Source organism: Ovis canadensis, chromosome 5 (assembly GCF_042477335.2).
Source record: "Ovis canadensis isolate MfBH-ARS-UI-01 breed Bighorn chromosome 5, ARS-UI_OviCan_v2, whole genome shotgun sequence".
Taxonomy (NCBI): domain Eukaryota; kingdom Metazoa; phylum Chordata; class Mammalia; order Artiodactyla; family Bovidae; genus Ovis; species Ovis canadensis.
The window spans coordinates 27,466,601-27,595,181 of NC_091249.1; the positions used below are offsets into that span (position 1 = coordinate 27,466,601).

A 128,581-nucleotide genomic window follows, 5' to 3' on the forward strand; every position below is an offset into this window, starting at 1 on the left:
CTGGGGACTTCCCTGGTGGTCCAATGGCTAAGACTCCATGTTCCCAATGCAGGGGGCCCAGGATTCTATCCCTGGTCGGGGAACTAGATCCCACATGCTACAACCAAGAGTTCACATGCTGCAACTAAAAATCTTACAGGCCACAACAAAGATAGATCTCGCGTGCCACAACTAATACCTGGCATAGCCAAATAAATAATTCAGAGGGAAAAAAAGAAAGTGCATGATGAGGCTGGCCATTCACTTAGGGAACACTGGGCTTTAGAGGGGTAACTGAGTCTGTGTCTCCCAAGACCATCTCTCCAGCTCCCTGGGAGGAATGTGCACTTGGGATGAAGAAGGGGGGCACCCACCATCTGCCAGACTTTCTCTTTGAAGGATGGCACAGAGGTCCTGGGACTAATTTATCATTGGGAGGGGCCAGACAACTGCCCAGGGGTGGGGAGGATGTCAGTATTTACCAGGTTTTCTCAGAAGCCACTGAGATCCTGGCTCTGACAGGGCGAGGGGTAGGGGAACAAATGAACCGGAAGGCTGGAAAAGGATGAGTTGTCTGGATAGCAGCCACCCTCCCTGCCCCCACCCACCCCCAGGGTGCTAATGGGGCAACCGCTGCCTTAAGCCTCAAAAGACAACCACCACCAGAAAGAGACACTGAACCGTTTATTGGCCTGGGCCTGAGTCTCTGGCAGGAGGGGCATCCGGGGAGCTGTGTAAGGGGAGACAAGCCCCCAACTGGCTCCTTGCCCCCCCAAAGATCCCCTCCCCCAGCCTTTGCAGTCACAAGAAATCACTTTCAGGCATGAGGGTTCCTTCCCCCCACCCCCAGGTGAGCTGCACCCCAGCTCTCCAGTGGGGAGATAAGCCAGCAACGACACAGGGGTTGGTGCAGGGACCAGACCCCTCTTTGGCAGCTTCAATACAGACGAGAGGAGACAAAATAGCATGCATCCTGGGAGACATGGCGAGGGGAGGGGACCACAGATATCACACACACACACACACACACACACACAGACACTGACAGACGCGCATAAATACATGTTTGTACCGCAATATCCCTTCCCTCCATCCACAGAATTTAGCAAAGTCCTTCTGGAGTGGGTTAAAAGAGGGTATCCCACCATTGTCCTTGGTACCCCCACCCCCTGTGCTCCATCTGATGTAGCTGGAAAGCAGGCACAGGAGGCTCAAGGCTGTCCTGCCTTAGACTGGGTCCCTTGGCTGGGTCTGGGAGTGGAGCTTGAGGGAGGGTGGTTATTTTACGGGGGGCCGGAGGTCTGGTGTCAACAGCTCCCCTAGAACTTTCTCCTATTCCACCCTGCCCTACTGGGAGAGCCCTCCTCAGGCCCCCAGACCAGTTTTCCCAGCCCTGGGTGACTCCTCTGAGCCCCCAGTAGTGCAATCTGGCCGATGAGGTCTGAGAATGGGGGTTAGTCCCCCCCACCCCCCACGTGGTTTCCTGGCATCTCACTTGTAGAATGAGAAGAAAAGACAGGGAAGAAGTTGCCAGAGTGGCAGCTGGTGACATTTGGGGAAGCTGTGGATTTGAGGCCAGGAACTGTTAGCCCCAGGGCCGCCCAGAAAGGTCAAAGAGGAGGTCTCCAGCCCCTCGGGACACAGTGGTTCCAGGGAGTAGGCTCCGAGGTGGCCAGAAGAAGGTGGCAAGGGGGGATGGTAAATTCAGAGTGGGGAGTCAGAAACAGGGCAGAGGGTCAGGCGCTGTGAAATGCTGACATCCTTCAGACGGGATTGGAAATGGCCTCTATGCTGTGTTCCATTTGAGCACCTGCCTGCTGTCACTCGGGCCCTTTCCAGGTTCCCCCACCCAACCCCACCCCCATCCCCAGTCCTCCCCACGATCCAGTTCCAAAGAAGTCACCATGCTGAGCCCCAGGACCCTGCTGCTGCTGTGCCATCTGACTGATCAAAGCCTCAGTCGACCATCCCAAGCATGAAGAATCTTCAGCATCACCCGGGTCTGTGGATTGGGGGCATCTTACTTGGCAACCCCCGCCCCCCTCGGCCCCATTTCTGTCCCGGGTCCCCGGAGCTTCTCCACGGAACTCTCTGCCAGGGTGGCCTGGCTGTCAGCCCACTTGCCCCTCACACCATTGTGTTGCCCTCCAGAAATGTGGGTGAGGTGGGCATGTGCATGCCCTTCTCCAGGGAACTGGAGCTGCGAAGGGGTAGGAGGTGGTGGCCCGGGGTTCTGTCCCGCCGCCCTTGCACCCCTGCCGCCTGCCGCCAGCACTGCAGCGGCCGTAACACCTCCCGCCGCAGGTCCCGGCTGCGCCACGTGTAGATGACCGGGTTCAGCAGCGAGTTGAGGGTGGCGAAGGCAAAAAAGTAGTGGGCCTGGTAGAGCACAGGGCAGGCCCGGACTGGACAGGCATAGTCCAAGAGGAGGATGCTAAAGGCAGGCAACCAGCAGAAGATAAAGACACCCAGCACGATGGTGACCGTCTTGAGCAGGGCAAGCGTCTGTGGGGCAGCCACATCGGCCTGGCTGGAACGGACCACGCAGTAGATGCGGATGTACAGAGCTACAATGGCCGACAGGATGACTGAGAAGATGGTCACCACGCAGAGCACGTAGGGCTTGGCATAGAGCGGCAGAACGGTGGAGCAGGCCTCCAGGTCGCCCAGGCAGTTCCAGCCGAGGATGGGCAGGCCACCAAGGACCAGCGAGATGAGCCACGAGGCCGCAATGAGCAGCAGCATGCGGCAGCTCTTGTCGCTGCCGTAGAGCTTGACCTTGGCAATGGCCACGTGCCGCTCAATGGCGATGGCCAGGAGGCTGAAGACGGAGGCGGAGAGCGTGATAAAGGCAGAGCCCTCGCGGGCGAACCACTGCACAGGTGTCAGCCCCAGTGTGACCGAACCCGAGAGCAAGGTATTGGCTATGAAGGCCACGCCCGCCAACAGGTCTGATGCCGCTAGGTTGCCCAGGAACAGATACATGGCCGAGTGGAATTTGCTGTTGCGGGCAACTGCGATGAGTACCAGCAGGTTCTCTACTACGATGGCACAACACAGGAGGATGATGAGGGCCGAGGCCACCTGACGGGAGGGCGTATCCTTCGTGTCAGGACTCTCCTTGGTGTAATTATAGTGTTCCCTGACCTTGCTGGAGCTTAGGTACTCTGAGTACACGCTGCCCATGGTGGGGCTCAGTAGCCAGCTGGGGCCATGGGGCTGTTGATGCTGCAGAGAGAAAACACAGACAGACAGGTCAGTGCTGTGGCTGCAGCCTGGGCTGACTCTGGACTAGGCTGTGGTTCACGTTCCAGCTCTGTCACATGAAGTCAGAATTATCACCATCTCTGCTTTACAAATGGGGGGCTTCCCAGGTGGCACTAGTGGTAAAGAATCTGCCTGACAATGCAGAAGAGGCAAGAGACGCAGGTTCAATCCCTGGGTGGGGAAGATTCCCTGGAGGAGGGCATAGCAACCCATTCCAGTATTCTTGTCTAGAGAATCCCATGGACAGACGAGCCTGGCGGGCTTCAGTCCACAGGGTCACAAAGAGTCAGACACGACTGAGCGACTGAGCAAATGAGCACTGCTTTACAAATGGAAAACCCAGAGAGATCAATTCACTTTTCCCAAAGCCTCAAAACTAGTCAGTGGCAGAGCCTCAGAGGCCCACTCCAAAGCATCTAAAACCTCTAGGCTACAGCATCTTGCAAAGGAACAGAAGCTCCCCTAAAGGGCATAAGAGACGTGAAGTGGACTTCTGGAAGCCTTACCCACCCACCCAGAGAGGGAGTCTTAGCCAGAACCTGGAGGCTTGTCTCCTTTCCTGAATACCCTGGAGCCTCGGGCCCCATGCCACCTGCCAACCTGGGTCAGCGAGATGCTGGTTGCTGATAGCACCATCCCCTGCTCATTACCACCCACTGCTCTGGATTTCAGGCTGGGTCTAAGCCTAGAGGCCCTGGGTGTTCCCGAGATAAGGTTCTGGGGAGACACCGGGGCGGCCCCGAGGTTTGAGCATCACAGAGGTCACATCGTCTTCAAGGACATAGACCTTGCAGGCAATCCAGGGTTCAGCCCCACTCCCACATCTGACATGGTGTGGTATGCTGGGCCAAGTCACTCGATGCTTGGTCTCTAGGTCTCAGTGCCCTCATCTGTGCAATGGGGAGAAGAAAGCCCATTTCAGAGGGGTGATAGGAAAATCCTGTTGAATGATACATGCAGCACATTTAGCACATAGCAGGCACACAATAAATATTACCTAATAACACTAGCTCCCCTCTTCCTGCCATACCACAGGGAGGGACTAGGTGCCTTCCTCCCAGTCTTTTGGGAGGGGATATTGAGTGAGCCAGCTTGGCAAGAGTCCACAACAGCCTGTTCTCATCAGCACCATCTAGCCCTGCCCTGGGACACAGGGTCTTTGCTGGGTGGGCAGGGCCCTGTGGCACCCACCCCCCTCCCCAGCCAGGATGAAATCCAGATGTGAGGGCCTTGGAACACACAGGGTGGAGTCCTTGCTCTCCAGTCACATCCGGTGTGGGGAAGGCTGGGAGGGGATGATGGGATGGGGGAGTCACAGGAGACCCGTCTGGGAGGTCCTGGCTGGGAGGATGGGGCAGCTGGGCTGAAGTCATGTGAGTGGTGAGGGGGCGTGCAGCCCCGCGGGGAAGAGGAGGGGACGGTATTCCCTTCCATGAAAGCCTGAGTCACCCCTCTCCCAAGGAAAACTGAGCTGTGGGGGGAGGGGGCTGGAAGCAGCGCGTAGGCAGAGAGGGTTAGAGGCCAATACCATGGCCTTCCCCCAGCTTGGGAATTGGGGCGGGGGCCAGGAGGTGGTCTCAGAGGAACTGGTGTAGAGTCTGCCTTTCACGGGGGCCAGGAGGAAGCTCCAGACCAGTAGTTAGTTAATGGGGGGGCGGGGTGCGGGAACAGCCCTCCCCAAGTCCCTGGAAACATGCCTTGCAAGGACCATGGGCATGCCAGGAGCACCAGTTCCAGAAAAGGCTGGTTAGGCCGGTTCTCAGTGAGCCTGGGAAGGATGAGGGGCTTCCGGGGTCGCCCAGCCATCTCAGTCTCGGACACCCCCTCGGAGGGGCGCCCTGGCCCCCGGCCTGATAGAGGCAGCTGCTCCCCCTGGGCAAAAGAACATCCGTCCTAGTTTGGGAACAGAGAAAGGCTTGTGCGCATCCCCAGGGACTGTCGCTCCGCCCAGATCGCCACACAGAGGCCTCTTGTTCCCCTGCCGGTCGGGGCCCAGGCGCCCCAATGCCCTCTGCCCATTGTAGCGGGCTTGGTCCAGGTCTTGGGCCTTACCAGACCGACGGACAGGCCAGAAACAGCCCCGCGCTCTGATTGGTTCATTTTCAATCCCAGAGTATTGAGCAACTCAGGCCTATTGGCCTGAGCTTTGCATCCTCGACATTTGATTGGGGGCCCAGGTGGGGGCGCTCTATTGCTTGCGCTACTGAGCGGGTCCTTTCCAGGCGGTTGCAGTTCATTTCGTCTCGAGGACATTAAGACTGTGTGGATGTCCCCGGGGAGAGTCTGAACCACAGCCTGACCGCTGGGTCACCCCTACCAGTCACCCTCGGGCTGCCCTGGCCTACTGGCCCCCCCCCTGGGGATCATAATTGAGAATTGAGGGCCCGTGGCAGGTCTGGGAAGCACCCTTGCTGGTGGGCTAGAAGCCCAGGGTGTGCCCCCTGCACCGCCCCTCAAACCCCTCTCCTGTCTGGCGGCCCAGAGAAAGATTTATGGCCGATTCCTAGATAAATAAGAAGTGGTTTCAGTCCTCATACCCCAGGGACTGACTAAAATGCCGTCTTCTTCCTTGGGAGACTACCCTCACTTCTTATAGCCTCAGAAGGAGGGGTGGTTAGTTAGAGAAGACGAATGCGTCTTTCTTCTCCACTAAGGCGATTCCCAGAAAGAGGAACCAGGGTCTGGAGGCTGGAGCGGGCACAGTCACCCTGAGGCAAATACAGGCCTGGCCTGCTTCCCCTCCCTGCATCAGGCTCCCGGCGTGGCTAGCGCAGGGCCTGAGTCCTCTTCACCTTCACCAAGGCAGTCACCTCCCAGATGCTCAGTAAGAGGTCACTAGGCTCAGCACTGGGGAATGGCCAGGCCTGAAGCAAGAGGGACAAGCGATGGGGTTTGGAGGGAAGGAAAGTGAAACACACCAAGACTGTTCAGGGGGAGATTAAAAGAGAGGAAGGCAGGAGGAAGTCTCAGTGGCTTCCAGGAGCCTCTCCCGCAAGTTCTATGGAGGCATGCCCTGTGGTTACTGTTCCTCTGGGCATTCACAGGTCCCATGCCCCTTGCCCTAGGATAAACCCCTGGGCTCAGTTTCCCTCTATTTTCCAGGTGGCTCGGTGGTAAAGAATCTGCCTGCATTTCAATCCCTGGGTCGGGAAGATCCCCTGGAGGGAGAAAAGGCAATCCACTCCAGTATACTTGCCTAGGAAATCCCAAGGACAGAGGAAATCCCTGGCGGGCTACAGTCCATGGGATCACAGAGTCAGACACGACCAAGCTCACGTGCATGCATCCATTCCCCCCTATACTGCCATTCTCCAAGCAGCAGCCAGGGGGAGCTTTTAAATTTATAGCTTTAATATGTCACTCCTCACCTCCAAACTCTTCCATGGTTCCCCAGTATCCAAAGTGGCCCCCGCCCACCTCCCCTCCTCCCACTCTCCCCCAGAGCCATTCCACTGAACCACACTGGCCTCTCCCCGTTTCAGCCCCATGCCCACCTCAGAGCTTTAACTCTGCTATTTCTTCACCTGCCACGGCCTTCCTATCTTTCAGGTTTCTGTTTTAGTGGCCTCTAATCACTAGGCTATCCTAGTCACCTTCCCTAGGCCCCTCCTATCACAGCATCTTTTATTATATTCACAGCACTTGCCAATTTCAGAAATTATCATTGTATTTCTTGTTTTTTGTCAGCTTCCATGGTTGAATGTGTGTCAGAGGCCAGCAACTAAATCCTTCAGTCCCTGGAAGAATGCCTGGCATACTTAGAAAGCACTCAGAAATTGTGTGGGATGGATGGATGAATGGATAGATGGACGAACTGATGAATGAATGAACAAGGGAACCAGGGCCCCCGAGGGTGGAGGCTCCTAAACTCAGCCCAGGCTCAGACAACGGTAAAGGGACGCGGGAGACACCCCTGGTCCGCTGGCAGGCCACCCCCACCAGGCGAAGCCCAGAGTCTCCTTGGAGACACGGCACAACCCGCCCCCGCCCTCGGGCCGCAGTCTCGGCCTCCTTATCTGGCGGTGGAATGCACGGTATCCACACTGGCTGCCTCTGGGGCCGCGCCTCCTTTCTTCCGCGACAGCCACACGCAGGGGACCCCCAAGTCTCCAAGTGGGGGTGGGGGACGCCTGTGCGTCCAGCCCGGTGCCCAGCCTCGATCTTCCTAGAGGACTGGGGAGAGGCGGGGAGAGGGTCAGCGACAGCTGCGCCGCGAGTGCCGCGCCCGTGTCGCGCCACGCGGGGCACCGTGGGCTCAGCGTGTGGCGCCTGGAGTGTCTGACTAGGGAAGAGTCTGGTGAAGGGATGGAAATCCCCGGTGAGTCAATTCGTGCCAGAAGAAGTGGGCGAGGTTCCCACGTTTGTCTGGGCCCAGAACCGCGCGGGGTCCGCGCCACGCGTGCCCGCGCCAGCGCCCCATCCCCAGGCCCCAGGGGAAAGAAGAGGCGCCGAAGCCACGCAGTCTCAGGTTCACTTTCCTTCCAGAACAAAGCCACGACCCCACGGGGGGCGGGAGGGAGGACTGGAAGAGATGAACTACTCAGGGAAACTGAGGCAGAGGATCAGAAGTGCAGGAGGTGGGCATCTGTCCTCCTCGGGGGCCCCGCCCCTTGGCTTGGCTGTACTGCGACGGCCAGCACCTTTCGCCCGCGTCCAGCCGTTGTCAGCAAAGAGGGGCGTCCTCCCCTCCCCCATACACAGTCCCCAAACCCCTGGTCTGGGGTGCACGCCATCCTGCCTCCCAGTCTCCGACCGAAAGCGCTTGGATTCCGCCTTCTCCTCCCGGCCAACTTCCTGCCGCTGGAGAAGGCGGCGAACTCAGTCTGGGGGTTCGCGGCCAAGGCAATGGGGCCTCCTAGGATCTTGGAGAGGGCGCACGATGACCACTCCCTGGGTGCAGCCGGAGGACGGGCAGTGCATGCGCGCCCAGGGAGCCCCCGACCCCTGGCGGGCTTTCCTAGCTCTGATCCGAGACCTCCGGGGCCCGGGGCCCGCCCTTTCTGCCTCCCCCTCGCCACGCACGCTCACCTGGCTAGGCCGACCCGGCTCCTTGCCCGGGCCGGAGGGGCTTTGGCGCCTGTGTTCCCCGGGACGGCCGCGGCAGGGGCTGGGACTGCCCGCCGGGCTCCACTGCGTCCCGGGGCTGGGGACTGGGGACTCAGGGGCACCGAGGGAAGAGCCGCCTTGGCCCCCACTCGCCCCGCCCTGTCTCCGCCTCCTTTCCGGCCGGCGGCAGCAGCAATGAATTCCAGATGTGATCAGCTCAGCGGGGCGCGCGCGAGGGCGGGCGTGGGGGAGGCGCGCAGGGTCCCTTTGTCCGCACCCCCACCTCCAGCCCTGCCCCCTCCCAGCCCCCACCCGTGAGAACCGGCCAGCGCATGACGTCACGCAGCCCCGTACTGTCCAGTCGCTCCTGCCCAGGTGGCCTCAACCTGAGATAACTGTCTTGGATTGCAGATATACTCTTGGCCCCTGCCTGGGATCCTGGAATTGCAGGAGGGCAAGGAATTTCCTTACTTATTCAGCAAGGAGCCACGAAGCACCTACTAAGGTCAACACAACAAACAGGCATTAAGCGCCCACTATGTGTTCATCCAACAAATAAGCAAGTTCCTATTATGTGCTAGACGGTGGCGGTGGTTTAGGCGCTAGGTGGTGTCCGACTCTTGCAACCCCAAGGACTGTAGCCCCCGGGCTCCTCCTTGGGATTTTGATTTCCCAAACAAGAATACTGGAGTGGGTAGCGATTTCCTTCTCCAGGGGCTCTTCCCGACCCAGGACCCACTGACGGGTGGATGCTTTACCACTGAGCCAGGGAAACCGACCATGTGCTAGGTCCTGCCACAAAGAATGGATTGGTTTCTGCCTTGATAAGGCCCCAGAATTGAGGCCCTGGTCCCTTTGCCCTAGAAGACTGGGAGCACTCAGCAGCCTCCACTGCCTCCGTCGGTGGAGTACCCTCCTTGTGGTCGACCAGCAGGCCCAAGCTAATTCTTGCTTTTCAAGTTGAGTCCCAGTCTTTTTTGGCTGAGCCATGCGGGATCTTAATTCCCCAACCAGGGATCAAACCCCATCCCCCCTGCAGTGGAAGCACAGAGTTTTAACCACTGGACCGCCAGGGAAGTCCTAGCCAGTTCTTTAGTTTCCCATTTTTTTCTCATTGAGCTTTTCCTGGGCATCTCTGTGTGCCTGGCTGCAGAGATGAAGCCCACCTGCATTTACCGATGTGTGTGTGTGAAATCAGGGACTAGACAATATGTCCCTCACTCCTTTGGAAATGGCAACCCATTTCCATAGTCTTGCCTGGAAAAATTCCATGGACAAGGGAGCCTGGCAGGTTATATTCCATGGGGTTGCAAAGAGTCAAACATGACTGAGTGACCAAGATCCCAAGCACAGGCATAGCAATGAACCGAAAAGGGAAAAAGTCCTTCCCTTCGTGGAACTTATGTTCAGAAGGGCGCTATTTGTGGAAATGAATACATCAACTGCTTATGTGTTTACTTACCACAATACAGTAAGCACCTGCATGTGCCAGACACCATTCTAAAAGGCTGGAGATATATCAGGAAACAAAACAGATAAAACTCCCTGTCCCAAGTTGATGTTCTACTATACTTGCTCAGGGCTTCCCTACTGGCTCAGTGGTAAAGAATTTTCGTGCAACGCAGCAGCTGCTGGAGACTTGGGTTCAATCCCTGGGTCAGGAAGTTTCCTCTGGAGGAGGAAATGGCAACCCACACCAGTATTCTTGCCTGGAGAATCCCATGGACAGAGGAGCCTGGCGGGCTACAGTCCATAGGGTCACAAAGAGTTGAATACGACTGAAGCGACTTAGCATGCACACATACTTGCTCAGAATATCTAAAGTATTACAGAGAGAAGAAACTGATAAATTTTCTGGGAGAGGAACTGAAAGATAGGGGACAGGGGATGGGAGGGACATAACTTTCACTCTGTGAGTGCTTTTGTATCTTTTGGCTTTTGTAACATGTACATACTTGGCCTATTTCAACAATAAGTTACGCTGAGGGAATTCAAAGGCAGTCCAGTGGTTAGGACTTGGGGCTTTCACTGCCATGGCCCAGGTTCAGTCTCTGCTCAGGAAACTAAGACTCCAACAAGCCATGCGGTCAAAAAAATTAATTGATCAATTAAACTGGAAGTTAGACTGCTTGTACCGAGATGTGTGCTTAGTCACTTCGTAGCGTCTCTTTGTGGATTACTGAATACTGGAGTGGGTTGCCATGCCCTCCTCCAGGGGTTCTTCCCAACCCAGGGAGGGAACCCAGGTCTCCCACATTGCAGGTGGATTCTTTACTGTCTGAACCACCAGGGAAGCCCTGATACCCAGACGGTGTAAGAAAAAAGAGGGAGAAGATAGGTACACTCTTCTGTGTGTATTTGGTTGTGTGGTACAGCACGTGGGATCTTAGTTCCTCAACCAGGGATAGAACCCAGGCTCTTGGTAGTGAAAGTGAGGAGTCTTAACCACTGGACCACCAGGAAATTCCTCGTATGTCTAATACACTTCAGTAAAGAGTGTTGTAAAGCAAAATGACAAAAAAGGGTATCTGCACTCCCATGTGTGTTGCCGCATGATTCTCAGTAGCCAAGGTATGGAAACAACTTGTGTCTGTCAAGAGATGAATGGATAAAGATGTAAGATTCACTTATACATTCGGTTTCCCCCGGGGTAAAGAATCCACCTGCCAACACAGGAAATGAGGGTTCAATTCCTGGGTTGGGAAGATTCCCTGGAGTGGAAAATGGCAACCCACTCCAGTATTCTTGCCTGGAGAATCCCCATGGACAGAGGAGCCTGGCAGGCTACAGTCCATGGGGTCCAAAATAGTCGAACACGACTGAGTGACTGAGAATACCCACACATATAAATATACATATATATACATGCACATATACATAATGGAATATTGTTCACCAATGAGCAAAGAAATTCTGTCATTTTCAACAACATGGATGAAATTTGAGGGCTTTATGGTGAGTGAAATGAGCCAGACAAAAACAAATAAATACCACATGCGTGCTAAGTCACTTCAGTTGTGTTCAACTCTTTGCAACTCCATGGACTGTAGCCTGCCAGGCTCCTCTGTCCATGGGGATTCTCCAGGAAAGAATACTGGAGTGGGTTGCCATGCCCTCCTCCAGGGGATCTTCCCAACCTAGGGTCTCCTGCAGCTGCTGTATTGCATGCGAATTCTTTACCACTGAGCCACAGAGGAAGCCCCTAAATACCATACGCTATCACTTATATATGGAATCTTAAAAAAAAAAAAAAAACTTATAGAAACAGAGAGTAGGAAAGGTGATTGCCAGATGGGGGGGGGGGGTGGGGGAAATGGGGAGAGATTAGCAAAAGGGTGCAAACTTTCAGTTATAAGATAAATAAGGCTGAGAATCTGATATAGAGCACAGTGACTACAGTTGATAATACTGTATCAAAGAATTGAAATTTGCTGAGAGTAGAACTGAACTGCTGTTATGCACACACAAAAGATAAAAACGTGAGGTGAAGGATGTGTTCATTAACTGGATGAGGGGGAATCCTTTCGCAATATATATGTATGTCAAATCACCTGGATGTACACTTTAACTTACCATTTTACACGTCAATCATGCCTCATAAAAGACAAAATTTTTTTTAAATTATGGATGCTTGAATCCCACAAAATGCAACCAATAAAAAGAGAGAAAGAGAAGTTTAGTGACGCTTCTGTATGCATACCATACTCCATAAATCAGGTTGAAAAGCAAAAGTTTGAAAAAGGAAATTAAAGTTGATCCATTTATGCCTACTAAAAAGGAAAATCGGAGTCGTCTTGATATGAAACTGTTTTCAACGTAAGATGAAAAAAAGCACAATGTAGATGAGTTTGCATTGCTCGCCTGCCTGCGTTTGTGGATATATTTATTTATAAGGATTGTATAAATACACACACATTTGCCTGTGGAGAAACAGGCCATCTTGGGGAGAAGGCACAAGACCTCGTCACAGTGGTTACCCCGGGGAGGGAGACAGGGGGACAGGTGAAAATACATACACATTTGCCTGTGGACAACCAGGCCATCTCAGGGGGATGAGGGGGGAGGCACAAGGCCCCGTCACAGTGGTTACCCTCAGGGAGGGACACAGAGGGGGCAGGGGGACAGGTGAGAGGGGACCAGACTTTACATGGGGGAGGGAATGTTTGAAATTTTTAGCTCATATTACAAATTCAAAAAATTTACGAAGACATGAAAAATCACATTGAAATAACAAATCACCAGGCTTTTTAGCTGTAAAATTGTTTCTATAACAATAATAATAATAACAAATAGTATCAATAACATAAATCAACAATAACATCATCAATAAACATACCTGTGTTATTTATTCAACATGTCCCTATGAAATGAATTTATATTAAGAATACACATATTTAAGTTATCAATAAGGAAATAAATATTAAGAGTCAATATATTAGTGTTGCATGTCTGTGGCATATATATTTATATAATGCAACAGAGAATGCTCTGAGCTAGCTATAGTGATACCTTGTTGGTTTCTGCCATCCAAAACTGAAAGTCCAATGGAAGAGACAGAGGAAACCAGTTCTAACACACGAGGTAGCAGGGCTTTGTTGAGAAGATTTTAAAAAGCCAGAGAGTGACTTTGCTCCTTTTCTTGACTCAGATTTCAGTGTCCACTCAGCTTCGGGGCTAGATGGTGGGGTCCACTCAGAACCTCAGCAAAACCTCGCCGAATCCTCTGCCCAGATGAAGTGCAGCCATGCAAAGTCTAGAAACCAGGTGTCCAACCCACAGAGGACAAAACACACACACACACACACACACACACACACCAAAAAAAAAAAAAGAAAAACCAGGTCCTCTCTACGCAAGGGAGCTATCAGAGCGGAAATCTTAGCCCTCTGTGAGGACCTGAGACTGGGGAGGAAGTGCCCCCCTCCCCAGCTCGCCTTGGCTGGCTCAGCAGTTTGCCGTCTTCTCAAGGGACCTGCAGGAGGCGGGAGCGTGTGGGTAATATCAAGGCTGCAGATACATCCGGCCGTCTGTTAGGGGTATCGTGGAGCCTAGACAAAGGTGATGTCCCCAGGGACACACAGATACACCCGCAAGCAACTTCCCCCTCCCCCTCCCCCTCCCATTACTGGGGCCATATGAGATCTACACCGGGTCAGCTGAGGGGACAGGCTAGAGAACTGGGAACCACTTGCATAGACACCCAGATCGTCTGGGCGGCAGGGCGGGTTGTCAAGAGGAAAGCTGGAACCTCCCTGTGGCGGGGACTCAGGGAGGGGGGAATCTCTGAGTGAGAGAACAGTGGAAGAGGAAGGAAATGGGGCTCTTTTCTTACCGAGCTCCCAAGCAAGGGAAAAAGAAGAAAAGGAAGAGGCTTGGAGCAGCCTTCACTAATTACAGGGCCACCGACACTAATGGCTAACGCTCGCAGACACAGACAGACTGTGCTGGGTGCGGCTGCAGGAGTCCTCCACGCCTAGGAGGTGGGTATTATTGTTATCATCATAATTCCATTGTTTATGTGGACTTTCTTTTTCTTTCATTTTTTGGCTGCAGCAAGTGGCATATGGGATCTTAGTTCCCAGACCAGGGGTCCAACTTGCACCCCTTGCATTGGAAGCACTTAACCGTTGGACCACCAGGGAAGTCCCTAGACTTTAGTTTTTTAGAACAGTCTTAGGTTCACAGGAAAATTGAGCAGAAAGTACAGAGAATGGCCCATCCACCCCCTCTTACATGCATAGCTTCCCCCAGTGTCAACAGCCGCCCCCCAGAGTAGGACATTTGTTTCCACTGATGAACCTACAAACACACATCGTTATCACCCCCCAAGTCCATGGTGTACATGAGGGTTCACTCTTAGTTTTGTACATTCTATGGGTTTGGTCAAATGTATAATGATACATGGGCTTCCCTGGTGGCTCAGTGGTAAAGAATCCACCTGGGATGCAGGTTCAACCCCTGGGTCGGAAAGATCCCCTGAAGAAGGAAATGGCAACCCACTCCAGTATTCTTGCCTGGAAAATTCCACCAACAGAGGAGCCCGGTGGACTACAGTCCGTGGAGTTGTAAAAGAGTCAGATATGACTTAGTGACTAAACAAAATGGAAAAAAAATGGAAGAAAAAATAATGGCACCTATCCACCCTTATAGTATCATACAGAATAGTTTCACTGCCCTAAAAAGCCTCAGTGCTCTGGCCATTCATTCCCCTCCCTCATCCTTAATCACGGACAACCATTAGTTTTTTCCTCTGTCCCCATAGTTTTGCATTTTCCACATCACCTCATTTGAAAGATGAAGAAATTGAGGCACACAGTCATGGTGGGATTTGAACCAGAGCCCTCTCTGCTCTTCTTTTTATCCCAAGCCCCTGTCCTACTCCTGACGCAGTGAACCCCGCCCCCATTCCCACCCTATCCCTGCCCTGGTGCCTTGGAATAGGAGGGCTGTGGTTATTGCTCAGAACCACATCACCAACTGGTGAGGTGTAGAATGTTCTTCTCCACAGTCCAGAGGTGAAGGAATCCCTCTGACCTCTGATCCCACTCTTCCCCAATTAAAAAAAATTTTTTTATCTATTTATTTGGGCTGTACCAGGTCTTAGTTGCAGCACATGGGGTCTTTAGCAGTCACCTGCAGGATTTTTCAGTGGCAGCATGTGGGGGTCTAGTTCCTTGACCAGGGATGGAACCCAGGTCCTCTGCATTAGAAGCTTGGATTCCTAGCCATTGGACCACCAGGGAAGTCTCCACCCCCGATTTTGTGAACTCCCCTATGAGGATGAGGCTTAGAATGTCCCTTGATCCACCCTGGGCCTCCACTGTCCCCCCAACCCCACCCCCCAGCTCTCAGGTTTTGGCAGGAGGAGAAGTGTCTGAGACAGGTCCCAACTTTCTCATCATCACCCCAGCACGAGGCGGGGGAGGGGCCCAGCTGCAGAGAGGCCTTCCAGATGCTGATCTTGGCAGGCAGTGGAGCTGCAGTGGCCTCGTTTCATCCACCCATGGGCTCAAGGCCCACTTTCAGCTTCAGGGATAGGGTAGGGAGGCTGCGGGGGGAGGCCACCCTTGCCACGTCGGCACCAGATGGAGCTGCAGCCCGTTGAGCCTGGGAAGGGTCGGCTCTCTCTTCTAGATGAGGGAGATGTGCAGTGAGGGGACGGGAGCCCCCGTGGCCCACTTCAGCCCCGCTCCAGCATAGTAATAACAGCTGAAACATACACCATGCGCCAGTTTGCTGTCCTAGGTCCTGTGTAAATATCAACCCAGCAGAAGCTCACAGCAGCTCCTTTTACGAATGAGTAGACATGCTACAGTTTGTCTTCACATGGAAGACCACTCAGGAATACAACATCTGAAACTTCAAGTTCTCAAAGGAACTAGTGGTGGGACTTCCCTGGAGGTCTGGTGGCTAAGACTCCAGGCTCCCATTGTGGGAGACCTGGATTCGATCCCTGATCAGGGAATTAGATCCCACATGCTTCAACTAACAGTTTGCCTGCCGCAGCTAAAAACCTCACATGTGGTGCCCACTTAGGCAGCACGTATACTAAAATTGGAATGATACTGAGATTAGCATGGCCCCTGCACAATGATGACAGGTAAATTCATGAAGCGTTCCATTATGAAAAAAAAAAAAAAAAAAAAGCCCTCAAATCCCGCAACTAAGACGTGGTGCTGCCAAGTAAGTAAAAGAAAGCAATGGTATAGAACAACATGGATGAATCTCAGATGCATTGTGGTGAGAGAAAGAAGGCAGACACAAAAAGCCACATACTGTATGATTCCTTTTCTGTTATTTCAAAAAAGGCCAAACTATACGGACAATGAATGAATAATCAGGGATATATAGAGGCTGAGGGTGGAGGGAGGGGTTGACAACAAAAAAGCATCGGGGAAATTTTTGGTGATGGAACCTATCTATAGTTTGATTGTGGTGGTGGTAATATGACTACATATGTTTGTGGAAATTTGCAGAACTGTGCACTATAAAAAAAGAATTTCTGTTTTGTTTTTTTTTAATGCAGGTCACATTTTAATGTACCTAAAAAAAACTTCCAAATATAACTATAAATGTAACCAGGAAGAAGATATGAATCTTAATTAACCATTAGTACATTACTTAGAAGAATTTTTTGAATCCTTGGCTTACTTCACTGGGTTTATAAAGGTATAAACCTACTTATTTTTCCATTTGAGTATTTTGTACTAAATGTAGTTTGTTTAGTCACTAACTTGTGTCCAACTCTCTTAACCCCATGGACTGTAGCTTGACGGGTTCTCTGTCCATGGGATTTCCCAGGCAAGAATACTGGAGTGGGTTGCCATTTCCTTCTCCATCTTTTTTTTTTTAAATTGTATCTTAAATAAAAATCCTTCACTACTGCATTGCATTAGTTCAGTTCAGTCGCTCAGTCGTGTCTGACTGTTTGCGACCCCATGAACTGCAGCACACCAGGCCTCCCTGTCTATCACCAACTCCTGGAGCCTACCCAAACTCATGTCCATTGAGTCAGTGATGCCATCCAACTATCTCATCCTCTGTCATCCCTTTTTCCTCCTGCTCTCAATCTTTCCCAGCATCAGGGTCTCTTCAAATGAGTCAGAGTCAATTTAGGAAAATAGAAGTATCTCAAACAGACGGTATTTAATACCAGGATTGGTTATGTTGATGAGAAATTGATAAAGAGGGAGGCTATGTCCAGTGGGAGATGATGTGGGAAGCAAATGGGGAGAACGACTCTGGCTTGTTCCATCCTCCCACCCTCCGATCTACCCTTAGTGCCTGCCATTGACTGAATCTGGGCAAAAAATAGTGGGCAAAAGAGGGGCTATCCTATGCAGGGGTCAGACCTTAACCATGGGGCAGGGACAGAACAGGGAGTGGGTGATCTGAGGATACATAGGCTCAAGGCTGACACAAACCAAATGAGGAAAGGGCAACTATACTCCCATTCTACAGAAGGGAAAACTGAGGCTGAGAGAACCCATGTGCCCTGCGGGGGCCTGACTCTCTGCCAAAACCTGGGAGGCTGGTTTTGAGCCTTTTTTTCTGCTCCAAACACCCACTTGAACTGAAGAGAATGGAAACATCTATGCAAATCATGCCCATCCCTAGGGGTTGAGGGGAGTGGAGAAAACCTCCATGGGGACTCCTCCTCCTCACCTGCTTGGCCGTTACCCACAAACTGAGCTGCAAAACAGCAGCTGTGTTGGCAGATGATGGGGGTATACTTTAAACAGCACCCCCCAAGAGGTCAGAGCCCCCAGGCAAGCCTGCACCCATGGTCTTCATCTTCTATCTGAAGGCTGCCCCCCAATATCCCAGTCTTGACCTCCTGCCCTTGTGAAAACCCTGGCACAACGATGGGAGGCTAGAAATGACTAGACCTTGGGGGACCTTCCAGTTTCCAGTATATGCTCCCTAAATTGCCCTGATGCTGGGAAAAATTGAAGCAAATGTAGAAGAGGGCAGCAGAGGATGAGATGGTGAGATGGCATCACTGACTCAATGGACATGAATTTGAGCAGACTCTGGGAGATAGTGGAGGACAGAGGAGACTGGTATGCTGAAGTCCATGAGGTCGCAAGGAGCTGGACAAAACTTTAGTGATTGAACAACAACAACGAAATTGCTATCGTGCCCGGTGCCAGCAGAGACCCTCTCTGGTCTGCAAGGATTGATGCTGGCCCACTGGGGTCAGAGGTCACTACAATTGAGTCTTTGAGCCACAGGGGAGGGCTGGACACCTTGACCTTCAACCTCTACTCAGGCTTGGACCAAAATGGTCAAACTTTGAGCCTGTCGGTGTGCAGGTCTGAAGGTCATTACCCCCTTTCATTAAGGCTTGCAATCAATATGCCAGTGGGAGAGCCATGTGCAAACTGCTTCCTCTACTTCCTATTTGTTCAATGACTATGTACTGAAACCTTCTGGGTGCCTGGCACCCTTCTCCTTCTTAGCAAAGGGATCCAACAGTGAAAGAAACAAAGATCTCTGTTGTCTAGGAGCTGATGTTCTCATGGAGGAGACAGACAAGAGGCAGGACAAATAAGAACATGATGTCGTCTGTTAGGATGTGGTGAAAGTTCAGGAAACAATGACACTGGGAAGGTAGATTAGATACATGGGGTAGGAACAGAACCATGATTTTTAGACCTAGTGTCACCTGAGAAGGTGACATTTGAGTAAAGACCTGAAGGAGGTGAGGGCTTCCCCGATGGTGCAGTGGGTAGAGAATCAGCCTGCAAGGCAGGAGACACGGGTTTGAGTCTGGATTGGGAAGATCCCCTGGAGAAGGAAATGACAACCCACTCTAGTATTCTTGCCTGGAAAATTCCATGGACAGAGGAGATGGGCGGGGTACAGTCCATGGAGTCGCAAAGAGTCAGACACAATTGAGCGACTAAACACACACAAGGAGGTGAGGGAGTGAACCATGCAGATATTTCGGGACGAGTGGTCCGTGTAGAAGGCATGACTAGTGCAAAAGCCCTGGGGTTGGTGTGAGACTGACAGGTTCTGGTGAGAAAACCAGTGCATCCAGGGGCTGCTGCTAATTGGTCAGGCGTTACCTGGGCACAGGGTCAGCACTTTCAGAGTAGAGTTTCCTAATCGGGAGGTGGGACACACACAAACGCTCCCGTGATGAGCTGATTGGTTGATGAGTTCTTTCTTTCCATCCTCAGCCCCCACAGTGTTCCCCCTGCCCCCGCCACGGAGGGAGCCTAGAACAACCAGCACACTGGAAACCAGAGAGGGAAAGAGAAGGACAGTGGGGGGTAGTGGGGACAGGTCTTGCAGGGCCTTGTGAGCTCCAGTGGGGACTTTGGCTTTTGCCCTAAGTGAAAAAGGAGGCATAGAGGGTTCTGAACCGAGGAGGGACGTGATCTGAGTCAGGTATTTACAGGCTCTCTCTGTTGTGGGGAGCGGAGAGACACTGTGGGGGCCGAGGATGGAAGGAAAGAGAACTCATCAACCACACAGCTAGTCAGGGGAGAGGTTGTGGGTGTCCCATCTCCCAATAAGGAGACTGAACTCTGAAAGTGATAACCACATACCCAGGGACACCTGACCACTTAGCAGCAGCCCCTGGATTCAAACCTGTGTCTATATGATTCCAGGGTCATTGGGTAAATAATCATTCTTTGGGTACCTTATTTGCCGATGACTTCAGGGGGGATACAGATCCTGAGACCCAAGAGACAGAGACGATTCTGTTTTGGGTAACATACCTGCATCAGGGCTTCCCTGACGATCAGACAGTAAAGTCTCTGCCTGCAATGTGAGAGACCTGGGTTTGACCCCTAGGTTGGGAAGATCCCTTGGAGGAGGGCATAGCAACCCACTCCAGTATTCTTGCCTGGAGAATCCCCATGGACAGAGGAGCCTGGTGGGCTACAGTCCATGGGGTCACCAAGAGTCGGCACGAGTGACTGAGCACTGCATCAGGATGATGAATGAAGGGATTCACTCAGGAGGGGGAAGGATATTTAGGGAGTCTGGATGGACATGTCCACACTGCTATATTTAAAAAGGAAAACTAGACTTCCTGGCGGCACAGTGGATAAGACTCCACCTGCCAATGCTGGGGACATGGGTTCGATCCCTGGTTCGGGTAGATTCCACACGCCATGGAGCATCTAAGCCTGTGCACCACAACTACTGAGCCTGCGCTCTAGAGCCCGCATGCTGCAATTACTGAAGCCCGAATGCTGAAGAGCCCGTGCTCCACCGCTATAAGAACCCCGCACACCACAGAGAACAGTCCCCGGTCTTACAACTAGAGAAAGCCTGTGTTCAGCAACGAAGACCCAGCCCAGGTAAAACTAAAATAAATACGTAAAAACTCAAATGGATAATCAACATTTATCCATACAGTACAGGATCTAGTGTGTAACACAGGGAGCTCCGTTCAATGTCATGCAGCAGCGTTGGTGGGAGGAGAGTTTGGGGGAGAATGGATACATGCATACGTGTAGCTGAGTCCCTTTGCTGTCCACCTGAAACTATCACAACATTGTTAATCAGCTCTACTTGAATATAAAATAAAAAATGTAAAAAAAGAAACATGTCTTGAGTCCCTACTGTGTTATAGGCACTATACTGGCTGCAGAACAAAATTTCTGCCAAGGAGGAGACAAAAATTTCTCCTCTAATTGGGGAGACAGACAAAAGACATTAAAAAAAAATCCAGGAAGTTATAGAAGATATTAGAAGATAAATACTGATGGAAAAAAATAGGGCAGAATAAGGGCTTCTCTCGTGGCTCAGACAGGTAAGAATCTGCCTGCAATGCAGGAGAAGAAGGAGACACGGGTTCCAGTCTCCCAACCCAGGAGATTGGGTCGAGAAAATCCCCTGGAGGAGGGCCTGGCAACCCACTCCAGTATTCTTGCCTGGAGAATCCCATGGACAGAGGAGCCTGGTGAGCTACAGTCCATGGGGTCACAAAGAGTCCGACATCACTGAGTGACTAATAAAAAAACAAAAAATAAAACCTGCTATTGTTCACAGTTGCTAATCCGTGCCTGACTGTAACCCCATGGACTGCAGCATGCCAGGCTCCCCTGCCCTTCACTATCTGCTGGAGTTTGCTCAAATTCATAACCATTCAGTTGGTCCACGTCAAAAAAAAAGCCTTTAAAGAGAAAGAAAAGTATGATCCAGGCTGAAGGAACAACAATGCAAAAACCCTGAGGGGGCGGTCAACAGAAATGAATGAGTCAATAAACAAAGCCTGTGGCCAGTAGGAAGGTCCAGCCACCCCTTCAACCCTCCTCCCTCCCCCTGCCCCCAGCCCCCGCCCCAACTTCTGCCCTTTGCAACTGCTGTTTCCTCAGCCTGGATCACATTTTCTCCTTTGGACAAACTCTTGATGGAACTTTAAGCCTTAGCTCTCAGGTTACAGCTTCAGAGAAGTCGCCTGTGAGACTCCTGTCCCTATGGGTTAGGTGTTCTTCCCCTGGGCTCTCAGAGACTCTATTGACTTCCCTCCCTCATTCCGATCTCTCAGCCTTCTGCACTGAGCTGTCAGTATTTCAAGGGTGTCTGTTGGATTTACCCCAGCGGTACACGGTAGGTGCCCACTAAATCATTAAGCAACTAAGTGCCGTTCCATTCTTCACCACATAAAGTCTAAATTCTCTTGCCCAGGACAGACTTGGAAAAGCTGCCTGTAAAATAATAAACTGGTTCTCAGAGAAGAGACACAGCTGGTTGTGGCGGTGGATTCTGGGAAGGGAAAGGGATGTGGGGCGGGCCCAGCAGGGAACAGAGGTTGGAGGAGACAGATTTTTCATTCACTCTAGTTTTCTTTATGCAGTTTTTGAAATTTTCTTTACTAGGTGTGTGAATTACGCAAACATAAAGTGAATAAACAAGACTGTACAAAATAAAGGATTTAAAAGACCTTTTGAAATTGCAAAGTATGTGAAGTTTAAAACACACATTCACAGTTCTTACAAGAGTAGAGTACACAATGAAATATAACATTGTAAATTTTCATTAATATAAAAATATCCATGTCATATATCAGATGAAAATTTTAAAAAGAAAAGAAACAATGTCTTACATCTTTAGCACAGCATTCAGGTCCTCCAGTGCCCACCCCTTTCCCTGCCTTGGTTCTTGTCTTGATTTGATGACAAAACTCACCTTCAGTTAATAATAATAATATAATAATGCTCTACATGTTTCATGCATGACATGCTTTGCCTCAATCATTTCATCAAATCTTACAACCTCCCCATCTTCCAGATGAGTACACTGAATTTGTCTCTGAAAACACGTTCTCAGCCACTGAACTCGGTCCAAATCGCGCTGGCAGCCAAATGCTCAGGTTCAGCCCGGCAAGGTCCGTCTAGTCAAGGCTATGGTTTTTCCAGTAGTCATGTATGGATGTGAGAGTTGGACTGTGAAGAAAGCTGAGCGCCGAAGAATTGATGCTTTTGAACTGTGGTGTTGGAGAACACTCTTGAGAGTCCCTTGGACTGCAAGGAGATCCAACCAGTCCATTCTGAAGGAGATCAGTCCTGGGATTTCTTTGGAAGGAATGATGCTAAAGCTGAAGCTCCAGTTCTTCGGCCACCACATGCGAAGAGTTGACTCATTGGAAAAGACTCTGATGCTGGGAGGGATTGGGGGCAGGAGGAGAAGGGGACGACAGAGGATGAGATGGCTAGATGGTATCACCGACTCGATGGAAGTGAGTTTGAGTGAACTCCGGGAGGTGGTGATGGACAGGGAGGCCTGGCGTGCTGCAATTCATAGGGTCGCAAAAAGTCGGACATGACTGAGCGACTAAACTGAGGCCGGCAAGAAAGGCTCGTGCTCGTGGCGCCGCCTGGAGGCCCGACGGGGAACGTGGCAAAGAACCTAGAAAAGGAACATTTGGGGCTTCTCTGGTGGCTCAGTAGTGGTAAAGAATCGGCCTGGCGATGCAGTAAACACGAGTTCGATGCCTGGTCACGAAGGATCCCAATGCCCCGGAACAACTAAGCCTGTGAGCCAAAACTATTGAGCCTGTGCTCTAGACCCCAGAGGCCGCAAATACTGAGTCCACGTACCCCAACTACTGAAGCCCACTCGCCTAGAGCTCCGTGCTCGGCAAAAAAGCCACTACATTTAGAAGCCGGTGCCCCACAACTAGAAAAAATCTCGCGCACCAAGGAAGAACTAGCCTAAATAAACAAATAAATGAATAAAATTATTTTTTTAAATGAGCTTTGGATTTCTATTGTGAGAGAGGATGACAGAGCAAGCTAGGATCTGTGGACTTTCCATTGTACTCTCTGAGAACTCGGGCTGTATGAGACGCGACATCTTGGCCAAGGATATGAGGGAGACACATCCCTAACCTGAGGCATTGAACGGGGACATACCCTGGGGATCTATCCTCCAGGTCCTATCCTGAGGGCTTTCTGCGGGAGTTAACGCCCTGCTTTTAAACAAACAAAAATTCACGTTCCTGTAGAAACTGCAGCTTAGAGTCTTCTGGGCCCCAATTGGGCGGGACCTAGAGGGCGTGGCCGATATAAAAGCGCAACAACTATTGGCCATATTCCCTTTAGTGCCCGCCCCAGAACTTTTTTTTTCATACTTAACAGCTCATTGGCTGAATGAGGAGCGTGTCCTTTGAGTAGGGAGGTTTCATTGGCTGGATTCCCTCAGGCTCCCTTTGGGGGCGGGACCGAAGAAGGGGCGGTGTTTCTCACTGTGGGCTCGCACTCCCGGGATTGCAGAGGGTTGTTAGGCCTGCAGAGAAAATTGGGGTTTGGGGGGGTTAGTCTTGGGGCGGAGGTAGGGGCACGCTGAGGCGAGCCCCGCCGTCCTCGATCTTCCATGCCCCGCTTTCCTAAGCCGAAAACGAGCCGAGGAGGCGGTGTCGCGGGAGTGACGTCATCTCGAGGCGTCGCGAGACTCCAGAGGAAGCCGTGACCTCTCTAAGCGTGGAGAGCTACGCAAAGATGCAGCAGCTAGTCCGGGCCGGGGCCCGGGCCTGGCTTCGGCCCAGGGGCTGCCGGGTGAGGCCGAGGACGGAGGGCGGGGTCGGAGGATAAAAGCTGGAGGGCCTGGGGGGTTCTCTCTCATTTCCGCCCACCGTTTACAGGGCCTGAACGCGCTGGCAGAAGAGGCAGTGCAGTCGGCGGAGAAACCAGAACCCTTGGCGAGCGCAGGTGAGGTTGCTTGGTCACCCCAGGAAGGGTGGCGACTGGGGACTATGACCCTTACTCCTGACTTTCCAATCATTCCAGGTCCCCAGGCACCCGTACTGCGCAGGTGCGAGCTCCCGGTACCCCTGCACCGGCGTCCGGTGCAGGCCTGGGTTGAATCTCTGCGGGGCTATGAGCAGGAGCGCGTGGGTCTGACCGAACTGCACCCAGACGTTTTCTCCACGGCGCCCAGGTCAGTGGCAGCTGAAATGGTAAACTGGGTGGCAGAGGGACGAGGATCGGGGGTTTAGGAATCAGGATGACCTGGGCTCAAGCCTCATTTTCTCCAGCTGTCAAAAGGGAATGATGGTTTTTCTTGCTTCAGAATTGTGTGAAGGTGAGGGTTGAGAGGTAACGTTCTCTGTGGGTTAAGGGCACAGGGCTCTGTATCCCGAGTGACTGGATTGGAATCCTACCCTCCCTCTGTGTTTCGATGTCTCCATTCTGTCAAACCTCAAGAGATTAAATGAGATAATTCTGGCCCATAATATGGTCTATAGAAATGTTGATTATTGTTGCTGTTATTGGTTTTTGCAAAAATGGGCACTAACAGTGGTTAAGTCCTTACTGTGTGCCTGGCTCAGCCTATTTGCATTCTATTTTAACTTCTTTTTTTTTTTTTTGCCATGTGGCTTGTGGGCTCTTAGTCCACTGACCAGGGAGTGAACCCAGGCCCTCCATAGTGAAAGTGCAAAGTCCTAACCACTGGGCTGCCAGGGAATTCCTTTTTATTGTTTTTTTATTTTCATTTTGTAGCGAAAGAAACAGCACAGGCAAGTTAAGAAATCTGCTTATGGTCACATAGCTTGTAAACTATATACTCAACAGTATATGGGCCAACTCCCTGGACTAAGTTTTCACTTGCAAAGAGTTTGATGTCTCTTATGTCTACTGTGTCTGGCAGATAATAACTGCTGTTAATTTATTACTATAATGTTTGTATGGTTTGTCCCCTGTTTTTACAGAATCCAATCTGCTAAGGGGTGACCAAAGGGAAAAAAATTAAAAACAATGTATTTTGGGACTTTCCTGGTGGTTAAGACTCTGAGCTACCACTGCAAGGGGCATGAGCTCCATCACTGGTTGGGGAAATAAGATCCCACATGCTGCGAGGTTAAAAAAAAAAGAGAGAGAAAGAGAAGGCATTTTATTTATTCTGTAAATATTTAGGAAGTGCTTACCAGGTGCCAGATTCCATTCTGGGTGTCAGGGATATAGCAGTGAATGAGCACTGAGGTTGCTGATGTTGCTCCCAGCCTAGAGCTGGGACGGCAAACTTCTATAAAGAGCCCGGGAGTAAATATTATAAGCTTTGAAGGCTGTAATATCTCCATGGCAACTACTCATCTTTGCTGATGCTGTACAAAAGCAGCTGTGCACAATGAGTAAGTGGATGACCGTGGCTGTGTTCTAGTCAAGCATATTTACAAAAATAGGCAGCAGGCCAGACGTGGCCTTTCTAACCATAAAATACGTCATTTGAAATGCCGGGCTGGATGAAGCACGAGCTGGAATCAAGATTGCTGGGGGAAATATCAATAACCACAGATATGCAGATGACATCACCCTTATAGCAGAAAGCAAAGAAGAACTAAAGAGCCTCCTGATGAAAATGAAAGAGGAGAGTGAAAAAGTTGGCTTAAAGCTCAACATTCAGAAAACTAAGATCATGGCATCCAGTCCCATCACTTCATGGCAAATAGATGAGGAAACAAGGAAAGCAGTGAGAGACTTTATTTTTGGGAGCTCCAAAATCACTGCAGATGGTGACTGCAGCCATGAAATTAAAAGACCGTTGCTCCTTGGGAAAAAAAGCTATGACCAACCTAGACAGCATATTAAAAAGTAGAGACATTACTTTACCAACAAAGGTCCATCTAGTCAAAGCTAGTAGTCATGTATGGATGTGAAAGTTGGACTTAGAAAGCTGAGCACTGAAGAATTGCTGCTTTGGAATTGTGGTGTTGGAGAAGACTCTTGAGAATCCCTTGGACTGCAAGGAGATCCAACCAGTCTATCCTAAAGGAAATCAGTCCTGAATATTCATTGGAAGGACTGATGCTGAAATTCCAATACTTTGGCCACCTGTTGGGAAGAACTGACTCATTTGAAAAGACCCTGATGCTGGGAAAGATTGAAGGCAGGAGGAGAAGGGGATGACAGAGGACGAGATGGTTGGATGGCATCACCGATGCAATGGACAAGAGTTTGAGTAGGCTCCGGGAGTTGGTGATGGACAGGGAGGCCTGGCATGCTACAGTCCACAGGGTTGCAAAGAGTCAGACATGACTGATCAACTGAACTGAACCAAACCATAGTTTGCCAACCCTTGGCACAGCAGCCTGGCACCCCTGTCCAATGCGAGCTCCATGTGTAATTTCAGTTCTTCCAGTAGCCGCATTTTCTTTCAAATGGCAAGAGACAAGTAAGATTGATTTCAGTAATATATTTCATTTGGCCTGATAAGTCTAAAATGTTGGGACCTCCCTGGTGGTCCAGTAGCTAAGCCTCTGCACTCCCAGTGCAGGGGTCCCGGGTTGGATCCCTGGGCAGGGAACTAGATCCTTTATGCCACAACTCAGAGTTCACATGCCAGAACTAAAGATCCCACATGCCACAACTAAGACCTGATGCAGTCAATTAAATAAAGATATTTTAAATTTTCATTTGTTTATTTTTGGCTGCTCTGGGTCTTCAGTGCCGCACAGACTTTTCTCTAGTTGTGGCGAGCAGGGGCTACTCTGTAGTTGCGGTGCACGGGCTTCTCATTGCAGTGGCTTCTCTTGTTGCAGAGCATGGGCTCTAGGGCACCCAGGCTTCCGTACTTGTGGCCCCTGGGCTCTAGAGCACAGGCTCAATAGTTGTGGCCCACGAGCTTAGTTGCTTCTAGGCACGTGGGATCTTCCCATCTTAAGGATCGAACATACATTGGCCGGCAGATTCTTTACCACTTAACCATCAGGGGAACCCAAAATAAACAAGTATTTTTTAAAAAATATGAAATACTGTCGTGTGGCCCTGGCCACTTTTTAGGGCTTCAGTAGCTGCGCATATGGCCATCCACTGTACGGGACAGCATAGGGTTAGAGAGGCAAGCTGGTCTGTAAAGAAGTGACAGAACGGCCATGGAGCAGGCTGGAGGTGGTACAAGATGGGCCCAGAGAGGGACTGGAGTGGACTCAGGGCCCTGGCAGTGGATGGGAGGAGCCCGGGTTTTCATCTCATGGAGCGGGGAGGGTTTTAAGTGCACCCGGCCCTCTTATATCTCCTTCCTTCACAGGCTGGATATCCTGCACCAGGTTGCCATCTGGCAGAAGAACTTCAAGAGAATTGTGAGTGCCCCGGGCAGGGCAGGCGGGGTGAGGCTGAGGCAGAGGAAGGCTGTGCTGTGTCTTCTCTGGATGGCTGGCTCAGGCCCCATTTTCTTTCTCCTGAACCATTCCCCAATGGGCCATTTTCTTTTTCTTAGATATGAGCACTGAGAATTTTTTAAGATTTATTTTTATGTATTACCGATTATACTCATACCTTTATTTATTTGTTGGGCTGCTCTGGGTCTTTCCTGTGGCATGTGGGATCCAGTTCCCTGCCCAGGGATTGAACCCAGGCCCCCTGCACTGGAAGCATGGAGGCTTGGCCACTGGACCTCGAGGGGAGTCCTCCAACCCTGGTAACATCTTGCTGTTGGACCTCTGGCTTCCGGAAGTGTGAGACAGTACAGTTCTGTTGATGAAGCCCTAGTGTGTGCCTGCGTGCTCAATTGTGTCTGACTCTTTGTGACCCCCATGGACTATAGCCGCCCGCCCCCCCCACCAGGCTTCTAAGGACTCTTAGCCACTGGACCACCTGGGAATTCCCACTAGGCATTTTCTGAGCTCCCACTGTGTACTGGCCATTGTGCTAGGGGACATGACAGGCCAGGTCCCTGCCCTCATGGAGCTCCCAGTCTAGTCAGAATGGGAGAATGGGAGTCAAACAGTCATGCCTGTAAATGCATCATTAGGGAAGTGTCTCAGAAGAAAGGGGCATTTAACCTCAGCTGTGTGATAGGTAGGAGCTAAGTAGGTAGAGGGGGCAGTGGGGCTGGCATGGAGGGAGTGGGAGCAGCACGGGCAAAGGCCTGTGGGATCAGAGGGAGCCCAGGGTGGCCCTGGAGGTCAGCAGGGGCAACGTGGGATGTTTGGATTTGGTGCCAAGAGCATGGAAGATGCCGTTCTCAGTCAGGGTCCCTGCCTTTCATGTGCCCACCTCGAGTCTTGTGAGCCCTGCCTGGCTCCCCATGGCCCTGGGAATGAAGTCATCAGCCTGGCATTGGAAACCTCACAGGATCCCCCATCCCACACCTCTCCCTGATTCTAACCCCCACATCTTTCCCCATATCCCACCTTCCTTTCATTTTTAAAATTTTATTTTATTCTTAATTTTTTGGCCACTTGGCTTGTGGGATCTTAGTTTCCAAACCAGGGATTGAACCCGGGCCCCCTGCACAGAGTCCTAATCACTGGACTGACAGGGAATTCCCCCACCTTCCTTTTTTAAAAAATTAGGTTGTTTTCTTCTTTTTTTGTTAAAAGGTATATATATATTTATTTATTTATTTATTTATTTATTTATTTACTTATTTTTGGCTGTGCTGGAGTGATTGATTGATTTTAATTTTGGCTGTGCTGGGTCTTCATTGTTGCACGCTGGCTTTCACTAGTTTCGGCGAACAGGGGCTATCTTTGCTGTGGTGTACCAGCTTCTCATTGAAGTGGCTTCACTTGTTTCGGAGCATGGACTCTAGCCGGGGGTGGGCTTCAATTGTTGTGGCACACAAGCTTAGTTGTCCCAAGGCATGTGGGATCTTCCGGGACCATGGATTGAACTGGTGTCACTTGCATTGCAAGATGGATTCTTATCCACTGGCCCACCAGGGAAGCCCTTACCTTCCTTTTAATTACAACACATGGAAATCATTCAAAAAATACGAAGCACCGACTGTGTGCCAGGCAGCAGCAGCCCTGCCCTTCTGAGGCTGACGTTCTGGAGTGGAGGAGGGAGCTCTTGACTTCTTTATCCCTCCCTCCCTCCCTCCCAAAGCACTCTGCCTGTCCTGATGGAGCCCCAGTCTCGGTGCCTCCTCTCCAGCTCCCCAGCAGTAGCCGGTCCTCCCAGCTCACTGCCCTGTCCGTGGGCCTGGTGCCTTTCGGCTGTGATGGCATCTGCCTGTGAACCTGACTCTCTCCTCACTCTGTGCCCACAGAGCTACGCCAAGACCAAGACCAGGGCCGAGGTGCGGGGAGGTGGCCGGAAGCCCTGGCAGCAAAAAGGCAGTGGGCGCGCCAGACACGGCAGCATCCGCTCCCCAATCTGGCGAGGAGGTGAGCAGGTCTGCCCACGTGTGTGCGGCCAGAGGCTGGCGAGACTGAGCACTTCCCCGCAGGTCCCCGCAGCTCTGGCCTCAACCTCTCATCAGGCCGTGGCCACAGCCCCTTTCTGCCCCACCTCCCAGCTCAGCTCTCCTGGCCCACACTTCACACAGCACCCAGAGGGATCTTCCCAAGCCTCTTAGCTCCTGTATGAAGTCTGAGCTCCTCCTCTTGGCCTTCCAGGCCCTGGTGGCTGCAGACCCCCTCTCCCTCCTGTCCCTTCCACGCCTTCCTGACCAGATAGAGCTGACTCAGTCATCTTCCATTTGCCTGGCCAATTCCTCTCAACCTTCCCTGGATTGGAAAGATCCCCTGGAGAAGGGAATGACTACCTACTCCAGTATCCTGGCCTGGAAAATTCCATGGACTGTGGAGTCGCAGAGCAGGACACAACTGAGCAACTTTCCCTTTCCCTTGTGTTTGGGCCATGCCTCCTCCAGGAAGCCCACCATGATCCTCTTTGGGTCCCCTCCACCCCTTGAATCCCCTTGTGCTGTCCCACACAGCCCTGATTCCCTCTGCGATCAAGCCTCTGTCTGAATATGAACGAGGGAGGGATCCTGTCAGGTCCCCTGCCGCCTCCCAGGGCCGAGCAGGGGGAGCAGCCGAGTAGAATTATCCTCACTCAGGGATTGATGGCTGAGGACACCAGGCTCCTCTGAGGCAAAGTTACCTGTCCCAGGTGGTGCCTGATCCATCCTCCGCTCGCACCCCTCCCTGACACCCCCACCCTCTTTGCTGCACTTCAGCCTGGCTGCCAGCAGCCTCCTCTCTGGGCCCGCCACTGGGGCAGATTTCTGACCTCCGAGCCCAGCTGGGGCCTTCACCCATTCACACATCCCTCTGCCCCTGCAGGAGGTATCGCCCATGGCCCCCGGGGCCCCACCAGCTACTACTACATGCTGCCCATGAAAGTGAGGGTGCAAGGCCTCAAGGTGGCGCTGACCGTCAAGCTGGCCCAGGTGACAGCACCGATCCTGCCGGGAGCCACTGTGTGCTGGGATGCGGCCTGTGGGGGTGGGGGAGCCTGAGTAGCTGCAGGCGGGCCCAAGTGGCTCGCAGGGGGGCAGTAGGAGACTCAGCCCGTCCCTTCCTCCCACCAGGATGACCTGCACATCGTGGATTCCCTGGAGTTGCCCACCACAGACCCCCAGTACCTGATGGAGCTGGCCCGCTACCGCCGCTGGGGCGACTCTGTCCTTTTTGTAGACTTGTGAGGGGGCCTCCCTGGGCAGGGGCGGTGGGGGGCAGGCTCCGTCCTTGGCAGGGCTCACCTCCTGGCCTGTATTTCAGAGAACACGAGGACATGCCCCAGAATGCCGTAGCAGCCACATCCGGGCTCAAGACCTTCAACCTGATCCCAGCTGTCGGTGAGCAAAGGGCCTCAGGCCAGTTCACATCCAGTATCTATAACTCAATCACCAAGTGGCCCTGGGCAGTGACCGCCCTCCCCTTCACAACCCCCAGCTGGCCCAGCCCTGGGAGAATGATGTCTTTCTTAAAGAAATGCTCTGAGGTCGCGTCAGTCCAAGCTTGGATTCAGTGCTGGGGCGGAGTGAGTCCAAGGGCACCCTGGCTGCTCCCACCCGGCTCCTCACTCAGACACGCAGGACCAGAGCTGCCCTGAGCAGGACCCCCGATCCATCGAGGGGTTGACTAGTCCCCAGCGCCCTCTCCTGGCCTCCTGATTGCAGGCCCAGCTGCCTCCTGGACAGCAGCACATGGGGGTCTCAGTCATTGCAGTGCATAAGACCTCCTTCCTCCACGCCAGTCTGTTAGCGCACCCTGTCAGCTCTGTCTATGAACGTGTCCAGGATCCAGCAACTTCTCACCACCCTGGGCCAGCCCTCAGCATCTCCCACTCTGTCGCCTCTGCCCTGGGACCAGGCACCTGCTAACTGTCATGATCTGTCCTGATCTCGCATCCCCCTCCCAGTCCCACTTATGGCCGCCAGAGGGCCCCTGAGCACCTGAATAAGATCCCGTCCCTTCTCTGCCCACCACCCTCCAGGGCTCCCAGTTCACTCAGGGTAAAAACCTGGCTTATCTGGCGGCCCACAGATCCTGCCCTCCTGCCCTCCTCTCCCCCCTCTCCCCTCCCCTCCCTCCCTCGTCACTCCCTGCAGCCACATGGACCCCCCCTCAGTACATCGTGTTTATTCATCTGCTCTGTTTATCATCTGTCTCCCCAACGGGAAGGTGAGGTGGGAATCCTTCCCTGGCACAGGACAGAGTCGGGGTACCCTGGATGTTTTGGTTGACGTTGACGAGCTGAGGACCACCCCTTGCCCAGGGTCTTGCCAGGGGTGAGCGGCTGAGCCAGTTTGAACCCAGGCTGCTGGGCTCAGGACCCTACACTAGACTGCGGTGTCTCTGTTGGGGGAGGGGGGACTGGCCCTAACTGTGCCCCCCTTTCCCTTTGCCCCCAGGCCTGAATGTGCACAGCATGCTCAAACACCAGACCCTGGTCCTGACCCTGCCCACTGTCGCCTTCCTGGAAGAGAAGCTGCTCTGGCATGACTCACGTTACACACCCCTCTACCCCTTCCACCTGCCCTACCGAGACTTCCCCTGAGCCCCAACCCCGCACCCCCTGGGCACGCAGACCACCCTCCTTCCTGCTCGGAACCAGGCCAAGCCCTGAGTGGGCTTGGGAGACGCCTCCCCATCCCAGGCCCCCTGGTCCCAGCAGGAGGCTGAGGCCACACCCAGAGAGCAGCCAAGCAGGCGTCAATACTGGGAAGAAGGCAGCTCGCCAGAGACCACATCTCTGTTTCGTGTCAGACACATTTTGTTTTGTAATCAAAGAGGGGAAGCACAGCAGCTGATTGCCATTTTGTGAATAACTCCATTTGGTGCCTTCCCTGGTGCTGGGTGTCCCTGGGTACCTAGCTGCCTCAAGACCCCGTTTGTAGAAATGACCCAGGAACAACTTTGCCAGGGCAAGTCAGCCTCGGGGAGCACACAGCAGAGAAGCAGCCATCTCTGAGAACCCACTGGTTGCTGCCTCCCAATCCCAGGCACTCTGACCAAGTGCTCACATCCCTGATGGGGCTTATGGTCCCGTTTACTACCATCCTTCCGTCCAGCTGTGGGCCTGATTCTCCAAATGCGTATAACATGGAAACTGGGGCTTCCATCGCAGGGATTTTCCCTAAACATGGAGTCAGGATCAGTGTGGTCAATAAATGTGCAAATAAACATTTTTTAAACACCAGTCCGACATACTGATTCTTGAGTCTGCTGATGTTATCTGTCTCCCCCCCCCCCAAGTTATTATCTCTTTAATAGTCACAACACAGACTACAGAATAATGTGGTCGGTTTCTTTAAAGTTGGCTGAAACTGCCATCTGGCCTGCAGGCCCACCCAGGCGGCCAAAGAGACCCATTGACTGGGCAGCTCGCCACTGAAAACATCTCTGGAATGCCTCTCGGGAGTCTCTTGAGAGCTCACAGCACATTCTTTGAACGTCCTCAGTGGACAGAAATTGTGATCCTTAAAGTTTCAGATTTGACTGAGGGAAAAAGAAAAATCTGAGACTACCCTGGCTGTCCAGTAGTTAAGATTCTGAGGTTCCAGTACAGGGGGTGCAAGTTCAACCCCTGGTCGGTGTGCATGTATAGCTGAGTCACTTTGCTGTACACCTGAAACTAACAGCATTGTAAGTCAACTGTTTCAATTTTTAAAAATAATTTTAAGAAGATAAAGCTATTTGGAGCCAGTAGTAGGAAGGGGTACAGAGGCTGGGTGGGAAATGCTGGACTAAACCCAAACCATGACCAGCTTCTGCCTGTGCCTCTCACTGGCTCTGCAGGGACATTGAGGCCCCAAGAAAGACACATCTGTTGTCCTGACAGCACCCGGCCCCATAGCTATGTTTAATGGGCTCCATTGTCCACAACATGGCCATCAGGAAACAGTAAAGAAAGCAGTCAGAACCTGTTACCCCACACTGGAATCCCTTAGCCAGATCAAGGATGGGAAAAGTAATCAGAAAAAATGACCTGGGGTCTAGAATGTGCTTTCTGATAATCAGGGCATAAAATGTGTGTGTTTCCTGGGCTACCGTAAAGCACGCCAGACTAGGAGGGTCTTCCCAGCTGGCTCTGTGGTGAAGAACCCGCCTGCCAATGCAGGAGATGCAAGAGATGCAGGTTCGATCTCTGGGTCAGGAAATCGCTCAGAGAAGGAAATGGCAACCCGCTCCAGTATTCTTGCCTGGACAGAGGAGCCTGGTGGGCTACAGTCCTTGGGGTCACAAAGAATTGGACATGACTTAACACACAAAAACTAGGTCTTCAACAATAGAACTGTGCTATCTCACACTTCTGAAAGCCAGAGGTCCAAGAGCAGGATGTTGGCAAGGCTGGAGGGCTCCTCTGGTGGTCCAGCGGCTAAGCCTTCATGGTCCCAATGCAGGAGGCCTCGGTTCGATCCCTGGTCAGGGCACTAGATCCCACATACCACAATTAAAGATTTGGTGCCACAAAATAAAAAAATATTGAAAAATATGCTGGCAGGATCGGGAATTCCCTTGTGATCCAGCGGTTATGACTCAGTCCACTGCAGGGGAGCATGAGTTCAATCCCTGGTCGAAGAACTAAGATCTCCAAACACCTTACAGAGCATCCCCCCTCCCCAAAAGAAAAGTGGGCAGGGGTGATTCCTTCTGAGTCTATGAGGCAAGATCTGTCCCGTCCCTCTCCCCTAGCTTCTGGAAATCTGTTGGCATCCTTGGCATTTCTTGGCTTGATCCATCAGCCTGATCTCTGTCCTCATCTTCGAATGGTGTTGTCTGTGTGTGTGTTCAGATTTCCCCTTTTTATAAGAGCACTGGTCAAGATGAGTTAGGGCCCATCCTAATGACCTCAACTGAACTTGATCATCTGCAAAAGCCCTGTTTCAAAATAAGATCACAATCTGGGGTCAGCACTTTCCCCCCTCTCCCTGGGGAGAGACGTAGTAGAACCCACGACAGGGAGTAAGTGGAGGGATGGAGCGAGACTGGCCATGAGGAGTGTAACTAGGCACTTGTGGCTTCACCACATGTCCTCTTCGCTGTTGCCTATTTTGAAATTCTCTGCAATTAAAATATTTTTTTAAAAAAATAGAGATGTGTGAAGACATTTCTTCAGGGGAGCTGTTCTTACCTGAAGATGCCTATCACAGGGGGCCTTCCCTGGTGGTCCGGTGTCTGGGACTCCATACTTACACTGCTGGAGACCAAATTCAATCCCTGGTCATGGAACTAAGATCCCACATGCTACGCAGCGGGGCCAAAAAACAAACAAACCTTATCACATCCTCCACGACATTGGGTAACCCAGAGTCCAGATAGCAAAGTGCCTTCACAATCTTTGAAAAATATCCCTGAAGGCAGAATGCCCATGCTGAGGCTGACCAGGCTTCGGAAAACTCAAATGAACTAAAAGGGCTGGGAACTGACCCCCAGGAGATCCAGAGGGTGAGAGGCAGGAGGCTCTGATATGCAGTGAAGGTGTCTGCTTATTGATGGTCAGCATGGAAGCCCACTGGGCTTCCCTGGTGGCTCAGATGGTCAAGAATCTGCCTGCAATGCAGGAGACCTGGGGTGCATCCCTGGGTCGGGAAGATCCCCTGGAGAAGGGAATGGATACCCACTCCAGTATTCTTGCCTGGAGAATCCCATGGCCAGAGGAGCCTGGTGGGCTTCAGTCCATGGGGTTGCAGAGAGTTGGACGTGACTGAGTGGCACACACACACCCAGAAGCCTAATAGGAGACGTGAGAGGATAGGAGGACCCCAAGGGGAAAGAGCCACAGCCCCACCAAAGATACCTCCATCTCAGATTTCCTTGGTGATCAGGTGGCTAAGACTCTGCTCTCTCAAGGTAGGGAGTGTGGGTTTGAAACCTGGTCAAGGAACCAGATCCCACATGCTGCAACTAAGACCCGGTGACGTGTGCATGCTGTTATGTCCGACTCTTTGTGACCCTATGGACTGTACCCCCACCAGGCTCCTCTGTCCATGGGATTCTTCAGGCAAACTACGCTGGACTGGGTTGCTGTACCCTCCTCCAGGGAATCTTCCCAACCCAGGGATCAAACCCCAGGCTCTTATGTCTCCTGCATTGACAGGAGAGTTCTTTACCACTAGCACCACCTGGGAAGATCCAGTGCAGTCAAATAATAGTAATAATACATTTAAGAAAAAAGATGCTTCCATCTCAGGACTTCCCTGGGGATCCAGTGGGTAAGACTCTGTGCTTCCACTGCAGGGGGTGCAGGTTCCATGGCTCAGGATGGGGCCACAGAAAAAAAGAAAAAGAAAAGATGCCTCCATCTAGCAACGACGTACCCAGGAAAGAAGATACCTCACAAAGCTGCTCAGAACACGAGCACACTGCTGGGGAACCTAAGGAAGGGGAAGCCGCCAGCCCAGGAGGAAATGCCCTGCAATGCCTCCTTACACCTCGGTAGGAGAGACCCAAAGGCTGGTGAGAGGAGGCGAGGGGGACAGACAGAGGGTCAAGAGCTGGGGTCCAGGCCCTTCTGCTCTAGCAGGGCCTCCAGCCGGGAGAAGCCTGACCTGGGCTCCCATCCAACACCAAGTTCAGAGATTTGAACATGAGGCTAATGTGGACCTGAGTTCCAGGCAGGACTCACAGCCAGTGGCATGGCAGAGTCTGCCACACAATAAACTTTCAGTTTTCCAGTAGTCATGTATGGATGTGAGAGTTGTACCATAGAGAAAGCTGAGGGCCGAAGAATTGCTGCTTTTGAACTGTGGTGTTGGAGAAGACTCTTGAGAGTCCCTTGGACTGCAAGGAGATCCAACCAGTCCATCCTAAAGGAAATCAGTCCTGGGTGTTCATTGGAAGGACTGATGCTGAAGCTGAAACTCCAATACTTTGGGCACATGATGCAAAGAGCTGACTCATTTGAAAAGACCCTGATGCTGGAAAAGATTGAAGGCAAGAGGAGAAGGGGACAACAGAGGCTAAGATGGTTGGATGGCATCACCGATTTGATGAACATGAGTTTGAGTAAGCTCCGGGAGCTGGTGATGGACAGGGAAGCCTGGCGTGCTGCAGTCCATGGGGGTCACAAAGAGTCAGACACGACTGAACAGCTGAACTGAATTGAACTGAACTGAGTGGCTGGAGGAGCTGAGTTCTGTTTCGATCAACATCCACATACCACGCAGCTTTACTTTCCACTCTAGGGCTGTTATGAGGAACCATGATTCGAGAGTGAACTCATCTGTGGGGAAAAAGGAGGAAGTCTGTGGTCCTGACTGGGAAGTTTGAGGTGGGATTCTCAGAGCTCAGTCGTAAGGAAACAGACAACTTGCAACTACTGCTATCTGTTTTCTCCCTGTGCAGGAATGGTCTTTTGAATTTTATTTGTCTATTTATTGACTTATTCATTCTCTTGGCTGTGCCGGGTCTTTGTTGGGGCTAGTGGGCTTCTTTTATTGCAGAGCATGGGCTCTAAAACTAACAAGCTCAGTAGTTTTGAGGGCTTAGTTGCCCTGAGGCATGTGGGATGTTAGTTCCCTGAGCGAAGATTGAACCCGTGTCCCCTGCAGTGGAAGGCAGATTCTTAACCACTCTACCACTAGGGAAGCCCCATGAATGGTCTTTTTTGTATTAGTTTTTCTTTCTTTGGTTGTTTTGTTTTGGCTGCGAGGGTCTTTGGTGCTTGCAGGCTTTCTCTGGTTGCAGCAAGGTGGGAGGGGACACTTCTGTAGCTGTGACACACGGGCTTCTCACTGCAGTGGCTTCTCTTGTTGCAGAGCAGGGGTTCTAGAGCGTGGGCTCAGCATTTGTGCTGCACCAGCTAGGTGCCCCGAGGCATGTGGAGTCTTCCTGGACCAGGGATTGAACCTGTGTCCCCTACATTGGAAGGTGGATTCTTAACCACTGGACCACCACAGCAGTCCCTAATGGTCTTAAGGAAATCTCACTTCCACCCTTTGCAGGATGCATTACCATCCCTTTCTGCAGCTGAGACCATCAAGGTATCACCAGGGGAAGTGGCCTGTCAAGGTCACAGCTGGTGACTGTGCCCTTTGGCCCCTTCCTCTCAGCAATTGCTGGTCCCTGAACATCCAAGCTGTACATCACAGCTCTGTTTTGGGCTCATCCACTGGACGTACCAGAAGTACTGGGGAACCACAGTGAGATACCACTTCCCCCTCTGGGGGCTCTGACAGTAGAGAATCTGCCTGCAATGCAGGAGACCTGGGTTCACTGCCTGCATTAGGAAGATCCCCTAGGGACGGGAATGGCTACCCATATTCTTGCCTGGAGAATTCCGTGGACTGAGGAGCCTGGTGGGCTACAGTACATTGGGTCACATAGTAGGACACGACTGGGCCACTAATACACAGCCATTACGATGACAATCACCATAATAATTAAACAAAATATATGCTGGCAAAGATGCGGAGAAATTGGAACCCTGGAATCTTTGTACGTTGCTGGTGGGAATGTAAAAGGTACAGCTGCCAGGGAAAACAGTCTCATAGTTGCTCAAATCGTTCACCACGAAATTACCATGTGACTCAACATTTCCACTCCCAGGTAGAAACTCAAAGGAAATGAAAAGATGCTCATACAAACACTTGTACAGGAATGCTGATAGCACCATGATTCAGAATAGCCAAAAGGTGGAAACTACCAAAGTCATTCCATGAATGAAAAACAAAACTTGATTTGGCCTATCAATGGAATGTTACTCAGACTAGGGCCTGAGCAGTATGGAGGTTCCTCAGAAAATTAAAAATAGAACTACCCTAAACATTATAAATCAACTATATTTCAATAAATATATAGAACTAATGTATGCTCCAGGCATTCCTCTCCTGGGTGTTTATCTGAAGGAAACAAAGCTGTTCTTTTGAAAAGATAGCTGAGAATTCCCTGGTGGCTCAGTGTTTGGGACTTGGCACCTTCATTGTGAGGGCTGGGTTCAATCCCAGGTCAGGAAACTGAGTTCTTGAAAACTTGCAGCTCTCAAAAAAAAAAAAAGGAAAGAAAGAAAGAGGACTTCCCTGGTGGTCCAGCAGTTAAGAATCCACTGTCCAGCGAAGGGGTTGCAGGTTTGGTCCCTGGTCAGGGAACTGGCTGCAGGGCAGTTAAGCCTGAGTGTGGCAGCTAGTAAGCCTGCTCGGTGAAACGAAGAGCCTGGGAGCCAAAAAAGTAAAAAGATGTCTGGACCTTGTGTTCCTAGCCTTGTTACAACCTGGGAGATGAAATCCTCTGGTATCTTCCATAAAAGCAGTGGGGAAGGAGTCCTGGGTTGGAAGAACAGCATGTACAGAATGCTGAGAATAAGTGAAGTTCATTCATTCAACCAGTACTATTGACCGTCTGCCTCTAACGACTGGACATTGATTCAGGTGCCGAGGCTGAGATTCCCTGGCCTTCTGGCACTCACGCAAATGGAGGTGATATAATCAAGTCAGTCAAAAGAATTTCAACCAGTGAATGAGTTTCAGTAATGAAATCACTAGAGCAAGTGACAGGGAATGATTAGGCTGTGGCCCAGGATGGAAGGAGCCAGCGAGTAGGCGAGTACGGGGAAAGTTTTTTTATTTTAATTGTTGATGTATGTATGTGTTTATCTATGGTTGCGCTGGGTCCTCGTTACTGCTTGGACATCTTTCTAGCTGGGGAGAGCCGGCTTCTCATTGCAGTGGCTCCTCTTGTTGTGCAGCACAGGCTCTAGGTGTGAAGGCTTCAGCAGCTGCAGCACTGGGCTCAGTAGTTGTGGTGCATGGGCTTAAATGCTCCGAGGCATGAGGGATCTTCCTGGACCAGGGAAGAAACCATTGTCCCCTACATTGACAGGCAGATTCTGATCCACTGTACCACCAGGCAAATCCTCGGGAAAGCTTAAGAGGAGGCTGAGGCCACAAGAAAAGTTTGGCCCCATCAGGGATGAGAGGAAGGGCATTCCAGGTCAATGGAACTGCAAGGTGGTCACACCAGAGCACAGGATGAGTTCCGAGCAGGCACAGTGCCCTGGAGTGGGGTTTGGGTACTTCTGTCCTGGTGCACAGCCTCTGGTCTGCAGTGGGACCATTCCTCCCTTCCTGAGACTGCCTAACACCCTGGAGGAAGCCCTGCCCTTCCTGATGGCTGTGGAAAGGGGATGGGGGAGCATCTGCTTCCCTTTCTTTCAAGAAAGCACAAAGAGAGGGTAGACTGGGGGCACAAATTTTTCTGCCAAACTAGCCCCTATTATCATCCCATGTTCCATCTCAGAAAATGGCCCTCCACCCTCTCAGGACATTAGAGCAGGACCACGCATCAACTGTAGTGTGCCCTGCTGCCAAAATGAATGCCAAATTGAACCACATCTCTAGTCCTCACTCCCACTCTAGGCACCATCACTGCTCCCAGTTTCCTGATTCCACCCAGTCCTCCACCCACCCCCCATCCCCGACTGTAGCTCCTGCTGTAATCTCCCAAGTCAGGGGTGTCTCCCCTCTGCTCAGAACCCTCCATGGATCCCACTTCACTCAGAGGAAAAGCCAAAGTTCTCCCCAGCCCTTGCTCTACACCATCCCCTCCATGCCCTCCTCTCCCCTAATTCCCTCCCTTCCTCATTGCACTCCAGCCACACCAGGCTTCTGGCTATTCTTTAAGGCAGTTCCTACCTCAGGGCCTTTGCACATCCAGTGAGCTCTGCCTGGTACATTCCTTCCCTGATATTGTTAAGACTCCCTCCTCACCTCCCTCCATTTCTTGATCAGTGTCACCTTCTCAGTCTTTCCCATGACCCTATTTATTGCTTTAGGAATCCTGACATTTCCTATTCCCTTCCCTGCTTTATTTTTCTCTTAGAACTAAGCACAAGCTACATCTCCATATATATATATATATATATATATTAATATTTATGTATTTATTTAGCTGTGTCGAGTCTTAGTTGCCACTTGGGTGATTCTCCGTCTTCTGCTTCCCCTTGGGGAATCTTTAGTTGCGGCATGCAAACTCAGTTATGCCACATGGGATCTAGTTCCCTGACCAGGGATGGAACCTGGGCCCCAGCATTTGGACAGCAGAGTTTTAGCCAAAGGACCAACTTTACATATTGTATTTTTGTTTCTGTTGCTCCTACTATTAATAAATGATCTCTGTGTGATAGCAAGAAATTTGGTCTATTCTGTTCATTACTGTGTCTCCAGCACCTGGAATGACACTTGGCCCACAGTAGGCTCTTTTTAAAAAAACACTTAAAAAAAATTTACTTGTTTATTTTTGGTTGTGCTGGATCTTCCCTGCTTCTTGCTGTGGTTCAGTCGCTCAGTCGTGTCCTACTTTTTGAGACCGCAGCACTCCAGGCTTTCCTGTCCTTCACCATTTCCCAGAACTTGCTCAAACTCATGTCCACTGAGATGGTGATGCCATCCAACCGTCTCATCCTCTGTCGAACCTTTCTCCTTCTGCCTTCAGTCTTTCCCAGCATCAGGATCTTTTCCAATGAGTTGGTTCTTTGCATCAGGTGCCAAACTTCAGCTTCAGCATCAGTCATTCCAATGAATATTCAGACTGATTTCCTTTAGGATTGACTGGTTTGACCTCCTTGCGGCCAAAGGGATTCTAAAGTCTTCTCCAATACTACAATTCAAAGGCATCATTTCTCTGGCGCTCAGCCTTTTCTATTGTCCAGCTCTCACATCCATACATATGGAAAAACCATAGCTTTGACTATACCAACCTTTTTAGGCAAAAATCCTGTCAAGATTCCTAAATGCTTTTTAGTAAGCTGTCTAGGTTTCTCGTGGCTTTTCTTTCAAGGAGCTTTAAGTTTCATTGGTACAGTCACCATCCACAGTGATTTTGGAGCCCAAGAAAATAAAGCCTGTCACTGTTTCCATCGTTTCCCATCTATTTGCCGTGAACTGATGTGACCGGATGCCATGATCTTCATTTTTTGAATGTTGAATTTTAAGCCAGCTTTTTCACGCTCCTCTTTCTCTTTAGTTCCTCTTTGCTTTCTGCCATAAGGGTGGTGTCATCTGCATATCTGAGGTCATTGATATTTCTCCCTGCAATCTTGATTCCAGCTTGTGCTTCATCCAGCCAGGCATTTTGCATGATGTACTCTGCATATCAAAGTTAAATAAATAGGGTGACAATATACATCCTTGACATACTCCTTTCCTAGTTTGGTACCAGTCAGTTGTTTCACCTCTGGTTCTCACTGTTGCTTCTTGACCTGCATACAGGTTTTGCAGGAGGGAGGTAAGGTGGTCTGGAATGCCCATCTCTGACAGAACGTGGTCCACTGGAGAAAGGAATGGCGAACCACTTCAGTATTCTTGCCTTGAGAACCCCATGAACAGTATGAAAAGGCAAAAAGATAGGTCACTGAAAGATGAACTCCCCAGGTCGGTAGGTACCCAATGTGCTACTGGAGATCAATGGAGAAATAACTCCAGAAAGAATGAAAGGATGGAGCCAAAGCAAAAACAACACCCAGTTGTGGATGGGAGTGGTGATAGAAGCAAGGTCGATGCTATAAAGAGCAATATTGCATAGGAACCTGGAATGTCGGGTCCATGATTCAAGGTAAATTGGAAGTGGTCAAACAGGAGATGGCAAGAGTGAACGTCGACATTCTAGGAATCAGCGAACTAAAATGGACTGGAATGGGTGAATTTAACTCAGATGACCATTATATCTACTACTGCGGGCAGGAATCCCTCAGAAGAAATGGAATAGCCATCATAGTCAACAAAAGAGTCCGAAATGCAGTACTTGGATGCAATCTTAAAAACAACAGAATGACCTCTGTTTGTTTCCAAGGCAAGCCATTCAATATTATGGTAATCCAAGTCTATGCCCTGACCAGTAATGCTGAAGAAGCTGAAGTTGAATGGTTCTATGAAGACCTACAAGACCTTCTAGAACTGACACCAAAAAAAGATGTCCTTTTCATTATAGGGGACTGGAGTGCAAAAGTAGGAAGTCAAGAAACACCTGGAGTAACAGGCAAATTTGGCCTTGGAGTACAGAATGAAGCAGGGCAAAGGCTAATAGAGTTCTGCCAAGAGAATGCACTGGTCATAGCAAACACCTTCTTCCACAACACAAGAGAAGACTCTACACGTGGACATCACCAGATGGTCGACATTGAAATCAGATTGATTATATTTTTTGCAGCCAAAGATGGAGAAGCTCTATACAGTCAGCAAAAATAAGACCGGAAGCTGACTGTGACTCAGATCATGAACTCCTTGTTGCCAAATTCAGACTGAAATTGAAGAAAGTGGAGAAAACCACTAAACCATTCAGGTACGACCTAAATCAAACACTTATGACTATATAGTAGAAGTGAGAAATAGATTTAAGGGACTAGATCTGATAGAGTGCCTGATGAACATGGACGGAGGTTTGTGACATTGTATAGGAGATAGGAATCAAGACCATCCCCAAGAAAAAGAAATGCAGGAAAGCAAAATGGCTGTCTGATGAGGCCTTACAAATAGCTGTGAAAAGAAGGGAAGCGAAAAGCAAAGGAGAAAAGGAAAGACATACCCATTTGAATGCAGAGTTCCAAAGAATAGCAAGGACAGATAAGAAAGCCTTCCTCAGCAATCGATGAAAAGAAATAGAGGAAAACAATAGAATGGGAAAGACTAGAGATCTCTTCAAGAATATTAGAGATACCAAGGGAACATCTCATGCAAAGATGGGCTCGATAAAGGACAGAAATGGTCTGGACCTAACAGAAGCAGAAGATATTAAGAAGAGGTGGCAAGAATACACAGAAGAACTGTACAAAAAAGATCTTCACGACCCGGATAATCATGATGATGTGATCACTCACCTAGAGCCAGATGTCCTGGAATGTGAAGTCAAGTGGGCCTTAAAAAGCATCACTATGAACAAAGCTAGTGGAGGTGATGAAATTCCAGTTGAGCTGTTTCAAATCCTGAAAGATGATGCTGTGAAAGTGCTGCACTCAATATGCCAGCAAATTTGGAAAACTCAGCAGTGGCCACAGGACTGGAAAAGGTCAATTTTCATTCTAATCCCAAAGAAAGGCAATGCCAAAGAATGCTCAAACTACCACACAGTTGCACTCATCTCACATGCTAGTAAAGTAATGCTCAAAATTCTCCAAGCCAGGCTTCAGCAATACGTGAACCGTGAACTTCCAGATGTTCAAGCTGGTTTTGGGAAGGGCAGAGGAACCAGAGATCAAATTGCCAACATCCACTGGATCATGGAAAAAGCAAGAGAGTTCCAGAAAAACATCTATTTCTGCTTTATTGACTATGCCAAAGCCTTTGACTGTGTGGATCACAATCAACTGTGGAAAATTATGAAAGAGATGGGAATATCAGACCACCTGACCTGCCTCTTGAGAAACCTGTATGCAGGTCAGGAAGCAACAGTTAGAACTGGACATGGAACAACAGACTGGTTCCAGATAAGAGTATGTCAAGGCTGTATATTGTCCCCCTGCTTATTTAACTTCTATGCAGAGTACATCATGAGAAACGCTGGGCTGGATGAAGCACAAGCTGGAATCAAGATTGCCGGGAGAAATATCAATAACCTCAGATATGCAGATGACACCATCCTTATGGCAGAAAGTGAAGAAGAACTAAAGAGCCTCTTGATGAAAGAGAAAGGGGAGAGTGAAAAAGTTGGCTTAAAGCTCAATACTCAGAAAACTAAGATCGTGGCATCTGGTCCCATCACTTCATGGCAAATAGATGGGAAACAGTGGTTGACTTTATTTTTCTGGGCCCCCAAATCAGTGCAGATGGTGATTGCAGCCATGAAAATAAAAAACGCTTACTCCTTGGAAGGGAAGTTTTGACCCACCTAGATAGCATATTAAAAAGCAGAGACATCACTTTGTCAACAAAGGTCCATCTAGTCAAGGTTATGGTTTTTCCAGTAGTCATGTATGGATGTGAGAGTTGGACTATAAAGAAAGTTGAGCACTGAAGAACTGATGCTTTTGAACTGTGGTGTTGGAAAAGACTCTTGAGTCCCTTGGACTGCAAGGAGATCCAACCAGTCCATCCTAAAGGAGATCAGTCCTGGGTGTTCATTGGTAGGACTGATGTTGAAGCTGAAACTCCAATACTTTGGCCACCTGATGCGAAGAGCTGACTCATTGGAAAAGACCCTGATGCTGGGAAAGATTGAGGGCAGGAGGAGAAGGGGACGATAGAGGATGAGATGGTTAGATGGTATCACCTACTCAATGGACAGGTTTGGGTGAACTCCAACAGTTGGTGATGGACGGGGAGGCCTAGCGTGCTGCGGTTCATGGGGTCGCAAAGAGTCGGACACGACTGAGCGAATGAACTAAACTGAACTGAAGAATTTTTCCACAGTTTAAAGCGCTTCAGCGCAAAGTAAACTCACAATCAAGGTCAGGTCCGCTCAGGGACGGACCCCCTAGCGCCGGGAGCAGTTCCGCCGTTTGTTTTACTGCTGCTGCCGCTAGGCAGCCCTCAGGATTTCAATTCGGAAATATCAGTGCTGAGCGCCCAGCGAGGGGGAACAAAGCAGGATACGGCTAGGCACTCTCTCAATCCGGAAAAGCCAGGGTCCGGTTCGGGAGGGGAAAGCGCGAGGTTTCTTCGGAGCACCGCCCTTTCCGCCCCCTCGGCCAGGCGTGAAGCCCTGGCGCCAGAGTCTTGGCCGCGCTCCTTGGCACCAGCTCCTCCGCTCCACCTCCGCCTGCGATGGCTCCTGGCGCCGCCGGTGCCGCGCGGCTTGCGCTCCTGGCCCTGCTCTGGACTCTGCTGTCGGGTGAGTTAGGGGCGGGGGCTGCCGTCGAGTCAGCTTTGGAGACACGGGGTGCGTCCTGAAGCCGTGGGAGGACCAGCCCGCGACCGCCTGGGAATAAAGCGATTCGTTCTTAGGTCGCTGTTTCTGGGAAGTTGGGGTTAGAGGCACCGATTGAAAGTCAACAGCCGTGGGTTCCCATCCAGACCCTTCATGGTCCGACTGTGTGCTCTCGGACTGCGGGTTGCCTCTCCCGAGGATCTACAGGTTTTCCGCTGTAAAGTGAAGTTAACAGCGGCCACCTCTCAGCGGTTGTGTCCTGGCCCAGGAGGTGGTCTGACTGTGAGGAGGGCCACCCCAAGCTTAGGTAAACTGGGGTCCCCACCCCACCACCCCACCATGCACATTCTGTTCCTCACCCGGTGCCCCCGGGGGAAGTCCTGGACTCTGCTCAGGAGGATTCCAGGGCTGACTTGCCCAGGGAGCAGAGGTTGAGAAGTGGGATGCCCCAGCAGCTCTTCCCCACCTTCAGTCAGGAGGAAGGGGAGAAGGGGGACAGCTGGTCTCAGATGGCCATCACTGTCAGAAAGCAAGAGACTGCAAAATCCACATCAGCTCAACAGAGTTCTAACTGGGATTCCAATCTGAATTCTACCCCTTTCTAGCTGAGTAACCTCCCCTTTTGCAGGGGCTCTTGTCCATGGAATTGTCAGGCAAGCACACTGGAGCGGGTTGCCATTGCCTATTCCAGGGGATCTTCCTGACCCAGGGATCCGACCCACATCTCCTGCTTTGGAAGGTGGATTCTTTACCATCTGAGCCACCAGGGAAGCCCCAGCCTCCCTTCAGGTCTCACCATTTCCCTCTGAAGTGGGAAGGCTCCCAGAACCACCCTTGGAGAACTCAGAGCTGCTGTTTCCACACACCTCCATCCTAGATGGAGTAGACCCAGAGCTGAAGGCAGAGATTGTTTTGAGGGGGGTCTGGGGGGATGCGTGGCAGTGTTAGGATGGATGGGCTCACAGATAGTTTTTCAGTTTGAAAGCACCATGGTCTGAGGGAGCTTATCAGAACAGACCCCCTTCTTTCCTGCAGCCACTGGCTACCTGCCCTGTGCTAGCGGATGGTGGAGTGACTGTATTTGCCCACTTTACAGATAGGGAAAACTGAGGGCCAGAGAGGGGAAACCACTTGTCCAAGGGAGTGGGGACCAGCCTGATTGGAGCTTCTTCACACTTGACCTCTTGGGAGGGAAATGGACACTGACCCCACGCGCCTCTTTCGCTAACATCCTCCATGGCCACTCAAGGTCCTCAGAATGAAGACCACATCCCTGGCATGGCTGAATACTGCTTACGTGACCCTCCTGACTTCATTTTCCCCCAACCTATCCCCTTACTCTGCTCCAGCCGCCCTGCCTCAGGACCTCTGCACTTGCCATTCCTTTTCCTGGAGGTCATTTCCCTTTTCCCTGGCATGGCCCACCCCTGCCCTGCATCCTGATCTCTGCTCACACATTCCCCAGTCACCAAGGCACTGTCTGTTCTCTCATCCTGTTTCGTCTTTCCCAAAGCCCTTGTCAGCATCAGTTATTAATTATGTTGTTTACTCATGAATTTTTCTGGCTCCCACACTGAAGGCAGAGTTTGGTCTTGTTCAGTGCTGTGTCCCCAGCACAGGCTGGTTGCAGTAATATTGATGAGCCCCAGTTGGCAAGCCTGACCCCTCCCCCCGCTTTTGATTCCGGGGCCTGGAGGTGCCGGAACATCAATACATCCTTCAAAAGCCATCATACCCCAGGAGGCTCTCTGAGGGTGCACTGCAGTATCTGCTGTGACCAAAAGGCAATTTTGAGCCTAGAGACTGAATCAGCCAAGAAGATAGTGGACCGCAGGAACAGCTGGAAGGTTTTTGAACTGAGTGAGGTGCAAGAAGATGACATGCGCATCTCCATGTGTCACGGTGAAGTGACGATGGCTTCGATGGACCTCACCGTACACTGTGAGTGGCTGGGTCCAGGGCCTGGACTAGGCAGACTGGGTGGGGGAGGTGAACAGGGGAGTCCCAGCAGGTTGGAAAGCCTTCGTAGCTTGGTGAGTGGAGGCAGGGTCTCACTGATGGGCAGGAGGCTCCTCTTTGGAAAGTCTGATGTCTTCTGGACGCCCTCCTTGAACTTCCTTGGGGTGCCCATCAAATATGGACAGGGATTCAGAATGTTCCAGAATGCTGCCTCTCGAGGCCTCTTTAATAAGGTGAGATGGTCCTAGATCTGACTCTTTAAAAAAAAAACACACTGCGGTGTGTTTCCTGGTAGTGGCACTGATGTGGCCTGGATTCAGTACCTGGTCAGGGAACTGAGTCCCTACAAGCCTTGAGACCAAGAAATAGATAAATAAGTAAAAGATGTGAATTTAGATTAGCCCTGAGATTTTTTTTTTTTTTGAACACTGTCGACAATCCAAAAAACTGGTAACAACTGGCCTGGCAAGAGTGTGGGGAAACAGACAGTCTGTGGACACTGCTGACAGAGTGGGGGTCCCAAGAGTCACAACTTCTGGTGGGGAAGCAGACATCAGGCCCCAAAATGTCACATGTGTGGGTCCTTTGACATAGAATACCCACTTTTAGAAATTGGGCCTATAGGTGTTTCCACTCACGAGGGAACTGAAGCAGGTAGGGGGTTATTCACTGTGGCTTGATCTGGAAAGGAAATAGCTTGCAAGTCACTCAAATGTAGGGAACTGGGGAGACTTCCCTGGTGGTCCAGTGCTTAAGACTTCACCTTCCAGTGCAGGGGGTGCGGGTGTGATATCTGGTCCAGAACTGGGATCCCACATGCCACACAGCCAAAAACCCAAAACATAAAACAGAGACAATATTGTAACATATTCAATAAAGAGGTTAAAAATGGTCCAAATTTTTTTTAAAAAAATCTTTTAAAAAACATAGGGGGCTGAGGAGAGAAACAATGGTTCCGTCATCCCATGGAATAGTATGCAACTGTGTAAAAGAATGAGACAGAAAATTTGAGGTATTGTCAAGTTCAAAAGAAGTAAGGTCTGCCCAGAAGGACTGTCAAGGTACCACAGTGTTAGGGAGACATGGGGGCAGGGACAGAGAGGTTGTGTTTCTGCATTAAAGAGCTCTGGACAAAAACACAGCAAAAGCAGCTGGCTATGACAAGAGAAACCGGGGTGGGAGAGGGGGCTCCAGGAGAGGGCAGGGGATGCATTTTCTCCATGTGCCTTTTATTTCCTTTGGATGTTTGAAGTGTGACAATGAGTTAGCATGACACAAGCAATAAATAGATACTCGAAATTCAAACTAAGAGAAAATAAAAAAGGAAGAAAGAGGGATTTCCCTAGTGATCTAGTGGTTATGAACCTGCCTTGCAGTGGAAGGAACACAAGTTCAATCCCTAGTGGGGGAACCAAGATATGCCTGTGAGCAAGTAAGTCCATGTGCTGGAGTGATCCTCATGTTGGGGAGGGAGGGGGAACTTATGGCTTCCTGATTGATTTTCGCTTGACCCCCTTGGAAAGGTCTAATGATGCAGTGAGGCCTGAGGGACATTCACCTTCACAGTGCCTGAGTAAAAGCAGCTTTGGGGCAATCAGTGGCTTTGTTTCTGGTTTCAGGAATGTTTGAACAGCTGCTGGCCAAGTGAGCAAAGTCCCCAAACGATCTCAGTGGCCTCTGAAAACCCCCCAGAAACCTCCTAGTAGGACCCTCTGCATCTCAGCCTGAGATTGAAAGCACCACCCTCCAGGTTTGAGTTCCGGTTCTGCTAAATTTCTCGCTCTTTGGGTGCCAGACTTTGCCTTAGTTTTCACCTCTGTGAAATGGATCACACGGTTGCACCCAGTAGCAAAGGATCACCTAGGAGAGATTGTAGCCTGGTCCTGCCCCACTGCCAGTATTTAGATGAAGAAGCATCTCTGGGTGGCTGAAATTTCTCTAGAAAGAGTTGTAATTTTTGCAAGAGAGGCCCCTAACTGGATTTGAAGCACGCACAGGAGTTGGTAAAGACAAGCATGCTAGATAGAGGGAACAGGGCTCCCCTGGTGGTTCAGTGGTAAAGAATCTGCCTGTCAGTGCAGGAGACACAAATTCAATCCCTGATCTGAGAAGATCCCACATGGCACAGAGCAACTAAGCCCGTAGGCCACAACACTGAAGCCTGCCAGCCTTAGAGCCCAGAATCCCCATCAGACAAGCCTGCGCACCGCAACTAGAGAGTACCCCCATCACCTCAATAATAGAAAAGCTCACACGGCAAGAAGACTCAGCAGAGCCAAAAATAAAAGAATCATTTTTTTTAAGGGTAGACAGAAGGAACAGCCTGGCCAAAAGCTTGAAGTGGGGAAACAAACTGACATGTGATTGGGGAGGTTAGAGGAACTGAATATCAATGGATTGGTGTCACTGGAGCTGAGTTTGGCAGGACTTCGGATGCCAGACCGAGAAACTGAGACCTTCTCCTTCCGGTGATAGGGAGCCATGGAGAGTGTGTGAGCAGGCAGACATCTAGAGCAGAGGGCTGACCTTACAGGAAGCCAGGGAGCAGCTAGCTGTGGACCCAATCCAAGTCACACATGTCGTGGGCAGTAGTGTGTACAAGAAGGGAATAGCAGGGACTTCCCTGGTGGCCCAGTGGCTAAGACTCTGTACTCCCAGGGGACTGGGTTCCATCCCTGATCAGGGAACTAGACCCCACATGCTACAATTAAAGATCCTGTGTGTGCAATGAAGACCCGGCACAGCCATATAAATAAAAAAAAAATTTTTTTTGAAAGAATGTAGTTCTCACCTTGGAGAAGGAAATGGCAACCCACTCCAGAATTCTTGCCCAGAAAATCCCATGGACAGAGGAGCCTGGTGGGCTACAGTCCATGGGGTTGCAAAGAATCAGATACGACTAAGCATACACACAGTCCTCACCTTAAAAAGTAACCTCATTGCAGTTTACAGTCATCCTCTTAACTTCTGAAGTGGATTAATTATAGTCCAAATAAAACCATTATGAGTCCTCCCTGGTGGTACAGCAGTTAAGAATCTGCCTTCCAACGCAGAAGTTTCCGTCCCTGGTTGGGAAACTATGATCCCACATGCCAAAGGGCAGCTAAGTCCAAGCACCACATCTACTGACGCTGAGCACTCTGGATCCCGCCCACCATAACTAGAGAGAAGCACGGTTTGCTGCAAGGAAGAGCCTTCTTGCTTCAAGGAAAGATCTGGCACGCTGCAATGAGATCCTGCACACATACGGTAATAAATATTTTAAAAGTAAATTAATAATAATAACAAGAGCCCTACTCTCTTTAGACCCAGTTTATAGCTTAGAAAACTCAGGCTTCCTTTCCCTAACCCTGAGGGCAGGGATTATTCGGGTGGCAAAGTCACGCCCCCACTGGCCAAAGCAAGAAAGCAGAGAAGCTAGGAATGTCAGCCTCCTGACATTTTAAGATCACTGATCCCTTTTTTTTTTTTTTGATGCTGGCAACCTGGGGAGAAGGTGAACTCAGGTCCGAAAACCAACTCGAAGCAATGCTGCTATTTAAGTGACACTTCAGGGCCTCTGGGCTTCCCTGGTGGCTCAGAGGTTAAAGCGTCTGCCCGCAATGCGGGAGACCTGGGTTTGATCGCTGGGTCAGGAAGATCCCCTGGAGAAGGAAATGGCAACCCACTCCTGTATTCTTGCCTGGAGAATCCCATGGACGGAGGAGCCTGGTGGGCTACAGTCCACGGGGTCGCAAAGAGTCGGACACGACTGAGCGACTTCACTTCAGGGCCTCTTGAGAAGGGACTAGAAGCAGGAGGCCTCAAGACCCCTCCCAGGGGAGTCTGGGGAGTGTCTCAGTGCTCAACCACTGCTGGCAATTTCCACTGGCAGGAAGATCCAGGCTGGGAATTCTATTATCTCATGCAGAATGGAGACCCCAGCCTGTGGGTACCCCACCCACAGATGGTGCCTTCAGGGGATACTCAGGGCTTTGTTTTGAGTGTCTGTTCTGATATGTTTGACATTTCGGGGGATCACACAGTTCATTCAGGAACCCTTAAAAGGAAGCTCCTGAAAAGCCTCGAATCAGTGTTGATGGCTCTATTTCATTCTTTCTACGAATACAGAACACCTCCTGGGTGCCGACCGTACGACTGAGGACAGAAGAGACAAACACCCCTGCCCTCCTGGGCTGACATTCCGTGGCAGGAAGAGTAGAGACACCACTGAACTCAGTCATGATCTTGTATGTCAGAGGTGAGAGTTGCTGTGGAGAAAAATAAGGCCACAAAGAGAAGGAAGAATTTCTCTTTGTATTTTACAGCAAAGTCTAGAGACTGGGCAGTTTAAGCGTAATGTATTGCTGAGACTCCTGGTAATAGACTTTGAAGGTCCTTTCCCACTTGTGACTCTCAGATGCTTCTGTGAATAAAGAATTGTTTTGCCTTCTTCACAACCACTTGGGGACGTCTCACCAGGTTATCCTGAAGCTCTTAACATTCCGATCTGGCTTAGGTGGTTTGGGGAGTGTTCTGGGGAGAAAATGGTGAGGTTCCTGGAACAGGTGTGTCCAAGGGCCCCAACACACCCTCTGTGGGCAGGCAGCCAGCCTGTCCTGTTCACACAACACCTCTTTCCCCTGCAGGGTTCCCGGAGCGCGTGGAGCTGGCTCCCCTGCCCCTCTGGCAGCCTGTGGGTGAAGAACTCAACCTGAGCTGCCAGGTGTCTGGCGGGGCTCCCCGGCACCACCTCTCCATGGTGCTGCTCCGAGGGGAGGAGGAGCTGGACCGGCAGCCCGTGGGAAAGGAGGAGCCCGCCGAGGTCACGTTCATGGTGCAGCCGAGAAGAGAGGACCATGGCACCAGTTTCTCTTGCCGCTGGGAGCTGGACCTGCGGTCACAAGGGCTGGAACTCTTCCAGAACACCTCAGCCCCCAGGAAGCTCCAGACCTATGGTGAGGCACTGGGGAGCCAGCAGAGAAGATGGACTGAGGGGGATTTCTTGCTTGGGATGCGGGGTCCCTGAGAAGGAGAGGCCCCTGGCCATGGGGCTGCTGAGAAAGTGGCGACCTTGATTGCAAAGGCTTCTGGGAAGAGCATCTTCTTGGCCACTGGGGTGGAATGTTCTGGACTGGGTGCCTGCACTTCAGGATGATCTGAGAAGGCTGCGACCCAGGGCAAGTGGTATGTGTGTCCTGAGACAAGAGTGACCCAGCCAGTTTCCCTGGAAGAGGGCGTTCCAGGCGGGGGGGATGGAAATGGCCCGGGAGAGGGCTTGAGGATGTCTGTCTGCCCCCTGTTTACACCGGCTCTGTCTCGCCAGTCCTGCCGTCGACCGACCCGCACCTTGAGGCCCCCCCTGGTTGTGGAAGTAGGCTCACGGTGGCCGGTGAAGTGCATGCTGGATGGGCTGTTCCCAGCCTCGGACGCTGAGGTCTATGTGCAGCTGGGGGACAAGAGGCTGGAAACCATCATCACGTACCCTGATTACTCCGTCTTGGCTGAGGCCTGGATCGAGGGAAACGAGGAGGAAGAGGGCACCCATTCCGTGAAGTGTCCAGTGAGTCTGGGGAACGAGATCCAAAAGACGCGAGAGAGCGTGATCATCAACAGTAAGTAGAAACCCAAGAGAGCCTTACGAGGAGGGTCGGGATAATGCTGGGCGGGGTTAAATGGCACCCCACTCCAGTACTCTTGCCTGGAGAATCCCATAGGTGGAGGAGCCTGGTAGGCTGCAGTCCATGGGGTCGCACAGGGTCGGACACAACTGAGCGACTTCCCTTTCACTTTTCACTTTCATGCATTGGAAAGGGAAATGGCAACCCACTCCGGTGTTCTTGCCTGGAGAATCCCAGGGACGGGGGAGCCTGGTGGGCTGCCATCTATGGGGTCGCACAGAGTCCCCCAACTAGACCAGTGGGTTTGCCTGGCAAACTGGATGTGGCAGGAAGGCTCGGAGCAGACCCTGAAGTGTTAGGCCCAGGGGAACCCAATCCCCAAGCTGAACTGTAGCCAGAAAGGGGACTGGGCTTCACTACCCATCAGGACCTGAGGCCCGTCAAGCGGGAGGTGGTGGGCACCTACCTGTGTCAGGCCTCCAGTGCTCGTGGTGAAGTCACTCGTGAAGTAGTCGTGAACATGCTCTGTGAGTCCTGGAGTTTGGGGCTGGGAAGGGACTCAGAGCTTCCACTGCAGGGGCAAGGGGTTCAATCCCTGGTTGGGGTGCTGAGATCTGACATGCTGTGTAGTCAGGCAAAAAAAATTTTTTTTTTAAGCCAGGCTGCTTGCCCTGCGGTTTCCCATAGTTTGATATTGGCTGATGGCATCCCCTTATGTCACTTAACGTGTTCCTTTGTCACCAGTCAAATTCAAGAAATGAAAGCCATTAATTCGTTCTAGGTGGTGCTGGAGACACTCACCAGGAGGACAGGATTCTGCATTTCTCTTTCCGTTTCTGAGGATTACAGCTGATCAAGAGGTTCACATGCCATCCACCTGATCCTACCTTTGTAAACTCTCTGACTCTTCCCTAATGATTTGATCCTCCAGGGACAGTTGCTTGGACCTGTCATTTCATTAGCCATCTTCGAAGGGTTTCTAATCCATCTCTCCATCCTCACACTGTCTACATCTTTCTCATGTATCTACGAAGCAAACGTACTTCCTCAAATTCAGACATCCGACATTTACTGCCTTTCCCTAAGCAGTCCTGTCCGAGAATAGTTAAATCTGTCATGAAAGGCAAATGGAGATGGGTAGGTGTGACTCATTGTCAGCAGCATTTGCGATGTTAGTTTCAAGAGTGCATATTCTAAAGTGAAAAGCAAAAACAGACAGATTTGAATCTCAACTCCAACACTTGACACTCCAAGTAGACTCACAAATCGCCTGACAAGTCTCCGCTGGTTTCATCGTCTGTAGAATGGTGTGTTCATAATCCCAACCTCAAATGCAAAATGGCCGTGCCACTTTGGAAAACAGTTTAGCAGTTTCTCAGAAAGACAAACCTAAACTTACAATGCGGCCTAGACATTTGACTCCAGGTATCTACCCGAGAGAAATGAACAGGTATGTCCACACAGAGACTTGTCCATGCATATGTACAGCAGCATTTTTCGTAATAGACCTAAAGTGAAAACAACTCAGCTGTCCATCAGCTGATGAATGGATCAACACGATCTGGTTCATCCATACGATGGAGTATGACTCAGCAAGAAAAAGGAACAAAATGCTGACACATACTCACACGATGGAACTCAATTATGCTTCGTGAAAGAAGTCAGACACAAAATAATGTATGTTGCATGACCCATTCTATAAAAGGTCCATAAGAGACAGATCTATAAAGACAGAAAGTAGATTGGTGACTGCCTAGGGTTGAAGGGCAGGAATGAGGATTAATTGGAACCAGGCATGAGGGTTCTTGGAATGATGTAAATGTTTCAAAAGTGGGTAGTGATGACAGTCACCTACTTGGCAAGTTTACTAAGAAAATATTGATTTCTGTTCTTAAAATGGGTAAAAATTTTGTGGCCTCTAAATTTTGCTTCTGTAAGCTTATTTAAAAGAGAATTCAGACCTCTAAGTCCATATTGAACACTCCATTTTGTTTCTACCCTCGGAGATCTTACATGGTAGTACGAGAGACAAGCCATAAAAGCACGTATATGGTACCATGTTAGGAAGTAATTTCCATTCTTGAAAACAGTGTGGAGGTTCTTCATGGGATTAAATGTAAAACTACCATATGATCCAGCAATCCCGCTTCTGGGTATATATCCAAAGGAAATGAAATCACTCTCTTGAAGAAATATCTGCACCCCCATGTTCTTTGCAGCATTGCTCATAGCAGCCAAGATACGGAAAAAAACCTCAGCATTTGTCAATGGATGGTTGAATAAAGCAGAAGTGCTACAGGGCCTTTCCTGGTAGTTCCGTGGTTGGGAGTCCGTGCTTCCACTGCAAGGGGCATGGGTTTGATCCCTGGTCGGGGAAGTAAAATGCCACATGCCGCTGAGTGTGGCCAAAAAGAAGAAAGGGATCATCAGACACATATACACGGGAAATATTATTCAACCATCAAGAAGGAAATCCTGCCATTTGCCGCAACATGGATGAGCCCGGAGGACATCATGCTAACATAAGCCAAACGCAGAAGCATAAATACCATATGATTTCATTTACATGTGAAATTTAAAAAAATCAAACACACAGAAGCAGAGAGTAGAAGGGTGGTTGCCTGGGGCTGGGGGCAAATTTGATTGAAGGATTTAAGCTTTCAGTTGTTAGATGAGTAAGTTTTGAGGATTCAATGTACAGCATGGTGGTTATAGCTAATAATACCGCACTGTGTAGCTGGACCGCGGTATTCTCACTATACGTACAAAAAATGCTATCTAAGGACATCCCTGGTGGTCCAGTGGCTGAAAGTCTGGGCTTCCATTGCAGGGGGTGCAGGTTCAGTTGCTGGTTGAAGAACTAAGATCCCTCAGGCTGTGTGGTATGGCCAAAAGAATGAAAGGGAGAACCAAGTGAGGTGATGAATGCATCAGCTTGATGGTGGTAGTCATTTTACAGTGGGTATGTATATATCAAATCATTGTGTTGTACACCTTAAATATATGCGGTTTTTATTTGTTAATTACATCTTAATAGAGCCGGGGAAAATGCTTTCTAAACTTTTAAGCGGAGAGGTTGTGAAATACAGCTCCCTGGGCCCTACCAGGACCTGCAGAATTTGCCTTCAGGGCCCAGGACTCTGCGTTTTCACCCTGGACCCCTCCTGATGCACCCCATCCATGACTTAACTGTTTTCAAAAGACTGATTGGGGGCTGCTTTTAGGCTCTGAGATGTTGCCCAGAGGAAATATGGCCAGGACAAGACTATTGCTTTGGCACTTTCTTGGGGCTAAATCGGTCCTTCTCTTCCCAGGTGATTCCACGGCCCCAGGGGACTTCTGGCAATGTCTGAGACATTTTTGTTGTTCCCCCTGGGGTGGGGGTCCTGCTGGCATCTAGTATCTAGGGTCAAGGATGTCCCTAATCCCCCAAGTTATTCTTTTTCTTTAATAGCCACAACACAGAGTACAAAATAATGTGGTAGTTTCTTTACAGTCAGCCAAAACTGCCACCTGGTGTGTGGGCCTGGCCATGTGAACACAGTGACCCATTGACTGAACAGCTCCTCCCTGAAAACATCTCTGGGATGCCTCTCAGGACTGGCTTACAGAGCTCACAACACACTCTTCAAAAGTCCTCCACGGACATAAATTGTGATCCTTAAAGCATCATATTTGACCGAGAGAAAAAGAAAAATCTGACAGTCCAGTGGTTTGAATTCCATGTTTCCAGTGCTAAGGGTGCAGGTTTGATCCCTGGTTGGAGAACTAAGATCTCACATGCCTGCTTGCATAGCTGAGTTACTTTGCTGTGTGTCTGAAACTGACACATCATTGTAAATCGACTATATTTCCATTAGAAATAACAATACAGTTTTTTATTAAAAAAAAAAAAACAAAGGAAAACAATTTGGAACAAATAGTAGGAAAGGATACAGAGGCTGAGCGGGAAATGCTGAGCTAAACCCAAATTATTACCAGCCTCTCTCTCTGCCTCTCATCAGTCCCACAGGGAACCAAGGCCCCAAGAAAGACAATTCTATTGCTCTGACAGCTCCCAGCCTAGTCATAGAGATGCTTAATAGGGTTCAGCAGGGCTGAAAACAGGGAACAGGGTGAAGAAAGAGGTCAGAAGTAGTTGCTCCACACTGCGATTCCTTGGCCAGATCAAGGATGAAAAGGCATCAGAAAAAGTGATCCCTGACTTTCCTGGTGGTCCAGTGGTTAAGAATCTGCCTGCCAGTGCAGGGGACACGGGTTCGATCCCTCATCTGGGACGGTTCCACATGTGGCTGAGAAACAGCCCTCGCACCACAACTACGGAGCCTGCACTGTAGAGCCGGAGCTCCACAGCAAGCGTAGCCACCACACGGAAGGAAGCCTGTGAGCCACAGCTAGAGAAAACCCACGAACAGGAATGAAGACCCAAGCAGTCAAAAATAAATAAATAAATAATTTTAAAAAGGATTCCGAGTCAGGATGTGCTGATGATCAGGGCATAATGCGTGAATTCATTTCCTAGGCTGCCTTAGCAAAGTAGCACAGACAAGGGCTTGAACAATAGAACTGGGATTTCCCTCCTAGTCCAGTGGTTAAGACCGATTGCTTCTACTGCAGGGGGCATGGGTTGGATCCCTGGTGGGGTAAGTTCCACCTGCCACACGGTAAAGCCAGAAAGAAGAAGAAGAAGAAACTAATAAAATAAATGTAGTAACCTGATTTAAAAAAAAAAACAAACAAATAATAGAACTGTACCATCTTACAGTTCTGGAAGTCAGAAGTCCACGATCAAGATGTCAGCAGGAGGCGTCCCTGACGGTCCAGTGTTCAGAATCTCCCTGCCAATGCAGCGGACACAGGTTCGATCCCTCAGGGGACACAGATTCAATCCCTCCTGTGGGAAGTTTCCACATGCCATGGAGAGGCTAGGCCTGTGTGCCCCAGTTAAACCTGCCCACCTAGATCCTGTGCTCTGCAACAAGAGAAGCCACCGCAGTGAGAAACCCACACACCACAACTAGAGAGTAGCTGTTGACCCCTGAAACTAGAGAAAGCCTCCACAAAGCAAGGAAGACCCAGCTTAGTAAATAAACAGACATTATTAAGAAAAAAAGATGTCATCAGGGTTGGAGCGTCCCTGGTATCCAGTGGTTAAGACTCTGTGCTTCCATTTGCTGGAGACATGGGTTCAAGGCCTGGAAAAGGAACTAAGATCCTTGCATGCCTGGTAGCCCAGCCAAGAAAAAAATTACGTATCAACAGGGCTGATGCCTGTTGAGGCTGTGAGGCAGGCTCTGTCGATTCCCTGTCCTCTATCTTCAGGTGGTTCGTTGGTGTCCTTTACACTTCTTTGCATATCCAATGGGCTTCACTAGTGGCTCAGACGGTAAGAATCCACCTGCAATGCAGGAGACCTGGGTTCCATCCTTGGGTTGTGAAGATCCCCTGGAGAAGAGAATGGCTACCCACTCCAGGATTCTTGGCTGGAGAATTCCATGGACATAGGAGACTGGCAGGCTACAGTCCAAGTCAAACATGACTGAGCAACGAACACTCTGCACTTCTTTATTTGATTGATCACCATGATCTCTGTCCTCATCTTCAAATGGCGAAGTCCCTGTGTGTCTGTTCAAATTTCCCCTTTTTATAAGAGTACCAGTCATGTTCAGTTAGGGCCCATCCAAATGATCTTTCCTGAACTTGAGGATCTGCAAAAATCCTGTTTCTAAATAAGATCACAGTCTGGGGCTCAGCACATTCCCCACTCTGCCTGGGCAGAGAAGTAGTTGAACCCGTGACAGGATGGAGCAAGACTGGCCATGAGGAGTGTAAGTAGGCACTTGTGGCTTCACCACATGTCCTCTTCACTGTTGCCTATTTTGAAATTCTCTGCAATTAAAATATTTTTTAAAAAAAGAGAGAGAGAGATGGGTGAAGAGATTTCTTCAGGGGAGCTGTTGCTGCATGCAAATCCTTATCACACTGGCATTTCCCTGGTGGTCCCGTGGTTGGGAGTCCATACTTTCACTGCTCCTTGGGATTCAGTCCCTCCTCAAGGCACTAAGATCCCACATGCCCTTCAGTGAAGCCAAAAAAAAAAAAAAAACCAAAACAACCCTATCATACACTTTTAGGACATAGGTTAACCCAGAGCCCAGAGAGAAAGAAGACTTCATAGCATTTGAAATATATCCTAAAGACAGAACACCCAAGACTGAGACTGACTTTGGCTTAAGAAAGCTCAAGTGAGGTAATGGGGCTGCGATCTGATATCCTGGAGATGCAGAGGGCAAGAGGAAGGGGGCTGTGATGTAGAGTGAAGGTGTCTGCTTATTGGTGGTTGGTGTGGAAATCCACTCGGCTTCCCTGGTGGCTCAGATGGTCAAGAATCCGCCTGCAATGCAGGAGACCTGGGGTGCATCCCTGGGTCGGGAAGATCCCCTGGAGAAGGGAATGGATGCCCACTCCAGTATTCTTGCCTAGAGAATCCCATGGCCAGAGGAGCCTGGCAGGCTTCAGTCCATGGGATCGCAAAGAGTCGGACATGACTGAGTGGCACACACACACCCAGAAGCCTAATAGGAGATGTGAGAGGATAGGAGGACCCCAAGGGCTGAGGAAAGAGCCACAGCCCCACCAAAGATACCTCCATCTCAGATTTCCTTGGTGATCAGGTGGCTAAGACTCTGCTCTCTCAAGGGAGTGTGGGTTTGAAACCTGGTCAGGGAACTAGATCCCACATGCTGCAACTAAGACCCGGTAACGTGTGCATGCTGTTATGTCTGACTCTTTGTGACCCCATGGACTGTACCCCCACCAGGCTCCTCTGTCCATGGGATTCTTCAGGCAAACTATGCTGGACTGGGTTGCTGTACCCTCCTCCAGGGAATCTTCCCAATCCAGGGATCAAACCCCAGGCTCTTATGTCTCCTGCATTGACAGGAGAGTTCTTTACCACTAGCGTCACCTGGGAAGATCCAGTGCAGTCAAATAACAGTAATAATACATTTAAGAAAAAAGATGCTTCCATCTCAGGACTTCCCTGGGGATCCAGTGGGTAAGACTCTGTGCTTCCACTGCAGGGGGTGCAGGTTCCATGGCTCAGGATGGGGCCACAGAAAAAAAAAAGAAAAGACGCCTCCACCTAGTAACGACATACCCAGGAAAGAAGATACCTCACAAAGCTGCTCAGAACACGAGCACACTGCTGGGGAACCTAAGGAAGGGGAAGCCGCCAGCCCAGGAGGAACTGCCCTGCAATGCCTCCTTACACCTCAGTAGGAGAGACCCAAAGGCTGGTGAGAGGAGGCGAGGGGGACAGACAGAGGGTCAAGAGCTGGGGTCCAGGCCCTTCTGCTCTAGCAGGGCCTCCAGCCAGGAGAAGCCTGACCTGGGCTCCCATCCAACACCAAGTTCAGAGATTTGAACATGAGGCTAATGTGGACCTGAGTTCCAGGCAGGATTCGCAGCCAGTGGCATGGCAGAGTCCGCCACACAATAAACTTTCAGTTTTCCAGTAGTCATGTATGGATGTGAGAGTTGTACCATAAAGAAAGCTGAGGGCCGAAGAATTGCCGCTTTTGAACTGAGGTGTTGGAGAAGACTCTTGAGAGTCCCTTGGACTGCAAGGAGATCCAACCAGTTCATCCTAAAGGAAATCAGTCCTGAATATTCATTGGAAGGACTGATGCTGAAGCTGAAACTCCAATACTTTGGGCACATGATGCAAAGAGCTGACTCATTTGAAAAGACCCTGACGCTGGGAAAGATTGAAGGCAGGAGGAGAAGGGGACAACAGAGGATAAGATAATTGGATGGCATCACCGATTTGATGAACATGAGTTTGAGTAAGCTCCGGGAGTTGGTGATGGACAGGGAAGCCTGGCGTGCTGCAGTCCATGGGGTCACAAAGAGTCAGACACGACTGAACAGCTGAACTGAATTGAACTGAACTGAGTGGCTGGAGGAGCTGAGTTCTGTTTCGATCAACATCCACATACCATGCAGCTTTACTTTCCACTCTAGGGTTGTTATGAGGAACCATGATTCGAGAGTGAACTCATCTGTGGGGAAAAAGGAGGAAGTCTGTGGTCCTGATTGGGAAGTTTGAGGTGGGATTCTCAGAGCTCAGTCGTAAGGAAACAGACAACTTGCAACTACTGCTATCTGTTTTCTCCCTGTGCAGGAATGGTCTTTTGAATTTTATTTGTCTATTTATTGACTTATTCATTCTCTTGGCTGTGCCAGGTCTTTGTTGGGGCGAGTGGGCTTCTTTTATTGCGGAGCATGGGCTCTAAAGCTCACAAGCTCAGTAGTTTTGAGGGCTTAGTTGCCCTGAGGCATGTGGGATGTTAGTTCCCCGAGCGAAGATTGAACCTGTGTCCCCTGCAGTGGAAGGCAGATTCTTAACCACTCTACCACTAGGGAAGCCCCATGAATGGTCTTTTTTGTCTTAGTTTTTCTTTCTTTGGTTGTTTTGTTTTGGCTGCGAGGGTCTTTGGTGCTTGCAGGCTTTCTCTGGTTGCAGCGAGGTGGGAGGGGACACTTCTGTAGCTGTGATGCACGGGCTTCTCACTGCAGTGGCTTCTCTTGTTGCAGAGCAGGGGTTCTAGAGCGTGGGCTCAGCATTTGTGCTGCACCAGCTAGGTGCCCCGAGGCATGTGGAGTCTTCCTGGACCAGAGATTGAACCTGTGTCCCTTGCATTGGAAGGTGGATTCTTAACCACTGGACCACCACAGCAGTCCCTAATGGTCTTATGGAAATCTCACTCCCACCCTTTGCAGGATGCATTACCATCCCTTTCTGCAGCTGAGGCCATCAAGGTATCACCAGGGGAAGTGGCCTGTCAAGGTCACAGCTGGTGACTGTGCCCTTTGGCCCCTTCCTCTCAACAATTGCTGGTCCCTGAACATCCCAGCTGCATATCACAACTCTGTTTTGGGCTCATCCACTGGACGTACCAGAAGTACTGAGGAACCACAGTGAGATACCACTTCCCCTTCTGGGGGCTCTGACAGTAAAGAATCTGCCTGCAATGCAGGAGACCTGGGTTCACTGCCTGCATTAGGAAGATCCCCTAGGGACGGGAATGGCTACCCATATTCTTGCCTGGAGAATTCCGTGGACTGAGGAGCCTGGTGGGCTACAGTACATTGGGTCACACAGTAGGACATGACTGGGCCACTAATACACATCCATTACGATGACAATCACCATAATAATTAAACAAAATATATGCTGGCAAAGATGCGGAGAAATTGGAGCCCTGGAATCTTTGTACGTTGCTGGTGGGAATGTAAAAGGTACAGCTGCCAGGGAAAACAGTCTCATAGTTGCTCAAATCGTTCACCACGAAATTACCATGTGACTCAACATTTCCACTCCCAGGTAGAAACTCAAAGGAAATGAAAAGATGCTCATACAAACACTTGTACAGGAATGCTGATAGCACCATGATTCAGAATAGCCAAAAGGTGGAAACTACCAAAGTCATTCCATGAATGAAAAACAAAACTTGATTTGGCCTATCAATGGAATGTTACTCAGACTAGGGCCTGAGCAGTATGGAGGTTCCTCAGAAAATTAAAAATAGAACTACCCAAAACATTATAAATCAACTCTATTTCAATAAATATATAGAACTAATGTATGCCCCAAGCATTCCTCTCCTGGATGTTTATCTGAAGGAAACAAAGCTGTTCTTTTGAAAAGATAGCTGAGAATTCCCTGGTGACCCAGTGTTTGGGACTTGGCACCTTCATTGTGGAGGCCGGGTTCAATCCCAGGTCGGGAAAGTAAGAGCTCACAAACATGCAGCTTAAAAAACAAAAAAAAGGAAGGAAAGAAAGAGGACTTCCCTGGTGGTCCAGTGGTTAAGAATCCACTGTCCAGTGAAGGGGTTGCAGGTTTGGTCCCTGGTCAGGGAACTTGCCGCAGGGCAGTTAAGCCTGAGTGTGGCAGCTAGTAAGCCTGCTCGGTGAAACGAAGAGCCTGGGAGCCAAAAAAGTAAAAAGATGTCTGGACCTTGTGTTCCTAGCCTTGTTACAACCTGGGAGATGAAATCCTCTAGTATCTTCCATAAAAGCAGTGGGGAAGGAGTCCTGGGTTGGAAGAACAGCATGTACAGAATGCTGAGAATAAGTGAAGTTCATTCATTCAACCAGTACTATTGACCGTCTGCCTCTAACGACTGGACATTGATTCAGGTGCCGAGGCTGAGATTCCCTGGCCTTCTGGCACTCACGCAAATGGAGGTGATATAATCAAGTCAGTCAAAAGAATTTCAACCAGTGAATGAATTTCAGTAATGAAATCACTAGAGCAAGTGACAGGGAATGATTAGGCTGTGGCCCAGGATGGAAGGGGCCAGAGGAGCATTTTTTAAAAGTTAAAAAAAAAAAAAAACAAATAAATTTCCCTGATTCTGGGAAAGATTGAAGGCAGAAAGAGAAGCGGAGGACAGAGGATGAGATGGTTGGATGGCATCACCAACTTGATGGACATGAGTTTGAGCAAACTCTGGGAGTTGGTGAGGGACAGGGAAGCCTGGTGTGCTGTAGTCCATGAGATCGCAGAGTTGGATACAACTCAGCGACTGAACTGAACTGAACTGAATGTATTTATTTATTTATCTATGGTTGTGCTGGGTCCTCATTACTGCTTGGACATCTTTCTAGCTGGGGAGAGCCGGCTTCTCATTGCAGTGGCTCCTCTTGTTGTGCAGCACAGGCTCTAGGTGTGAAGGCTTCAGCAGCTGCAGCACTGGGCTCAGTAGTTGTGGGGTATGGGCTTAAATGCTTCGAGGCATGAGGGGTCTTCCTGGACCAGGAAAAGAACCATTGTCCCCTACATTGACAGGCAGATTCTCATCCACTGTACCACCAGGGATGTCCTCAGGAAAGCTTGTAAGTGGAGGCTGAGACACCAAGAAAGGGCTGGCTCCATCAGGGATGAGAGGAAGTGAAATCCAGTTCAAGGGAACAGCAAGGTGGTCACACCTGAGCTCAGGATGAGTTCCGAGCAGGCACAGTGCCCTGGAGTGGGGTTTGGGTACTTCTGCCCTGGTGCACAGCCTCTGGTCTGCACTGGAGCCATTCCTTCCTTCCTCAGACTGCTTGGCACCCTGGAGGAAGCCCTGCCCTTCCTGGTGGCTATGGAAAGGGGATGGGGGAGCATCTGCTTCCCTTTCTTTCAAGAAAGCACAAAGGAGTGTGGATGGAGAGTGCAAGTTTCTTCTGCCAAACTGTCCCTCATTATCATCCCATCCTCATCTCAGGAAATGGCCCTCCACCCTCACAGGATATCACAGCAGGACCAAGGAGCTGACCTTGACTCTGCCCTGCTCCCAAGTCCCAAAAGTGCAATGTGCCCTGCTGCCAAAATGAATGCCAAATTGGACCACGTCTCTAGTCTCCATGGCCCACTCCAGGCTCCATCATTACTCCCGGTTTCCTGAATCCACCCTGTCCTCCACCAAACCTTCCTGCCACACACTGTAGCTCTTGCTGTCTTAGGAGGGTGCCTATAAATGCTCGAGTCAGGGGTGTCTCCCCTCTGCTCAGAACCCTCCACAGCTCCCACTTCACTCAGAGGAAAAGCCAAAGTTCTCCCTAGCCCGTGTTCTACCCATTCCCTCCCTCCCTGCCTCTCCCCTAATTCGCTCCCTCCCTGCACTCCAGCAACAGCGGCCTCCTGGCTTTTCCTTAAGTCAATTCCTACCTCAAGGCCTTTGCACATCCAGTGCACTTTGCCTGGTACGTTCCTTCCCTGATATAATCAGGACTCACTCCGCACCTCCCTCTATTCCTGGCTCAATATCACCTTCTCAGTCTTTCCCAGGATGCTCTATTTAGAGTTTTCTGAACCCTCACATTTCCTATTCCCTTCCCTGCTTTATTTTTTTTCTTAGCACCAAGCACAAGCTACGTCTCCATGTTTTATTTTTTAAACATTTATGCATTTGTTTATCTGTATTGAGTCTTAGTTATTGCTTCGGTGATCCTCCGTCTTCTGCTTCCACTTGGGGAATCTTTAGTTGAGGCATGTGAACTCTTAGTGATGTCACGTGGGATCTAGTTTCCTGACAGGGGATGGAACCTGGGCTGGGGCCTTTGGACAGTGGAATCTTAGCCAGTGGGCCACCAGGGAAGTCCCTATATGTATTTTATTTTTGTTTCTGTTGCTCCTATTTTTAATAACAATCTCCGCATGATGGCAGGAATTTTGGTCTCTTCTGCTCATTACTGTGCCCCCAGCACGTGGAATGATGGCTGGCGCATAGTAGGTTCTTTAAATTTTCTTTTTCTTTTTGGCTGTGCTGGGTCTTCCCTGCTGTGTGGGCTTTTCTCTAGTAGTGGAGAATGAGGGCTACTCTCTAGTGGTACTTCCCTGGCTTCTCCTTGAAGGGGCTTTTCTCCTTGTGGAGCCACAGGCTCTAGGGCACTTGGGCTTCTGTAGTTGTAGGATGGGCACTCGGTTAGTTGCGTCTCCCAGGCTCTAGAGCACAGGCTCAGTAGTTGTGGCTCATGGCGTTAGTTGCTCCGAGGCATGTGGGATCTTCTCAAATCAGAGATCTAACCTGTGTCCCCTCCATTGGCAGGTGGATTTCTTATCACTGAGCAACCCGGGAGTCCACACTCTAGGCTGTCAACACTGTTTAAGCCACTGTGGAGCTAGAGAAGGAAGAACCACGGTTTACGGTTTTTAAACATTGGAAGGACTGATGCTAAAGCTGAAACTCCAATACTTTGGCCACCTGATGCAAAGAGTTGACTCACTGGAAAAGACCCTGATGCTGGGAGGGATTGAGGGCAGGAGGAGAAGGGGACGACAGAGGATGAGATGGCTGGATGGCATCACCGACTCGATGGACATGAGTCTGAGTGAACTCCGGGAGCTGGTGACGGACAGGGAGGCCTGGCCTGCTGCGATTCGCAGAGTCGGACACGACTGAGCGACTGAACTGAACTGAACTGAACTGAACTGAACCCTCTGTAAAACTTGGGCCGCGCGGGGGAGCTCTCCGCTCGCACACTTGGGGCTGGGGCCAAAATAAACAATGATCTGAACTTGCTAAAAACCCGCCGGAAAGTGACCCCAGCGTAGGATTTTCCCAGACCTTCCGAGGGACGTCCCCGGTCCCCACTCGGCACATTTTCCCAGGTCGTTTGGGGCGGGAATTCAGCACCCTCCACCCTTAAGAAGAAAGATCCCTTGGAAATTCCTTAGGAACAATCTGGGCGGAGCGAGGAAAGCTTTTCTGGCTGGGCAGCCCCTTCCCGGGGGGAAGGGCTCAAGCGTCCCTGAGTGATCCTCCCTTCCCCGTCTGCCGCGCGACCTTCTTGGCCCTTCTCTGGTCTCCATGGCGACGAGGCGCGCGCCCCACAACAGGAAGCCTTAGGCGGCGGGGCTCCGCGCTTGGAGACTCCAGGATCCCCAGCCTTGAAGGGGCGGTTGCCGAGTTTGTGGATCACCCGCGCAGGCGAGGCCTGAAGCGGGGGGCGATGGCTTGCGAGCAGCTTAAATGCGCAGCGCCGGACCTCCCAGCATCCCGCGCCCCTTCCCTACAAAAGCAAATAGAACAAGCCCGAGAAAACACCCGCACAGATTTAGTGCTGGCACCTGGGGTTGGAGTTTCAGAAGCTGCGCGCAGAGGGCGGGGGTTTGAGCGCCCCCTCTCCTCCCCCATTCCGGGCCTGAGAGCTGCCTCAGTTTCCCTGCCGAGGTCAAGGGTTCGAGGGCCCCCGCTCCCTGCCCCGCTCAAGGTCTTTGGCCTCAGTTTCCCCGCGGAGCTTGGGAACAGCAACTCGCTGTGTCAGGACCACGAGGCTTCCTTCTTTTTTTTTTTTTTCCTGGAAGCTGTAAAGACGCCCCCGTGGCCGAGGTCCAGGCCGAAAGGGGAAGCGATGAGTGGGGGAGTAGGAGCGCCCATTCGTGGGGGACGCAGCACCCCGGATGTGATGCGCCTTGAGTCTTCCCCTCCAGGGTTCACAGGCGCCTGGAAGTGCCTGGGCCTGCTGCGGTCGCTTCTCGAGAAATCTCGGTGTCATCTGGGCGGGTACTTGCCCCTTAGGGCAGGGGCACCCGTGATCGCGCCCAGGAGGATCCTGGGCCCCCACCGAAGCCAGGGACGGTCCACTCAATTAGAGGCCTGCTTGCGCTGGGGAGTTAGACTTGAGTTCGAATGCCCTCGAAGCTGGAAGCCTCAGTCTACTCCTCCGTGGAAGGGACACGATAACAGTCCCTACCGTCCAGGGTGGTTGGCAAGATCCGATAAAGCGCTTAGCGCAGTGTAAACGCAAAATCAAGGTTAGCCTGGCCCGGGGACAGGAACCCTAGCTCCAGGAGCCGTCCCCGGGTTATTTTTTGGCTGCTGCCGCCAGGCAGCCCTCACGATTTGAATTCGGAAATTCCGGTATTGAGCGGCCGGCGAGGAGGACAACCAGACTTTGGTCAGGCACCCTCTCAATCCGGAAATGCCAGGGCCCTTGTTCCGGAGGGGAAAGCAGGAGGTTTCCGGGAAGCACCGCCCCCTCGGCCCCCCTCGGCCAGCCAGCAATATAAAAGGACCCGCGAAGGCCTGGGCGCCAGTCTTAGCCACGCGCCTCCGCCCCAGCTAGTCCGCCCCGCCTCCGCCTGCGATGGCTCCCGGCGCCGCCCCTGCGGCGCTGCTTGCGCTCCTGGTCCTGCTCGGGACTCTGCTGCCAGGTGAGTCAGGGGTGAGGGCTGCCGTCGAGTCAGCTTTCGGGATCCGAGGTGCGCCCCGAAGCCGTGGGAGGACCGGCTCCCGACTGGCTGGGAATAAGGCCATTCGTACTTAGGTCAGTGTTCCTGGGAAGTTGGGGTTAGAGGCACCGATTGAAAGTCAGCAGCCGAGGGTTCCCATCCAGACCCTTCATGGCTCTGTCCTGTGCTCTCTGACTGCGGATTGCCCCTCCCGAGAATCTACAGGTTTTCCGCTGTAAAATGGAGACGTTTAACAGCGGCCACCTCTCAGTGGTTGTGTCCCGGCCCCAGGAGGTGGTCTGACGGTGTAGACACACGCCCCAACCTTTAGGTAGACTGGAACCCCCCTCCCCCCCCCCCATGCACATTCTGTTCCTCACCCCGTGCCCCTAGGGGGAAGTCCAGGACTCTGCTCGGGGGGAATTCCAGGGCTGACTTGCCCAGGGAGCAGAGGTTAAGAAGTGGGATGCCCCAGCAGCTCTTCCCCACCTCCAGCTAGGAGGAAGGAGAGAAAGGGAACTGGGCTGTGTGCTGTGCTAAGTTCTTTCAGGCGTGTCCAACTCTTTGCCACCCTATGGACTGTAGCCTGCCAGGCTCTTCTGTCCATGGAATTCTCCAGGCATGAATACTGAATTCCCAACCCAGTCTCCTGGGTTGGGAGACTGGAACCCGTGTCTCCTTCAGCTCCTGCATTGCAGGCAGATTCTTTACTGTTGAGCTACCGGGGAAGCCCAGGAGAAGCCGGACAGTTGGTCTCAAATGGTGGCCACTTCGAAAAGCAGGAGTGTGAAAAATCCACACCGTGGTTACCAGCTCAATGAAGAGTTCTAATTCAGACTCTAATCTGGAGTCTACCCCTTTCGAGCTGAATAACCTCCCTTCGTGTGTGGGGCTCACCAGGCTCCTCTGTCCATGGGATTTCCGGGCAAGAATACTGGAGTGGGTTGCCATTTTCTCCTCCAGAGGATCTTCCCAGCCCAGGGATCTCTTGCACTGGCAGGCGGATTCTTTACCACTGTGCCACCTGGGAAGGCCCAACATCCCTTCAGATCTCAAAATTTCCTTCTGAAATGAGAAGGATTCCAGAATCACCCTTGGAGAATTCAAAGAGCTGCTGTTTCCCTCCATCCCAGATGGAGTAGACCCAAAGTTGAAGGCAGAAATCTGATGGATGGGCTCAGAGAGACATTTTTTCAGCTTTGAAAGTGCCATGGTCTGAGGGAGCTCATCAGAACAGACCCCCTCTTTCTTATCTGCAGCCACTGCCTACCTGCCCTGTGCTAGGAGTTGCTTGTGTCAGCAGAAGGTGTGGTGACTGTATTTGCCCACTTTATAGATAGAGGAAAGTGAGGCCCAGAGAGGGGAAACCAGTTGTCCAAGGGAGTGGGGACCAGCCTGATTGGAGCCCCTTCACCCCTGAAGGGCTAGCTCCCTCTCCTTGACCTCTTGGGATTGAAACATACACTGACTTCATGCCCCTCTTTTGCTAAAATCCTCCACATCTGCTTAGAAGTTCCTCAGAATGAAGACTACATCCCTGGCATGGCTTAACACTGCCTGCATGATCCTCTTGACCCTGTTTCCCCCCAACTTATCCCCTTACTCTGCTCCAGCCACCCTGCCTCAGGACCTCTGTACTTGCTGTTCCTGGAGATCATTTCCCTTTTCTCTGGAATGGCTTGCTTCTGCTCTTCATCCTAATCTCTGCTCACATATTCCCCAGTCACCAAGGCACGGTCTGTTCTCTCATCCCATTTTGTTTTTGCCAAAACCCTTGTCAGCATCAGTTGTTAATTATGTTGTTTACTCATGAATTTTCCTGTCTCCCACACTGAAGGCAGAGTTTTGTCTTGTTCAATGCTGTGTCCCCAGCACGGGCTGGATGCATTAATATTGATGAGCCCCAGCTGTCATGCCTGACCACCCCCCTTTTGATTCCAGGGTCTGGAGGTGCCGAAATATCAATACATCCTCCAAAAGCCATCATACCCCGTGGAGGCTCCCTGAGAGTGAACTGCAGTATCTCCTGTGACCGAAAGACAACGTTTGGCCTAGAGACTGTATTAAACAAGGAGGAAGTGAGCCGTGGGCCCAACTGGAAGGTTTTTGAACTGAGTGATGTGCAAGAAGAAATCAACCCGTTGTGCTACTCCAACTGTCACGGGGAACAGATTGTAGCTTCGATGAACCTCACCATATACTGTGAGTGGCTGGGTCCAGGGCCTGGACTAGGCAGACTGGGTGGGGGAAGTGGACAGGGGAGTCCCCAGCAGGTTGGAACAACCTTTATCACTTGGTGGGTGAAGGCAGGGTCTCACTGAAGAGCAGGGGGTCTGTCTTCGGAAAGTCTCATTGTTGTCTGGAACCCTTCCTTGAACTTTCTTGGGTGTGCCTTTGGAGTATGGTCAGAGAATCAGAACATTCAAGAATGCTGGCTCTCTAGGCCTCTTTAAACAGATGACAAGGTCATAGATCTGACTCTTTAGAAAAAGATGCTGGGGGTTTCCCGGCAGTGGTTAGGATTCCAGGCTTTCACAACCTTGGACTGGGTTCAATCCCTGAGATCTACAGTCCTGCAAGCCTCACAGCTTGGCCAAAGGGGGGGGGGGGGGAAAGATGAGAATTAAAATTAGCCCTGAGATGACACTTTTCACATATTGGCAACAATCCAGAGAATTGATAACAGCTGTGCTGGCAAGAGTGTGGGGAAGGAGGTTATCCTAGAACATTGCTGACAGTGTGGGGGCGCAGAAAGCACAACTTCCAGTGGGGGAGGGGGCATCAGTCTTCAAAAATGTCATATAAGGGGGTCCTTTGATAGAGAAACCCACTCCTGGGAATTGGGCCTATAGATGTTCCTACCCATGAGGGAACTGAGAGGGGACGGGGTTATTCACTGTGGCTTGATCTGGAAGCGCAAAAGTTTGCAAGCCACTCAAATGTAGGGAACTGCTCTGGAATAGTATGCAACTGTATAAAAGAAGGAGGAGACCACGCTCCCCAACCCCTGGCAATGACTAGTCTGCTTTCTGTCTCTGTGTGTCCCGATTCTGGACATTTCCTTTACATGGATCGTGGAGTGTGTGGGCTGGTGTATCTGGCTTCTTTCACTTTTCGAACTGTTCAAGGTTTATCCATGTTGCAGCATGTATTAGTACTTAATTCCTTTTAGGGCTAAATAATATTTTATTGTATGGATGTAGAACATTTTATCTACCCATTAGCTGATGGCCATTTGGCTTGTTTCCATCTTTTTAGGTGAGGTAGTGGTCACTCTAGCAGAGAGAGAGTGCTAGTGGTTGATGGGGGCATTTAGGGGACTTCCGGGGTGACTAAAAAAATTCTATCTTGAGTAGTATTTACAAGAGTCCTAACCTTAAAGCAGTATGTTAACCTGCACATTTACTTTTTTATGGTTTTCTGCTTCTTAGTATAACAATTAAAAATATTTTTTAAAAAAGAATGAGATGGAAACTCTCACGTGCACTGTCAAGTTCAAAAGAAGTAAGGTCCTGTCCAGAATCAGTAGTACACCTACCACAGTGTTAGAGAGCCACAGGGGCTAGGTGAGGAAGACTGTGTTTCTGCATTAAAGAGCCCTGAAAGGAAACGCAGTAGATGAGAATAATAGCTGGCTGTGAGGAGAGAAGCTGGGGAGGTCTGGGAGAGGGCAGAGGGTCTAGTTTTCTCTGTGTACCTTTTGTTTCCTTTGGGCATTTTGAAGTGTGACAGTGAGTTAACATGAATATAAGCAATAAATCAGTTCAGTTCAGTCTATCAGTCATGTCCAACTCTTTGCAACCCCATGGACTACAGTACTCCAGGCTTCCCTGTCCGTCACCAACTCCCGGAGCTTGCTCAAACTCATGGCCATTGAGTCAGTGATGCCATCCAACTATCTCATCCTCTGTCTTCCCCTTCTCCTCTGCCTTCAATCTTTCCCAGCATCAGGGTCTTTTCCAGTGAGTCAGTTCTTCAAATCAGGTGGCCAAAGTATTGGAGTTTCAGCTTCAGCATCAGTCCTTCCAATGAATATTCAGGACTGATTTCCTTTAGGATTGACTGGTTTGATCTCCTTGCAGTTCAAGGGACTGTCAAGAGTCTTCTCCAACACCACAGTTCAAAAGCATCAATTCTTCAGCGCTCAGCTTTCTTTATGGTACAACTCTCATGTCCATACATGACTACTGGAAAAACGAATCCACCTGCAATGCGGGAGACCTGGGTTCTATCCCTGGGTTGGGAAGATCCCCTGGAGAAGGGAAAGGCTACCCACTCCAGTATTCTGGCTTGGAGAATTCCATGGATACTATATTATTCAGTTGGGCTTCCCTGATAGCTCAGTTGGTAAAGAAATAGAGACATGAATTTCAAATGAAAACAGAAGAAAATAAAAAAGGAGGAAAGAAAGAGGACTGGCCTACTGGCCTTGGGATTAGACAGCCTTGGGTTCTAGTCCCAGCGTGTGTGTGTGTGTGTGTGTGTGTGTGTGTGTGTGTGTTCGGTCGTGTCCAACTCTTTGCAGCCCCATAGACTGTAGCCTGCCAGGCTCCTCTGTTCTTAGGATTCTGTTGGCAAGAATACTGGTATGGTTGCTGCTTCCTACTCTAGGGGATCTTCCTGACCAGGGTTTGAACAAGCATCCACTGTCTCCTACATTGGCAGATGGATTCTTTACCACTGAGCCACCTGGGAAACCCCTAGTCCCAGTAGGGTCCTCACTAACTGGGTGACCCCAATGTGGGGGAGCGAGAGGGGAACCCATGGCTCCTGATTGATTTTCACTTGAAACCTCCTTGGAAGGATTTAATGATGCAGTGAGGCCTGAAGGACATTTTGGCTTCACAGTACCTGTGTCAAAGAAGCTTTAGGGTAAATATCAGGTTTGTTTCTGGTTTGAAGGATGTTTGAGCAGCAGCTAGCCAAGTGAGGGAAGTCCCCAAACATTCCCAGTGACCTCTGAAACCACACCCCCACCCAGAAACTTCCTCACAGGACTGTCTGCCTCTCAGCCTGAGAGTTGAGAGCCCCTCCCTCCAGGTTCGAGTCCTTGCACTACTATATTTCTCTTTCTTTGGGTTCCAGACTTTACCTTAGTTTTCACCTCTGTGAAATGGAACAGATGGGCGTACCCAGTAGCAAGGCGTCACCTAGGAGACACTATAGCTTGGTCTTGCCCCACCACCAGTGGAAAGATAAGGGAGCATCTGTGGGTGGCTGAGCTTTCTCTAGACGGAGTTGTAATTCCTGCAGGAGGGAATCCCTAGCTGGGCTTTGTAGGACATGTAGGAGTTGGTAAAGACAAGCATTCTAGTCAGAAGAAGCAGACTGGGCAAAGGTTTGGAGTGCAGAAACAAACAGCCTTGGATTGGGGAAACCAGAGGGATTGACAATCAAAAGGTCAGTGTCACTGGACCTGAGTCTGACAGGACCTCGAATGCCAGGCTGTGAAGCTAAGACTTCTCCTTTGGGAAATAGGGAGCCATGGAGGATGTGTGAGCAGGCCAGGGATCTAGAGCAGAGGGCTGAACTTAGAGGAGGCCAGAGAGCAGCTGGCTATGGACCCAGCCCAGGTCACACATCTCATGGGCAGTGACACATACAAGAAGGGAGTGGCTGACAAACATTTGAAGGGTGGAATAATCAGGACTCAGTTTGGGACTAAAGATGGGGAGTCAAGGAGAGATACCGGTGGAACAGACCTCCTGCCCCCATCTGGCTTTCAGGGCAAGGAGCTACGCTTGCAGATGTGAGTCCCATTTGGGGACTGTGGTTTGAGGAGGCCTTCAGCTCTGCAAGCAAGGGTTTGCAACAGATGGTCAGAAGTAAGAGTTGAGTATCTGGGGGTTTTCTCATCCCCTCTTTTTAATAGCTTTTAATGAACAATGCAATGAACTTTGGTGTATTTATAGAGGTGAAAAACCACAATCTACTGTAAGAATGTATCTGTCATATCTCTCACCTTAAAATTAACCTCATGCCCATTTACAGTCACTCTCTCGATTTCTGAAGTGGATTAATAATAGTCCTTAAAAAAATAATATTACTCCTACCTTCATTAGTCCCAGCTTACAGCTTAGAAAACTGAGGCTTGGTTTCTATAGCCACAAGGGCTGGGACTGTTCAGTGACAAAGTCATTCCCCCGTAACCCATAGCAAAGAAGCAGAAAAGCTAAGAATCAACTCTCGGTTCCTAACATGTTAAGATCTCTGCTTTTTCTGTTTTTTTTTTTTTGGTTGGAAAAGGAAAGTTTGCTTTGTTCAGGGGGTTGGCAATCTGGGGAGAAGGTGAACTCATGTCTCAAAACCAACTCCCAACATCACTGCTGTTTAAATGACATTTCAGGGCCACTTGAGAAGGGACTAGGAGTGGGAAGCCTCCTTGGGGAGTCTAGGGTAGAGCAGGGGGCTCTCAATGCTAAGCCACAGCTCATGCTGGCAGTTTCCACTGGCAGGAAGATCCAGGCTTGGAATTCTTACCTCATGCAGAATGGAGACCCTGGCCTGTGAATACCCTGCCCACAGATGGTGGTTTCAGGGGATACTTGGGGGTACTTTTTTTTGAGCATCTGTGGGTTGTTCTTACATTTTTGACATTTCAGGGGATCAGTTTATTTGGGAACCTTCAAAAGCAGGCTTCCGAAAGGCCTCGAATAGGTGTGGGTAGTCCAACCCCATTCTTTCTACAAACACAGAGCACCTCCCGTGTGCCAACAGTACAACAGGGAACAACAACAAAAAGATTCCTGCCCTCCTGGACCAACATTCCATGGCAGGGATAATAGAGAAACAAATGAACTCAGTCGATGATTTCGTACCTCAGAGGTGAGAGATGCTATGCAGAAAAATATGGCCAAAGAGAGAAGAACAGAAGTTTTGTTTTGTTTTTTACAGCAAAGTCTAGAGACTGGGCAGCTTAAATATACTGTATTTATTTGCTGGGACTCCTGGCAATAGCCTTTAAGTTCCTTTCCCACTTGTGACTCTCAGATGCTTCTGTGAATAAAGAATTGTTTTGCCTCCTTCACAGCCACTTGGGGACGTCTCACCAGGTTATCCTGAAGCTCTTAACATTCCGATCTGGCTTAGGTGGTTTGGGGAGTGTTCTGGGGAGAAAATGGTGAGGTTCCTGGAGCAGGTGTGTCCAGGGCCCCAACACACTCGCTGTGGGCAGGCAGCCAGCCTGTCCTGTTCACACAACACCTCTTTCCCCTGCAGGGTTCCCGGAGCGCGTGGAGCTGGCTCCCCTGCCCCTCTGGCAGCCTGTGGGTGAAGAACTCAACCTGAGCTGCCAGGTGTCTGGCGGGGGCCCCCGGCACCACCTCTCCATGGTGCTGCTCCGAGGGGAGGAGGAGCTGGACCGGCAGCCCGTGGGAAAGGAGGAGCCCGCCGAGGTCACGTTCATGGTGCAGCCGAGAAGAGAGGACCATGGCACCAGTTTCTCTTGCCGCTGGGAGCTGGACCTGCGGTCACAAGGGCTGGAACTCTTCCAGAACACCTCAGCCCCCAGGAAGCTCCAGACCTATGGTGAGGCACTGGGGAGCCAGCAGAGAAGATGGACTGAGGGGGATTTCTTGCTTGGGATGCGGGGTCCCTGAGAAGGAGAGGCCCCTGGCCATGGGGCTGCTGAGAAAGTGGCGACCTTGATTGCAAAGGCTTCTGGGAAGAGCATCTTCTTGGCCACTGGGGTGGAATGTTCTGGACTGGGTGCCTGCACTGAAGGATGATCTGAGAAGGCTGTGACCCAGGGCAAGTGGTACGTGTGTCCTGAGACAAGAGTGACCCAGCCAGTTTCCCTGGAAGAGGGCGTTCCAGGCGGGGGGGATGGAAATGGCCCGGGAGAGGGCTTCAGGATGTCTGTCTGCCCCCTGTTTACACCGGCTCTGTCTCGCCAGTCCTGCCATCGACCGACCCGCACCTTGAGGCCCCCCCGGTTGTGGAAGTAGGCTCACGGTGGCCGGTGAAGTGCACGCTGGATGGGCTGTTCCCAGCCTCGGACGCTGAGGTCTACCTGGTGCTGGGGGACCAGAAACTGGAATCCAATATCACGTACAACGGTGACTCTGTCTTGGCCGAGGCCTGGACAGAGGAAAATGAGGAGGGCACCCATTCCTTGAGGTGTTCAGTGAGTCTGGGAGAGAAGATCCGGAGGACGCTAGGCAGCGTGACCATGTATAGTAAGTAGAAACCCAAGTGAGCCTTCCGAGGGGGTGGGGCTAATGCCAGGGGCGGGGCTTACTGTGTGTCTCACCTCCAGGCTTCCCACTTCCCACCCTGACCCTGAGCCCTCCTGAGGTCTCAGAATGGACTACTGTGACCGTGGAATGCGTGACCCGTGATGGAGCTGTGGTGAGGCTGAACGGAGTCTCAGCTGAGCCTCCGGGTCCGAGGGCCCAACTGAAGCTGAACGTCAGTGCCGACGACCACGGGAGCAACTTCTCCTGCTCTGCTGCCCTGAAGATAGCTGGGCAGGAGGTCCACAAAATCCAGACCCGGGAGCTCCATGTCCTGTGTGAGTGAGGCCGCTGGACAATGACCCCTAAGTTCCAAGCCCCAAACACCAAGACCCTAAGAGCTCCTGCCCTCCAAGGCCCACCCTCACCCCTACCGACCCCCCTCCCACAATCTTGCTGTGTTTCTTCAGACGGCCCCCGACTAGACCAGCGGGATTGCCTGGGAAACTGGACATGGCAGGAAGGCTCGGAGCAGACCTTGAAGTGTGCGGCCAGGGGGAACCCAATCCCCAAGCTGAACTGTAGCCGGAAAGGGGATGGGGCTTCACTGCCCATTGGGGACCTGAGGCCCGTCACGCGGGAGGTGGCGGGCACCTACCTGTGTTGGGCCACCAGCGCTCGTGGCGGAGTCACCCGTGAAGTGGTCCTGAATGTGCTCTGTGAGTTCGAGTTCTGGGATGGGCAGGGCAGGGGCAATTTGGCCAGCTCAACACTCACCACTGCCTTGTGTCCTCCCCACAGACGGCCAGAATATCCTGGACATTGTCATTCCGGTGGTAGCTGTGACCCTCATCTTGGGCGCTCTGGGCACCGCTGGTTATATTTACAACTACCAGCGGAAGATCCAGAAATACGAGCTGCAGAAGGCCCAAAAAGAGGCTGCCTTGAAACTGAATGCACAATCCACGCCGCCTTGAGCCCACCCCAGGATAGGACCTGTTCAGCTCCCCGAGCCATGACAAATGGGGCTGCGTCAAACCATGGTGGACACATGCTGTTAAGCTACACCCACCTTCCCTGGATGCCAGAGGACCAAATAGAGGACTCAGGACAAATAGCATCTGGGGTCATGACCTTTGCACAGTTATGACCCCAGGCCTCACACCTGACCTGGAGCCATAGGACTAAGACAAAAGAAGGGGCCAAGACTCAGGGCATGACTCTGAGGGATGTCAAAGTCTGACCTGGCCAGAGGCTGTGTGATGGAGACCCTTACCTCCAGCATGGGGACACTCAGCTGGGAAACATTGAAACTCACCCTCTGCTGCGTGTGCTGAGGCCCTACAGTCCTAAGAGAGATGTGGCCCTCCTCAGACACATGCAGCATTGAAACACAGATCCCCACACTTCCTGAACAGAAACCAGCTCCGGCATTACTGTTCACAGACTGTTCCCAAATCTTGATGATGACATATTTATTCACTGGTTTTTCTACTCGCTATTTATTGAGTGACTTCTATGGGGGCTAGAACTTATAAACAAGAACATTGATTCTAGCCCCCAGGGAGCTCTTAGTCGAATCTCATTCAGGGTCGTTAGGTACAACTGTTCTGGCTATGCACTGCACAAGAGTGCCTGGCAAAAAGATTAAGTGGGGCTAGGATCTTCCACTCTATTGGCCAAGCTGCTTTCTCCTAGAAAGGGATTAGTAATGATGATAGGGTATTGCTGGTAACATGCCCAGAGATGACCCACTAAGCCCTTATACCCCAGAATTAGCACTGACCTCTGTCAACACACCTCTCCACCCATATGCATCTCTGCTAATGCTCACAATGACACTTGGTGGTTGTTTAGTCATTAAGTCATGTCCAACTCTTGCGACCCATGGACTGTAGCCTCCCAGGCTGCTCTGTCCATGGGATTCTGATACTTGGTGGCAGGCCTAAATGTCGGTGCTCACTCCTTCATAGTTACCCCACAGGGTCGCATGAAACTCTGCCCATCCCCTGTGTGCCCTTGCCTTGCCCTTCCTGTTTCCATCTCAGTGGGACCACACAGTTCCAAATTCCTGCAGCCATGAGGGTCCTGCAGGCAGTGGGGAGGAGAGGCCTGGGAGTAGCCCCTCCCAGCGTGGGAAGCCTCTCCCTTGTGCTAATAAAGCTGTTTCATCTTCCCAGCCTTGTGTGAGTTGAGGCGAGGTTTCATGTCCAGCTGGAGCCCTTTCTACCAGTTTTCCCACTTCCTGCTCCAAGAAAAGGCTGGGGGTTCAAGGCCCAGCCCTCAGGCTCTAATCCAAATGTGAGGTTTATTAGGGCCTTTGAAGACTTAGTGAAAATGAAAAATCCCTCTCCAGAAAAAAAACATGACGTTTGGTTTGGAATGGCTTATAGAGTCCATTTGTTAAGCTGTGGGAGTGGGGTGTATCCTGCAAGGCTCCTGGGCCCCTCACTCTCTGTCTCTCACCCCTCTTTCCCCACTCTCCCCACCGGGTGGGGCCAAGGAGGCGGTGCTACGAGCCTCCTTATCTCCAGAGCCAGACGTGACTCCCTGGCGCCCAGCCCTTCAGTCCGGGCTTTTTGCCATGGGGTCTCTGCTCCTCGTCTTGCTTCTGCTTTTGCTGTCGCCCTCCTACCCGCGAGGCGGGAGCGCGCGGAGGAGTCGGGGTGCGCGGACGCAAAGCCCGGGGGGCAGCTCTCACCCACCGTTCTGGGTGCGACTAAGCCCCGACTTCAAGGCAGTGCCGCTGGGGGGCTCAGTGTGGCTCAACTGCAGCAGCAGCTGCCCCCTCCCGGAGGGTTCCAGCCTCCGCACCGAGCTGCGGCGGGGTGAGACGCTCAGTGGGCCCCGCTGGGTATCCTACCAGCTGCTGGATGTGAGGGCCTGGAATTCCGATGTGCACTGCTTCGTCACCTGCGCGGGAGAAACGCGGGGGGCCACCGCCAGGATTACAGCCTACAGTGAGGGACAGGGCTCAAGCCGGTCTGGGGTGAGGGGAGGAGGACGGAGTATGGGTAGTTGACAGTCGCGTTAGGAGGAGCCTTCGGACCGTGCCCAGCGGCCCCCTCTTGCTTTAGAACAGCCAACCAGTGTGATCCTGGAGCCTCCGGTCTTAATGGGCAGTGACTACACTCTGCGCTGCCACGTGACGCACGTCTTCCCCGTGGGCTTCTTCGTGGTGACTCTGAGGCGCGGTGGCCGAGTCATCTACTCCGAGAGCCTGGAGCGCTTCACAGGCCTGGATCTGGCCAACGTGACGCTGACTTACCTGTTACGCTCCCGGCCCGGTGACTTTGGGCAGCCCGTTACCTGCCACGCCCGCCTCAATCTCGACGGCCTGGTGGTCCTCAGTAGCTCGGCACCCGCGACGCTGCCAGTCCCCGGTGAGGCACCCTTATAATTCTGGGAGGAGTGGGGAGGTGTTATGACCCCAAAAGGGGGCGCGGGCCAAGCTAGAGCATGTCCATGGGGGTCGTTACACCTCCAAGCGCTCTGTTTCGAATTCTCCCCTCCTATTCCCAGCTTGGAGTCCTGCGTCCAAAGCCTTGGCCTCTACCTCCATCGCAGCCTTTGTGGGGATCTTTCTTGTCGTGGGGGCCCTCTCTCTGCGAAAGTACCTATCGATGCAGCCTCCGGCATAGAGGCATTGGTCCATGCAGGCTGAACAGGAGGAAAAAGCAATCTGGGACAATTGGTGGAACCTTGCCTGGATCAATAAAGACTTTCTCAGCCAGCTCTGCCCCTGGGCTTAAAGTTCCCCCATTAGGGCACCTCCTTTGACTGAAGTGGTCTTCTTTTTTGGCCTAGCCTCTTTCATTTTTCTCCAAGTTCCTTGTCTCCCTGAGGGCCCTTGAGGCTTCCTCACTCTGGGCTCCCATACGGGAGCCCCAATCCCCCTGCATTGCCAGCTTGTGTAGTAAAAACCTCTCTCCTGGTCATTATCAGTGAGGAGCAGAAGGGCAAAACATGGGCCCTAGGGGGCTTCAAGATCTAAGAAGGCGGCTTCCTGGTGTGGCTTCTTCTGATTGGCTCCAGCGCTGCCACACAGCAGCTCTGATTGGATGTTAAGTTTCCTACCCCGCCCCCTTTAGACCTTGCACTTTACTGAAGGGCAGGGGCGGGGCGAGAAGTAATCCCCAGAGTTCTCCATTAGCTCTAAGAGGGAGGGCACAGGTGGGCGGGGTCATATGTATATTTTGAGGGACGTGGATCTGCAGAAAAGATACCCGGGTGGTGACTGAGGAGAAGGAGCAACCATATGGTGTGTGTGTGTGGGAGGGGGCTGTGTGTGTCATAGACTCGCAGCCTGGAAACATCCTGAAAGTCACCCGGCCAGGTGGGCACATGGAGAGCGTCCAAATCTGGGGCCCAGAGGTAGGGTCAAAAGTATCACAGCTGGCCTTTTGGCCTCGGGTGGACACAGAATCCAGACCTGCAGCGGATGCCTGGCAAGGCCCGTGTGGTCCAGAGCCTCGCCCGCCGCGCAGAAAGTGGATGGGGACGCTCTTCGGCGGCTCCAGCTCACACACGCCGTGCAGACACGTGCCTGCTGCACGCTGGGTAAATACAAGACCCAGAGCCGAGCCGACCCTAATTTAGACGCCCGGGAACGCAGCGCGCACGCACACGTGTTCCCAACTCGCTGTCACTTTCGTCCCCGCCCCTTCTGTCGCGTGCGGGGGCGGAGCCAGAGAAAGACCTGAGGCGTGGCTGTAACTCTTAGCTCCCAGGGGTTAAAAGGGGAGAAGGCTCTGTGAGCGAGGCATCTCGAAATCTCCTAGAACCTTTCCACCGCCAGCTTCCGCTTCTCAGATCTCTCCTAGCCCCCAACTCAAGCCCGGCTTCCAGGGGCTCTGGTGGGAGGGATTAAATATGGAGATGGAGTTCGGAGTCCAGCTCATTATGGAAGCAAGTGGTGGGTGGGGGTTTGCGAAGGACAACCCTGCGTCCCCCACAACCTTCGCGTCGCCGCCGGGGATGACGCGGGAGCGCGCAGCCGCCCCCAGAAGGCTCCGGGCGATGGGGCCGGCCTCCACGTAGACCCCGGGGGTCGCTAGCTCCTGCCAGCACGCCTTCACCAAAGCCTGTAGCCTGGTGCAAGCTCGCCTTCCCGCCCCCTACCGCCGCCTCTGCTGCCGCCCCCTCCTTGGAAACCAAGTTACCAACGTTAAACCAATCCCCGAGCGCAACTCAGCCTCCTCCACACCCCACCCGCCGCGCAGCGCCGTCCTCTAGCCCAGCTCAGCGCTCGCGGTCCCCTCGCCTCCTGAGCTTCCCCCGCGGCGGCGATGCCAGGGCCCTCGCCAGGGCTGCACCGGGCGCTGCTCGGCCTCTGGACTGCCCTGGGCCTGGGGCTCCTCAGCCTCTCAGGTAAGCCGGTCTGGCTGAGGGTGGACAGGGTGGGGGCGGAGTTCCTGGACCCGAGAAGCGGCCACAAGCTCCTCCCCTCTCCGCCCTCGCCTCGCTCCCACGCTTCTGCTCCCACCTTGAGCCCAGGGGCCTTCTTTAACCCTCTTCCCCCAAACACACACTGAAGACCCAGCTTCCTGACTTCTCGCTGGCCCAGGTCTCTACCCTACCTTCTTCGAGATCCTGGTTGCTCTTTTGCATGCATCCTCGAGCTCTGGAGACACCACGTCTCCCTTGACCCCTCCCGGGGTACCTCCTTATGTTCTACTATGCCCCATAGTCCCTACGGCGTCTTCCCTACTCGAAATCAACGAAGACCCGATCTCACCAACTGCCGTGACTCAAAGGCGCTGTTTCCGCTCCGCTCGGAGCCCTAGCAACCGAGTCCATCGGCTGTCGGCTGTTCCCGCCGTTATTTTCTTGAGCCCAGCCCCAGACCTCTTTCCGTACTCTTCACCTCTTCACCGGGGTTTGTAATCTTCCCTTACCCTTGCTTGACTCATTCTCATCTCTCTTTCGACACCCCCTCCACTTCAACCACAGTCTCCCCATCTCTTGGCGAGAGGGAGTGAGAACCAGGTGGTTTCCCTTCCTGCGCCCGGGGTCCCCTCCTCCCAGGATTGCTGTGTGCATTGGAGACCCCATCTTTCCTCTCATCTCTCCCCTCCCCGTATGCTTCCCCATCACTCTGCTGGCACCTGGGAGAGCAGGACTCTTCGCTACCACGTACCAGAGACACCCTCGAGGTTTGGGTCGCGGGAGCGCGCTTGTAAACCCGAGACCCCGGCAGGATTTGGAACTCCCGGCTGTGGCCTCTGCTCATTCCCTGGGAATCCCTGACTCGGGCAGAGGGGCACGTAGATCCCAGGGAGGTGGCTCCCAGGCTAAGCTTGCGTTTCTTCGAGCAGCCGTCACGCAGGAACCTTTCTGGGCGGACCTGCAGCCCCGAGTGGCGCTCGTGGAACGCGGGGGATCGCTGTGGTTGAACTGCAGCACCAACTGCCCACGGCCCGAGCGCGGTGGCCTGGAGACCTCGCTGCGCCGGAATGGGACCCAGAGGGGTCTGCGCTGGCTGGCGCGGCAGCTGGTGGACATTCGCGAGCCGGAGACTCAGCCGGTCTGCTTCTTCCGCTGCGCGCGGCGCACACTGCAGGCGCGTGGGCTCATTCGCACTTTCCGTGAGTTCTCAGCGGCCACGCTCTTACTCCACTACTTTCCCTCCCTTCCAGGTCCCGCTCCCTGGGTCAAGGGGTCCTCTCCTCCAGACCCCACTCTCTGAATCCGCACCCCCTCCCCTTCTTGGTCCCCGGAGTTCCAAGCCAAGTCCTTCTGAGCGTGGCATTTCCAACCGCCGTGGTTCCTCCTCCTTGCAGAACGGCCAGATCGTGTGGAGCTGGTGCCGCTGCCAGCCTGGCAGCCAGTGGGCGAGAACTTCACCCTGAGCTGTAGGGTCCCTGGTGCTGGACCTCGTGGGAGTCTCACATTGACCCTGCTGCGGGGACCCCAGGAGCTGATCCGCCGCAGCTTCGCTGGGGAGCCACCCCGAGCGCGGGGCGCAGTGCTCACAGCCACGGTCCTGGCCCGCAGGGAGGACCATGGGGCCAATTTCTCCTGCCGTGCTGAGCTGGACCTTCGGCCGCATGGCCTGGGACTGTTTGAGAACACGTCAGCCCCCAGAGAGCTCCGAACCTTCAGTGAGTAGCTAGGAGGAGAAGGGGCCCAAGAGGGGTCGGGCTGGTGTTTAAGAATTTTGAAGGCAGAGAAATCAGAATTCTGATTCTTGCTCCAACACTCACCAGCCGAAAGTTATTTTCCTTTCTGCGTTGAGGATAATTCCATGTTATAGTACATGTGAAACGCTTAGAACGTACTGAGCGTTCGGTACAAAAGTTCAAGCTCTGTTCTTCTACCACCAGCCCTGCCTCCGGAACCCCCTCGCCTCACTGCCCCCCGGCTCCTGGAAGTGGGTTCAGAAGGACCCGTGAGCTGCGTCCTTGATGGGCTGTTTCCAGTCTCGGAGGCTGGTGTCTACCTGGCGCTGGGGGACCAGAGGCTGAGTCCCAATGTCACCCTCGAAGGGGACGCTCTCATGGTCACTACCACAGCCACAGCCAGCGCAGAGCAGGAGGGCGCCAGGCAACTGGTCTGCAATGTGACCCTGGGGGGCGAGAGCCGAGAGACCCGGGAGAACTTGACTGTCTACAGTAAGAGTGGGACCTCGGGGGTGGAGCCAGAGGAAGGCGAATGCGGGGCCAATAGTGGGTGGGGCCGTGGTATCCGAATAGGCTTTGCCCGAGAGTCCTGAAGGGGCGGGGCAGCTACTACCTGTTGGATAGTCGCTAGAGAGGTGGAGTCTGAGCTGCCCCAAAGGCAAGATCGCAGACCCGACGAGGATACCTAGATCTGTGGCCTGACCTCCTCAAGGGGGCGGGGCAAGAAGGGAGAGAAGCCGGAACAGCCCACCTGTGGGGTGGGCGTGCCCACAGGGGTCTGGGGCGTGGAGTTTGAGCTGAGTCTTGGAAAGATGCGGTTTCTGAACCTGCACTGTACGAATTGTTCGGCTGCAGGGGGTAAGTTTCGGGTTACTGAGCTGCAGCCTTGAGCGGTGGGAGGGGCGTGGTCAGTGGTCTCCCGGCCAATGCCCCCCGCCCCAGGTTTCCCGGAGCCCCACCTTACTCTGAGCGAGCCCAACGCCCCCGAGGGGACGATCGTGACAGTAACCTGCGCAGCGGAGACCCAAGCCCTAGTCACACTAGACGGAATTCCAGCTGCGGCCCCGGGACAGCCCGCCCAGCTCCAGCTAAACGCCACCGAGAACGACGACAGGCGTGGCTTCTTCTGCGACGCCACCCTCGAAGTTGACGGGGAGACCCTGAGTAAGAACAGGAGCGTAGAACTGCGCGTCTTATGTGAGTTGGCCTTTAACCTCTCGCCTCCCTCCTCATCTCAAGGGCCTACCTGATCTCTGGCCGTATCGTGGAAGTGGAGGCTTTTCTCACGTCTAGGCTCCTGTATATATATGCCCCTGCCCTCAGACGCTCCCCGGCTGGACGATTCAGACTGTCCCAGGAGCTGGACGTGGCCGGAGGGACCAGAGCAGACACTGCGCTGCGACGCCCGCGGAAACCCACAGCCCTCGGTGCACTGCACGCGGCCTGACGGCGGGGCGGTGCTGGCCCTGGGCTTGCTGGGACCGGTCACTCGTGCGCTCGCTGGCACTTACCGCTGCACTGCGACCAACGACCAAGGCCAGGCGGTCAAGGACGTGACGTTGACGGTGGAGTGTGAGTGGGGGGTGCATGGGGCACACCTCTGTCTGGTTCTCAGGTCCTAGGGGTGGCCTGACTACACAGGAGGGTGGAAACAGGGTCTAAGGTGTGCTTTTGAGCAGGATTTTGAGAAGGTGGTGAGCGGGTTTATGGGAAGATCTTATGAGAAGGACTGTTCATGGGGTTCTCATGACTACACTGAACTGAACTATGAGAAGGAAGGAGAGGATGAGGTGGGAGTGTGTACAGGGGCCTGGGGCGTGGCGTTTGAGCTGAATATTGGAAAGGTGGGTGCTCCAAAACAACTAACAATTTTTAGGTCAAAATGGGGAGGGTCAAACAGTGATCAGTGCCAAACTCCTTTGCTTCAGTGGCCAGTCCCTGTGCAGAGTGTAGCCTGCCTGCCTAGGATGGGAAAAAAGGGTCCAGGGACTCTAGACTGTCTACTAAACCCCAGACTCATCAATGCTCCCCTCTCTAGATGCACCAGCGCTGGACAGCGTGGGCTGCCCTGAACGCATTACCTGGCTGGAAGGAACAGAGGCCTCCCTGAGCTGTGTGGCTCATGGGGTCCCATCACCCAACGTGAGCTGTGTGCGCTTTGGGGGAGCCGAGGTCATCGAGGGCCTAATGCGTGTGGCCCGGGAGCACGCGGGCACCTACCGCTGCGAAGCCACTAATGCCCGAGGGTCGGCAGCTAAAAATGTGGCTGTGACAGTGGAATGTAAGTGGGGACATCACGGTTCAAGATGGGGCATGTCAGAATAACCTTGGATAACTGACTTCAGTTGCTGTGCTCCCCAGATGGCCCCAGATTTGAGGAGGTGAGCTGCCCCAGCAACTGGACATGGGTAGAAGGATCTGGGCGACTTTTTTCCTGTGAGGTGGCTGGGAAGCCACAGCCAAGCGTGGAGTGTGTTGGCTCCGGAGGCACCAGTGAGGGGATGCTGCTGCCGCTGGCACCCCCAGACCCAGGTTCCAGAGCCCCCCGCATCCCTAGTGATCTGGCACCGGGTACCTACATCTGCAATGCCACCAATCGGCACGGTTCCATGGTCAAGATGGTCACCGTGAGCGCGGAGTGTGAGCGAGGCCCAGGCGGGCGGAGGGTAGGGGGCGCTGCGGGTCTCGGCCCTTCCCTGACCCATTCCCCCCACCCCCCGCACAACCCCGTGGCTGTTTTGCAGCGCCACCGCAAATGGATGAATCTACCTGTCCAAGTCACCAGTCTTGGCTGGAAGGCGCGGAGGCTGCTGCCCTGGCCTGCTCCGCCCGGGGTCGCCCCTCCCCGCAAGTGAGCTGCTCCCGGGAAGGCGCGCCCCGGCCGCAGCGGCTGCGCGTGTCCCGAGAGGATGCGGGCACTTATCGCTGCTTGGCCACCAACGCACACGGCACGGACGCCCGGATCATCACCGTGGGCGTGGAATGTGAGTAGGGCAGCACCAGATGGAGGGCACTTGGTCTCCAGGACAGTGAATAGAAGAGGTGGGATTGCCCAGGATTGTTCAAGGGCACCTCTCCTAGTCCCATTCCCAGGGACAAGGAATCCCGGCCTTAACATGAGGGTAAAGGAAAACTCTAGGGAACAAAAGTCGGCTCCCCTCAGTTTCTGGGTCTGAAAGGCACTGGCCTGGGTCCCTACCTCCTTCCACTCAGTGAAGCAGGGCTCAGTTTAATCCCAACAGGCCAGTGGTGGGGGGAGGGGACTCTGATGGAAGGCAGAATCCTTGCCTGTTCATTTCAGGAGGGGTGGTCTCAAAAGGGGGCGCTTGGTCAGCAGCTGGTCCCCTTCCACATCCTGTCCCCTGTAGATCGCCCAGTGGTGGCCGAGCTGGCTGCTTCACCTCCAGGAGGCGTGCGGCCAGGTGGGAACTTCACGTTGACCTGTCGAGCCGAGGCTTGGCCCCCAGCCCAGATCAGCTGGCGCGCGCCCCCGGGGGCGCTCAACATTGGCCTGTCGAGCAATAACAGCACGCTGAGCGTGGCTGGCGCCATGGGCAGCCACGGCGGCGAGTACGAGTGCGCAGCCACCAACGCGCATGGGCGCCACACGCGGCGCATCACAGTGCGAGTGGCTGGTAAGTGGCAATGGGGAGGAGGCGGGGTGAGGGATCTGAAGGCGGCTGTGACCTGCGCCTTGGTATTATTGATCCCACCCCTGCCTCCCTCTCAATCTCCACAGATGACACTGATGTGAACCAGGGTAGAAATTAGGGGCGCCCTGGTGGGTGGGGCTTTGATGGCGGGTTCGAGGTGGCAAGTGGAGGGACAGGGAGCTGGCTGGAGTGAAAGTAAGGGAACCTTCGAGGATGTGACTGTTATGAGGAGGGACTTCATATTAACTTTTGAGCGGTGGAGACTTGATACAATTTAGCCTCCACTGTGTGTCTGTGGAGAAGGGGGTTGAAGAGGGACCAAGAGAAGAGGATTGGGGTGAGGCCCCCAAGATTCCCACTCTCATTTCGTGTATCTCTAGGTGGGGTTGGGGTCTTTTTTTTTTTTAACTTTTTTTTTTTGCCATGTGAGATCTTAGTTCTTTGACCAGGAGTGGAAACTGCGCCCCCTGCAGTTGGAACGCGGAGTCTCAACCGCTGGGGAAATCCCTAGGGGCTGGGGTCTTTCTGGGGAGTAGGAATGACCAGGTCACCCTCCCCATCGTTTTGAGGGTGAGGAGAGTTGGTTGACTTGGTATCCCTGGGGTTAGGGGCTTTTATCCTCTCTGTGATGGGGTGGTGTGTAAAATGGGTCAAGGGCATCACCCGAGTTGGGGGTGCCCTTACTGGGGTCACTCTTTTCCTCCAAAGCTGAGTTCCCTGATGCTCCCTGCCAGCCGCATGAGGACTGACTTCATGCCTGTGGGGAGGGGAAGAAGTGGCCCGGGCTTGGCGTGTGGACCGAGCCCGGAGCTCGTCATCCTCTTTGAGCGTCTCCACCCCGCAGGTCCGTGGCTCTGGGTCGCTGTGGGCGGCGCGGCGGGGGGCGCGGCACTCCTGGCCGCGGGGGCCGGCCTGGCCTTCTACGTGCAGTCCACCGCCTGCAAGAAGGGCGAGTATAACGTTCAGGAGGCCGAGAGCTCAGGCGAGGCCGTATGTCTCAACGGCGCGGGTGCCGGCGCCGGCAGGGATGCAGGTGCTGAAGGTGGATCAGAAGCTGCGGGCACCTCGGAGGTGCCGGCAGGGGGCGAGGTCTTCGCCATCCAGCTGACGTCAGCGTGAGCCCGCACCCCTCTCCCCGCGGGCCGGGGACGCTCCCCCCAGATTCACACGGGGGCTGATTTATTGTTCTATTTATTTATGTATTCAATTCCAGGGGCGTCACCCCGCATTTTCTACCCCTCCCCCAATAAAATTTTTATAAAGGACTCCGGTTCCATCTGCTTCAGTCTGCGATGCGGAAGCAATCCAGGGTTTGAATCCCAGCCCTGCCGGTTGCTGATTCAAAAAAACCTTTTGGCTTTTGAGGACCTACTACATGTCAGGCACGGTCCAAGCCACCTTCTCATGACTAGACCTGGAGTTTGCTCTCCATACCGTTTCCTGCCCTTCCTAGGCCCTTGGGCCAGGGTGGGGACCTTGCTCCTTCCTCCCTTTCAGCCGCTTATCTCTTCCGCCCAGCGCTGCCTTCTAATCCGGCTGATGTTTGGGGGTGGGAGCTACATGAGCTTTCCCCCAGGCCGGGTTCCGAGCAGAGCTGAGCCTGCCTTCCTTGGATGGGTGGAGGCCCTTCCCAGGGGTCTAGGCACCACCAGTCCCCAATGCCCTGCAGGGATGGGTAAACAAATCTGTGTCTGTGAGTGTCAGCCTCTGGGATGTCCCTCCTATTACAGAGGCCACCCCTGCCCCACCCTCAAGGCCTCCTTCATCCTGTGCCATCCATAGTGGAGTTTACCCCTAACCTGTCTTTCAGTATTTTATTATTTATTGGCTGCACCCGAAGCAGGTGGGATCTTAGTTCCCCGACAGGAATCAAACCCACACCCTCTGCATTGGAAGGCGGAGTCTTAAGCACTGGACCACTGGGACGTCCCCCAACGTGCCTTTCATCGACTTGGTCATCGTGATTCAGAAGAGACACAGAGGGTACCAGCCGCGTGCCCCAACCCCCACAGCACACCACCAGCCATCCCCCTCACCCTCCGCAGCAGCAGGAGAGAACAGCTGTGCCTCTGCTGCCCCGTTTCCTCCTCCCTCAAAAGCAGGAACACAGAGCTGCCAGAAGGAAGCAGGCCTGGACAGCTCCAGCTCCACAGGCCGGCCACTCCACCCCAAAATTTCAGGAGAAAAGGTGAGAGCAGGAAACAGGGGCACCAGAGGCCAAGCCAGTGCTGGGTGCCAGGTACAGAAGGCGACAAGGCCCAAGAGAGGTGCCATCCCTGCTGTACCCCCTCCTTTATTCACCTCTCTCTGCCCTCACCCGAGTCCTCAAGGTTTCCAGAGTCCCACAGAGTCCTCCCTGCCACAGGGCTTTGGCTCGTGTTACTGCCTCGGCCTCAGGTGTCCTCACCTCAAATAGTCCCCGTAGCTGGTTCCTTACCATCAGGTCTCTACACAGAGGTCACCTGCTCAGAGAGGCCTTCCCTGCGAACATGGTATCATCCTCAACTCCTCACCTCCTTATGTACTTTATTTTCTTATTCTTTCTTTCTTTACGGCTGGCTGGGTCTTTGTTGCTTTGCACTGGCTTTCTCTAGTTGCAGTGAGCATGGCTACTCTTCGTTGTGTTTGACCTTATTTCGGGGCCTTCCCTTGTGACTCAGTGGTAAAGAATCTGCCTGCAATGCAGGAGCCACAGGTTCCATCCCTGGGTCCGGTAGATCCCCTCAAGGAGGGCGTGGCAACCCACTTCAGTATTCTTTACCTGGAGAATCCCGCGGACAGAGGAGCCTGTCAGGCTATACAGTCCATGGGGTCACAAAGAGTCGGACACAACTGACGTGACTTAGCACGCACGCACCTTCTTATTGCCGAGCACAGGGCAGACTTCTGTTGCTGCGGCTCCTGGACTCTAAAGCACAGGCTCAGTAGTTGTGGCCCGTGGGCTTAATTACTCTGCAGCATGTGGGATTTTCCCATATCAGGGACTGAACCTGTTTCTCCTTCATTAGCAGGTGAATCCTTTACTCCTGAGCCACCAGGGAAGCCCTCTTTTTCTAATTCTGTTAATTTGGCTATGCCAGATCTTAGTTGCAGCATGTGGGATCTCGTTTCCTGATTAAGGATCAAACTCAGGCCCCCTGCATTGGAAGGGCAGAGTCTTAATCACTGGACCACCAGGAAGTTCCACTTTATTTTTCTCTGTAGCACGATCACTATTTGACATTCTATTAGTCCTCACTGAATATTTGCTTACTATCATTCTAGAATATTGGCTTTGCTAGAGCAGGGATCCTTGTTAAATTCCCAACTGAGTGCCCCCTAGGGCCCTGGCACACAATACTTGCTCCATAAACACTGACTTAGTGGATACGACTTGGTGGATACAAACAGCCAGGGGTTTGGAGACACACAAAATGAGACCCTTGTGTGCTGTATCTATCCCTCAAGAGCTTCTCCATGCTGGGCACTGGTGGTGGGGTGGGGAACTCATGGTCAAGAACACAGAGGTGGTGAGCTTGGATCTCTGAAGTCATGGTCCAGTAGGGGAGATGAATGTGGACGAAACAACCCTGGACCAGTACAGAAGGGAAACATTTAATTAAAATTTTTAATTATTTTTGGCCACACCACGTGGCTTGTGGGATCTTTGTTCTCCAACCAGGGATTGAACCTGCACCCCCTGTAGTGGAAGCACAGAGTCCTAACCACTGGACCAGGGAAGTCCTGAGAGGTGAAGCTTCCGAAACTCTTAGAATCTCCCCAGTTTCTAAGAGGGAGATGCGTTCTAAGAAGCTGAACTAGAGCCTAATGTGGGTGGGAAGGGTGTCCATTTTAGGCTGGATGCTCAAGGAAGGCTTCTCTGAAGATGTGGTGTCCGAGCAGAGCATCCTCCCCCGCACCCTGCAAAGGATAAGGTGGCAGCTACTGGAGAGGTGCAGGAGGGCATGCTGAGCCGAGGAGGGAAGGCAGGACAGGGTGAGTCAGGGATCTGAGGGCTGAGCAATCTGCCCCAGGTCTTCCCCACAGGCTCAGTCAGGAGAGACAAAGGGGGTCTCAGAGGGGCTTATCTTCCCTCTGAGGCCAAGCAGGCCTCACTCACCCCCCCCACAGCAGGGACCATCCCGCCCATCCTTGACACGCCCCTCCCTCCGCCCCTCCCTCCTCCCTTCCCAGTAGTGGTGGCCTGCACGTCCTAGCGACAGGGGCAGAGCTCCATGTCTCTCCCATGTGGCTTTTGGCTTCAGGCTAGGGACACCCTTCGGTGGGGTCAGAGAGAACATGAAAGGGGGAAGGGCCACAGAGGTGTGCGGAAGGAGGCAGGAAGGGGACATTCTGCAGGCAGTGGTGGGGCTGCAAGATGAAGGGCCCACTTGAGTCCATGTGTGTCTGTACTGCGCGTGTGTGTCCTGCGTCTATCAACATATGTGTCTCTCGGTAGACGTGTGTGTCGTTCTGTTCTGTGTGTGGTCTGTGTCTGATGAGTGACAGCACGCGTGTGTCTGCTGATGTATCTCTGGTGTGTTTTGATGTACCTGCCAGCCTGTGTGTCTGTCTTGGGTTTTTTTTAAAAAAAAATTTTTTTTTTAAGTTTTGGTTGCAGTGCACGGCACGCAGGATCTTAGTTCTCTGGCCGGGGACTGAACCCTTGCCTCCTGCATGGGGACCACAGAGTTCTCACCACTGGACTGCCAGGGAAGTCCTTGTGTCTGTCTTTCTGAATGTGCTGCCTCTGGGTGTGCTGGCAGTTGCCCTCTATGGGATGTTGTAACAAAGGTGACTGTCTTGTGGGGCAGAGGCTGATAGCTGTTTAGATGACTGTCTGGGTCCCTTGGAAAACCCGGTGAAAAAACCCCTCCCCCACATTCCCAGGCCAGGGGAGAGGCAGGTGAGGGCGCGCAAGGTGGGGTCCCAAAGTTACAGTGCCCCTTCTGAACAGATCTATTCTTTATTGTCACTTTATTAACAATATGAGTGTCAGTGCTGACAGCACTTCCTGAGGGGGGTGCTCAGCCAAGCCTGATTGAAGCAGGAGCCAAAGAGGGGGCTAGTGACCCCCCTCCAACCAGGAGCTCTGGGGCCTTGAGGCCTGGGTCTTCCATCTGAGGTCTCTGCATGGGGAGGGGGTGGAGAGGAGGTAGGCTGGACCCCTCTAGATTCAGGCTCTTCCCCCTAGGAGGAATTCAGCCCACATTCCCCATGGAGAAACTGAGGCAGGACAGGCTCGGCTGAGTGAGGAAGGGCTTACCCTTCCTGAGCTGAGGCTGGGTGGGGGCCCAGGGACACCCCACATCTGCCACATAGCTTCTTGGGCTGCACATTTTTCCTGGGCACCAGCCAGCAGCTAGAGCACCGGGTGCCATATTTCTTGTACCTGGGATGGGGGTGCAAGAAACCGACATTCAGCAGGCAGGGGGAGCCCAGAAACCGCCACGAGAGAGGCACATTCCCAGAGGTGGGTGTTTTCCCAATACCCCATGCTAAGTGCAGACTCAAGTGAGGACCCCACCCCCAACCCCTCGTCCATTTTGAGGACCTGATGCCACAAGCGTTGCAGAGAGGGGTACCATCCTCAGCATCTCTCCACAGAGGGGTCCTCTTGGTCTTACAGGAAGCACAGCAGCGGGGCGCTGAAAGGGCAGAGGCCAAAGGGCAGGGGTCAGAGGCCAAGAGCCTGAGCTCCAGAGACCTGTGTGGGATGGGCCTTTTGTGTACATGTGGGTGGGAGGGGGCTCTCTGTGAAAGCCACCCCCCCACACTCCCAGCCAGCCCCAGATCTAAGACAGACGGAAAGCCAGGAAGGGAGACAGATGGCAAAGCTCAGCAGAGGAGGAAGCTGGGGGTGGGAGTGACTCAGCTTGAGTGGATGGGGGATGCTGCGACTGCTCCTGGATGGGTCTAAATAGGGAAGCGGGACGGGGAGAAAGATAAGGAAGAAAAGAAAATGCTGCCCCCTTCACCTTTCCCCAGTATTTATAGCTCTTAAGTCTCCAGGACTCACCCAGGGCCTCGCTGCCTCCCGGGTTGGCCTCTGGGCCTCTGGAAGGGCCTGGAGTGGGAGACCCTGGAGAGCGGCTGCTGCAGGCCAGGCTGGGGAGTAGACAGGGCATTAGCACAGAGGGTCTGGATCCTGCCCCAGACAGCCCCCAAATTTCAGATTTTTAAATGATATGTATTTATTTAGTTTTGGGCTACACCGTGGCTTGTGGGATCTTAGTTCCCCAACCAGGATAGAACCCACGCCTTCAGCAATGAAAGCGCAGAGTCTCAGCCACAGGACTGCCAGGGAGTTCCCCCAAATGAAGATTTACTATCAAGGCATCTGGCACTGTCCCCTCTCCCCCAACCAAGGGGGCATCTGATGTCTGAAAGGCCTGGCCCTGCCCCTCATGACTAATCATAAACATAATAATCTGAGGAGACAGTAAGCCTATGGCCAGCTTTGTCAGGTTGAAAACTCAATTCTCCCTTGTCCTTGCTGTGTGATGGGAATTTCATCCTCTGTGCCTCAGTTTCTGCATCTGTAAAGTGGGCTTCACAAGGCCTCAGCGAGTCCATACACACCAAGTGCTGTTACCTCTGTGGCTAATGTCATGTCTGACAAATGGTAGCTATTATCTTTGCAGGAAAAACTAACAGAAGCAGCAGCCCCCAGGTATGTTGAGGCCATTTCACTAGGAGAAGACTCTGGCTCAGTCCTGGATTTGACTGGCTCGTAGCAGAAAGGACAGGAACAGGCATCAGCCTGAGGTCTCGCTCAGAGATGAGGCTGTTTGGACTTCCCTGGCAGTCCAGTGGTTAAAACTCTGCGCACCCAATGGAGGGGGGTGAGTGTTCCACCCTTGGTCAGGGAACTAAGATCTGACAGGCCAAAAAAAGTTTTTTAAAAATATAAATAAATAAATAAAGGAGAAAGGCAGTTACAGAGATGAGGCCATTTGTAATGCAGGCCTGGGGTGGTAGTCCATAAGCAAATGCCTGGAAGCACCTCCCTACCCCCCAGCACTATTATTATTGTTTAGTTGCTGAGTCCTCTCTCCAACTCTTCTTGACCCCATGGACTATAGCCTGCCAGACTCCTTTATCCATGGAATTTCCCAGGCAAAAGAATACTGAAGCAGGTTGCTATTTCCTTCTCCAGAGGATTTTCCCCACCCAGGGATCAAACCCGCATCTCCTGCATTGGCAGGTGGATTCTTTACCACTGAGCCACTAGGGAAGGCCCACTGCTATTGTTATTACTTGCATAAAGGGTGCCCTTGCCCAGGCCAGCTCCTACCTGTAACTGGGTATAATCTGTAGGCTGGAATCCGGCTTTATCTGAAACTTCAGGGTCACCCCCTCAAAGAGGGGGTCCACTTTTTCGGCACCCCGCTGGGGGTTTGACTGCTTCCGGGGCCTCCTCTGTGGTTGGGCTGGAGAAGTCGAGGGAGCCTGTGGGGGCCCCAGGTTGGGGCTCTGCTGGCTGACTGGGGTCAGCATGTTCTCAGCATCCTTGGCCAGAGGTAGGGGTCCCAGGGCCTTTGGCTCCCAGTAGGGCCCCAGGGCCTGGGTGTCCCAGGGGGTCTGGGCCAGCTCCTCTGCTGTCTCTTGGAGGAAGCGCAGGGCAGTGACCGAGTCTTCGTGTGCAGACCAGAAGGACCTGGGGACAACGGCCGGTGTGGTCACCCCCTTCCGTGGGCGGCAACTATGAGGGTCTCAGAGACATGGAGCAAGAACTGCACAGTCTCTGACCCCCATATGACCCCCCAATATCCCTGGGGATCAGGATCTCGTCCTTGCAAGTACCAGTAACTAACATTTTGACCCCTCAGTAACCCTAGGAACCAGAGATCATGACCCATTGACCACTGGGCCAGCTGGGGGGAAGGGCTGCTCGTGTACGCACCTGCCACTGGGTCTGAAGCATCCCAGGGTTCTTGATGCCTGCCGGATCGGGGGTTCCGGGGACGGCTCGGGGTTCAGGCAGGGCGGCGCTAGCAGCTCTCGAAGCATGGCGAAGTCCGGGGCTGCCTCGGCCTCCATTGCGTCCTAGCCCAGCCCCCCTTCCCAAATCTCGCTTGGCCCCTCCCACGCCGGGCCCACTTGATGAGCCCCACCTGCGTGGGGGGGCGCTTCTGGCTGAGGGTGCAAGGGGCTCCACCTGGGGGGGCGGGGGGCGGGGCCAGTAGGATTGGGCGCCTCTAGCGGGTGATGTTGGGCACGGGCTTCCAAGACTCCACCCTCAGGCCCGCCTGGGTCCCTCTCTCCCTTCCGACTCTGCTCAGACTATGTGATTACCCCTTGTGGCCAACGGCGGCCTGGGGCCCTCCAAATCCCTCCGCGACGGCGGGGCGGGGCCTTGCCATGCTGATCCTCTGGCTCACGGAACCTCTGCTTCAGACCTCTCTGCCTCAGTTTCCCGCTGGCCCATCAACCGCCGTGGTAGGGGAAAGCTGGGGAGGTCTGGAAGATGCAGCTGTAGATCCCAGAGCCTGCACCCACCCCCACCAACCCCAAGGACGCTCAAGATGCCAGATATCTGTGAGACAGTTTTATTATCGCTCCAATTAGATTCCACCCCTATCCACACCCCCATTCTCAGGAGCTTGGTTGAGGCGGCCCCATTAGGGGCCCTGACCCCACCGGAGCTGGGACATGGGATCTCTCTGAAGCAAGGGTTTTGACTTTCTGGGTGCTTCCGCCATCCCTCTCCGATCTGTCCGCGCTCCGGGCTGGGCTGGCATCTTGGCTGTGTTCTTCCAGTCCTGGCCCTGCGGCCGTCAGTGTCTGGGACCGTCCAGCTGCCTGAGTCAGTGGGGCTTGGGGACGTGGCCATCCACATAGAAGTTCCTGGTGATCTTGGGCAGGGTGAATTCGGCCCCTTCCAGCTCAGGAGTCAGCACGATCTGGCAGCCCAGCCGGGAGTTCTCTTGGAGGAGAGGGGCCATATCCAGCATGTCGTCCTCCCTGGAGTAAAAGGCGGCAGTAGTTGTTAATGGATCCAGGGTTAGGGGCCAGAAGGGAAGCTCTCCCGCCAGCAGCAGGAGGGGAGAGAAAAGCTGGGGCTGCCTTCTGCTATGGCCTGGGTGGATCCCGAAATGCCGAGGCTCAGCAACCAAGCCTTGCAGCTCAGAGCTGGGAGGGGCCACCCTGCTCACCTCTCATCAGGAGGTGGCAGAAGGTCCAGGTGGTCTTCACTCACATACACGTGGCAGGTGGAGCACGCCAAGGAAGCTTCGCAGGCCCCTGGGAGCGGCAAGTGAGGGACCATTGGTGAGGGACTGTTCTTGGGCAAGCGCCATTCAGAGAAGGGCTTAAAAAAAAAATCCCTTTGTTTCTTATTTTTTTGGGGGGTGGGGTAGGGAGCTACACCCTGAGGCTTGTGGGATCTTAGTTCCCGATCAGTGATCAAACCCAGGTCTATGGCAATGAAAACAACTGGACTACGAAGGAATCCGGTGAATCTCTTTGTTTTACCGTGTGACTCTCATTTCTTCCTCCCAGGCCTGCAGGCCCACTCTGTGCATCCTCCACCCTGTCACTGACTTGGCTGACTGTTGCTGATCTGCACACAGGTTTTGCAAACGGACTTCAGGGTTCCCCCCAAACTCTCCAGCAGGCTGATGACCAGGCTGGGTACCTGGCACCATTAACGAGGGTGGACTGGACTTCAGTGTAGCTGAGAGGGGACAGGCCAGACAGGTTCCCTGTAGTCTGTGAACCCTTGCTGAGACCCTGCCACTTTGCTGGGCTGCCTGATGCTCCTGAAGGAGGGACTGACTCACTCAGCATCTAGTGCTGCAACAGGAGAAGGGGTCAGGAAATAAAGGGGTAAAAGGTACAGAGTCGAGGGTTTCCTGCTTCCCCCGGACACATTCCCAAGCTTCTGACTGAGCACTGGGCACTGTGCTTCCGGATAATATCCTCTTCCAAAGGGTTTTCATAGATAGAATAAAATCCAAACTCGTTACCTCAGTCCTTGAGATTCTCTCACCTCACTGCACTCACCTACTTCAGCCACCCCAGCCCCCTCGCTCAATTCCTCCATGCCGAGCTCAGCCCCTACCACAGGACCTTTGCACTTGGCATACTCTTGATCTGGGATGCTATTCTCTCCAGTCCTTCCATAGCTAGGTCCTTTTTGTCTTGGGGCACTACTCAGTTATCCTCCAAGTTCCCATCTCCTATTTCTTGTCCTTCCCCCAACTCTTGTTATCTCTTTAAAAATTTCTGGACAGCATTTATCACAATCTGAAGTTACCACCATCATTTCTGGGTTTTCCTGTGCTCTGTCAACCTGCCTCTTTTTTCTGCATTCAGCACTGAGCCTGGGAGGTTGTAGATGCCTTGAGAGATACTTGTTCTAAGTAAAGAGGACAGAATTCTCCTTCCTCTTCCAGACAGGTCGGACCATGAGGGTGGAGCTGCAAGACAGCTTTCTGACCCAGCAGACCCTCCCTCGTGGGCTGCAGTGACTAACTTGCCCACCTTCCCTGTCTGGAGAAACAGTCTGGGCCTCAAAACTCAAGTCATCCCCAGGTGTCTTTCTCAGCCCTCTCTCCCAGCTCGTTAACGTACTTACCACATGAGACAGAGATAAACCTAATATAATCATTCCAACTACTCACTGCACACCAACCACGTGCCAGGTATTACACACGTGAAATCTGCTTAATCTTCACAGCAACCCGGTGAGATAGGAACTAAATTATCCTACTTTATAGATGAGGAGGCTGAAAGATGGTAAGTAACTTGCTCAGGGTCACACAGCTGGCAACAGAAAAATCTGAACACAGGCCACGTGCTTCAAAAACCCATGTTCTAATCTTTGTCATGAACTGCCAGCCACTGGATTCCAGAACAGAACTTAAGGTAGGTCTGCCAGGACTGCTCCCAATTCATCCCCCTCCCCCAACCACTGTCTAATGATTAAATCAGCTCATTATTATATACACCGGGGCTTCTCAGGTGGTGCAATGGTAAAGAATCCGCCTGCCAATGCAGGAGATGCAAGAGATGTGGGTTTGATCCCTGGGTCAGGAAGACCCTCTGGAGTAGGAAACGGCAACCCACTCCAGTATTCTTGCCTGCAAAATTCCATGGATAGAGGAGTCCATGGGGTTGCAGAGAGTCCAACACAACTGAGCATGTACTCATGCCATGCATACATCCATACACCCAACACTATATACTTTTGAAAAGACCACTCTCCTAGTTGCTCATGATATAATTACATGTTTATGCATGGGATTATTGTCCCTATTAGGCTGAAACTGGTGTGAAATGACAAGGGCCTTATCTGCTTTTTTACATTGCTACCTGGCACACAGTATGTGTTCAATATTCACAGAAGAGTAGCACAGATTAGTGGCTAAGATAGGCTGGGTTTGAATCTAGTTTTGCCACTTACTTGACCTTGGACCAGGTCTGCTCAACCTGAGGCTGTTTCCTCACCTATAAAACAGGATAACATTCTCGCCTATTGCATAATGTTGTCATGAAATAGATTCAATCAGTCAAAATGTGGTAAGGGGCTTAAAGTAACGTCTGCTATTATTATCCTTCCTTTAGCAAATACTGATTTAATACCTGTTACATCTAAATACCGTGACAGGCAACAGATGAGTGTGAACAGGCAAACACGGTTTCTGACTTCATTTTGGGGAGAAACGACAAAGAAGGAAACAAAACAATGAGAAGTGCTATGCAGACAATACGGCACGCTGATAAGAACAGTTACTGGGGCATGGGGACTGCAGCCGGGCCGAGAGGGACACGATTGTCAGGAGGATGACATCTACAGCAAGACCTGAAGGATGATGAGCCAGAAGGTCTGGTGGGAAAGCACTTTCGATGGAACACCAAACGCGAAGGCCCTGAGGCAGGCATGAACTTGGCTATTTGAGGAACGGCAAGCAAGTCAGTGTGGCTAGAAAAGAGGAAGGAAAAAGGAAGAAAATACAAGCTCCTGGCAGGCAGGAGTTTTAGGAACCTCTACTAAATGCTCAATAAATAACTGCTGAATGAATAAAGATTATGAGAGCAGGGGATGAGATCCTGGTGAGGAGTCTGAAGTAAACCATGCTGGGTGGGAAGCCGTGCAAGATTAAGTAGTGGAGAATCCTATCTCACTTGTGGGTTTTTTAAACAAATGAATAAAGATATCTCCAATTCCCTATGCCCGGCTCCCACCTTCCAGATCCAACCCATGGCGCTGGGCCAGGTGGAGAACATTGTCCCCGACTCTGCCGCTCACCGGAATCCGTTGGCCTGACCTGTCCACGAACACCACGTTCACCCTGGGGACAGATGAGAGTGCAGATGCCTCAACTGGATGATGGGCGCAGGGGCCAGGTGGAATATAGGCTTAGGAACTCATGCTTGGGGTTTGACGGGACATGGAAATAGGGTGATGCAGAAGGGGGGACACAGGGATGAGGCTGTATGGCAACGTGGGGACCGGAGGAACCCCGTGCTATTATTAACGGGGAACTTGGCTCCCACACTCACACGTCCCCGGGCCGCTCGGGGCCGCCGGCTTCTTCCTCCCCCGCCGGGCACGAGCCTGGAAAACACGGTTGGGTGAGCTGCCGTGCCCGGCACAGCTGACGTACGATGGGTTAACGATGCCCAGCCGAGGCTCCCCAGGTACCTGTCGCCCGGAATTTCCTGGCTATCGCTGGCGCCGCCGCCTCCCCGGACCCCCAAAAGCCTCCAGGTCGGCTCCACCAGGCACCTCTGGCAGCCCGCAGCAGGAACCCAGCATTCACACCTCCCCAGGCCACGGAGGCGGCCATGACAGGCATCACGTGACCAGAGACTAAGCATGCGCCTTGGCGCGTTTAGAAGCGACGGCCCTGTAATTACCCGAATACAAGCGCCTTTTCTTTTTTTGGCGTCGCTGCACGGGAAGGAGGCGAGTCCAGGGGAGGCTGCCAAAGTGGGAGGGCAGTGCACAGGCTCGAATGAGCCAAGACCTGCAGGGCTATCCCAGACCTCCCACCCAGGCACATTGTCCCAAGAACCAGCCGGATCTGCTTTCTTTAAAACCATTTACTTACAAACTTTAATTCAGCAAAGGTTTGTGTGAGATTGGGGAGGAGACAGCCCCCCGGAGTGGATGTGGACGCCGAGTCAGGGGAGGGGAGCTGGGTGGCCCAGCTGGCCAGGGTCATGGCCCAGGGTCACCTCCCAGGGTCACCTCAGGCTAACAGGTCCTGCTGGTGGGAAGGGGCAGAGTTTATCTGCACCTTGTCTTATTTTCCAGCACTGGGCCATAGGGAGGCCAGCTCTGGGTGATCTGGCTTGGGGATGACAAGGCAGGGCTCATCTTCAACATGGGGGAGAGGACAGAGGCTCAGTGAGATGCACAATGCCCGACAGACAGTAGGACAGCAGGGAAACTGGGTTAAGCTGGCAGAGAAAGCCCACCCCGCACCTAGGCCTGGGCAGAAAGGGCTGGTGGGACCGGTTTGCCAAGACCAAAACTTTGGCCTTCTACTGTCCCCACAATCGGGGACCTTGGGTAGAAGGGCCCAATCCCCAGGCCAGAGCCATTTGGTCCTGAGTCAAGCTTCCGGAGCTCAGCATCTGAGAGGCTCTGGCCGGCGGGGTCTGGGGCCTGGCTTTTAAGGCATCAGAAGGCAAGGGGACTATGGTAGGGAGCAGGGGACCTGGAGCTGGGGTACAGGCCAGAGAGGGCAGGCCAGGGCAAGAGACAGCCATGCCTGCAACAAGTGTGGGAGAAACAAAAAAGGGCTGAGCCACTTTAAACCGGAAAGTATGGAATGGAGGCCCAGACATGCTGGGCCTTGAAGGAATCAGAGCTGAGGGGGGAGGGAGGGAACATCCTGGACTGTTTAAAAATAATAAAAATTAGAAAAGGAAACTGAAGTCAATTGTCAAAGTTAGAAAAGGGGGGACAGTCTCTGATCCTCACGGGAGGTCAGGGAAACCTCCAAGGCACTCGAAAGGCCAAGATACAGGAGCAACGAGGCAGGAGGGGACTCCCAGAGAGATGGACACAGGCGGACACAGTGGCAGGGGGGAGGGGAGAGAGAGCAGGCTGGTGCCCCTCCCTCTTAAGGCTGCAGGGTTTCCATGCTGGGAGCAGGCCAGAGGTGCAGAGTGCTCCCAGATGCCCCCCGCACTCCTTGGGCTCCTGCTGGTTGGTCAGCAAAGTCTTTCAGAGATTTTTCTATTACCCAAAGGAAAAGAAAACTAACAACAAAACACCAGAAAACCCCAAAGCGATTTGGTGCAGGTCTTTGAGCATCTCCAGCACTTGGCCCTTTAGAAAATCCTCTTGCGCTTCAGGTAGGAATCTGCGTAGTGGCCACCAAGGCCCTGGGAGTGCTGGCCCACATAGCTGCCTTCTGGACTGGGCTCAGGTGAGGGCAGCAGGTGGGCGAAGCTGCGTTTCTGTCCACCCAGTGGGGTCTGGAGACAGAGGGGAAGGGCTGGTGGGTCGGGGGCCACCCAGGGGCCACCACTCCCCAGCCCTGAGGGTCCCCACCCCCTGCCTGTACCTTCAGCAAGTGGCTGTGGCCATTGGGCCCAGGGCCGAGGCCCAGGAGCCCTTCTCCGGAGCCCAGTGGGGAGGAGCCAACCACCTGGGAGAAATGGGAGATGTGGGATGGGAGAGGAAGCAGCCCCTGGAGCAGAGGCGAGGGTTTCATGTTGAAATCCTGCCGCTGCCAGTTATGAGCTCTGAGACTGGGGGCTGATTATGTCATCCTTCTGGGCCTCAGTTTCTTCATCTGTGGGTTGGGGCTATATCACCCACACCCTAGGCTGCTGGGGTAGGAAGTGAGAGGCCCAGAAGCCTGGGCAGTACTACATGCAAGACATAAGGCTTGAGGAGGACAGCCTGTTTTAGCTCAGCCCTGAGCAAAACTGACCCCTGCCACCCCCCTGGCCATGACACTGAAGGCCCCCGGGGCCCCATGCATGCTAGTTGCCCCAGGGGCCTCGTTCTCAGTGGGCGGGGTGGGGTGGGGTGGGGTGGGGGGTGGGGTGGGGGGGTCACCTCACCTTGTTAAGGTGGCTCTGCCTGAGGCCAGCCTGCAGGCCGCTGGTGAAGCAGGACGTGGGGGAGCCCGCATAGAGGTGGGAGAGAGGCCCGGCGCCACCTCCACCGCCCCGATCGCCAAAGCCACCGGGTGGGGGGGACATCTGCAGAAAGGAGGCCGGCTCAGTAAGGCAGGTCACTGCCGTGCCACCCACTTTGGGAGGTCCCCCAAACAAGTCTGGGCTCTGGCGCCTAGGAGAGTGTGTGACAATGCCAGCAGAGGGGCCAGCGGGCCCTTCCTCCTCCGGGGAACCCCGGGACCACTACCACATGCATGAGCACAGGCTGGCTAGCTGCAGGATGAGGCCCAAGTGGAACAGGGAAGTCACTGCAGCCGGGGCTGCATCTCCAGCCTACTGACTGCCAGACACATGAAGGAAGCCACTGCGAACCCCCACGACCCAGCTGAACTGCCTGGTGACTACAAATAACTGCCCCCCCCACCCCCCGCGAGTGAGAATAATAAAATATTTTCTGTTCTAAGTCACAAAGTACTGGGACTGCTTCTTATGCAGCATGAGCTAACTGATACATCCAGGAGGTGGGATGGACAGGGAGGCTCTTACTCTGTGTCGGCTGGGTCCGTGAGGCCCAAGGGTTGGCTCCCGTGGGTGGGAGAAGAGCCGCCGAGGTCCCACATCCTGAATGAGAGTGGGAGAAGCATGTTGAGTGCAGGGGGCGGGGGTGTGTCTATAACCAACCTCACCTAAATTCAGTTCCACAGCACAGCTGTCACTGGGGAAGTCTGCCTCCTCCAGGAGGGGCCAGACTCTAGTGCCTGGGGCAAACTCAGCAAGCAGGGTGGGGCAGTGACACAGAAGTGGTGCCTGGTCCCAGGGGGTGGCTGCACCTGGAACCCAGAGAGCTGTGAAGGTGTGAGGCAGGAGCTTGGAGTCTTTTAAGGCAAGCAGGGCACCCAGGTGCAAACTCTTGTGGTCTCAGTATTTTGTCACTGGCATTTATCTCTTTTTTTTTTTTAAATCCAGTGTGGGCCAAACACAACACATATGGCCAGTCTGCAACATCTGGCTTAGAAGTCAGAACCGTAGAAGGAGCAGTTCTCCAGGGACCGAGATGGGGACTGCAGAGGGGAGCAGTGAGAAGGACAGACAGACAGAGAGGAGGCTGAGCCCTCATCTGTTACGGAGAAGCAGACGTGTGGCCACAGGCCTCTTGGGAGAGAAAGACTGACTGACAGGAAGCAGGGTTTGATGATGCGCAGAGACAAACAGACAAGAGACTTGAGCGCAGGGACCACGTCTGGCATGTTCCCTCCTGTCTCCCATGCACTCAGCCCAGCCCAGCAGTCAGTATTAGATGTCGGACTGGAGAATGACATGCTCTCGGCACACAGGGCCTTTGGGAGGGCTGCCCCCAGGGTGGCCGCATATACTTACTGAGGGGTATTCGAAGCCATAGCTGTCGGGCAGCCCTGGTTCGGGGGGTAGGCGGGCGCTGGAGAGGGGGCTGAGCAGGCGGGACTTGAGCTGGAAGGCTTTGCTGCTGCTGCCACCTCCACCACCGCCTCCGGGGGCTGGGGGGTGAGGCAGGGGGCCCTCAGCTGGGCGGCGGCTTCTCCCAGCGCCTCCCCAGCCCCGGGCCTCCTTACCCGCCAGGTTGCTGGCTGGGAGCAGGCTGTGTAGGTTCAGGTAGGGATTCAGGGGGATCCGGAAGTCCTTGGGGGGCTCCCCCAGCAGAGAGACCTGTGGTGGGAGGGCTAGATTCATGAGGGCTCCTGGCAGTGGAGAGCCCACAGGGCAGGAGGCTGGGGCGATGGCTGGGCACTGAGTGGGGCCTTACCCCAGGGGGTGTTGGCAGAGGCCCGCTGTCTTTCTGGAGGCCTCTGAGGCCTGCACCTCGGAGCCCCACGGGGGCGGGGGGTGGAGTAAGCTGGGGTGCTGGAGGACCCAGGCCCATGGGTTCCCGGTCACCCCCAGAGGGGCCGAGCAGTGGCGGCAGCAGGGGTGGTGGCTTCCCTCGCCGGGGTGGCAGCTCAGGGGGCAGGCCCCCTCCTACAGAGAGAAGAAGGGTGTCAGCAGCCCAACCACACAGGACCCCTTCTTCTGGGGCCTGCGAGCCTCTGCTTGGACCAGGGCCACTAAGTTTTGGACACTGAGCAGCATTCTCGAAGTCCATCAACTTCCAGGACATCCGTGGCTCCCCAAGGAGGCGGGCACCATGTGCTCAACTGACAGGTTGGGACTCAAGACAGGTTAGGTCACTTGCCCAGAGCTGCACAACTGGGAATGTACCACACCCAGGGAGGAGAAGGAAGGGGAAGTGGGATGAAGCCCAGAGAGATGGGGAAGAGGGAGTTGGCATTACCTGCAGACAGCTCCCCGAGGAGGGGGTTGGCTGGCTGGGCCCCAGGCTGGAGAGTGCCCAGAGGAGAGTCTCCCAAGATCCCAGGTTTCTAGGGACAGAGGATAGTGAGCTGGAGATGAGACGGGGGGGTCACAGGCCCAGCCCACAGCCAATCACAGGCAGACACACAGGGCATCTCCCAATGTCTGTGACACCCTGGCCATTACCCACTCGCCAACAGTGACTGAGGGCCTCCTGCATGCCAGGGCCTGCCCAGGTGCTGGGGAGACCCCAGGAACATGGGCCACGCTCAGCGGGTCAAAGCCTGTCACCCAGTCAGTTACTGTCAGCAATTCACACAGTGATGGCCACCGGTTCACACCTAGTCCCCTTGCTGATTATCACAGACGCACAGGGTCTAACACACACAACCACCCTGATTGGAGATTTAGTGTGTGACAGCCACACGTAGATTCAGTCATTCTTATTCACACAACAGGTCATGCCCACAGCCTCACCTGTCAGTTACCATCAGACACACCCAAGCCACTGACTTGCCCCCAACTGGACAGGGTGGTGTGTGTTTCTGTGTGTGTGTTTCTGTGTGTGTGCTGTCGTTTCAGTCCTGTCTGACTCTGTGACATTAAGGGCTGCAGCCCGCCAGGTTCCTCTGTCCATGGGATTCTCCAGGCAAGAATCCTGGAGTGGGCTGCCGTGCCCTCCTCCAGGGGCTCTTCCTCGCCCAGGGACTGAACCCGCGTCTCTTAAGTCTCTTGCATTGGCAGCTGGGTTCTTTACCACTAGCGCCACCTGTGTGTGGTAGGTCAGTTTTTCCGTGTGCGTGTTGAGGGAGTGGGGACAAGAGGCCCCTCTATTCCCCTGTGGGGCCTCGGCTTTCACTGTGTCACTTCCTGAGCACTTGCGAACCAGGCCCCCAGGGACACAGTCCGAGGGCCCACAGCTGGTAGATGGTAAGCTACCGGTTGGCAGAAGAAGCAGTGTTGGAAATGGAATCATGAGGGGCCTCGGGATGTGTGTGAGGAGGGAGCCTGTGGCTTACAGGCCTGAGGTTACCTTCTGACTCTGGGTCTGGAGGGCAAGCTGCAGCAGTGCTGTGGACAGGGCAGGCCCGTTGAGCAGCGGCATGGCTGGGGGCGCGCCCAGGAGGCCTAGGGGGAGACCCAGAAAATGAAGTGGTCCCAGGGTGGAACCCCCCCCACCCCCACCTGCCAAGGAAACACAGTGCCAGGCCCATTGAGAACATGAGGACAACTGACATACCCCAAGAAACAGCCTGGGTGATGAGCTCCCCCCTCACCCCCCAGGGAAGGACAGTCCCTCCTCCATGACCCTGCCCCCTTGCAAGGGACTCAGGGCACCAGCTCCCTTGGGGAGTGTCATCCCAGACCCTCTTTGTGGGCTCATGTCACTCGGAGCTGAGACAGCAAGAGTCCAGGGAGGTGCCCAGTTCTGAGAATGCTGGGCCTCCCTCGCCTTACCCTGCTTGCCACCCGCACCGCCGTGGAGCAGGGGATTGAGCAGCAGCTGGAGGGAAGCGGAGGGCCCCAGGTTGTTGAGCAGCTGCAGGATGTTGGGCTCTGGCAGGAGCCCTTTGCCCCGATTGAGGGCCTGCAGAGAGATCAGAGGGGCAGTTCAGAGCCCTGCCTAACTCCTTGGCTCCCCCATGCCCCTCCTCTGGGGCACCCACCCCCCCAGCACACACTCACCGTGGCCTGGGCAGCAATGAGAGCGGCCAGCATGCTGCGGCCAGGGGGCCCGGGGGCGCAGAAGGAGACGCGCAGATGGCTGCCTCCCAGGGCCAGGCCGTCTGCCCGCTGCTGGGCCTCCTCTGCCATCTCTGCCGTCTCGTACTCCAGCACAGCAAAGCCCTTCAGCTGCCCGTCCTGGCCATATGCCAGCTGTGGAGGGGAGAGGCAGTTGTGAGCACCAGGGTGGCAGTGACCACCATCAGCTGAAGCGACAGCCGTGACCAGATGAGGATTCTGATGACAGTAACCCGCAGAGAGAGAATGGACTCTGGGCCCTGTGCTGCCCAGTGCCCAGTTCCTGTGTTAACTCATCGAACCTGTCAACAGCCCTGGGAGGCTGTATCCTGCCCATTATTCCGAGGGGACAACTGAAGCTCAGAGAGGTCAGCATGTTCAAGGTCACACTGCTGGTGGGAGGGCAGAGCCAGGCTTCCCACTGGTCAGAGGCACCAGGCCTTGTGCCAGTGCCTCTTGGGGACATTGCCTGGGTTTCCGGAGTACACGCTGCAGAGCCTGGAGAGGACGGGCTGGTGGTAGAAGCAGGTAGCTCTGGAGTTCAGCCCAACTGCACGCCTCAGGCCGAGGATGCTACAAGTGCAGCTGGGAAGGGCACACAGTCTGATGGTGAGGCAGATAGCCACTGAGCTCGGGTTTAAGGCTGGTAGTGCTGGCCAGCAGGGTGGGGTCACACAGCCAGTGTGTGGCAGAAATAGAGATGTAATCAGAGGCCCCTTCACCTGCCTTAACAGCAGTCATTTGGTGCTTCAGGCCCTCAGCCCTCGATCCTAGGGGAGGATGTGTTCCAGGCCTTTTTAAAATTTTATTAGCTACGCTGCACAGCATATGGGATCTTAGTCCTAATCAGGGATCAAACCCACACCCCTTGCACTGGAAGCACAGCATCTTAACCACTGGACCACCAAAGAAGTCCCTATGTTCCAGGATTGAGGCTGTTTTGGAGATGAGAAGAGGGAGCCAAACATACCCTATGTTATGTATCAGTCACCTCCATGGGGTTCTGGGGCACCCTGGAAATCAAGCTTGAGAATAGCTTGGCAGCAAGATGCAAAGAGGAAGGCCACAGATGACCTCACGTCAGTTTAGCTCAGATAACAAGACTCTTGGTTTTCAGGGCATTGTGGCTGCTAGACACTTATCCAGGGCTGTCCCAGGGTGGGCAGGTCCTGGGAGAGCATCTGGCTGCGCCCCACACGCCCATGGGCCAGGGGCCACAGGTGCTGTTTCACTGCACCGCAGATATAGGTGGTCTCGGCACACCCACTTTGCAGGTGAAGTAACTCCCTGCAATTCGGGAGACTCCAGTTCAATCCCTGAGTTGGAAAGATCCCCTGGAGATGGTTACCCCCCAGTATCCTTGCCTGGAGAATTCCATGGACAGAGGAGCCTAGCGGGTTACAGTCCATGGGGTCGCAAAGAGTCGGACATGACTGAGCAACTAACACTACTACATAGCACTCATAGTTTTTTAAGCAACTTTGCAACAAAATGAACCAATTAAGATATGTAGGGACATGGGGAGGGAAGAGGGGGTTTCAGGATGGGGAACACGTGTACACCCGAGGCAGATTCATGTTGATATATGGCAAAACCAATACAATATTGTAAAGTAACTAGCTTCCAATTAAAATAGATAAATTTATATTAAAAAAATATGTAGGGACTTCCCTGGTAGTCAGGGCTCTGAACTTCCACTACAGGGGGGCAAGGGTTTGATCCCTGGTCAGTAGTGAACTAGGATCTCACTAGTTCTGTGCAGCCAAAAAAAAAATTTTTTAATGAATAAATACAAACGACAGGTATATTTGTTTGTTGTTTAGTTGCTAAATTGTGTCCGACTCTTTTGCGACCCTATGGATTATAGCCCGTCAGGCTCCTCTGTCCATGGGATTTCCCAGACAAGAATACTGGAGTGAGTTGCCATTTCCGTCTCCAGGGGATCTTCTCTACCCAGGGATGGAAGTTGCCTCTCTTGCTTGGCATGCAGGTTCTTTACCACTGAGACACCTGGGAAGCCATATATATATCCATATATATATATATATATATATATATATATATATATATATATATATACACACACACACACATAAATTGACCTGTCGATAAATGACAGAGTGAGCCAGACTAGGCTGCTATGGGCTTTCCTTCACGTTCTCCTCTTAATCGTGTCGGAAATAAAACACCCCCGACATGGGCAGCAAACTCCCTTAGGGGAGGCAGGGGTGCCCAGTTAAGAGCGTGGGCCCTGGGTCAGCTGCCTGATCGTGACTCCCAGTCCATCTCTTTCTGGCCAGCTTGGGGAGGTCACTGCAAGTGCCCATCCATGGCCCCTGGTTTCCTCATCTGTAAGATGAGACCATCAGCTGGATCCACTGGGTAAGGTGGCTATGGGTGGGGGACTAGTGCCCACTGGCCTAGGCAGGGCAAGTTGGCCTTCAGCCCACCTCTAGTGAACACTTCACCTTTGCTGCCGGTCAGGCCCTGCACCAAGGCCCGGATGGGCTGCTTCTCACAATCACATCCATCTCATCTGATGAATACAGAAAGGGGTCAAAGGGCAACTGAGGCCGTGTGGCTCCTAAATAGGCAGATGGAGGCTCAGACTTTGACCTGGTTAACTCCCAAGCTCAGGCTCTGTTCAACAAGGATGCCCTGTGTGACTGGGCTCCTTGGAGGCAGTCACCTCCTGGCCAGGGATTCAGCAGATAGCGGGGGAATGAGTGAGCAACCATTCAAAATAACCCAGTCACAAAGCAGGACCAGATCCGTTCTGAGATGGGGACAGCCACACCCAGAGAGAGAACCTGTAACTGGTCATGGCCTTGCCGCCTTCAATCTCTAGTCAGTGGCTGCTGATTGTAAGTATGTCACCTGTGTCCTGAGTCCCATCCAGGGCCTGGCACACAGTAGGCGTGCGGCAAAAGCAGCAGCAAGCAAGGAGTGGGGTTCCTACCAACACCCACAGCAGCAGACCTGGGCTCTGAGCCCATATCCCAGCCTCCTCCAGGGTGGCCTGGGCTTCCTGGGCTGCCTCTGCCCACCCTGGCTGTCTGTCCTGAGATGTGTCAACTGATCTCCCCCTTTATCTTCAGTGTGTCCCCACCTGAAAGCACAGGTGACTCCTGCCCCTCTGGGCCGTTATGGGCAGGGTGGAGAGAGAGTAGTTAAGCCCAGTGTGTGCTGAAGACATGTCCACTCTGGGGGCCTGGGGGCTCTCTGAAAGCTGGCCCTGGCCTATTCTCGCCCCACTGCACCTGTCACAGGGCTAGGCACCCTTACAGAAGGGCCTGACAAGTGAGACCGGAATGAACCAGGGATTGTTTTCCTAAACCACTGCATGCGGGCCGAACCTCTACTTACAAGGGTAGGAAGGAAACCAAGACTCAGAGTGAGTGACCTGTCTGGGGCCACAGGGCAGGGCTGGGATCTGGCCATGTGTGACTCAAAGCATTTTTTTTTTTTTTTACAAAAGTAGCCTTGTTTGCATTTTTCAGGGGGAGGTCAAGCAAGTCGTCAGAGGGTGCGCAGGGATCTGAACCCCAGCCATCTGGCTCCTAGCTGGGCGGTCACCCACTGTACCACATGGCCTTTCTAACAAGAACACCATTCAAAGTGGCCTCACCGCTGCCTTACTGAAAGGAACCCAAAAGACTGGAGAGAGCAGGTGACCCACAAGGCCCCTCCGAGGTGCTCTGGGCTTCGCATCTGCTCCCCAGGTCCCTGCACCGGGCACCGGGCTTACCTGGCAGAAGGTGGGAGTGTGGACGGCTGACAGCGCCCGGCGCAGGGCATCTACATCACTGAAGCCGGGTGGCAGGCGGTCAACACAGAGGCAGCGCGAGTGGAGCAGGGCAGGTGTCAGCTGCCCGGCATCTGTCCAGTGCACGTAGAGGGTGCGTGGGCCCAGGGGCTTGCCCAACAGGTCTGACTTGGCGCGGGCGGCCGAGTCCTTCTTCATGTACTCGGCGAAGCCGTAGCCCTTGGAGTGACCAGTGCGCTCACTGTAGACCAGGAAGCAGCGCTCCAGGCTGCCGAAGGGCCGCACCAGCTCCTCAAACTGCTGCTGCGTGAGACTGGGGGGCAGGTTGGCCACGCAGAGCAGGGCGTCCGTGGGCTGCAGCTGCACCGAGAGCTCCCGCTCCCGCAGGCGGCTCTGGTGGAAGGTGCTGATGGCAGCCTCCGCCTGCTCCCCATTCAGCAGCGTCACAAAGGCTGCGGCAGGTGGGAGCATGGGGTCAGTGGGGCCCCCCGAGGGCCTGCACCTCTACCCCATGCCCACCCACACCCACCTCCCTCTAAACCACAGGTGACCTCAGGAATACTGAACCACCAGGACATCATGGGCACCAGCGGATTGGAATAGTCGCCAGCTATAAGCAACAACAGCCAGTGTTGCCTGGCTCCTCCAGGCTTGCTCCTTACAACCCATGGTGATGCTCACGCACTGGGGGCCTGCCCCATCCTAAGAACTACTGTGTTGTCCAAAAAGTTTGGTTTTTTCTATAAGATATGCCATGTGGTAGTGGTTACCCATGTGGTCCCTGGATCCTGGGTTTCAACGCCAGCCTCTGAGTGGCTCTGAAGTCTGTTTCCTCCTTTGTCAAATGGGAATAACTTCCTCCTCACAACCACTATCTTTCCAGCAAGGAAATGGGCACAGGGCAGTGCCCTGCTCACTGGAGAAGCCTGGACTTGAACCCCGGCAGGCTGCCTCCCAGGCACCCACAGTTTTTAAGATGTTTTAATGCTTTTGGCTTCACAGCCAACTCCAACAGGCCATGTCCAATTTGTTGGTGAGAAAACTGAAGCTCGGGAGGGTAAGTCACTTGCCTGTGGCCAAACAGTGAGGACAAACCAGGACAAGAACCCAGGACTCTCAGCCTCTGGGGCCCAAAATCTTACCCACAACCCTAGTCCACCAGGTAGGCCTCGAGAGGTCGCCTATCCTCAGCTCCTTCTCGTCCATGTTACAGACTGCAGGCAACGGCCCTGACAGGTTTAACACCTGGCACAACGCCTGGTGGACACAGACATCCTCCATGCTGGGGGCCAAGACCAGTCCCTGTTCCCATAGAAATGACGACCGCGTGGAGGCAGGCGAGCGGGTCAGTAGGACAGCTTAGGGTGGTCAGTGCTATGATGGGGTACGAGGTGTGCTTGGGCACTGGGAGGAGCTGCCCTGAATGGAAGAGACATTAAAAACACAGGGAACAGCCTGGAACCTTACGCACCTGAAGAGATGGTAAGGCTGAGGTACCTCTTTGCAAGGTAATATCAGGAGGAGCTCAGACAGGTTGTGAGGAGACAGAAGCATGATCAGGATTAGGACCAGGTTTGATCAGATTTGCAATCATATCAGAGCTGGCTGCCTAGGGGAAGGCAGGCAGGGGCATGAAATCGTGGAGGCAGAGAGGCCAGAGGGAGGCCGTCACTTCGGCAGACATGTCTCCTAGACCCAGGGCAGGACAGACTGTTGCCCCATCTGTCCCTCATCTTGGGTGCCCATCGTGGGGCATCCTTGCTGTTTCTCTTCCAGGCTACCCAGCAGATACCTGGGTACTGGGGACCCCATCCCAAACATTCCCTCTGCCGGCCAGTCCCCCAGGCCTGTCTGATCTTCAAGTCCTCCAGAATAACTGGTGCCCTTCCAATCCCTTGGCTCCCATCTGGTTCATGGACCCCCTCTCTCTGCTGAACGTTGGGCCTGAAGTTCAGGAGACACTGGGCCAGGACTCTCCAGCTTCAGGGACTGTCATCACCTGCCACTAGCCCCCCCTCACCCCACCCCAGGGTCCCACAAACCTGTCCCTTTGTACTTGTCCACAAAGCAGTACTTGAGCTCATAGTCTCTGAGCAGGTCGTGCACCTCCTGTGGAGACAAGCCAAAGGACAGGGAATCACGGAGAAATGAAGAGAGCAACCCAGCGGCACATTCACGTGGACCAGCTATGAGGCAGGTCAATCACCAGCCCCATTTTACAAGTGAGAAAACAGTTTCAGAGCAGTTGCTTGCCCAAGGCCATTGCAGCCATACCTGGCAGGGCTGGGAGGCAGAGCTCAGCTGTAGAACCCATGCTTTTAACCAACACAACACGCTCTTATTAGAGAGTCAGGTCAGTCTGAGTTCAAGACCCAGCTCTGCCCACAGGGAAGTTGTTTAACCCGTCTGAACCTCAGTTTGCAAGACTGACTCTTTCCAACAACCCTGCAAATTGAGCATTAACATGTCCATTTTGTAGATGAGGAAACTGGAGGTTCAGAGAGGTGAAGGAAATTGTCAAAGTTCAAGCAGCTGGTCAGGGCACAGCAGTGGGAATGCCAACCCTGGGTACCTGACTGGGGACCCTGTGTACTTAATAAGCCCACATTGTGTGACTTCACGTGCCTCCCCATTCCCTCCTACTGACAGCTTCCTGCAAGCCAGCTGCGGAGGCGAGGCTCTGGGGCCTTTTACTGCCAGACACACTGTGCACCCTGCAGGAGATAAGAAACGTTTCCAGCTGGGAGATGGTGGGCAGTAGGAGGATGACTGACTCTATAAACACCTGTCTCAGATCTGTCCCCAAGTCACACCCCTCCCAACACTCCTAGGGTCCCACCACCCATGGGCAGAGAGAGCCAGTGGCAGGTGTGCTGGAGGGGCCAGGGAGCAGGGATTCTCCACAGGAGGGACAAAGAACCCATTCCATTGCTGAAGGGCAGGGCAGACTAGGTTCAATCTTCCTGGGTCCAAAGAGCACTGGGAAGTCCTGCCCCATTTGGCGCCAAGAGAAGGGCACCCCTGGATTACCAAGGATCAGCCAAGGAGGGCTACATGGAACAATGCCCCTTCCTTCTCTGCAGGTCTGTGGCATGGGGACAGGAGATGACTCCATTTTTCGAAATTAATCCTGAGGCTTTTGAGGAAAAAGGACCCCTGGGGCTGCCTTAACTTCCAATCTACCCCTAAAAGGAATTCAAAAACGCTTGCTATGGAAAGGCACATTCTAGTCAATCATGAAGCTTATGGATATGAGATCCCACCACTCCATGCTAGAGCAGGAACCAACTGGCGTCCCTGATTCCACTGTCCCAATCTGGCTGTTCATTCACTATCCCCCCAACAAGGCCAAAGCTGCCCGCCCCCTTCCATTCCCCGCCCCCTTCAACCACTTGGCTCCTTCCAAGCCTCTGGTCGCCCCTAGCAACGTCCTCCCTCAGTCCAAAGTTGGTTTCTCCCTCCATCTCCGACCCCCTACGTCCCGCTTTTGGTCTCTCCCGATCCCGCGTGGACTCACCGCCGACGACCCCCACCCCCGGGCATGCCACCGTTGGTGTCGCCCGGTTCCCCCCGCGCACGCGCACGGTGGTATTTCCCGCCACGCTCCCACACGGCGCCCCCCCCATACCTGGTTGGTCACGTCCCCCGGGAGGCCCCGGATCAGTATCTTGCGGCGGTTGCGGAACTGGCGTTCGGTGTGTTCCAGGCGTTTCCGGATCTCCTCTGGATCTAGCAGCGGCAGTTCTTCTTCAGGCGCCCGGCGCTCCGCGGCATCACCAGCCTCAACCTCGGCCCCAGCCTCGGGGCTCAGCGGCGGCCGGTGAGTAACGGACACGTCGGCCGCCATCTTGGGAAACCCGGCGCCTTCTGGGACCAGCGAGCCGGGGCGGAGCGGCATAGAGCGGCAACGAGGGCGCGCCCGCCGATTGGCCAAGAGGAGCCCCGCCTCCCCTCGACTCCTTCAGGCCATTGGGTAAGGCCCGGCCCGCCTCTCGGTGTTCAAGCCCTGTCTGGGCACTACAGGCTCCGCCCTTTTCCGCTATCGCGATGTCACTCAATAGACTCGCGAAGCTGCGAGATGGAATCAAGCCACAGAGTAAGGATTTTAAAGCCTTTATTCAGATTCGAAGATAGATACAGCCAAGCCCCTGTCGTCTTTGCTCAGTATCACTGAGCTCAGGATAACTCCTCTACCACAGTCACGGGCTATATAGACCTGAGGCGCCACCGGCTGCTTCTTGGCTTTAGGTGGTAAATATCACGTTGCCTCTGCACCCAAAAGACGTACACTGAGGCTGTAGCGAGAGTCACCAGGCCCAAGATCGCTAACACTCCCAGGGCGATGTTGATAGTGACCGGGTTCCGACCTGTGCGGAAAAGCGAAGAATACATACGCTCGTCTCAACCCCTCCTAAACTTGCCCGTCTAGGATCAATACGCCTTGCCGAGGCTCACCTTGAACGTCCATCATCACTAACATTTTGTCCAGGCCCCGTGAACTGGCCGCCTGGCAGCTGTAGGTACCACTATAGTTTAACAAGACGAGGAATGGAATCCCGACGGGCACCTTAAACTTGGAGCCTTCCCGCAGACACTGTAGCTGGGGGTTCGGGTTGCCCCGGGCCTGGCACTGCAGGATATGCATAGTCTTTTCTTTCCACATCAAGCGTTGGGGACATTTAGCTCTGTCAATCGTGGGGCCGTCTGTGGGATCACCAAATTATCAGACACACCCGAGACAATGGGGCAAGGGAGAGACAAGTCTCAAATCAAGGAAGCAAGGGATTAAAGGTCAGCGTGACCTACTCACACAGGACACGCAACTGGACGCTCCTATTACGGTGCAACGTCACCCCATGCACCTTGAGGGTGGCATTGCAGAAGAAGGTGCGCCTGTCGTCCTTCTCGGTGGCCTTTAGCTGAAGCTGGGCAGGCTGTCCTGGTACCGCGGCTGGAACTCCATCCAGCGTGACCTGGACTCGGGGTCCGGCCGCGCAAGTCACAGTCACTGGGGTCCCCTCGGTGGTGTTAGACTCACTCAGGGTCAGGCTGGGTCCCTGGAAGCCTAAAGGCGGGGCATTGCCCAGGAGTTTGCTGACCAGACACCTCCCTTGGGTAAAGCCCTGCCCGGACCTGCGTCCTTCCCCTCGGGGTATCCAGACTACCCCTTCGTCTACTCTGCAGCCCTCACCCCACCCAGTTTTAGGCACTCAGGCTCCTCTCGGGTTACTCAGGCCCCTCCTGTCTCAGGTTTAGTCTTTGCTTGTGTGCCACGCCCCCTTTGACTAGAGGCCGTCTTGTTCTCTTGGGTCAGCCCCGCCCCTCATTTTCTGAGCTATTTTGTCTCCACCCCCTATTACTACTACTTTTACTATCGGACTTCCCTGTTAGCTCAGTTGGTAAAGAATCCGCCAGCAATGCAGGAGACCCTGGTTCGATTCCTGGGTCGGGAAGATCCGCTGGAGAAGGGATAGGCTACCCACTCCAGTATTCTGGCCTGGAGAATTCCAAGGACTATACAGTCCATGTCACAAAGAGTCGGACACTTCCACTTTTCCTCTTACTACATGCAGTCACGTTCCGGGTCAGCCCCACCCCTCGCCTCCTGAGCAGTTTTGGCTCCGCCCCCTCTTACTGTAGGCAAACAAGTTCTCCCGGGTCTCTCGCTTCTCGACCCCCAAGGTTACGTTGCAGACAATCTCTTGGGTGCCCTCCTGTTCGGTTTTCGCTGTGGCTGTGGCCGTGAGCGTGTCCGCGTGGCTCACTACTGTGGCATTCAGCATCTGGTTCCCCAGCGCCAGCTGAATATGAGCCTCCGACGCTGGGAACAGCCCATCCAGGCTGCAGTTAACAGGCCAGGAGGTTTCCATCTCCCAGAACCGGGGGAAAACGAGGCGCGGGGCGGTCTTGGGCATGGCTTGAAAGAAGGATAGAAGTGAGCAGGAAGAGGTCTCACAGCTGTGGAGATCCCTTTTCCCCATGACATTCATCCCCCTAAACCAGGGTCCTTCTTTCCCAGGATACCTTGCGGCCTGTGTCACCCCCTTTCCAGGACACACACAGCCTTCAGAAATTCCAAGGCTGTGAGCCTTCCATCTGAGGCTACCCTGCCCAATGGCCAAGGCATGTGTTCCTTAAAGCCCTGAGGGCCAGGCCACCCCATTCTCAGGAATTCCCGTGGCCAGGGAACGCTTACTCTGGCTCCACTCATCACCCACCATCTGCAGTTCTTCCCCTCACCGAAGGTTCGGAGCTTCGTGGGGGCCGAGGTGTTCTGGAAGAGTTCCAGTCCTTGGGACCGCAGGTCCAGTTCGGAGCGACAGGAGAAATTGGTGCCATGGTCCTCTCTTCTCGGCTGCACCATGAACGTGACCTTGGCAGGCTCCTCCTTTCCCACGGGCTGCCGGCCCAGCTCCTCCTCCCGGCGCAGAAGCACCACGGAGAGGTGGTCCCGGGGGGCCCCGCCAAACACCAGACAGCTCAGGTTGAGGTGTTTACCTACCGGCTGCCAGAGGGGCAGGGGTGCCAGCTCCACACGCTCTGGGAACCCTGAATGGAGGCGTGTGAAGGGGAGAGTAGAACTTACCAGCCAGCCTGGCAACCCCCACCGTGGAGGGGAGCCCAGGGTGGCCCAGTGCAGGACTGTGAACTTCAAGTTAATAAACCTGCTGGACTTACAAGTGTGCTAGTATGTGTGTTTCCCATTATCATTAACATCATGATTATTATTTCCTGTTTTGTTGGACACCTTGGCAAGCATTGAAATGAATCAGTTTTTCTGTTCACAGTTAAGGGGGAAAAAAAACGGCAAGGAAGAGGACTAAAGTTTATGGCCATTTATGATGTTAATAGTAATCATAAAACTTCCTGTTTATCTTGAGTTTTCCTTCCTCTTTCCAGATGTCATCTACCTTCATTCACACACCAAGTGAAATCTCTATTACTCTTCCCTTTTATGGACAGAGAAACAGGCCCAGCGAGGTGAGGTGATCTGCCCAAGGATGTGCAGCCAGGAAGGGGCAGAGCCAGGCTTAGATAGTGGGTTTCCCAAACTCCAGACCTGTGTGCCCACCTACCTCCATGACATCAGATCTAGGAAGTCCCCTGACCCCTCCTTCAGCCTCTGGCCTGGACTCCGATCTTGGCCTTTCCCAGAGCTTGGTCCAGTCCTCCCCAGTCTGTCCCAGATGCTCAAAGCCTAGGGCAGCCTCTTGAGGGGGCTCTGTACAGTTCTGGGGGTACTCAACAGATCCAGGCTGGGTCCAATCCCAGCTGCAGCTGCAGTGGCCCTCAAAGGCACACATTCCAAACCCTGGGCCTCCCCTGGGGGAGCAGCTCTCAAGCCTGGCTCTGAAGTTGTCACAGGCCTGTGGACTGACTACCATGGAAAAATTTTAACATCTAACCATTTACAGGGCTTCTCTGGTGGCTCAGTGGTAAAGAACCTGCCTGCCAATGCAAGAGATTTGGGTTTGATTCCTGGCCCAGAAGGATCCCCTGGAGAAGGAAATGGCAACCCACTCCAGTATTCTTGCCTGGAGAATCCCCAGTATTCTCCAGAATCCCCAGGAGTATTCTTGCCTGGAGAGAGGAGCCTGGTGGGCTACAGTTCACAGAGTCGCAAGGAGTCAGCAACGACTTAGCAACTGAACAACAACAAATGTACAATTTTAGAGTATTTAACAAGGAGGCCCGCATTTTAACCTCCACTCGAGGGCTAGTGATATGGTAGCCAATGATGATTATGCCTGGGCTCTCTATGGTGGATGAGGGAGCCCCCACATGGCGTATTTGCCAATTTCTGTGGTGTAAATACTCCCACTCTTGGCTGATTTAATGGCACCCCACTCCAGTACTCTTGCCTGGAGAATCCCATGGATGGGGGAGCCTGGTGGGCTGCAGTCCATGGGGTTGCCGGGAGTCGGACACGACTGAGCGACTTCACTTTCACTTTTCACTTTCATGCACTGGAGAAGGAAATGGCAACCCACTCCAGTGTTCTTGCCTGGAGAATACCAGGGATGGGAGGGCCTGGTGGGCTGCCGTCTATGGGGTCACACAGAGTCGGACACGACTGAAGTGATTTGGCAAAGCCACTCAATGTTACACAGAGTTGGGAAGAGATGAGCCCACTGGGCTCTTGTGAGCCAGGACAAATAGGCTCCTGCACAGCACTGGACAGAGGCATCTATCTCACAGTCACACAGACGGGGATACCCAGATACACACATAGGCAAATGTGCAGAAATACACACAAAGATACATATAGACACATACTGGCCCAGACATCCACACATGCTCAGAAACAGACGTACTCACATAGATATACACGCGGGCACAGATACCGACACACATATGCAGACACACACAGAGATACAAATCCAGGGGCTTCCCTGGTGGCTCTGTGGTAAAGAATCCACCTGCCAATACAGGAGACATGGGTTCGATCCCTGATCCGGGAAGATCCCACATGCCAAGGAGCAGCTAAACCTGTGCACTGCAACTACTGAGTCTGTGCTCCAGAGCCTGCAAGCTACAACTACGGAAGCCTGTGCACCCTAGAGCCTGGGCTCTGCAACAAGAGAAGCCATGAGAAGCCCGAGCACTCCAACCAGAGAATAGGCCTGCTCACCACAACGAGAGAAAAGCTTTTGAAGCAATGCAGACCCAGCCCAGCCAAAAATAAATTAATTAATTAAAGTTATTTTTAAAAGGTACAAGTCCAGAGACACACGCAGGCACACACAGCATACAAACACATTTGTAGACATACAAGTACACTCACACGAAGATAAGGACACTCAGATCCACATGCTCACAGGCATATAGGTACACAACCATGAATACAGACACTGGTGCACGCACAGGAAGAGCATACACACAGCTACAGATAAACACTACACTTTTCTGAGGCCTCACAAAACCATAGGCACCCTGAGTGATGTACTCAGCTATTTCCTAGTCTATTGGGTTCTTTTGTTTGTTTATTTTTGGCTGCACCAAGTGGCTTGTGGGATCTTAGTTCCCCGACCAGGGACTGAACCTTGGACCTTTAGCAGTGAAAGTGCTGAGTCCTAACCACTGGACAGCAAAGGAACTCCCTGTCTTCTTTTAAATGCAGAGAAACTGGAAGGATTCATAAGAAACTGGTAACAGGGGGATATCAGGTCCAGAGAGGAAGACTTCAGCTGTGAAGAGCAGGGATTTGAGACCTGGACTCCAGGCATCTCTGCTCACGGACCCTGGCAAGTGACTGAGCCTCAGTTTCCTCATCTGTGAAATGAGGCTCATAAGTGTACCTCCCCAGCCCAGGCTTTCATAAGGGCTTTTGGGTGAGCACCTATGCGTCCACACTAAAAACAACAGCCACTCACAGCCCACACTAGGTAAATGGAGACTTGACACTGATTCCCCCCCCGCTTTTTTTAAATACTTTAAAATTTGGGAACCACATGAATTTATTACCTGTCATAAAAATAAAAGCAATAAGGGACTTCCCTGGTGGTCCAGTGGCTAAGACTCCATCCTCCCAATGCACAGGGGTTCAATCCCCGGTCAGGGAACTAGGTCCTACCTCCTGCCTGCCACAACTAAGACCCAGTGCAGCCAAATAAATAAGTAAATACACACACAAAAAAGAAAAAGTAGGGACTTCCTTGGTAGTCCAGTGGTTAAGAATCTGCCTTGCAATTCAGGGGACACGAGGTCAATCCCTGGTTGGGGAACTAAAATTCCCTATGCCACAGAGCAACGAAGCCCGAGAGCCACATGCGCTCCAGAGCCCGCATGTCACAACTGCTGAAGCCCACGTGCCACAGCTAGAGTCTGTGCACCACGAAGAAAGATCCCGTGGGCTGCAACTAAGACCTAACAGCCAAACAAGATAAATAAATAACTATATTAAAAGAAATTTAAAAAATTGAGTAAAAGACATGTCCTTTTTTTTGGCCATACTGAGAGTGTTCCACGGTTTTAGTTCCTTGACTAGAGATTGAACCCAGGCCCTTGGCAGTGAAAGCCTGGAGTCCTAACCACTGGACCACCAAGGAATTCCTGAACTATCATTTTTAAAATGCTTATTGGGCTTCCCAGGTGGCATTAGTGGTAAAGAACCCACCTGCCAATACCAGAGACTCAAGAAATGCAGGTTGGATCCCTGGGTCAGGAAGATTCCCCTGGAGGAGAGCACAGCAACCCACTCCAGTACTCTTGTCTGGAGAATCCCATGGACAGAGGAGCCTGGTGGGCTACAGTCCATGGGATCACAAAGAGTTGGACACGACTGAGGCAACTTAGCATGCATGCACACATACAAAATGCTTATTGAGAACCAAAGGAGTTGGTTTCACAGCTGCTGCTTTGGCATGCAGTTGAGATGTACCCCTCTATCTCTGACTCTGTCTCTCTCTCTCTCACACACACACACCCCCAGTTCTGAGCTCTGACTGAGTGTCCTGGTCCATTTGTGCAAATTCAGGGCCCCAGCCCCACCTTGCTCCTCTGCACCATTGGTCATCTACCCCCACCACTGCCCAAGGCCATCCCACCTCCAGCCACGGCTACTCACCATACACTGTGATTTTAGAGAAACCCACCACCTGGGACTTATTGCAGAGGCCAGAGCAGAGAAGCTCTGTGTCACCAGTCACGTTGGTGAGGCGGAAGGCTGCCCAGCCCAGGCCCCTGCTGTGGTGCTCCTTGGAGAGGGCTGTCTCCAGGGAGATTAATCCAGGGCTGGGGCAATCTAAGCTGCAGTTTACCACAAGGGGCTTTCCAAAAGGCACCACTGGGTCCTTCGGTTCCACTCGTAACTGGTACGTCTGTCCCTGGGCACCTGCATGAACAGAGTCTCTGCTGGGGGCTCCAGTGCCCCCCAGCCCACCCAGCTGCAGGTTCCATCCTTCAACGCCACCCCCCCCCCACTCCCACCAGCCAAGATAGGAAGGTCTCTGCCTTCGGCGGTGTTTCAGTTTAGTGGGAAAGACAGATGATGGATCAGGAACCAAGGAGAGTTGAGAAGGAGGCCAGGAGGAAGTGAGTCAGGAAAGGGTTCCTGGAGGGAACCACTACGGTCTCTTTTAAAGGGTCAAGGAGGATTTAGCCAAGTGAAAGGCAAGAGGGATCCTGGCAGACTGAAGAACATAGGCAGAGGTCATGAGTCCGGATGGAGCAGGGAGCGAATAAGTGCAGGCATGAGTGGTGGCTCAGATGGTAAAGCGTCTGCCTGCAGTGCTGGAGACCCGGGTTCAATCCCTGGGTTGGGAAGATCTCCTGGCGAAGGAAATGGCAACCCACTCCAGTATTCTTGCCTGGAGAATCCCATGGTTGGAGCAACGTGGTAGGCCACAATCCACAGGGTTGCAAAGAGTCGGACACAACTGAGCGACTTCACTTTCACTTTCACTTGAGTGTTTGGGTGGGTAAGTGTCTATGCTGTGAAGGGGGCAGGGAACAAGTGAAAGGCAGGAACCTGGCCTCAGGGAGCCCTGAAGGCTGAGTTAAGGAGCCACCATTTTTCCCCAAGGATACTGGGAAGCCCCCTGACAGATCTGAGTCAAAGAAGTGTTGCCGCAGCCCTGGGCAGCAGGGTGTGAGGTGCACTGTTCTCCTTCCCCTCCCCAGCAACCCCCCATCTCCAGCCCTCCCCAGCTCACTGGGCCTCACCTGTGGGCAACTGACAGCAGGCAAGAAGCAGAAAGATGAGCGAAGTCCAGTAGACCCTGGGCGGTGGCCCTGAGGGCATCATGGTGCTCAGCCTGGAGGCGGAAGTTCCCTTAATGAAGCGCTGTGCAACGGTGAACAGGCAGGACCTCCAGGGGAAGGAAGAACCGTCACTGCAGCTAAGAATGCAGCAGTCCAGGGGCCACACCTTGCCCAGGATGAGGGAAGGGTAGGGGAATATTTTATGCCACCCCCTGGGAGTCCACAGTGAGGGTCTCAGGAAAATGGAGCCTGCTGGCGAGTCTCCTAGGAGTCTCAGAGGGCAAACCTCTGTTACACTCCTTGTCCCCAGATCAACCCACAGGAAGCGCTAGTGCAAGCAGCTTCCTTTTTTCTCAGTACTGGAAAGCCTGGAGGGGGGCAGGGGTGAAGGTGGTAAGACATCTCCCCTTCCTGTTGAACTTAGGTGAAAAAGGCTGTTTTGTTCCCAGAGAGGAAGTTAATGGGGATATCTGCACACTGGCCTTGAAGGAAAAGGGGTGGGATTTCGAGGTGACTTTTCAAGGAGGGAACAATGGGCAGACTTCTGGGCAGGGCTTCAAAGAGTTAGCAAGAGATCTCAACGTTCCTGGGAGGCAAATAAACGATTTGGGGGGGGGGGTGACAATGAAGGATCCCCTATGATGAGTAAAACTGTGATAGTGAACAGAGCCCACATTTACTGGGGACTTGTGCCGGGCTCTCTGTTGGCTGCCAGAGTGACTTCTATAGGCTCCTTATGTTTCCAGTCGTCATGTACAGATGTGAGGATTGGACCATAAAGGAGGCTGAGTGCAGAAGAATTGATGCTTTCAAACTGCGGTGTTGGAGAAGACTCTTGAGAGTCCCGTGGACTGCAAGGAGATCAAACCAGTCAATCTAAAGGAAATCAACCCTGAATATTCATTGGAAGGAATGATGCTGAAGCTCCGATATTTTGGCTACCTAATGTGAAGAGCCAACTCATTGGAAAAGACCTTGATGCTGGGCAAGACTGAAGGCAGGAGAAGGGGGCGGCAGAGGATGAAGTGGTTAGATAGCATCACCAACTCAATGAACATGAATTTGAGCCAACTCTGGGAGACAGGGAAGGACAGAGGAGCCTGGCATGCTGCAGTCCAAGGAGTCACAGAGTCAGACACGACTGAGTGACTGAACAACAAGTCTTTGAAGATCTCCGGGTGCTCTCCCATTGCTTGCATGCGGTGCTGAGGTGGAGCGTTTGAGGGACAGCTAAATCTTGAGCCACCGTCTGCCAAGGGGGATACTTTCAACTGAGTTCTTATCCCTGTCTTCATCCCTCTTGCCCTTTTCCTCCAGGTAGCTGGTCTCCTCATCCCAAGAGAAGGGACACGTGTGTGTGTGTGTGTGTGTGTGTGTGTGAGTGAGAAAGAGAGAGAGAGAGGTGGGCACTCCTACTCCATCAGCTCCCTCTCTCAGGCCTGTGACCTGCCTCCCGTGCCTCTGATCTGAGCTCCAGAGAGGGACCTTCTTGAGGACCTTGATAGCACTCAGGGTTCATCCACTTGCCCCATCCTTGAGGCCACGCCCCCTTCTCACCTGGAGTTCCTGCCCCAGTTAAATCTCTCCTCCCTTGCCCCGCCTCTGCAAAAGTCCACTTCCTACATGGTGCCAAGAGAGAAACTAAAACCCAAATCAAAAGAATTTGCAAATCATATATCTGATAAGGGATTAATATCTAGATTGTAAGGAATTCCTGCAACTCAACCATGACAAACTCAATTCAAAAATGGGCAAAGGGGACTTCCCTGGTGGTCCAGTAGTTGAGACTCCACGCTCCCAATGCAGGGGCCCAGGTTCTATCGCTGGTCAGGGAACTAGATCCCACATGCTGCAATGAAAAGACCCTGCATGTCACAGCTAAAATCCGGTGCAGCCAAATAAATATTTTTTAAAAAATAAAAAATGGGCAAAGGACTCAAGTAGATCTCCAAAGAAGCTATACAAATGGCCAATAGACATGAAAAAAGATGCTCGACATCACGAGCCACTAGGGAAATGCAAATCAACACCACAGTGAGATAGCACTTCCACTTATCACGATGGCAACCGTCAAAAACACAAAACAAAACAGGAAGTAGCAAGCGTTGGTGATGATGTGGAGAAACGGAGCCATTGTATTCTGTTGGCAGGAATATAACATGGTGCGACCACTGTAGGAAAGAGTTTGGTGGTTTCTCAAAAAGTTAAGCATAGAATTGAATGATTTTGCACTTCCACTCTTGGATATATAGACCTTCAAAGAATTGCAAGGGCTTCTCCTACAGCTCAGTCGGTAAAGAATCTGCCTGCAATGCAGGATATTCGGGGTCGATTCTTGGGTCAGGAAGATCCCCTGGAGAAGGCAATGGCAACCCACTCCAGTAATCTTGCCTGGAGAATCCCATGAACAGAAGAGCCCAGAGGGCTACAGTCCATGTGGTCGCAAGAGTTGGACACCACACGCACAATGAATTGAAAACGAGGATTCTAACAGATGCTTGCCCACCAATGTTTATAGCAGCATGATTCAGACTAACCAAAAGGTGGAAGAAACCCAAATTCTGCCCATCGACAGAAGAATGGATAAGTAAATTGAAGCATAGCCATAAACTGGAATATTATACAGCTTTAAAAACAAGCGTCGCAGAGTCAGACACAACTGAGCGACTAACACACACAAAAACAAGTGAAATTCTGACACATGCTACATGGATGAACCTCAAAACATTACGTTAAGTGAAATAAGCCAGATGCAAAAGAAGAAATATTCCACTTATGCGAGGTCCCTAGAATGGGCAAATTCATAGAGAAATTAGAAGGAGGGCTAGAGGGAGAAGGAAATGGGAAGCTAGTATTTAATGAGGACAGTTTCTTTTGGGGGAAGACGAAAAAGTGCTGTAAACAGATTGGGATGATGACTATAGAATATCATGAATGTATTTAAGGCCACAGAATTATATACTTAAACCATTTGTGTGTGCCTAGTTGCTTAGTCAGAGAAGGCAATGGCAACCCACTCCAGCACTCTTGCCTGGAAAACCCCATGGATGGAGGAGCCTGGCAGGCTGCAGTCCATGGGGTCGCTAAGAGTCAGACACGACTGAAGCGACTTAGCAGCAGCAGTTGCTCAGTCACGTTTGACTCTTTGTGCCCCCATGGGCTGTAGCCCACCGGGGTCCTCGGTCCATGGGATTCTCCAGGCAAGAATACTGGAGTGGGTTGCCATTGCCTTCTCCAGGGCACCTTCCCAATCCATGTATCAAACCCGCGTCTCCTGTGTCTCCTGCAATGCAGGCGCATTCTTTACCCACTGAGCCATCAAGAAAGCCCCTTAAATCATTTTAAAATGGCTAAAATTATAACATTCATAACAAAATGAAGTGACATCCACCTATTTTGGTTTGTGTCCCAAACATGAGATGGACTGACAGATGGAATGGATAGCTAGTTGGAGAGACACAGCATGATAAAGGGAATTTAGCACCGTGGTAATTGTGGAACCTACATGGGCTTCCCTGGTGGCTCAGCTGGTAAAGACTCCACCTGCAACGCGGGAGACCTGGGTTCAACCCCTGGCCTCGGAAGATGCCCTGGAGGAGGGCATGGTAACCTACTCTAGTATTCTTGCCAGGAGAATCCCCATGGGCAGAGGAGCCTGGCAGGCTACAGCACATGGGGTCACAAAGAGTGGGACACAACTGAGCGACTAAGCACAGCACAGGAATATTCACCGTACTCTTCTTCCAGCTTTTCTGTTTGTTAATTGTTCAGATAAAATGTTGGAAAAGAAAGCCTGCCTCTTGATTGATCAGGTGGCAGCTTGTGTCACAAAAGGAGGGACAAGCATTCCCTGAGTGTCACCTGCTGAGAGGACTCACTACCCTCTGTGGGAGAGACTTGCCCCCAAACTGGACACGGAACAGGACACTTGGTTGGTCAAACTGAGAACAAAGGAATGTGTTAAACTGCATCACAAGGACACCATCAGACTGGTGAAGTCTACAGTTCAAATAGCTTAGTTTCTTCACCAAATATGTTGCAAGGGGGGAAAAGGAAGAAGAACCCAAAACTTACAGGAACTTGCCTCCAGCCAGAAGCTGTGCATGACCCTTGTTTGGATTGTTAATTAACATTTACTTATTGATTTTACTTACCTATTGGCTGTGCCTGGAGAAGGCAATGGCACCCCACTCCAGTACTCTTGCCTGGAAAATCCCATGGACAGAGGAGCCTGATAGGCTGCAGTCCATGGGATAGCTAAGAGTCGGACACGACTGAGCGACTTCACTTTCACGTTTCACTTTCCTGCATTGGAGAAGGACATGGCAACCCACTCCAGTGTTCTTGCCTGGAGAATCCCAGGGACGGTGGAGCCTGGTGGGCTGCCGTCTATGGGGTCGCACAGAGTCGGACACGACTGAAGCGACTTAACAGTAGCAGCAGTAGCAGCAGCAGTATTGGCTGTGCTGAGACTTAGTCATGACATGTTGGCTCTAGTTCCCTGACCAAGGATAGAACGTGAGGCCCCCTGCATTGGGAGCACAGAGTCTTAGTCACTGAACCACCAGGGAAGTCCTCTGTTTGGATTTTTATTTGAATGAACTATAAACAACCATTCATCAAATATTGAAGAGACAATTGGGAAAATCTAAACACTCTAAACTATATAATGATATTGAGGGATGACTGTTTAAACTTCTCAATTGTGATAATGACATTGTAGTTATTGCTTGTGGTAACATCTCTCAGGATATATACCAGTTTTAACAGATGAAATACCATGATTTCTGGGATTTGCTTCCAAATGATCCAGTGGCAGGGGTCAAGCTGAAACAAGACTGGCCATGGGGAAACTTCCCTGGTGGTCCAGTGGCCAAGACTGTGGGCTCCAAACGCAGGGGGCCCAGGTTTGATCCTGGGTCAGGGAACTAGATCTCACATGCTGCAACGAAGCTCCCGAGTGCTGTAACTAAGACCTAGTATAGCCAAAAAAAAAAAAAGTTGGGCCATGAGTATTAGAAGCTGTTGGTGCTGGCTGTTGGTTAAGTGTGCGTGTGTGCTAAGTCGCTTCAGTCCTGTCCAACTCTTTGCGACCCTATGGATCATAGCCCTCCAGGAGTGAACCCACATCTCTTGGATCTCTTGCACTGGTAGGTGGGTTCTTTACCACTAGCGCCACCTGGGAAGCCCTTCTTGGTTAAACGTAGGTTCATTATATTATTCTTCCTGGTTTTGAATATGCTTTAAGTTGTCCAAAATGAAAGTTTAAAAAAGGTAGCTGCCCAATGCAAACTACTAAATACAGAATGGATAAGCAACAAGGTCCTGAGATCTGACCAAGGAGCTCACCTTCTCCCACACATACATCAAAAATACACGACCTAGAAGGATGGCATGGAGTGGGAGAGGCAAGTGAGGTTCAACAGGGAGGAGACACATGTGTACTTATGGCTGATTCACGTTGATGTATGGCAGACACCAACACAATATTGCAAAGCAATTATCTTTCAATTAAATATAAATAAGGAAAAAAATACATCTACAAGGAATTCCCTGGCAGTCCAGTGGTTAGGACTCTGTGGTTCCACAGCAGGAGACATGGGTTTAATCCCTGTGCTTAGTTGCTCAGTCATGTCTGACTCTATGCAATCCCTATGGACTGTGGCCCACCAGGCTCCTCTGTCCATGCAGATTCTCCAGACAAGAATACTGGAGTGGGTTGCCATGCCCTCCTCAATCCCTGGGGGAACTAAAAACTCACCTGCTGCCTGGCTGGGAAAAAAAAAACAAAAAAAAAAACAAGTCTACAGAACACTGGCAGATGTCAGACTTCTAAAAGGGCAAGAAAATCTCCACGTAACTGGGTAGGACAAAAGAAAAAAGAGAGAGAGAAACAACAAGGTCCTACTGTATAACACAGGGAACTCTACCCAACATCCTGTGATAAACCATAAGGGAAAGTAATTTTTTTAAAAAAAGAATGCAAAAAAAAAAAAGCTGCCCAAGAAAAAGCCAAAATAATGTTGAAAAAAGAATGAAGAGAAACCTGCCTTATCAACCATCGAAACATTTTCCGGTGGCAACAACTTTCTAAATTACTGGGTTAGATCGTGCAGCTGTTCCTGCTGGGAACCTGTCTTATAGGTGCCCTTGAACGTGAGGGATGCCTTGTGAGCACACACTCACTGTAACGGCAGCACGTGTGCAGCAAAGGATTAGGAATGACTACATGAGCCTCGGCAGGGAACAAACGCTGATATATTTTTTTTCTTAAGCGCTTTCTTTAAGATTTGTTCATTTTTGGCTGCACTGTGTCTTCGTTGCAGCGCAGGGCTTTTCTCCAGTTGTGGTGAGCGGGGGCGGGGGTGGGGGGTGGGGGGTGGGGGGTGGGGGGCGGCTCTTTGTTGTGGTGCCTGGGCTTCTCATTGTTGCAGAGCATGGGCTCAGTAGTTTCAGTCCCCAGGCTCTAAAACACAGGCTCAGTAGTTGTTTCGTAGCATGTGGGATCTTCCCGGACCAGGGATAGAACCTGCGTCTCCTGCACTGGCAGGCAGATTCGGTATCACTGAGCCATCGGGAAAGCCCACTGATGCCTTTTGAATGGTGAGTTACAACACAACCATAAAATAGAAAGCTTGCCTCTGAGACCTGTTATGTGGGGGCTGGGGGTGGGGGAATAGGTTAGAGCTCTAGATAGCAGTGCATATTATTCTTTTTGTGAATAATGGGAAAACATGTGTACAGATTGCCTTATGTCTGGATAAAATGTGTCTGGAAGCCAGAACAGGAAACCAGATGACATTAGTTGTCTCCCAGGGAGGTGACAATGGTGGCCGAAGGACAGAGGAGGGAAACATTTCAGTACTTATGTCAATATTACCCATCCAAAAAAGAGAGGGGGAGAGGATTTAGAATTATACTGAATATTTTATTTAATTATTTTAAAATTAACCTAATCAACCTTTTTCGAGTATTTATTTTAAAAGTATTTATTTGGCTGCAGCGGTTCTTAGTTGCTGGCTCATGGGAGCTTCGATCTTCATTGCAGCACATGAGATCTCTCTTTGCTGCCTGTGAACTCTTAGTGTGGTATGTAGGATCTAGTTTCCAGACCAGGGAATTGAACCTAGGCTCCCCTGCATTGGGATTGTGGAGGATTAGCCATTGGACCACCAGGGAATTCCCTGATGATTTAATTTTAAAAGCCATTATACAAACTTCCCTGGCGGACCAGTGGTTAGGACTCCATGCTTTCACCACTGTGGGCATGGGTTTGATCCCTGCTCGGAGATCTAAGATCCTGCAAGTTGCACGTATGGCCAAAAAAAGAAAAAAGAAAAAGAAAAAACTGCTACATAAAGAAATATCACTAGATTCGTGTGAAGTTGTCCAGCCGGGAAAGCTGCCATGCAGAGGGTCTTGAGAAGTCCCTGGGGAAAGAAATTTAACTGTCTTCCACAATGTAGCTTCCCAGGTAGCTCAGCTGGTAAAGAATCCACCTGCAATGTGGGAGA

At 52.5% G+C, this 128,581-nt stretch overlaps 9 protein-coding genes, 1 non-coding gene and 1 pseudogene across 16 annotated transcripts; 6 read left to right on the plus strand and 5 right to left on the minus strand.

Moving 5' to 3' along the window:
• Nucleotides 1-648: 648 nt before the first annotated feature.
• On the minus strand, nucleotides 649-8,454 carry S1PR2 (sphingosine-1-phosphate receptor 2). Its single transcript, XM_069591024.1, has 2 exons — nucleotides 8,275-8,454; nucleotides 649-3,207 (listed from the first exon to the last, which is right to left on the minus strand). The coding sequence occupies exon 2, from the start codon at nucleotides 3,163-3,165 to the stop codon at nucleotides 2,107-2,109; it is 1,059 nt and encodes a 352-aa protein (XP_069447125.1). The 5' UTR covers nucleotides 3,166-3,207; nucleotides 8,275-8,454; the 3' UTR covers nucleotides 649-2,106.
• Nucleotides 8,455-15,816: 7,362 nt separating this feature from the next.
• LOC138441885 (U6 spliceosomal RNA) lies at nucleotides 15,817-15,920 on the plus strand. Its single transcript, XR_011257460.1, has one exon. It is a non-coding gene; the product is annotated as a U6 spliceosomal RNA (small nuclear RNA).
• A 7,468-nt stretch (nucleotides 15,921-23,388) lies between these two features.
• On the plus strand, nucleotides 23,389-32,633 carry MRPL4 (mitochondrial ribosomal protein L4). Its single transcript, XM_069591025.1, has 9 exons — nucleotides 23,389-23,816; nucleotides 23,903-23,969; nucleotides 24,048-24,198; nucleotides 27,286-27,337; nucleotides 29,251-29,368; nucleotides 30,272-30,378; nucleotides 30,520-30,629; nucleotides 30,710-30,786; nucleotides 31,846-32,633. Exons 1-9 carry the CDS (start codon nucleotides 23,760-23,762, stop codon nucleotides 31,989-31,991), a joined length of 885 nt encoding a protein of 294 aa, XP_069447126.1. The 5' UTR covers nucleotides 23,389-23,759; the 3' UTR covers nucleotides 31,992-32,633.
• A 10,163-nt stretch (nucleotides 32,634-42,796) lies between these two features.
• On the plus strand, nucleotides 42,797-65,867 carry LOC138440659 (intercellular adhesion molecule 1-like; annotated as a pseudogene).
• Nucleotides 65,868-66,780: 913 nt separating this feature from the next.
• On the plus strand, nucleotides 66,781-77,866 carry LOC138440178 (intercellular adhesion molecule 1-like). Its single transcript, XM_069589228.1, has 7 exons — nucleotides 66,781-67,495; nucleotides 69,455-69,715; nucleotides 74,732-75,040; nucleotides 75,409-75,690; nucleotides 75,771-76,025; nucleotides 76,158-76,406; nucleotides 76,489-77,866. Exons 1-7 carry the CDS (start codon nucleotides 67,429-67,431, stop codon nucleotides 76,662-76,664), a joined length of 1,599 nt encoding a protein of 532 aa, XP_069445329.1. The 5' UTR covers nucleotides 66,781-67,428; the 3' UTR covers nucleotides 76,665-77,866.
• Nucleotides 77,867-78,165: 299 nt separating this feature from the next.
• ICAM4 (intercellular adhesion molecule 4 (Landsteiner-Wiener blood group)) lies at nucleotides 78,166-79,420 on the plus strand. 2 transcript variants are annotated; one of them, XM_069589230.1, is made up of 3 exons: nucleotides 78,166-78,647; nucleotides 78,765-79,070; nucleotides 79,210-79,420. In XM_069589230.1, exons 1-3 carry the CDS (start codon nucleotides 78,272-78,274, stop codon nucleotides 79,326-79,328), a joined length of 801 nt encoding a protein of 266 aa, XP_069445331.1. In that variant the 5' UTR covers nucleotides 78,166-78,271; the 3' UTR covers nucleotides 79,329-79,420. The 2 variants fall into 2 exon arrangements, with proteins under 2 accessions (XP_069445331.1, XP_069445330.1); XM_069589229.1 differs by having other exon boundaries at nucleotides 78,235-78,515.
• Nucleotides 79,421-80,451: 1,031 nt separating this feature from the next.
• On the plus strand, nucleotides 80,452-87,726 carry ICAM5 (intercellular adhesion molecule 5). The gene is made up of 11 exons (XM_069589226.1): nucleotides 80,452-81,057; nucleotides 82,005-82,274; nucleotides 82,470-82,790; nucleotides 83,013-83,300; nucleotides 83,751-84,005; nucleotides 84,132-84,380; nucleotides 84,847-85,089; nucleotides 85,170-85,448; nucleotides 85,553-85,792; nucleotides 86,177-86,443; nucleotides 87,306-87,726. Exons 1-11 carry the CDS (start codon nucleotides 80,976-80,978, stop codon nucleotides 87,578-87,580), a joined length of 2,769 nt encoding a protein of 922 aa, XP_069445327.1. The 5' UTR covers nucleotides 80,452-80,975; the 3' UTR covers nucleotides 87,581-87,726.
• Nucleotides 87,727-91,387: 3,661 nt separating this feature from the next.
• Nucleotides 91,388-94,483, minus strand: ZGLP1 (zinc finger GATA like protein 1). The gene is made up of 5 exons (XM_069591026.1): nucleotides 94,347-94,483; nucleotides 93,738-94,100; nucleotides 92,460-92,548; nucleotides 91,995-92,088; nucleotides 91,388-91,832 (listed from the first exon to the last, which is right to left on the minus strand). The coding sequence occupies exons 1-5, from the start codon at nucleotides 94,481-94,483 to the stop codon at nucleotides 91,703-91,705; spliced, it is 813 nt and encodes a 270-aa protein (XP_069447127.1). The 3' UTR covers nucleotides 91,388-91,702.
• Nucleotides 94,484-94,978: 495 nt separating this feature from the next.
• Nucleotides 94,979-99,493, minus strand: FDX2 (ferredoxin 2). 2 transcript variants are annotated; one of them, XM_069591034.1, is made up of 5 exons: nucleotides 99,093-99,493; nucleotides 98,951-99,005; nucleotides 98,697-98,739; nucleotides 95,599-95,686; nucleotides 94,979-95,407 (listed from the first exon to the last, which is right to left on the minus strand). In XM_069591034.1, exons 1-5 carry the CDS (start codon nucleotides 99,491-99,493, stop codon nucleotides 95,251-95,253), a joined length of 744 nt encoding a protein of 247 aa, XP_069447135.1. In that variant the 3' UTR covers nucleotides 94,979-95,250. The 2 variants fall into 2 exon arrangements, with proteins under 2 accessions (XP_069447135.1, XP_069447136.1); XM_069591035.1 differs by having other exon boundaries at nucleotides 98,633-98,739; nucleotides 99,093-99,316.
• RAVER1 (ribonucleoprotein, PTB binding 1) lies at nucleotides 99,479-113,245 on the minus strand. Of its 4 annotated transcripts, none has more exons than XM_069591029.2 (14): nucleotides 112,993-113,245; nucleotides 111,407-111,473; nucleotides 109,347-109,816; nucleotides 105,542-105,733; nucleotides 105,314-105,443; nucleotides 104,889-104,983; nucleotides 103,836-103,923; nucleotides 103,311-103,522; nucleotides 103,120-103,213; nucleotides 102,908-103,044; nucleotides 102,077-102,151; nucleotides 101,474-101,614; nucleotides 100,969-101,094; nucleotides 99,479-100,879 (listed from the first exon to the last, which is right to left on the minus strand). In XM_069591029.2, exons 1-14 carry the CDS (start codon nucleotides 113,209-113,211, stop codon nucleotides 100,733-100,735), a joined length of 2,193 nt encoding a protein of 730 aa, XP_069447130.2. In that variant the 5' UTR covers nucleotides 113,212-113,245; the 3' UTR covers nucleotides 99,479-100,732. The 4 variants fall into 4 exon arrangements, with proteins under 4 accessions (XP_069447130.2, XP_069447131.2, XP_069447128.2 ...); XM_069591030.2 differs by having other exon boundaries at nucleotides 100,969-101,052; nucleotides 112,993-113,244; XM_069591027.2 differs by having other exon boundaries at nucleotides 102,908-103,213.
• A 216-nt stretch (nucleotides 113,246-113,461) lies between these two features.
• ICAM3 (intercellular adhesion molecule 3) lies at nucleotides 113,462-121,567 on the minus strand. 2 transcript variants are annotated; one of them, XM_069591032.1, is made up of 7 exons: nucleotides 121,029-121,567; nucleotides 119,932-120,198; nucleotides 115,605-115,913; nucleotides 115,000-115,281; nucleotides 114,175-114,429; nucleotides 113,820-114,068; nucleotides 113,462-113,731 (listed from the first exon to the last, which is right to left on the minus strand). In XM_069591032.1, the coding sequence occupies exons 1-7, from the start codon at nucleotides 121,108-121,110 to the stop codon at nucleotides 113,571-113,573; spliced, it is 1,605 nt and encodes a 534-aa protein (XP_069447133.1). In that variant the 5' UTR covers nucleotides 121,111-121,567; the 3' UTR covers nucleotides 113,462-113,570. The 2 variants fall into 2 exon arrangements, with proteins under 2 accessions (XP_069447133.1, XP_069447134.1); XM_069591033.1 differs by lacking the exon at nucleotides 119,932-120,198 and having other exon boundaries at nucleotides 121,029-121,559.
• Between the last annotated feature and the right edge of the window lie 7,014 nt (nucleotides 121,568-128,581).

Bases quoted from the DNA above. Each gene is read 5' to 3' on its own strand.
- ICAM5 (XM_069589226.1), top strand. From the start codon at position 80,976: ATGCCAGGGCCCTCGCCAGGGCTGCACCGGGCGCTGCTCGGCCTCTGG. The intron at 81,058-82,004 runs GTAAGCCGGTCT...TTCTTCGAGCAG, and splicing joins GGGGCTCCTCAGCCTCTCAG to CCGTCACGCAGGAACCTTTC. The intron at 85,090-85,169 runs GTAAGTGGGGAC...TGTGCTCCCCAG, and splicing joins TGTGGCTGTGACAGTGGAAT to ATGGCCCCAGATTTGAGGAG.
- MRPL4 (XM_069591025.1), top strand. From the start codon at position 23,760: ATGCAGCAGCTAGTCCGGGCCGGGGCCCGGGCCTGGCTTCGGCCCAGG. The intron at 24,199-27,285 runs GTCAGTGGCAGC...CTTCCTTCACAG, and splicing joins GTTTTCTCCACGGCGCCCAG to GCTGGATATCCTGCACCAGG. The intron at 29,369-30,271 runs GTGAGCAGGTCT...CTGCCCCTGCAG, and splicing joins CTCCCCAATCTGGCGAGGAG to GAGGTATCGCCCATGGCCCC.
- RAVER1 (XM_069591027.2), bottom strand. From the start codon at position 113,211: ATGGCGGCCGACGTGTCCGTTACTCACCGGCCGCCGCTGAGCCCCGAG. The intron at 111,474-112,992 runs GTATGGGGGGGG...TTGTCTCCACAG, and splicing joins CGGGGGACGTGACCAACCAG to GAGGTGCACGACCTGCTCAG. The intron at 103,523-103,835 runs GTAATGCCAACT...TTCTCTCTGTAG, and splicing joins CCTCGGGGAGCTGTCTGCAG to GAGGGGGCCTGCCCCCTGAG.
- FDX2 (XM_069591034.1), bottom strand. From the start codon at position 99,493: ATGGTTTTAAAGAAAGCAGATCCGGCTGGTTCTTGGGACAATGTGCCT. The intron at 95,687-98,696 runs GTGAGCGGCAGA...TGCCGCTCCCAG, and splicing joins GGTCAGGCCAACGGATTCCG to GGGCCTGCGAAGCTTCCTTG. The intron at 95,408-95,598 runs GTGAGCAGGGTG...CTTTTACTCCAG, and splicing joins CTGCCACCTCCTGATGAGAG to GGAGGACGACATGCTGGATA.
- ICAM3 (XM_069591032.1), bottom strand. From the start codon at position 121,110: ATGATGCCCTCAGGGCCACCGCCCAGGGTCTACTGGACTTCGCTCATC. The intron at 115,914-119,931 runs GTGAGTAGCCGT...GCCTCCATTCAG, and splicing joins CTCTAAAATCACAGTGTATG to GGTTCCCAGAGCGTGTGGAG. The intron at 114,430-114,999 runs GTAAGAGGGGGC...CCCCGCCTTTAG, and splicing joins GGAGAACTTGTTTGCCTACA to GCTTCCAGGGACCCAGCCTG.
- ZGLP1 (XM_069591026.1), bottom strand. From the start codon at position 94,483: ATGGAGGCCGAGGCAGCCCCGGACTTCGCCATGCTTCGAGAGCTGCTA. The intron at 92,549-93,737 runs GTAGGAGCTGGC...TCTACTCCCCAG, and splicing joins CAGATTATACCCAGTTACAG to CCTGGCCTGCAGCAGCCGCT. The intron at 91,833-91,994 runs GTCCTCAAAATG...CCCCCATCCCAG, and splicing joins TGCAACGCTTGTGGCATCAG to GTACAAGAAATATGGCACCC.
- ICAM4 (XM_069589230.1), top strand. From the start codon at position 78,272: ATGGGGTCTCTGCTCCTCGTCTTGCTTCTGCTTTTGCTGTCGCCCTCC. The intron at 78,648-78,764 runs GTGAGGGACAGG...CTCTTGCTTTAG, and splicing joins CGCCAGGATTACAGCCTACA to AACAGCCAACCAGTGTGATC. The intron at 79,071-79,209 runs GTGAGGCACCCT...TCCTATTCCCAG, and splicing joins CGCGACGCTGCCAGTCCCCG to CTTGGAGTCCTGCGTCCAAA.
- LOC138440178 (XM_069589228.1), top strand. From the start codon at position 67,429: ATGGCTCCCGGCGCCGCCCCTGCGGCGCTGCTTGCGCTCCTGGTCCTG. The intron at 76,026-76,157 runs GTGAGTGAGGCC...GTGTTTCTTCAG, and splicing joins CCGGGAGCTCCATGTCCTGT to ACGGCCCCCGACTAGACCAG. The intron at 76,407-76,488 runs GTGAGTTCGAGT...TCCTCCCCACAG, and splicing joins AGTGGTCCTGAATGTGCTCT to ACGGCCAGAATATCCTGGAC.
- S1PR2 (XM_069591024.1), bottom strand. From the start codon at position 3,165: ATGGGCAGCGTGTACTCAGAGTACCTAAGCTCCAGCAAGGTCAGGGAA.